The sequence below is a fragment of the Xyrauchen texanus genome, chromosome 39, assembly GCF_025860055.1.
Source record: "Xyrauchen texanus isolate HMW12.3.18 chromosome 39, RBS_HiC_50CHRs, whole genome shotgun sequence".
In the NCBI taxonomy this organism is placed as follows: Eukaryota; Metazoa; Chordata; class Actinopteri; order Cypriniformes; family Catostomidae; genus Xyrauchen; species Xyrauchen texanus.
Window position 1 is genome coordinate 23,104,838 of NC_068314.1, and position 144,179 is coordinate 23,249,016.

The window sequence follows — 144,179 nt, forward strand, 5'->3', positions numbered from 1 at the left end:
TAGAAAGAACATACCACCATATATTCGCAAAAATAGTTTTAAATAAATTACCCACAGCCACACTTCTGCAGGTATAAAAAGCACTGTTAGACCGAATGTTGCCATATCAATAAATATAAGCAATCTTACAAGCTACTGCCATGTGCACTAAATTATTCTTTCCTGTCTTGATATTTTAGAGACTCTTTAGGATTCTAAAATCCTATTTGAATCAACAATAACAGTAAAATGGGTAATTCCCTATCTCTGGGAAATTAAACAAAGTTTTGAACAAGTTCTACACATCAGATTTAAAAGTGATTATATATACCCATGATAAGCAAGTAATCCGCCGTTGAAAATCAGGAAAAAGCGATATTCAAAAGACATTTTAATCCGTAGGCCTAATTGAACATCGCCTTGTCCGCCATGTTATTACAGCTCAGAAATTAAGAGTCCTTTTGATTGGTCTGTCGCAAGGACTGTTGGGCAGCGGACTGCTGTGAGCATAGCAGGGCTTCGACGATAGAGGGGGCGCTCGCGAGAATCCTCGCAACGCTAAAATCACAAATGGGACACACTACGGACTCGTGGACTTCACAAGCACGCGCAACTGAAGGCCACGAGACCGCAAGTTCACATGAAGTGCGCCATTTGGGCCATATTTTGTTTTGCCCTAAATTATTTTAATAGCATTTTTTTTCTTGAAACTCTCTATTTGTTTACTTCAGCCAACTTTTTTAAATTAATTAATTATTATTAATACTAATACAATAAAAATACACATTTAGAAGAGATTTTAAGCGAATGTGTTATGTCATGATAAAAACTAAATCAACACAACCATAATTAATCGGAAAAAATGCATAACACGTTTTCATTAGATGTTGTGGCCGGAGCGCAGATGGCGTCCCATCACTGAGCGTTTCCATTGAGACGATCTGGTTCCCAAGGGCCGTCAAGTAAGATAGATGATAGCAGCCCATCAGCTGATATCAAAATGTGGAGAAGAATCTCTGCGGAACGCCAGAGCAGTCCTTTAAAAACACTGTAGTGGGGAAAATGTCCAGAGTCAATTTTTATGTATAGGCTACTTTTTAGGCTGTGTTAATGTAGAATTTTGATAAACGATATTTACAATAATTAATATTAGGCTTAATTTGATTTAATTTGATAATTTTACTTACACAAGCAAAATAAAGGTTGCATTTTAAATTGTAAATTAAAGGATATTTTTAAAAAGTAAATATTTTCTGTCCAATAAGCCATCAAATTTAATAAATTCAATACTGTTAATTAATTAATACATTTTGTAAATATTTACATGATTATTAAATTAATATGAATAATTGAAAAGTAATCAGTATTATAATAATTTCATAATATTTGACCATTTAAATCATTTTGGTGCTACTTGAGGATTAAAATACAGGTTTCATGTATGGGGCTCCATTCCATTGAATCCATTGTTCCAGTTTTTGTAAGAAAGGAGCTCCACATCCCTCTGAAGGCAGGTAGCCTCCCTCTGATTTTCTTCCTGGTGCCTGACACAGTCTTTAGGATAGAAGCCGTAGAGCCGGGTAAAGTCCACCCAGTATCACTCAGATGCAGATTCATAATGAAAGATTAACATCACAAAAGCCTCTCTGCACTTGCACTCTGTAGAATAAAGGAACCAGAATTAATCTGCCAGTGGGATCTATTCTTTCTTGTGTTTTCCATCGGAGGTCTCCATCAGGGACTGGGAGTGGCTGTTGTCTTTGTAAGAGCCGACTGGGGAAGCCCTCCGGTGAGCTGAGTTGCAGAGGAGAGGAGAGAGGCACTGTTCACACCCTGAGATGCTCTGCAGGCTTGAGGAAGAAGAGGAGATGTCTCTAAAGGAGCTACAGCAAAGGGTAGACTGTGTCATCACCCATGTTGGTGAGTGGGGCTCTGGGCTGGAAGGTAAATGGGGGTGTGTGATGGGGGGTGTGACTGCTTTGATGGAGCTGAGCCCTGTAATTCAGAGGGAAGCTGTGATTTCTTTGTTTTGGGGTTTGTGGGCTCCCCCCTGACTAATAATTTCTAGTGATAGAAATATAGAAACACTTAATTTTAGGTAACAATTGTTTATTTTACCTTTAAGTGTCATGTTATCAAAGTTATGACAAACACTCTTGCTCACTCAGTATATAAGCACAATATATGTAGAGCAGAAATCACAGATTTGAATCAGGGCTATAGGTGTTTTAAATGGTAAACATGCTTTTAAACTCTTTCTCATAGGAGTTATTATTATTATTATTTATACTGTATTATATTTGTACCGATTTGTGTCAGTCTTGCATACCTCAGTGACATAATTCAGATATTGCAAGTAGCTCATCGATAAATTAGACTTTGGTTAATTGCCGTAAAAAGTTATGGCTGAAATCGTGTCTCTTGGACTTTGACCTGTCCTGTGACAGGCAGTTTGGCTCAGCTATGCTCTGGTTCCAAGAAAAAGAAATGTGGAAGAAATCCCTACTAAAACCAAGGCCGTTTTCAGTGTTTAGTACCAGTTTTAGTGTTGGTGTAGTTACTTAATTTTGCCTTTCTAGTGCTGTGTGGTTGATGTGGATGAATTATGTCTCATTTTAAACCATCTCCTGAGTGTTCCTCTCTGAAATAGTGATTATTCCAAACCATTATATTTATCATCTTCCTGTCCCCATAAAAAAACCCAGAAATATCCAGGTGCTTCCCTGTGCATGAGAGTGAAGTAGGTAATTGTGCCATGCTGCTACCTCTGCCCTGTATTATAGGCACCGCTGCCGCCTCCACTGTAGCCCTCGGGGGACGTGAATGCCTGTTACCATGGAAACTGAGACGGCCCAATGCAGCTTGCCACAGTGATTCATGGAAACACTCCATGCTTTAACCATGCAGTTGGTGCTTCCAAAGTTCATTATCCGCATTATTACACGCTACTGCTTCAGCCATCTCAGCCAACTAAAATCTCATTTTAAGCTTCTTTATGGGTGATGATTAAACCATTTGCTTCTAGTTCACTGCTTTTAACCGGACTTTGGATTTCATACAAATATTCTAAAAGACTGGATTATATGTTTAACTTCTTGGAAGTCCCCTCAAACCTGTCATGGGTTTAGGGTAAACAACAGCAGAATAAAAAAAAGAGTTGATGCTGTTATGTTTTTCCTGTGGAAATGGAAATCCATTACCGGCATCTCGGCTGACCCATCAGAGCATCACCCTGTCTGAGTCACAGATATTACCATCCAGCCCTTTAATGACTCAACACTGAGAGGCTGTGCTCTTTGATTGGTCAACCATGACATCATTCATTCGTAAATTTAAAAGCTGATATAAAGATCATGAATATTTAACATGTAAAGTATTCTATATAATAAGAGCATCGTAGCAGAGTGTACATTTGCATTTACTGGCTAAGATCAATCATATTTATAGAGGAAATGCTAACAACGTCATAACATTGCAGTAATGTTATGAAAGTGTATTTATAATGTTAAAAATGATGACACGAAAAGCATTTTTTTAACAAAGTTATGCTATGTGCGCATCAATTGTTTAAACTTAAGAGTTGCTTTAATCAGAGAGCCAGTCTGACTCCATTGTTGTTTAAAAGTTAAAAAAAAAAAATGCTATTCCGTCTTCTTAAACTAATCAGGATAAAGGGATTAACACAAACAGGCCTAGGCACTGGCACAGGTATAACACACACAAACACAGTCTCAGACAAGGACACACACACACACACACGCTGGTTTCCATGTTTTATGGGGACTTACCATAGACATAATGGTTTTTATGCTGTACAAACTTTATATTCTAACCCCTAAACCTAACCCTCACAGAAAACTTTCTGCATTTTTACATTTTCAAAAAACATAATTTAGTATGATTTATATGCTATTTTCCTCATGGAGACCGACAAATTGTCCCCACAATGTCAAAAATGTCAGGTTTTATTGTCCTTATTGGGACATTTGGTCCCAACAAAGTGATAAATACATGCTCACACACACACACACACACACACACACACACACACACACACACACACACACACACACACACACACACACACACACACACACAGTTAATTGTATGTGGTAAAAGGGTATGTTCAGAATAGCTCATTGTTTGAAACTTTTATCACACATTATTTTAATACAGTGTATACTGTGCAGTATTTAGTATAAAGGAAACAAGTATTCCTTTCAGACACAGCCATTGATTTCAGGTACTCTTAAAGATATCACATCTGTGTTAGTGTTTTAAAAGTTATGTTTTAGAAGAAAATGTGAAGTAACTGAAGAAAGGCAATTATTTAGTACATTTTGGCCTGTTTGATTATTTTTGTGTGGTTTTCATTTTTTTTAATGCAAAAAAAAGATCCCCTTATTACTTAGTCTTGCATTGGGGATTGTGGCATAAATGCTAAAAAAAATTCTATAAACAGCCCAAATCCGAGGCAGTATCAGTGGCAGTGACAGTATCTCCAAAGACTTGGACTCACAATAAAACAGCGGCAGTGAGCAGTGACGCTCCACAGAATATCCAAAAAGGTGAACAATTGGAAGGTCATAGTACTTCCTTCCCTGTCTCCACACAAACCCCTCCCCTCTCCTCCACTGCCCTTGCCTCCACTCCAGCTGGTTTTGTGAGCTCATCTGTATAGTATCTCTGTTACAGTGTTATATTTTCCTAAAAGCTTCTATGCTGACCTCATGTCAAACAATATTCTGTAACCACACCGTTTTAGTTGTTGACTAGACAGTTGTCTATAGGCTATTCTCTATTCTGCCTGCCATAGTTTTGTTTTTAACACAGAAACAAGCAGGTTCTCATTCAAAGGCAGAAGAAGCTCTCTTTCCAAATCGAAAAACAGAACAGATGCCTTTATGAATCCTCTTTTTTTCTGTTTGGACAGTTCCATTGAATGCCAAAGTCTGAAGTCACATAGTTTCCAGAATTCCCTTTGGTGAGGTCACATGGAGACACTTCAGATAGGAAATCTTGTAGTAAATGCAGATAACTTGGAAGTCACTTATCTGTTTCCCCCTCTCTTTATTATATTAATTTCATATTCCATATTACTTTGAAATGAGCTATTTGGACTATATGTAGATCACACTATGTGATGTATAAAAATAGTTTAGTCTGTTGTTCTTAATTATTCTCTGGTTACTGCCAATATACTGCGGCTTATGAGATATGTTTCTATAATGTGCTCAATATGTGATTTATCTTTTTAATGATTTGAGTAACACATCTGCTATAGGGTAAACTGCAGTTCCCATATGCGCAGTCAAAAATATTTTCTCAGCTAATGGAATAACTTTATGACATTTTCCCTCTCATTCTCCCTGCACTGTAGTGACGAGTGTTTTGCAATCTTTCCCACATACACTGGCTCCTGTAGAGTGAGGAGAATGATTTAAAGGAATAGTTCATAATAGCTCATTTTTGAGAGAGAATCATGACATCCATTGCTGTGAACAAGCCTCTCTCACTGCACTCATGAATGTGCAATGGATGTCAAGAGAAAATTAATTCTGTTTGTGTTGTTTTTAACCAAAACCTATTGTATGTTTTCAGTAGACTTGTAATGACAGGAGTTGCATGGATCACTTTTTAAAATGAAAGTTTCTCACTTTGGTGAAAATATATGAAGACCAAGACAATGAGGGGGCTAGAAGTAAAAAAGGTTAAAGGAATATTTCACCCAAAAATGAAATTTCTCTCATCATTTACTCACCCTCATGCCATCCCAGATGTGTTGAGTTTCTTTCATCTGCTGAACACAAACAAAGATTTTTAGAAGAACATATCAGCTCTGTGGGTACATACAGTGCAAGAGAATGGTGAACAAATCTTTGCTAAAAGCACATGAAGGGAGCATAAAACTAACCTATAAGACTCCAGTAGTTTAATCCATGTGTCTTGAAACAATCCAATCAGTTTCGGGCAAGAACAGACAGATTGCAGTCTCGAGGCACAATCATGATTTCAAGCACTTCTTAGCACTTGACGAATGCACAGAGTCCTAGATGGCCATAGGATGTGTGATCGAGCTTGATATCATAATTCCCAGATGTGCATGACATTCTTTCTTCTGCAGAACACAAACAAAGATTTTAAGAATAATCTTTCAGTTCTGTTGGTCCTCACAATTCAAGTGAACGACGACCAGAACCCAGAAGGTCCAAAATAGGACATAAAGGCAGAATATAAATAATCCATATGACTTCAGTTGTTAAAACCATTTCTTCAGAAGCTATATAATTGAGGGTGTGAAACTGATCAATATTTAAGTCCCTTTTTTACTATAAATCTCCACGTTTGACCAGCCCCAACCATTATGTGGCTGAATGTGAAAATGAAAGTCACTTCCACACAATAATGCAAGTGAAAGTGTAGATTTACAGTTAAAATATAACTTAAATATTCATTTGTTTCTCACCCACACCTGTCATATTGCTTCAGAAGGTATGGATTTAACAACTGGAGTCTTATGGATTACTTTTATGCAGCCTTTATGTCCTTTTTGGACCTTCTGAGCTCTGGTCACCATTCATTTGCATTGTGAGAACCTACATAGCTGAAATATTTTTCTAAAAATCTTAATTTGTGTTCTGAAGAAGAAAGAAAGTAAAACACATCTGGGATGGCATTAGGGTAAATGTAAATTAGAGTAAATTATGGGAGAATCTTTCATAGTTTATGCCCTGGAGGAAGTGTTGCCTAAGTGTTGCTATATGTTTTTTTAGCATGTTGCTATGCAGTTGCTAGGGTGTTATGTATGGTTGGTAGGACATTGCAAGGTGGTTGCTTACTATCCCAAGTCATAGGAGCTCACCCTCAAGGCTCTATAATAGACATTGTGGTGTCTAGATATGGCTCGGGTCTCTCCTTCATTGTCTGTGGGATTATTTCACCAATTTGATCACTTGTCAGGTCAGAAATATTTCACTAAGAAAAGTACGATTAGAGGTATCATTCATAATGTAACTCAAACGAGTTATGTGCTGAAGTTTAATACTTAGGGTTAGGGGTTTGTTCAAATCCATAACCTGCAGTATAAGCATTAGTCATAGTGATGCTTGCCTTAGTTAGAGTAGCAAGCACTACTAATGAGAGTTATCTGGCAGTTAACATACTGAACATGTGCCCGAATGGACATTTGTACCTTTTCATAAAACATACGTTTATATCCTCAATTCAGGGATCCTCCTTCAATTTATGTATACCCATATATGAGTAAGTTGCAAATGGGCTGTTCATCGAGCTACTGTAGAGTGTGAGCCTGGCTGTGATTTGACATCTAGAGAGGTAAGGGTGTAAAAACACTGACTTGCTTTACAAGCACAATGATTTCCAGCCACAGGAATGTCTGAGTTTATGGACCTAATTCTGGATCTACCGTGATCATCCTACCTTCAGTCTCCACTTTACATGAGTGCTCAAACATCCATGAAATCATTGTTTAGGTTACTTTTACCTCTCAATTCAATATATTACTGTACATTTGTTTTCTAGAGTTAAAGTGCCTGAAAAATGTTCTGCCCAGTTTAAATTCAGCACTCAGTGCCACATGATGCCGTCTCATGTGTGACTTTTGTGGGGAGGAGTTTATGTATGTATGCATGTGTGTGTGTGTGTGTGTGTGTGAGAGAGAGAGAGAGAGAGAGAGAGAGAGAGAGAGAGGGAGATGCAAGGCTCTGCTTTGGGGTGGAGAGGGGAAAAAGAAGTCAATGTGTTTGTGATGTTCTTCCTGGCGTACGGAGTGCTGCACAGTGGAGATTGTCTCGCTGGGAGAGAAGCAGAGGAAACTACCTGTGCATCTGGCATTCTTAGAGATATTTGTAGAAAACATGTCAATGTATTACCAGTGTTTCAGAGGCACAGGTTCATCTGTTAACATCTTATTAGCATCTAGGGAGTGAGAAACAAACTGAAAGAGACACACAGAGTGAGAGAAAGAGGAAGTTTGTGGGTCACTTTGGCTCTTGGGTCTATCTGCACGGCGCAGGACCGTCGTCACAATGGGTTCAGTTATGAGTAAGTCAGCGCACTGTTTTTCAAAGCAGATTTTAAAAACAGCTATGCCAGATGAAGGACTTTGCTAATAGACTCATGCTTTTGTGTTTCTCTTGCACTCTCTTTCTTATACCAGTATATGTACGCATTTTTGAGAGCACTGTAGCTCTTGGTTTTGGTTGGATGGTGTGAGAGGGTTTCTCTGAGAAAAAAAGGGTTTATGGGCTTAAAATGCTTAAGATGCACAGCAATTTGACCTGAAAAAAGTGCCAAAAAATGCAGAACTGTTTTTCTCGTAATCCTGCTCAGCACTTTCAGTTGGTCAGACACTGATAAAAAAGTTTACACTTTCTGTCTTCATACTGGGAATAGGTTAACTGAGGTAAAGGGGTTATTCTGTATGTCAAAAGTCCTTAAGAATGTGCAGTTTTGAGGGCTCACTAAGGATAAAAACACAAGTATTCACACAAACACTTTGACACACACTCTAAGCCAAGAGTGTGCTGCAGATAGTCTCTTGGGGTAATATGAATCATTACAATGCAGAGGATACTGGAGGATATTGTATTTGTGTGTGTGTGTGTGTGTGTGATAGCTATACTTTCACTGCATATATATTTTTGTAATCACTTTTTGTCTGCATACCCATTGGAAAGAATAATAACAAACGTGATTTCTTTAAAATCTCAATTGCATGTCCTAGACAGTAATAAGATTAAATAGTGAGCATTTGGAGATTTATCTTTTGGGCTGTCAGATTTCTCTTGTGAGAAAAAACTGTAATTTCTTTCTTTTTTTTTATTCAGTAAAAATATCGAAACATCCTTAATATATATATATATATATATTTTTTTTTTTTACATATAATTAGAATATAATAAGCAAATTATTTATATCCCTCAGGGAATATATCTTGAATTAAGTTAGATTTTTCTTACCCTATTGGCAAATCGCTTTTTTTGTTTTAATTCGTGACACATTTTGTTTACAAATACAAACATTCAAAAATTACAAGTAATAAAACAAAAAGAAAAAAGAAAGAAAATACTGATAACTATAGACTATTGCTTTTTTTCATTGTTGGGGACAAAATTGTTCTAAAAAAAGTGTAATAGAGTATATATTATAGAGTTAATAGAGTTGCCTCTAGTAATGCAATGGGAGTAATAATAATAATTAGCTATAAGAACAACTGAAGCATACAGTATGTCCTCATTGATATGTGTGTGTGTGTGTGTGTGTGTGTTAGGGTTGATGTTTAGTGACAGCTCTGAGGAAGAGCTTGCTCTCAGGTGATGTAAGTTTATCCGCCACAGGAGAAGAGAATAGTTATCTTAGACAGCTTCTGTCCACCTATTCTGATCTGCCCTGGCTTTTCTGTGACCTTAAAATTCACACATCTTATGCAGGATCCACACACACTGTCTCGTCCAGAGAGCTGTAGTGAGACAGGTACAGCATGAGTAGCATTATTCTGGGTTTGCACTGCGGTATGGAAAGCTCTCTGTGCTATCAGATTGTCCCGTCCCGATGCTCTGTATGTGGGCGGCTCTCACGAAGAACGTCCTTTTCCTTGGTCCGCATCTCGGCCGGGGAAATGGAGTCCTACCATCGCTTCCTGGGAGTGTGTCTGGAGACCGAATTAGCCACAAGAAGAAGTATGCCTTCCTCATACACCCCATCTTCCTCTTTTACTTGTTTTGTGTGGGACTCATGTGCTAATAATGCAAATATGACATAAAAAATTCTTAGCAATGGTGCACTGTGTTCCAGAGAATTAGGATTTTTTTGTTGTTGTGTGGTTGTAAGTTGTAACTGTATAATTGGGCAAACAGTTCTGCAGATGACTGTGTGTGTGTCGGTCTGTGTGTGTGTGTGTGTGTGTGTAAACTAAGCAGTAGTGTTACCAGTCAGCCTGTCTTAAAGAGGTTTAAATGGCCTGGTCAGACAGGCAGCTTCATTCAAAAGTTTGATGTTTTTCTATTATATTACAAAAGTTAAGTACAGTATGATTTTATGTTTTTGGCACATGCAGCCTGGATTTGGTGTGAGCTTAAAAAAGGAACTGCGTTAATCGTAATGGATGTGACCACGAGCAGTCAGACTGTAGTAGTCTGGCATATAAATGACAAATTATACACTGATTTTTTTTAGTCTATCTTTAAATATATTTTCTAATTATGATATATCTAATTATCAATTCACTCTCTGACATTTTCTGATAATTTTATCCTTAGGTTTGTCTCTACCCAGGACTTTATACTACTGCTCAAAGGTTTCATAGCTTTCATATCTCGGGTGACTTAACAGTTTGCAATATCAACTTTGCATCAGACCTTTTCCATTCATTTTTGACATACAGTATGAGCATAGAGCTATAACATTAACATGGATAGTATATCCTATATATTATGGTCTTGGATGAATTGTAGATGAGATGTTTGACTTTGTAGTAGCATCTCTGACTTTGGATTTTAGTATCAACTTTGGACTTTGCTGCAGTTTGACATTATTTAAATGTATTCTGAAACTCTAAAGGTGATGTGAGACTACTGGGGTCTTTTTCTTGTAGAACATAAATCAGATAGTCCGACAGTAAAAGTCTCCTTTTGCACTACATTTGTATCTCATTGCTGTCTAAGAGAAACAACTGAGACTCTAAAGAGATCTCAAATGTGATTTTCCTTTCCTATGTGTAGGTTGATGTAATTGCATTTTTAGCTTTTACAAAACAAAATAGCCAGTTTTATGAGCTACTGTACAGATGCCTTTCGTCCTGTCATGGCTGCCTTCCTTCATGTGTCACTGAGGTGCAAATTTACTCCATTGAGTTTTAGGCTGGCAAAAGCATGCTTTGTACTTCAAATATTTATTGTTAGTGAAAATAAGCATTTTTGTACAGAAATGTTTTCCCCTTTGGGAAAACATTAGACCTAGACTAATCCTTCCCTAAAACTGAGTGGTATTCTGTATGATACATATATGGATGGTTCAGAGGTCAGGGTCCTCAAAGACAACCATACTCCCACGAGATCCTCTTTAATGTATCCCAACATAATGAAATCCACCTGCAGAAACTGGGTCAAACATAGTTGTACACAGCCCAAATTTGGACATCATAGTCAAACACATTTTTCTTTCAGTTTGGATCTTGTGGATATAGTGGCCATTTTTACTGTTTGACTGTTTGTTGCTTGTCCTGCACTGTGGAGTGGGGTCTTGTTTGTTCTAAGGTACAGGGCTGATTATATAAATTATTACAAGGGAGCTTTTCTTCTGGTAAAATACAGGATCATGTCAGACATTTTGATTTGAGTCCATGCTAGGGTCCATGCCTTCATTTCTGCAGGGATGTGGATTAAGGGGGATTTTAAATGTACTCTGCCTTATTGAATAATAAATGTCCAATTGGGCATGCTTCAAACACGTTATGCTTTCATTTTGGGAACACACTTTATATTAAGTGTCTTAAACTACTGAAGCATTTAATACAATGTACTTATTATATACAAATATGTTGTTGCCTTTTTTAGTACCTACATTTAATTACATCTGTAGTTACACTGTTAACCTTATCCCTAACCCTAAACTAACCCTACCCCAATCCTTAAAGTGGTCTCACTCCAGAAGCATCTGGTGCGTTCTTAAATTTAGAACAATTGTTTTCTATGAATGTATGCACACCGCTGCCGGTGTTCGCCGTCTGTCGTGACTAACAAGGTAAATGAGACACAAAGAAGGAAAACACAGAACTTCAAATTAAGAGTCTTAAACGTGTCACTTGCCTTGTTCATTCTTGAAAAAGGGAAAAACCTTGGAAACTTTTGTTTGTACTGTCTGCCACCTGAACCACATCAACTTGCCCTGTGCCATGTCCTAGCTGCGACACGGTATGACACTTCTCATCCGGTTTTATACTAACCCACTCCTAAACTTACCCATACCTCAATCTCCATAGCAGCAAATGTGAATCTTGTGAGATTTTGCAGAACAATATGTAGTAACAAAATAGAAACATTGTATTGTGTATATTTTAATGTTGGTAGATAGTAGTTAAAGACACCTAATATAAATTGGAACCTATATTAGAGCAAAGGCTATTAGCACACATTTCGATATTTTGTGATAGCATCATGTGGACATACTGTATGCAACTGTTTCCTGCAATATGATGCTTCTCTAAGCTGTATTGCTGTGAAATAGATGCCCTCACTCATTTGAATGGGATTGTGTATGGGTTTTTTTCTTTAAACTTTCCATTATTTCTTTAGGTATGGTGGTTCAGGGGTCTAGCAAACGTATGGCTCAGTGCTTGGATGAAATGCTAAGATCACATTTGTGAACAGGAGAGCCTTTGATAAATGCTTTACTGCAACCATTCATCTTCTTTTTAAAACATTATTAAGATCATAAGGCTTTAAGTTTATGATTGTATTATTTTGCTGCCTGACACTGCACTCAATTGTCCACCATCGTCTGAAATTCCCCTCCTTCCAAATAGCAGCACTAATTTATAAAGATCAGAGGGAAGCTGAACTGGACAATGGACTGGATGTCCTGTGGACAGCCAAAAAAATAAAAATAATACTCTGCAATTGGGATTCAGAGAGGTAATTTGGTGAGACTATTGTGTTTATTCCTGTAGAGTCACTCACAGTGGCGGCCCATGCATTTTATGTCTAGGCCTTCAGTTTTATTCACACCATTACGAAAACTATGTTTCACAATGATTAAGACACTTTATGGACATTACACATTATGTTGCAGCCAACTAATAATACCAATTGACATTTTAAAAACTCATCTACGAATAAAAGCCAAAACTTTAAATGACACGGAATGCTCAAGGTAGCCTAATTTTAACTGCAGCATGATTGTTTTGTGAAATATATAATTAAATAAAGAGTTAGATTGGGTTACACTTGTAAAAAGCTAACTGATAATATTTGTGATTTAAATGTTGCTTGCGATTACATGTCACTGAATGCTCAAGACATCCTAATTAACACTTTGAAAAGTCTTGATGTTGCTATAATGCAAACTGAAGTCAAAATCAGCCCTCCTTTCCAGTGTAATGCAGAACATCTCGGTTTTTTAAATCCATAAGTATCTCTTTCTCAGTGGCGACAACGGCAGTGAGTGATGACAGCCATCTCTGTCTTGATCTTTCATCTCACGCCCTTCGCTTTCAAATTATGTACTTAATGCGTGATTGCGTCGTTCAAGGCCAGCTAAAAAGCCTTGACTGGGACTTATCTAAAAGACTACTCCCACCAAGAACAAATAAATCAATCTGATTGGGTGATGAATCTGACAATCTGACATTAGATGCCCATATAGTTCACTGTTGAGGGATTCAATGGAAATGTTGAAGGCTTCACGGGCTGCTTCGGCTAACCTGCTCGGCTTCGAACATGTGATTTGTAAAACAGCTGTCACACTTCGCTTATAAGTATCAAGTAATAGATTCTGATTGTATAAACTTTTTCGTTTTTTTGCTATTCATTTGTAGATAAATAAGGAGTGTAAAGTGATTGAAAATACAATGCAAAAAGGTGAATGAGAGAGAGAGAAGAAAAGGACTCACTGGCCCCCGAATATGCTGCCATATGGTCCTCAGCCAGCTGGGCCACCTCATCAAGTGATGCCAGGTGGTGAACTGTTCCAGTACCACCAGTTCGAGCACTTCCTCTGTGCCACAGTCTTCAGCCTTTGGCAGGTATCTCGGAGCTGTTGGGCAAAATCGAACGGGCATCCACAAGCGGAAGTGTTGCCAATGTTGTTCTTGGCTGCGGCCGACCCATTGCAGGACGGCCTACCTCAAGTCCTCATACACCAGGAGGTTGGCCGCAGGAAGTGGTTGAGCCATGAGCTGGGCTTCGCCAGACAACAGCGGCAGTTGGCGGACCGCCCACTTCCAGCTTCTGCCATTCACTGAAAGAGCTTGATAAAAGCCTCCGGGTCATCCTGCTTTCCCATCTTTGTCAGCGTCATGGCATCGCCATGGGTGGGTCCTGGGTCGCGGTCCTCTGCTTGAGCCTGGAACTGCGGCTCCTGCTCCATGCATAGCTTAACCAGACCCTTATGTTGGGCTTGGTGGATGACAACGAGGGTCTTGATTACTTCAGGAAAGATAATTTCTTTCGAACATACAAAGGATTGCTTTTCAGCACATCAATGAACACACACACACACACACACACACACACACACACACACACACACACACACACACACACACACACACACACACACACACACACACACACACACACACACACACACCGGACTGCTCTATGCATCTCTCTCTCTCTCTCTTCCCACCAGTGGTCTGGATTTATCCCTCTCCACTCTCACTGCAAACAAAAAAACAGCTGTTAGAGGTAAATCCTTACCGTTCTGTCTCTCCCGGCATCGCTCTCTGCAAACGTCGCTCAGCCACACCTCCATCACCACAATGTCCTCTAGTTATAGGCAGATTTAATTACCTGATATTTGTTTATTTTGAGGTTATCAGCATTGATATCCCTCTTGGCTGATTAACAGAAGTGTTATATCGCTCATGTAAATGTTCCAAAATCATCTAGAGGTGACTGTTTTACACTGTAAATAACATAACTGTAACAGTAAAAGACTACTGTAAAAATGCTAAAGTTAAATGTAAATTGGTTAACGAGTAATTACAGTAAAATATACTTAATTGTTTAAAATATATTCTGTCCTGATAAGAGTTTCAACTTATTTTTTTCAGTTAAATGGAGTCTTAACATTACTTTTCTAGTTATGATAACATAATCTTTTTTATGTTTTAAATATATAGATCATAGTTATAAAAACAATAACACCACCACTTTTTGATGCAAGATTTTATTTTCATTTAAAAGATCATAGACAGGTTTAAAAAAAAAATGATACAAAACCTGCCAGTGCATGTGTTAGTGAGTGAATGTATGTGTTTGAGCAAGCATGTTAATATGTGTGCGGGTGTGTCTAAGTGAGTATACTGTGTATATGAGTGTATGTTATTTTATCTGTATATGTTTATAATCATTGATAACAAGGGCACAACAGTAGCAACTTTTGTATGATACAGGCATAAAAAGGTGTTTGAACAGATTCATAAGCTTCCCTCATGTAAACGGAACTTTTAACTAAAAGAACAGAAACAGAAATGGAAATAAGAAACAGTCATAAAAGTGTGTTTGAAAATCAGAAAGACTTTCCTCATGGTAAATTGGAAATAAGCTTAAATAACATTAAAGAAATGACAGTTTTTGTTCTTTGGTCTTTCTTGCAAATATAAGTGTTTGAATGTCCATGAATGATTTAAGTGAGAGTGTTAATGTGTGTATTCGAGTTGTGTTTAAAGATTAGTTCACCCAAAAATCATGAAAGTGTCAAAATATGTGATCTGTGCATTAGGATTTACAGTGAATGCATGCATATCAGACCAACTAATGTCTTAGCTACTATAAAATATGTTACTCAATGCTGTTGGATAAGCATTCACTCACCTCATTCACGTTCTTCCCCAAGCCGGCCGGTCCTCTGTCCCATTCATGAGTTGTGTAGTTTAGTTTGCAGTTGTATGACTTTTGGTCCTCGTTTGGTGTTGCATTATGAACTCTCACGTATTAAAATTAATCTTATGTATAGATTGTCTTAAGATTGTCCTTTCTTTAATGAAAGGGACCCCAATATTGCAAATTAAGTTTATTCACAAAGACCTCCACACATTAATCTGTTCCCACAGCCGAGCTGAGAATGCCAGTAAATTATAACTTAAATTGTTAAGTTCATTACACTTCGTTGCGCCCCTTTGAATTTAAATTATATTAAACTGAATTAGAAATTGAATGTGTTTGAAAATCAGAAAGACTTTCCTCATGGTAAATTGGAAATAAGCTTAAATAACATTAAAGAAATTACAGTTTTAGTTCTTTGGTCTTTCTTGCAAATATAAGTGTTTGAATGTCCATGAATGATTTAAGTGAGAGTGTTAATGTGTGTATTCGAGTTGTGTTTAAAGGATTAGTTCACCCAAAAAGGAAAATTCTGTCATGATTGACTCACCTTTAAGCCTCATTCTCTGAACAAAATCCACATATGATCAGAAAAGGATGTGGATATTTTCACTCTGTTGGGTTTTGAAGTTTGGAGCAGCAGAAATTGTTAATCTTGTATAAAATGTCATGTGAACATTTAGCTTTATGCTAAGCTAATATGCTATTTCTTGCCTTTACATGCATCCGTTATCAGATGTGATTATATTTCATAATGAATTCTGTAACAAATCACTTCACGTTAGAGCATAAAGTTTTTTCTCTAGTAAGACCTTTGATATTAGAGCAAAAATATAATTTTTCTTACTTTATTTAATTTTATAGTCAAAACAAGTGCTGAAGAAGTAATCCAAAGTATTTAGATTACGATACTGATCTTGAGTAGTCGAACAGAATATGTTACAAATTACATTTTACAGCATGTAATCTGTAATCTGTAGCGGAATACTTTTTAAAAGTAACCTTCCCAACCCTGTACTTGGTATCAGTGTCACCATTTCATATTTCCGAGGACAAGCAGGCTACATTAATATAATGAAATGATTGCACATGTGTGCATAGTGCTTCTAAGAACAGTTTGAAAACATGAGAAATGTTTTAATTTGTTTAAACCATTTAAAACTAGAACATTCGTTTTTTATTTTATCCATCCATATTACCTGATATCCACCTTTTTCCTGAACACAGAAGTGTTCCATGATTCGCCTGTTTTCAGTTTTCAGTCTCCAGTGTTTTCGACCGCATCGGCGTATATTTGTAGCAGGTAATGTGAGGTTTAAAGTATTATATTTGTAAAAATTGTCAAAAACATTTGGCTTTAAAGTGCTACTTGATGGAGTCAAGATGACAGTGCCTCACCTGAGTAGGTATATGTCATGAAACGATGTTCTGAGGTTTGTTTTGTTGATATCATGAACTACTTTGAGTTGTTATGACAGCCAACAACTACACAAGTTGAGCCTGAAATAAAATTGTACTCCAAATAACACTTCGATGGTTCATGTTCTCCTTCTGAATCGCTCTTTTCGGTAGTTTTTACATCGTGTCTCGAGACCAGAAACACAAAACTGGCAATTAGAATCATCATGGCGCTGCCCAGTGGAAAACTGTGGATAAGTGGATTCTCTCACGTTAAAGCACCTTCTCTTGCTCTCTTCCTCTCGTGTGTGTGGCGCGAGAGCGCACATTCTTAAGCGATTGCCAGTCATCCAGGATTTTTTTTGTTTTACGGATACTTCCAAATGTAATTTTGACAGAAAAAAAGAAAGCAAGAAAAGGAAGACAGAAATCTTTTGAACTAATGCGTGAGTTTTCTTTCTCGCTCTCCGCACATTTGTGTTTGAGGGAGAGAAAAAAAGAGTGCTATGATCTGAAACGTGCCAGAGTTCTTATGAGTAACTCAGAGTAACTCTGCAACTCCAAAAGTCATTTGTTACATGTAAAGATAAAGCTGGAAATTGTGATGGGAGTTACTGTCTGTCACTTCAGCCCAATAACAACACAGTATAAAGCAAAAGAACAGGGGTTGAACTCAGTCAGGCTCAACGCAACAAAACAATCAATCAATACTAATGCTGCACTGTCCTCTCCGTCAATATACAGTATGGATAAAATAACAACAAGCATGACTAACATGTATGTGTCAGCTGGGATACTTTTAAAAGTAAGCTACACACTATTAAAACCTGAATTGTCCTGAACTGTCCATTTTAATTGCTGAAAACGGTAATATTGTCAATATCAATATATTAAAGGTGCAATATTTTTTTTGTCAATGTGTGAACGGCTTGTAATGCAACTTTAAAAAATTAGCCCTCCCCTGACTTCCTAGTTTGCCTATTAAAGCCTGTAGACTGATTTTATGCGTGCTCCTGAGAGCCTTGCCTCAGTAATAGCTTCTCTTCCACTATTCAACAGTGACAACAAACTGCAACAATAGGAAACGTTATCTTAGAGATCGAATCCAGCAAATGTCTGGCTCCTACACCGACTCCTGCACAAACTCTGAGTAAGCCAAAAAAAATATATATATTTATCTTCCGAATCCCATCTGGCTAAGCGGGAACGTGATCGTGGTCGAGCGAAAACTAGAGTGAACATCGGCTGGGCATTTAATTCCTGGAGGGACCTTCATTCGCTTTTGGGTATCAAAACCGACCCTGAATTGGCATTCAGGTAAGCTTACATAACTGCAAAGTATGTGAAATATAGTGCCATAAGAATTGATGTGTAATTTTAGATTACTTGATCTTGCCTGCTAACCAGGGCTGGACTGGGAAGAGAAATCGGCCCGGGATTTTACATGGCAACCTGGGTGAGCCAAAAGCTGTTGATTGCTGTCCTTTTCTGCAGATCGCGGCGCCGTTTTGTGGTCCGTTCTGCATAACGCGACAGGTCATTTTAGCTTATTGCGGCCCATACAGCTTATTTCGCGGCTGACCCACTGACCGCTCGGTTCTCATAAAGGCCATTCAATGAACATCATTGAATTAAGACTTACATTTTGGTCTGTTCCTCACATAAAGCAATCATATGACTTTGCTCAAATAAAATGGATGACTTTTATGATCATTTTATGGTACTTTTTGGGACTAATGATTAAAGTAATAATTAAGTGAGAACATCACTTTTGTTCATTTTAACACTTTTATCTTTATAACACAAATCTATTGAACTGAATTAAAAATGGCACCATAAATAACATAGAAACCATTATAATGTCAAATGCGCTAATGGTAAATGCGTCAACTGTGTTAGATAAATGTGATGGCATTGAAAATATAATGAAAATAGTTCATTATAAATACAATAAAATCAACTGATTAATTCCATGAATTCATTATTTATGGATTTATTAAGGATTCATACACATTTTTATGTCTGTAAAGTTGTTCGCATAAAATACTTAATACTTAAAATTAAGTAAATGTACTTTATGCAAGATGTACACTTTATGCAATCCTATGAATCCTTTATGGGTTTTCTAGAAAAACCAATATCGATCGACCACTAATATGTACCTTCAGGCTCCTTTAGGCCACTTATGCTTATCAGTTAATTTTGGTCACCACGTTCTCCACTAGGCATGAATTCCTTACCCCAGGTCACTCTCTCCTCAGCCTCCACAGCAACCTGAATAAAATCAGTGTTAAGTCAAGTGTTAGTGTTCACGAGTGTCTGCAGCACAAAAGTGAGTTTAGCAATCGCTGATTATTTAAGTGAGTTTAAAAATGATTTTGATGTCCTGTTCTGCGCAGGGCTAACACTAGGACAGAAGCTAGCATTGTCTGGTAGGGAAAGCATAAGTGATTGACAGCTGATCGTCTAACTTTAATGTAGAACTGCCCTATTCAAACAAGCATTAACAATTAACATAATACACTACATCTTATCAACCTCATGACTGTCAGCTTATCACAATAGTCATGATGCATTCTATTTTGAAACAAAGACTTTACATAATTTTGGGTGTGTGCTGCTCATTATCAACATCAAGTCCAAAAAGATGAGGGATCAAATACTCCACTGAAAGCTGCAGTTTTGTGAACTGCTGTACAATGGGAAGGAAAGGAACAGAATGGCTACACAATGGCTGTGCTGAAACCACTGATGTTTGGGGAAATGCTTCTTACTCTAACATAAATAGAGTTGTTCTCTTAGGCAGTTCATGTTCGGTATTATAGCTGGATACCATGTTTTGGGGTGGCAAAGCATGTCACTTTCATCCTAGGCTTTGCTGCATGGAACAGATCTTCCTCTAAACTTTCATTTCATCTATTCCGAAGAGCATCTTGTCCCCCAAACCTGATGCTCTCTTGAATCTTTCTAGACCTCCCTTCCTCCTCCCTGTCCCAGAGGCTGGTAAGTTTGTCCCTCCCCTATACTAAACATCTGATAGCCCTGTTGAAAAGACCAGCATAACTGGTCACCAGTGTAAGTTTTGGATGCTCGTCCCCATCAAGCTTTGCAACTACCTTAAATGGAAATAATTCCTTGGTCCACCAAGACCAGCATGAAACTTGCACTAACCAGCATAAATCAGCCTGGACCAGCATGACCAGCAGAGAAGTCACCTGCAGCAGCAGTGCCCAGCCTTACACTGCAACCATGGAGAACATTCTGCTTTAAGAATGAAAGAGAGTCATGAGGCTGGAAAAAATGAGCAAAGACTTATTGAGGCTTCCCACAAATATGCATCTCCTTCCATTGCTCAGGCACAGCTGCCTACCTAATCAACACAACTGAGAAGATAATAGTAAACGGTGGAAATTTCACTCTAATTTCATCAAATACAGCTTCAGTGAGGGGATGAAATGGTTTTGAACAGGATCTGAGATAGTGTCACCTCAAAACACAATGATTGAACAAACTAAACCAGTCATGGGTAAGAGGTTTACTTTACTTTGATTTGTTGATGTCCTGAGTAAAGTCATTCATTCACACAAAGTCACCATACATAATCCTAATGTTTAGCATTTTGCATTAGTCCTCTCATTCCATGCACACTGTTCTTTAGTATACGTCTAGTTTCCTACTATCTTTGTACCTGCAGTGTGCTTGTGTAGGATGCCTGCTGGAAAGACTAGGGCCTCGTTTCCCAATAACGATTGATCTTGGCGGTTAAGAGCGTTTTATACAAGCGATTTTATGAATTTTTGTTCGTTTTTACATGGGCTTCCCAAAACTGCACTTAACATGAAGAGCGAGGACGTGTTTTAATTGATACTTAAGAGAGTCGCAGTCCTTGTGACAGTGCTGAAATGTGATCGTATAGTACTGCTCATCATTGTAACTTCATTATATCTGTGCGTAACTTTACAATCATTTGTAATTTACCTCGCTAATATGTTTAAAGGTTTTCTTAAATATTCAACCTAATTAACTACATGTTTACATATTGTTTTACAATACTTTTGTGCAGAATGATCTATTTCTTTTACACAATCAACTTCCATAAGCAGGTGTGCATGTGTAATATTTCGTTTTCACAAATTTATCGCTAGAAAAGCTTCCAGGTTTACTGAAGACATTGGAGGCCCTTTGTATAATTCTGCTAATTACAAGCATTCATTGAATATTACGTGGTTTACCGTGTTTTCATGCTGTGCAAAATAAGGAGACGTTAATAAGATGCGCTTTAGGGACATTCACCAGTAAAGCAGAGGTCTGCTCTTTACTCCCAAAATTGATAACGGTGAAAGCAATGCTGCATGGGCGGTGCAACACAACTTGTAATGCTGGAGAAAGCACCTTTGGGTGTCAGATAGGAAGCGGAGACATGGATGATGAGCCAATATACTGATGATTTTCATGCAAATATTGACTTTAATATTTTCTTCTCTCTCTGATTTTAATTTATAAAGTTGTCTGCATCAATCATGTCACCACTTTGCTGTTACCAACTAGTCCACACAAATAACTTTATTTGTTTACTAATGAATCTATACATCCATTTATATAGACTATATGTTTTATGCATTTCATTATTATTATTATTATTGTAATTATTATTAGACTTGTGTGTTAAAATAAAAATAAATAAAACATAGGTATCCTGATATTAAAGTTTTAGCATAAAGTGTAGATATTGGTATTTAAATTGTATCAGGTGTAATTTCACATTTGTCCTGCAGGTGTTTGCATGAGTATGTGTTTATGACGCTCTATGCGCTGTACGAGTACTCCAAAGTACTTGTAAATCTACGAGCATTTTCAAGTACTACTTAAGTTACGATGCTTTTGGGAAATGGGCTGCAAGACTAAGATGAATTGCAAGATGGATTCTATGATCTACTTAGGCTTATGGTGCTTTTGGGAAACAAGGCTCAGTTTAGTCCAGCATTAATTTCCATTTTTGTTCAGGCTAGTTTATGCTAGTTTGTGCACACCATGAGTGTAGAAAGACAGAAGAGGAAAGATTTCTGTTTGTTTTTTCTGTTGATGGGAGTGGTCCAATATGATCCGGTCACTCTGACTTTCCTCCAGGGAAGTCCTCGTCTTCTTATTGTAATTTACGTACATGTCAGTGGTTGTAACTCCACTGCCAGCTGATAACATCTGCCTTTCACATGCTTCTTGACGCACATTGTTTTTCCTTTAGAACACACTACAGGAGGATGTGTGTGTTGTGCTTGTCAAACATTTTGAGTAGTGTTTTCAGGATGTTAACATCTATCCATCGCTATGTGGGTTGTAAAAAGTACTTCCTAACAAAACCCTGCTATCAATGCAGCCTAAATGTATTCCAAAATCTTGATTTGATCTCAGTTTTAAAGGTGCTGTATGCGAAGTTAGCAGTTCTTTGCTATTTACAGATTAGTGCTATTACAGAGACAGGTGTGATATTTCAGGACACCTAAATCAGTGACAGCTGTCAGGTTATAGGGGCCATTCCATAAAAAATAGCTTACAGCACCTCTAAGTAACTCAGCGACTTTGTTTGTAGCCTCCAGCAAGTTCCCTCACAAGATTTAACAGGGTCTGATAAAGAGTAGCCCATGTTAATGCAGTCTTTTGTGTACATGTACAGAGGAGGTTTTGTTCATCTACAGACTTCATTGGGCTTTAGGGTGACCCTCAATGGATTAGCAGAGAACGGTGGTGCTCCAGCAGTCTTTTGTAAAGTCAAGGTCATGAAAGAATGGCTTGTTTGAAGGAGAGCTTCCCTGACGAATTGATACAAGCCAGAAGCAGCTGTTGGTGGCTAAAGGTCATCTCTAAGGAAGTAGCAGTAGAAGGGAAACTCCTTCCAGAGTTGACCGTCACCCGAGAGGTCGTGCTACTGCTGTACTCTGTGGGTTGCTTCTTCAATCTTTATTACAAGGCTTCCTGGAATTCTTGATTCTGACTGGCCAATCAAGGCATTCTACTGTCAAATATGTTTTAAATGTATATTTGTCCACTGTCACTGGGATCAAATATCCTACACTGTGCTGGCATGCTATATATAATACATAATTTTAACTCATTTAATTACTTATTTTGTAAGCTGCCATGAAATATGCAAAATAATATACTGTCACGCATTCATTATCTCAAAATAAACACATTGCGCTTCACATTGAAGTCCTGATCACCCCATTTTTTATTTTTTTTATTTTGTGAAAATTACTGACTGGCTGTACATAATTCCTGGTTGCTACAGATGATGATCAGATTAACATTATTCTGCATTGCTGAGGCTAAAAATGCATAATGCTTAAATGGAGATGCTTTTTGGAAAATCATATTCATATTGCAGTGATTTCTAATGAGCTTCTTTCTTTCTTTCTTTCTTTCTTTCTTTCTTTCTTTCTTTCTTTCTTTCTTTCTTTCACAGATGAGATTATGCAGCAGGAGATTAGGCCATTGGTGGCTGTAGACATAACTGAACAACTTCATAGGCAGTTTGCTCTTCTTTCAGGTGAGAAATGAATGCCCATTAATTATTTACTGTAGACTGTGAAAAACAAACAAAAAGAAAAAACATATGTTTAATTAAAACTTTCAAAGGCTGTCTTATTTCCTTCCCTCTTATTGGTGATGCTTTGAACTCTGACCCTTTTATGAGTTTGGGTCAGGTTTCTGTGTTGACAGTTAATTGCTGTTAATGCTCACAAATCACATCCAGAAAATAATGTTATTATTATTATTACTACCAGTGTTTGGTGTAGTGCATCACCAAGTAATTCATTACTGTAATTAAATGACTTTTTCATTGAAAAAGTAATGTAAGGGATTACTCTGAATTTTTCAGTAATTTAATTACAGTTACTACAGTTACTAATTTAATTGTGTTAAATACTGTATAGACTATAGAACTATTCTATATAAAACAATAGTGAATTTAAAATTTAAAATCGTATGTATGTATGTTTTCTAATTTAATGCAGCCCCCTTAAATTGGTCAGTTCATGAATAATTTATTTGATTTTATTAACAAATGTCATGGCTATCCTTGTATTTTTCATCTGGTCAAGGTTTTAGAAAGTAATTAGTAATAAGTATTACTAATTATTTAGTACAGTGATCTTATTACACTGTAGATGATGTAATTAGTAGTTAGTAATTAATTACTTTTTTAGAGTAACTTACCCAACACTTGATTATTACCCTACATGTGCTCATTAGCACAGAGCAAAAACAATTATTTTCGGACTCTCTTTGATCAGTCTGCTCCCATAATTAAACAATAAGGTACGAGAGGATGTGCTTTATTGTAAATATATGACTCAACTCAAGGAATATTCTCTAAAGGCATATTCCCAGGTAAATACAAGTTAAGCTCAATCAACAGCATTTGTTGCATAATATTGATTACCACAAAAAAATATTTTTACTTTCCCTCCTTTTCATAAAAAAATATAAAATAAACTTACAATGGAAGTTAATAGGGGCCTTTCAAAAATATAGCCATAAGACATAAACAATATCTATATGTAACAGTTCAGGAAAGGATGGATTCGGGAACCGGAGTAACAAACAACAAAACTTTAATCAAACAGAACATCAAACTGAGTGGCCTCGTGTGTGTGTGTGTGTGTCTCTCTCTCTCTCTCTCTCTCTCTCTCTCTCTCTCTCTCTCTCTCTCTCTCTCTCTCTCTCTCTCTCTCTCTCTCTCTCTCTCTCTCTCTCTCTCTCTCTCTCTCGCATACACGGCTCTTCCCTTATCTACCACCCACTGATTAGGCAACTCAGTGCCGGGCGTGTATCCTCACGGACCGGCCACGCCGTCCTACTTGTTACACTTTTTATGTAATGTCAACAAACCCTAAAACCCTAAAATGACTGTAAAAATTATGATTTAAACAACTTTACAGTGACATACTACATGAGTTTAGCTCTTATCAGATACTGGTCTGAACACCTGATGCTCGCTAACTGATCCGCATGCGGATAACACTCCCTGAGCATGCGTATTAAACTCTGGCATGTTCAATATTGGATTAATCGATTGAATTGCATTTAAAAATATAATTGGCTTTTTTTTATGCGGATAGGACACTTAGTTCTAAAAATATGCCAGCGAGGGTTGGCAAAAGACCATTCTTTCAGACCTACTAAATATGTCTGATGAGTTTGTATTTGGAGAATAGATGCATTTTTCTGCCCAGCTTTATTTATTTGAAAAGGAGTTCTCAATCAAACTGTGAGAGATAGGCAGAGGAGTCTAAAGGCAGCCATAGTCACACTGTGTCCTAATCTGACAGCATACAACAGGCAATAAAAGGTATATTTGCTAATCAGAGTTTTTGTCCTAACCAGCCATGATGAGCGACAGTAAATTCTGTAGATCGCTTGGTTTCTATTTTTGGCATAACGCTGTGTAACCCTGCCCGCTATGAGCTGGCACCAGTACAAAAACTTTCTCATTACAGTATATTGAAGATCATGGAATAATTTATTAGACTTCTGAATTATACTATTGCATTCTACTGAAGCTTGAAGAGGTGGCCACTATAAACTGACACCATATTTATCATTATGCCACAAATGCTGTTGATTGAGCTTAACTTGTATTTAACACAGAAAATTGCTTTAAGAGGGCTCTGGGGTGAGGAAACTACAGGGGATTCATGAGGTTGCCATAAAAGTAAATATATTAAGTATTATAATAATAAAAATGTGTAACAAGAAGAATAACTGTTTTTATGTATTTTTATTATCATAAGTGAAATATTGTAAGATTGTGACAAAATAGTGTAAAATTTATTATATTTATAAAGGTTAACATTAGCCTCCTTAAAATTTCAGGGTGTACTTCAAGTAAATGATTAAGGTCAGAAGAAAAAAAGTCATTGTTATGGGTGAGATCAGGTAGAAATCACTCCTTAAGTTTACACCAGAAAAACCCAGATTAACCCAGATCTATGTAGGCTCTGCCGCCATCCTGCTTAATATGTCATGGATGAAAGTTTTGTGTTTACTGAGAGAATCACTGATATAAACTGTGACAGCTGTTGCAACAGTAGGTCAAAGGATTTGCTGCTGAAATCAGCCTGAACTTACCAAAATTCAAATCACTGACCCTTAGTGGCCAAACTGGAGGTATTGTTGAACATATGGTCACATATGAGCTCCAGGTGCCTGGTGAAATGTCCACATTGTGGCACCAATGGCGAATTGCATTTTTAGTTAGAAATGATGTCATACAGTCAACAAGAATGCATATTTCATTAATTCCTTAACCCAAACCCCAACCCCAACCCTAAACCTAAATCTCAGTGGAGTACAAATTAAATTTTAGAGTAAACATACAACTTCCAAATCATGTTCACCATTTTTTATGTGAATGTGATTACTTCCTGGTTCCCATGTGACCAGAACCTGTGTCTCTGAGATTGCTTGTGCTACACGCTATAAGTGGCGCTAGAGGATGGCACTTGTCAGTAATTCAACAGAATGGGGGTTAATTTCAGGGTACGTAAACTTTCGGAAGCAACAAGTCAATTTCCCATGTAATCATGTTTTCTGAGCTTTGTGTCAGCTTGATCTATGTAATTCATTCTAACCAGCCATGGTAGTGAAATCACTAGGTGTATAAATGGATTTATTATGGCAACCTATCTAGACATTGCTGGAGCATGCCGACATTTTTAAACTCCAAATCACTGAAGTGCACAAATGTGCAACCATTGAAAAATGTTTAGCTGCTTTTAACAAACAGGGTGGAAATTCTTACATTACACTGATGTAAGTGGGAGGGACCATCACCACTACATACTCCTTAGAGAGCTTTTCCATTCCTTCCCACCCAAGTCATCAGATCTCCTGAGGCCTGCCTCCCTGTCTCCGCTCCCGTCAGGCAGCCTGCACCAGCCATCAAAACCACAACATTAAGTAATGTTACGGTGAAAAACAATCCAAGCATACTTGGTAGAATCTATTTAGCTGTCTTCTCCTGTCTTTAGTGCTGCCTTTAACTGAGCAGCACTGTGCAGTCCATTAGTTCTCAGTAAATCACAGGGAAGAATTCCAGCATTGATTACAGCAAGTTAGGCCTTTCTATTTTTGACGGTGTATTAGCATGCAGCCACAAACGATTGAAACAAACTGTCAAATGTAATAAAATCAACTTCAAATATGTTTCCTCCACTAGAGAGCAAGAATGTTGGTAGTCAGAAGTCATAAAGTCACAAAACAATGAGCCTGCTGTTCCAGTGAAACAGAGCCAACATGATACACAGCTAATTCACATCAGTGCAGTTGTGATTCAACTTTATAAATTAAGTGCATAGATGAGCATAAGCAAATTCAGTGTATTATCAAGATCAGTGAAACATATTATGAGGATTTTGAGTCAAATTTTCAGATGAAAATGTGAATGGTGCTTGCCCATGCAAAAGCTGCTAGTTGCAGTAGCTATTGTGTTCTGAGTGGTTGCTAGGACATTGCTAGGGGGGTTCTACGTTGTTGCTCACTGGCCCTGTTAAGTTTTCTATGATGTTCTGGAAACTAGATATGGTCCGTCTTTCATTGAAGACTAAGGGATTTCTTTCACCCATTTTATCACCTGCATCAAGTAATGTTTTGTTTCACAACTTGGTTTGCATCTTTGGCAACAAGCAAAAGCTGTAGGTTGTGTGGCACAGTGGGTTCATCTCTGGACTAGTATTCCAAAAGTTATTAGTTGAAACTCCATCTAGGGTGGACAGTTGTATCTGTTGACCTTGGAGTCTCACTGCTGTACTTGCTATCATTTAGGCCATGCTTGGTTTTATTTGTTCTTTAATTTAGGCAAATATGTACTTTAAAGGACAAGTTGATGTCATTAAATGTTTTATCACTACATACTCATGTAGTAGGCCAAGTTAAAGTATTTAGGCATCTGGGGGCTAGTACAGAAAGATCCTAACTTTAGAATCTTATCTGCTTGGTAACAATAGCAATTTCGATTAGGATCTCATTTAGGACAAACACTAAGAATAACATTTCACTTTGTGCATTATCTTATCTTAACTTGATTTAGGATTTGTATCTTATCTGACATAATGTTTCTTATCTTTTGATAGGAAAAGAGTGTAACAGAAGCATCCTAACATGCCAAAAATCTTAAAGAAGTGTCCTAACTTTAGGACAACCCCACTGGCATCCTAAGTGAAAACATATTTGAAAGCCAACAGTTACAGTCACATTAAAATACCATTTATCGTACTGTACGAGAATGACGTTTCATTTTTTTTAGCGATGCAAAACAAAGAACAACGATGTTTGATGGTGGAAAGACTTTTGGATGACATGAGAGTTGATTATCGACCAACTGAGCAGATCTTAACTTAAGACCTAGATTGGAAGTTTCTGTAATACGCCCCCTTATGTACAGTATGTTGAGTGAAAAAGTTTATCTGAAAATATGATGTTTGGCATATTATAAGAAGAATAAAAGAAGAAACACAGACACACTATTACAAGAAGTCTGTAATTATAGACTGTTAGGAGAATCACATTTACATAACTCTGATGAGATGTTGTGGCATCTGAAGTCTAAAAATGGATTAACATGGGATGTGAGAGTGGGGCTTCCTCATTACTGCAAACAAGCAAATATTTCCCCAGAAATCCCTTCTAGAATGAGAACAATGCAGAAAAAGAATGCAGTCTCCCGGATAAAGGAAGTATTCAGGCTGACAGGGACATTGGGGAACATTTGGATGAAAATGAATAATTTTTTCCAAATGAACTGATTAATGGTTATGTCGGCTTTATATCATACTCCGTTATGTGTGTCCTTCTTATTATCTGTTAATAGGCCTACATAAGATTCTGTTTTTATTAAGTTTATTTATTAATTTCATTGTCTACTTAAAAATATTAAAAAAGTGAGGTTCATAACTTCACACAGCAGTTAAATTTGATTGTTGTTAAAGACTTAACAAAAAGATCTTTGTAGTCAGGTTATACACTAGAGTTTATTGACACTTTCTGGTGGAATCTCAAATCCCGTTGTCGCCCCCTTGTGGTTAAAATTGATGCAATTCTTAAAGCTTTAGAAACAAAATATCAACGATCAACTTTATATACGTAGCTTTAATATATATATATTAATTTGTGTATGTGTGTGTATGTTGATATTAATACTAATAATATAAACCAAACTTTAAAAAATCTACAGTCAAATAAAAGGCAATAGAATTAAAAACAACTGTGCATTGAATAGCCTCAGTAATTTTCTAACAGGATATTGAGGTTTCGGGAAAAGAAAAACTGTTTGAAAATGATTTTAATGATGTAATGATGAAATATACTGCCTGGCATTTCTGCAGGAGGCAGAGGAAGAGATGGGGCGCCCATCATTACATTCCCAGAGTTCTCAAGCTTTAATGATGTGTCAAATGAGGATTTTGTTAATGTTGCTACATACCTGACCAGCATACCAAGGTAAAAACTTCTACAAGTAGGTACAAGTTCTATATTACATATTTATAATATACTTAATATATTTGATATATTATATATAATGTAAACAAAGAGAATAACTGTCAAAATCTGTCTAGTGAAGCCAACAGTGAGAATTGCCATAATTTTTGACACAATCTGTGTGGGATTATTGATTTTATTCACTTTCATGGTCCTACAGTGTGTGTATACGGGCTTTGCCAGTGCCCGACCTAGCCTTCCCTAAACAGTTGTTTATTTCTGTCATTCCTCTTTTAGTATGGATGCTGCCAGCATCGGCTTTATCATCATCCTGGACCGCAGAAAGGATAAATGGAACTCAGTAATCACTTCTCTAACTCGAATAACGGTTAGTACAGGCTCTTTGTGAATCTTGAATTTAAAGGATTCATGACATGAGGAGGGCGACACGGTGGCTCAGTGGGTAGCACTGACACCTCACAGCAAGAAGGTCCCAGGTTCTATCTGTGTGGAGTTTGCAAGTTCTCCTCATGCTCACGTGGAGCTCTGGGTGCTCCGGGTCCCCCCACAGTCCAAAAGACATGCAGATTAAGTTAATTAACCCTAAATTGCCCATAGGTGTGAGTGAATGTGTGTGTCTGTGTGTGTTGCCCTGTGATGGGCTAGTCACATGTTTCCCTACCTTTGGTCTGAGACAGCTGGGATAGGCTCCAGCACTTCCCATGACCCTACATAGGACAAGCGGCTATGTGACAATGTTTTTCATGCAAGCCCACTCATCAATTAGTTTCAACAATCAAACTAAGAGCGGGTATTCTGGAGTAGAAGTGTTCGAGGCTGCTCTGAATAACTTTCCACTCTGTGATGTCTATCAGTAGGGCCCACTCAAGTTTTTCTGTGTTCTCCAATGAGCAGCTCCAATTTTGGAGGTAATGCAATGCTGAAAAAAGGTTTCTCACTGCACAAAATAAATCATCTGCTCACATTTCACTAGCTTCAACCAGGGCATCCAACTGCTTTTTAATGTCAGAGGGTATGAATGATTCCTCCAGCCTGGCCTGCAAGAATTTGATCTAATCATATGCTTTGATTAGAACACTCACGTGACTGAGAAAGCCACAGAGGCAGTAGAGAAATATTAGGAGAGGGGAAATACAAGACAAAACAATTTTGTTTTTTTTCCAAAATAAGTCGGGACACTAGAAAAAGTGCTTATATACGGGACTGTCCCAGGAAAACGGATAGTCTGGCCACTCTATCAAGGAAAATATATATATATGATTAGACTTTTATGTTGAAGTTCTTGTTTAGTTCAACGTTCCTGTGTCCTGTGTTAGTTTTGTAGTCCTTTGTAGTTTCATTTTATGATTGTTTGCCGTGATTGTTATGGAGGCCCAAACCTGCATAAATAATACAAAAATAAATAAAGGAATAAATGTCTTGATAAAACAAATATATTTAGTTTTTAATTAAATTTATTCCTGAATTTATTATTGTATGAATTTATTCCTTTATTATTTTCTATATTTATTTGTAACTTTATTTGTATTCTTTTTAACTTTTAATTATTTATTCATTTATTTTGCATATGTTTTTTATTTATGTATTAATTTATTTTTTATATTTATTTATTCCCACATATATTTATTTCCATATTTAAATATTCCCACATATATTTTTTATTTATACATGTATTTATTTTACTTTTCTGTGTGCAACATGGAAATGAGGGAGGCGGTCCTTGCATAGCTCCAGTGCATCATTGGTTGAGAGCTCAATAGTACTTATAAGCAGATGGACGTCCCACCTTAGCACCCCTTGACTCGCACAAATTTAGAATATGCAGGGAACGTTTTGCAGAGAGTTTAACAATCCAGGATGTGCTACGACATTCATACCGGCCTACAGCTCTCCTAAACCATCAATAAGCACCTCTACTCTAAATGAAACATAGTTATTTGATGCGCGGTTATCGACTTCATTTGAAAGTTGCGCAACTCTCTAGATATATGTGAAGAGTCAGCTATAGATTTTTAAAAAAAAAAATATTGCAGAACTTATATATACATACATACATACATGCATACATAAACGATCAGGGAAATAAATGTATCTTTTACAATGAACAATCATAACAGAAATCAATAGTATGGATTTGCGGACATCAAAATATGAAGTTATATACACAGAAAAAAAAGAAAAGAATAAGGTTAAATCATATAATTTATGAAACTTGCTCATTTTGTGGATTTGTTGAAGAAACAGCTCCCCATTTATTTTGTGATGTAGTATAACCAATACATCTTGGATTGACTATAGTTTACACAATATGTAGCATCACATCAAAACAAGTCAAGAGTAATCGAGCACACGCTTCAATCTATAATAAACCAATGGTAAGCAGGACACGCCCACATCATTATCATACAAGAGACAGCAATGTAAGAATAAATACAAAAATAAATAAATGTTGGAATATTTAAATATAGAAATAAATACATGTGGGTATAAATAATTATACAAATAAATGAATGCATAAATAAATAAATAATAATAAAAAACAAATAAAAGAATAAATAAAAAAGTTTTAAAGAATAAAAATAAAAAGAGAAAATAATAAATAAAAAGTTGTATGGAGCTGTGGATCAGGTGGTAGAGGGTTGGCTACAATCACAGGATTGGTGGTTCAAATCCCAGCCCACATGACTCACATGCTGAAGTCCTTGGGCAAGACACTGAACCCCAAGTTGTTCCAATGGTAGACTAATGCTTGCATGGCAGCTCTAGCCATTGGTGTATGAATGTGTGTGAATGGGTGATTGGGACACAGTGTATGCTTTGGTAACCTCTGAGGTTAGAAAAAAGCACTATATAAGTGCAGACCATTTACCATTTAAAAACGAATTATATTTGTTTTATCAAGACATTTATTCCTTTACTTATTTTCTTATTATTACATTTATTTATTATTTTTGCATGTTTTGTCCTCCATAGATTGTTTCATCAAGTGTTAATTGTTCCCTTGTTTTCCCTAGTGTATTTAAGCCTTTGTTTCCCCTGTTTTCTTTGTCAGTCTTTGCATGTGTTATGTTATACTCGGTTCCCTGTGTTTTGTTTCTTTATATTCTGAGTTACTTAGTTTATCTTTGTTTCATTAAAGCTGCATTTAGATCCTTTACCCTCGCCTGCCTTGTAACAAAAGTGGGATATACCAAAAGGCAACTTTAAAGTTAATGTATATATTTAAATGGAACTTTTCATTCAATTTGTAAAGTTGAAATTAGAAAAGAATACACAATAGAAGCATTTCCCTTTTGGTCACTGTTTGAAATCAAGTTGAGCACACTAAAATCTGTGATTATCTCGAAAACAAACACCTAACCCTCATGCACACCTCGGGTCTCGGGTCTCGGCCTTTTTTTATCCTTTTTCATTTTGTTTGGTACAAGACTTGGTGACTTTTCCTTCAATAGCTATCTGAACACACACAAACTTTAGACTTGATTTGATAAGTCTAAGTAGTTGTAAAAAAGAAAGTGACACTTGTGTTATATGCCCGCCATAAGAAATGAATGGGAAATACTAAAATACAGAGAATTTGTCAACACCGTAGGTATGCCATCTAATTTATGTGTTATTGTCTCTCATGGCCTAAAGGGGTCCTTCCCAGGAAATCTACAGCTTGTGCTGGTTCTTAAACCTTCACGTCTCTTCCAGAGGGCTATTGCTGATGTCACTATGCGGTTACATCGAGATGACTTTAAACTGAAGGTACCGGTAAGCGTGCTCGTGTCTGCTTGGACCATCAACATGTCCATTCAATAGCTGTATGGTCCGAATGCCTCAGCTGTGTATCTGTAACCATGATCATTCATCCATTCAATTATTGACATGTAGCCTGTCACCCTGTTGTATTATGCATGTCTAAAAGGGTGTTAACAGATTGTGTGCATATGATCTCTTGCCTGCCCTCTGTGTTTTTGAAGACACCTTAAAAGACAGAGAGGGCATTGTTACAAAGACATGAGACTGCTGCATTGTGTGGCTTATTAGGTTATGGTATATTGTCGTTTACAGGTCATGATGGTGATATGTAGCACATGCAAACATTTATTTCCCACAGTCGCATTCACTTTTCTTGCCAGTTTGTATGCTAGCATGTGCGTTTATCATCTGTGTGCATCTCTTTATGTGACCATGAAAGTTTAGTTTGTTTTGAGGTAAAGCTGCTAATATATAAGGGTGTTTCTTCAACCATGGTTACTTCATACTTTTAGAAAACAAACTCGCTTAAAACACACTTTATACACTCTCGTTAGTTTATTGAATTAGTCTACTAACAATGTCCAAAAGTGGGCAAACAGTACATGCATCATAAGATAATTAAATAGTTTTTGTTATTTTTATTTTTATGAACTGATAAATGTCATTTCCCCCACAACTCAAACATGAACACGGAAGGCTAATTTCATAGCTAGAATATTTATATCCCAAATACACACAATTCAAAACACATTTTTTTTGTGCCACATATTTGAACAAAATTACAGCTTGATTTGAAATGATACTCAATACAATTTTCTATTCACAGATATTATTTATCTTGATATTTTCTTTGTTTTCTTTGTTATTCATACATTTAAAGCATGCTCTTCACTGACATTATCTGCATGATAAACAAAAACAATAACCTTTGAAAAAACTTTATTGGGGACAAAATTGTTCATGACGTCACTGTAGGACAATCATAAATTTAGTAAACTTTTTGATCAATGTAGATAAGTTATTTTCACACAGTTAATATTGAAATGGTTTATGTAGGGCTATATCACTCTTTATTAATATTATTATAGTTTTAAAACTGTAATAATTCATGCAGAATGGATTTTCATATTTTCTGATGGAAGCAATAAAATCTGTACACAAAAGTAATTTAAAAACTGATCAAAAATCAAAATTTTTATGTAATCATCATATAACAAAAAAATAAGAATGCTAAAATCTGTAAGTTTTAATTAAAAGCAACCTCTGGGACATGTGCTTGTAGTTAAAGAAACACCCATACATTTCACAAGACCCCATGTTCACCTAAAGTAGTAAACACAACTGTTTGCATGAATAGTTTAACCAGCTCAAAGTTTCCATAAGACACATAGGTGTTTGTGGTCACCAAGTCACACCAAGGTAGAGAAAAAAAATGCTTAATGTGATTGTTTGGGCAGATTGAGGTTGTACATATACACTCAAACAGAACAACAGACCCACATAACAATAGTGTAAAGGACTTTTGTCTGAACATAGGCAGTTTAGATCATACCTGAAAAGCCTGATATAAATACATTCACATACATTATAGGTCATTTTCATTCTTTTCTATTGCCTTGTAGATTGTTATGCTAAATTCGCTGTCAGACTTGCATGGCTACATCGATAAAAGCCAGCTGACCTGTGATCTGGGCGGAACCCTGGACTATTGCCACAGTCAATGGATCCATCATCGTACAGTGAGAAATACCTTCATACAATTGTTGTTTATACCCTGCAGAGAAGACCAGCTTAGGCAAGCAAGATATTCATGGTTCATGCTGGACTACCAGCATAAAAATGTTCGACCATCATGCTTTTTCTGGTTATGACCTAGCTGGATGACCTAGAAAGTCCTGCTGGTTGCTGGTTAAGCTGGTTAAGCTGGTTCAGAAGCCACTAGCATTCATTCTTGGGACCAGACAACATATGAAAAATGCTGGTGACCAGCAATGCTGGTCTTTTCAACAGGGATACATACTGTAAACTTTTAATTAACTGAATCACTCATATAAAAATGCTATATTTTATTGTTTCATCAGAGGTTAATTTAAAATGTAAATCCAGTAGAGTACAATAAAAGTCATTCATATACCACATTTTATATATCAGGGTTTTCTTTTTTTGATGCTATTTGGAAATCTGGTGTCTTTTAAATAATATGAATCTTGACCACATAAAAAGATTGTAATATACAGTATATATTATAGATATACAGTACATAGTATGTATCAGGGTTGTAGTCAAGTCACTAGATCTGGAGTCCGAGTCGAGTCCGAGACCATATTGCTCAAGTCCGTGTCGAAGTCCCAGTCACCAATATTGTGGCCGAGTCGAGTCCAAGTTGAGTCGCCAATAAATGCATACAAGTCCTAGTTACGTGTCCTTGTCTGTCATGAAATGAGGAAATCACAATTCTGTTGTGATTCAACATGATCTTATGTTCCTGTTTTAACTATAACTCATAATAATGTTTTATGTTTCTACGTTTGTGCCTCCACATAGGTTCTGTAATATCCTTCATACATTCTAGACAAACTTGTACAGGCAAGAGGTGAAAGTTTTGTGTGAGCATCAGAATATCATTCTTACAATACGACTTTAACCATGTATTATTCACCAATGACCAAATGGCGAGTTGATTCCTCAAACTCTGGTATTCTCCCTCGCTAAACCACGTCAGAATATTTGTATGAATAAACAGAGTTAATTTGCATTATAATAGATTTGCGAGTACACACGACATGTTTTGAGTGACATGACTCTCTGAACGAGAGCAGAGAGATTTGAGGGTGCGCATCCAGTTTTGAGTGAAAGCAACTGAAAACTGCGTGCGAGCGCAGAGTTTCGTGCTCGTGCAACCGGCGTGACATGAAATGTGCAAAAAAAAGAATGCGTAAGTTAATGTTGTAACAAGTCCTCTCCTCCAAGTCGGAAATGAACCCAATGCTTGAGTCCAAGTTCAAGTCCAAGTAATTTGTGTTCAAGTCCGAGACGAGTCACGATATTGATGACTCGTGACTCGTCTCAGACTTGAACACAAATGACTCGGACTTGAACTTGGACTCAAGAATTGGGTTCATTCCGACTTGAGTCGGACTTGAGTCCTGGACTTGAGTACTACAACACTGGTATGTTCTCAGATTGTGTCAAACTTTTGTGTCCTAGACCATTGAAAACTTTGCATTAACAGTGAAGAGCACAGCACAGATGCTGCAACAGTTTGGAACTGACCTGGCAGAAACCGAACTCCCCAATGATGAGCAGTGCACCAAAGATTTGCTCATCGCACACACAGAAAAACACAATAAGCTCAAGGTAGTGTGTCACATTTTTGAAACAGTAGATACTGTAGAACTGTAGATATTTTTGTTCACAGGTAGTGTGATATGGTGGGTGAAATTTGTTCATTCATGACAAGTTGCTTAAAGGAGTAGTTCACCCAAAAATACAAATTCAAGTCATCATTTACTCACCCATATCCAGGGGCAGACTGGAAAGAGAAATCGGCCCTGTATTTTACATGGAAACCTGTCCTTTTCTGCATATCGCGGTCCCCTTCGGTGTAAAGTGGTGCTGTTTTGTGGCCCTCTTAAGCCAGTCGCGGCCCGTTCATCATAATGCGACGGCCCGTTTCAGCTTATCGACACCCGTTCGGCCCTGTTTCATGTTAGATTGCTTCTGAAACCTTGGAATATATTGCACAAAACATTTGAACTACTTTTATGATTCTTTTTGGTCATTTCATTGGTCATAATTCAGTTTAATTATTAGGAAAAGAGTGGCCAGGATATTCTACAGATATTCACCTTTTGTGTTCCACAGAACATAGCAAGTCATGCGGGTTTGGAACAACAAGTGGTTGCGTAAATGATGGCAGAATTTAAGTTTCGGGAATATTCTTTTCATGCAATTAATACATCTACAATCCAATCCAAAGCTATGAAACAAAATAACAAACAAATAACTAAATACAATGATTTTTTAAACAATATTTTAAACTTGCTACTTTGATTTTTATGCTATGTTGAAACATATTCAAATTCATCAGTTCAGGAAGTTATTTTATTTTATTCCTACTAAATTATTTATTTTATAATGATTATTTTTTGTGATCTGATTTTATTTATTATAATTCTGCCATTTTTTGTATAGCCTATGTCTGAATATACAGTGAATCATTTAGCATTTATCAGTTCAGTAAGCAAATACCATAGGCAATCATATTTCAAATTGGGTAAACAACGATTATCTGCATTTTTCTTGATTTACTGTGAACAACTCGGTATGTTGCATGCATGCAAAGGTTGGAAAGAATTAACCATCCAGTATTGCACACATTAAGCAAAGAATATCCTTCCTTCTGCACAGGAAGAGTTAAAGTTAGCTGTGAAACAAGGAAATACTCTGCTCTCTTGCATCAAAGACCAGGCCAACAAAACTGAGAACCATATTCTAAACTCAGATGAAACAGAGAACCAAACAACCGTTGAGAGGTGTGTATCATACTGTTTAATTCCAGGAGCCAGTGACCAACTGCCACAGAGAAAATGCTTATGTACAGAAGATATCTATAAAATGTCTGGTCCATGTCTAAGAAAGCAATAGAAAGGCCAATAATAATTGTACCTACCTTGACACACAAAGTCATAAAAGCTTTTGTTTGTTTGTCTCAGGTTGCTAGCACAGCTCGATGAGACAGAGAATGCATTTGAACAGTTCTGGTCAAGGCATCACCTCAAGTTAGAGCAATGCTTACAGTTACGTCACTTTGAGCAGGACTTCAGAGAGGTAAAGAACAATTTGTGTTAACTTCACATTTAAAGTCAAGGCGGGGTTGCGTTGTTTATTTGTATGTGCTGACTGCGTTGTTCGAACACCTGTTCACTAAAGAATTGTGGAAATCAGATAACAGCATAAACTAAAAAGAAACAATGCTGAATGCAATTTGCGTGGCATAAACCCCATTTTTCCAGTCGGTTATGAGAACGAGGCTACGAAAATGCAACAAACCACCACAATCTGACATACTTCATTGGTACTGCACAGCATCAGTCCACTTTTCTGGTCCACCAGATATAATGCTCTTCTCCATTATTTGATCATTATTGGATTAATTACTGCTGCCATAATCGCTAGAAAATGTTCACAAATGTCTCTTTTAAAGTCATGTTTTCTGTTACAGTTTATCTCAATCGATTTGGCACATTTACTGAAACAAATTTACAATTTTCAAAACTCTAAGTACAATCCTGTCATCAAGTGGTACATTCAGCACACCAACATCAACAGCACATCAACAGTGGCTCGGTGACCAATAATATTACGGCCACGTCTTGACTTTGGTCAAGTTGAATCCTTCCTCATCAACATACACAACAATGTGTGGGGATTCATCAGCCTCCAGCTCCATCAATCTCTATAAAAGATAATAAAGCAATCTAGCAATTTAGGAAATAATTAATAGTAGATATTGTAAATCATACAGTTACACATATCCCACATTGTGTAGCATATTCTGCTTATACAGGTTGTACTTGTCAATACTGAAAGACAAGATTACAGCACTGTGTAGTGTACAATGATGAATTCTTACCTGTACATACATTGCTCTAAATTGTGAAGAAATTGAATTGTTCCTCATCTAGCCTAAGTCTATCCGTCTGACAACTATTACAACAATGCCACATAACTATTATGTATCTAATATATGTGTGACAGGTTATTGTGATTGTTGTTTGTTCTATTTAGCATGTAGGATTTACACATTGAACACGTGTATAATTGCATTTGAGATTAATATCATTCAATAGCAAATTAATGCAAATTATTTTGATCTGCAAGGCTTACTCAGTGCATTTTGTGCCAAAGCAGTTATAAATTACTTTAGTCATGTGAACAAATGACCTAATGTTCATATAGTAAGTCATATAGTTAGACAAAGATTAATAGTCATTCAATGATTGTGCCAAAGTGATTGAGAAAAACTGTAATTGCTCAGTGGTGGTTATACCAGGCAAATAGTGTTGACTTTTGTGAATACAACACAAATATACAGCAATAAGCCTAATTTATATAGAAAGAAAAAAATTATGGCGACTTCATTTAAATGCAGATATTGATTGGTTAAACTAGATTGTGGGTGGTTATTTATTAAGACTCAGGATAAATGGTTTAAAATCCACTTGCAAAAGTGAATATGCCTCTCTGTGCTCTACTAACTTGAGGTCATTTGTTCACTAAATTACAAGTTGTAATTGGTCTGTTTACTTTGTTTATTGTATCTGTGTAGGTGAAAGTTTCTCTGGATGGTATGATGGAGGCTCTACTGGGGCTGTCTGATACTGGAGACTGTGTGGGTCAGATGGAACACCTACTGGGGGATCTGAAAACCCTGGAGGACAAAGCTCAGGTCACGATGCAAACATTTTGAATCTTAAACCAGGAGGGATCTTTATGAAAAGGACCCCATTGAATTGAACAGCATTACATTGGTCAGCTCTAAGATTTAACTTCAATACGAAGAGAGCCAGTGGGATTATGTTGTTGTTGTAAAACATCTAAAATTCAGATTATTCATTTTGGTTTGTAATATTTGTGATCATTTTATTAATATTGTGGTGATAACGTGTAAAAACACGTTACCTGCCATGATTCCCATGTAACACACAAACTGCTAAAATTGTATACCTTGCACTGTAATTCACTTTGGATAAAAGTCTCTGCCAAATGTGTGTATGCACAAGTGAAGTATTAAGATTAGTCAAGAGAACAGAATGTGTAATTTGTACAATAATGTTTCAATGATATTGTTTTTGTTGACATGTACAGGAGTCCTTGGAGAAAGCTCAACTTCATGCCCAGCACGGTGACCAGCTGATCCAGAGTAACCACTATGCTGTGGACTCCATCCGCCCCAAGTGTATCGAACTGCGTCGGATTTGTGATAACTTCAGCAATGAAGCCAAAAAGAAACAGGATATTTTGACTAAATCTCTTGATATCCATAAGCGACTAGACGAGGTCAGTGGAACAAGTCAAATCCTGTCAAGCTTCAACACTAGCAGAGGAATAGTTCATCCAAAAATGTATATTCTATCATAACTGAATCACCCTCATGTTGTTTCAAACAAGAATGACACAAAAGGAATTTTATATGAATTTTTTAATAAATATCTTGGTCTGTCTTTTCAAAGCAATGGCAGTTGAGAGTCTCCCAGAAGTATCACAAAAGTTGTCCATGCAATTTGTGTGCCATATTTCAAGTTTTTGAAGGCATGTGAGATTTAAGTAATTTTTCAGTGAAAATCTTGACATCTGTTGCACGTTAATGTATGTATGCATGCATTTAATATATGCATGTCCACATGAGGAATTGCTTTGGTTTTAGAATCAAAAACAAAAAGCTATCAAGGTAACTTCGTCAAGGAGATCCCACTCTATGGTCAGTCGAAAATGAGACAGAAAGGTTGCACTACTAAAACTATGATGTAGAATTCAACCTTGGGGTTTCATTCTTAATTGAAAAGTGTTTTGTGTAGTTTGTGTAATCTGAGTTCAAGTCAGACTTGTGTCAAATTTAGGAATGTGCAAAACTACCAAGGTTCATAAACGATTAGTCGGTCAGTTGATTGAACGACTAGTCGACTAGTCTGTGTTAATGATAATAATGTATAATAAAGCTCCATTATGTTCACGTGACCCCGATCAGACATGTCTCAGAAGGATATATAGACGCTATAAGCGCAGAACTTCAACATGGTAACCAACGCATATTCAGTATATATAGGCTAAATCAATATAACATCTTTTTGCATAAAACGATCAATTTAAGAAAAGTTAGAAATAAGAAAGGCCCCAATACTGAGCCTAAACCGCACTAAACTGCGTATGCGCATCCTGAGTGCAGAATGATGAGTTTCAATGTAATCAAAGCACTTGGGAGTCTCAAGGGGATCCTCGCTGTGCATTTAAAAGCGCAGAATTGCGGGATAATGATGTGGGACACAGTTCATGACATCCAGCAGTTTAAACCCATTTTACTGCAACTGTTTATTTAGGCAGTGTCAGACAGAATCAGCAAAATACTTAAATCTCTCCAAAGCACCTCTCAAATAGGGAAGCATTACTCACAGCAGATGATTTAATGTCTGACAGTGATCATCTTGTAATGTATTGTTGATGCGGCGCTTTGATGGCTGAAACATCGGTGCATAAATGGACTAAAATTAAAGCATTAAAGAGACAAAACTTCTTGCTGAGAGTTTTACTGTGCTGACGATTATTCAATTTTAAGTACAGTAATCTATAATCACACAAAAACACTCTCTAAGAAGTTGCGTCTCTCAATTAATTTGAGAATTGCGTCTCTCATTAAAACCACCACCACTAAAAATAAGAATGTTAGTAGTCGACTCCACTAATCGACCAGTTAGTTGTTGGACAACTAGTTGATTATTCTACCACATGGCACATCCCTAGTCAAAACTGCTGATCTGCTTTTATTCGTAATTCCTGCATCAGTTCAGTTTAGCGAGGAACATGTTATCATTTTATGTAATCTGGAGCTTATCACTGGGATTCAATTTGTGTCTTGGACAAATGGATGTAGAATATTGATACCAAGGTGCATCTATGTTTGTGTGATGCAGGTAAATCAGTGGTGTGAGTCTGGAGTATATCTGCTGGCCTCTCAGGCTGTAGACAGATGCCAGACACAGGAAGGCGCAGAAGCAGCACTGCAAGATATCGAAAAGTACATTGAATCAACCAAAGAGCAGCAATTTAGTCACCTTAAAGACCTCAGCAACCAGTATGAGATTGTCCTCTCAGACCTAGACATGGTACATTTGATATTGGTTTGATGGCATTCAGTTTGCATGGCTGTACAAAGATCACACCCAATTGTGCTTGTAATTTCATTTTGGAACTTTTAACTGAATTTTGAAACTGTTGGCATTAATAATATTTAGAATGAGGTGTGCACATACATTTAGCCATGTAGTGTATTTTATTAAATGAAATTAAGTTAGTTTCATCTCTTTCCATGCAGAGCAAAGTTCAACAGGCTCTGAAAAGGCTAAACGACATTCAAGAGATGTTTGAGAAAAGACATACAAGTCTGAAGAAGCTCTCCACTAAGCAAACCAGGCCAGTGCAACCTGTTGCACCTCGACCCGAGTCTTCACCAAAGCGGCCTTCAGCTAAAACCCCACAATCCACCACACCTGGTAAGTTTGAAATTAGTCACGCTTGTGTTCAACGGAATATCCAGAGACTTCCAGTGGTTAGAGGTATTTGCGTTTGATTTACCACTCAACATTTTTTCCAGAAGCTTGCCCTCATTTTGGTTTACAGTCTCAGAGAGCTTTTCTAAAGACCCTTGTGTGTTCACATTCATTAAAATGAACGAAAGACTTTGACTGAACAGCATTACATTTAGGCATTGTATGCTGAATTATCTAAGTGGAAAATATTTTGTATAATGTTTAATTCTTCTTTTACTCTACAGCATCAAATCGCAAAATCACAGATAACTCCAGCACCAATAAGCCGCCCAGTGAAGCAGAATTGGCAAAGCGGAAAAATATTCGTAAATCGAAAGGTGGCATCAAGGTAAATCCGATATCATTAGTAAATTAAAATGTAAAAAACAATAATTATCTAAAAGGCATTTGACCTAGGATTATTTCTTGCCTTTCATATTTTAATGAATAAAAAAGAATGCGTTGATCTTACATCATTACTCAATATACAATACAGTACAAACGGACAATAAATTGGGCCACTTTTAAAGTTACCTATAAACAGTGTTGTTTTGTCTTGTCGCTTTTCACAGATTGAGGTCATGCATGAAGAAAGTCAGGGAGGCACAAATCATGTTCTCATGAACAATGAAACAGAAGAGACCCTTTCAAACAGACGGAGGTAAGATCCAAGAACATGAATCCAAGTAGAGGTCTTTTGAGAAAGAGGGTCTTGCACTACTGTAAAATAAGACAAGAAAAAAAAAATATGTGCAAAGCAGTGTCAGAAATAATATTTTTTGTATTCTTATCAAAAAAAGGGGGCTTTTTTTTTACCTCGGTTTTTTATTTTTATATATAAACATAAAAACACCAAGGTCTCCACATGTACTGGAAAAACTTTGCAGTGGAATTTTGCAGTGCATTTTTCTAGTTAACGAAAAGTCATGGAAAATACCTAAATGCACTGTAAAATAATTATTTGTCCTGGAAAAAATTTGTGTATAATAAAAATGTTTGACTGTGTCGCTAACAAGGTCTTTGTTACATTTACAAAACATGGTAACGATCAGGACACAGGATGTGAAATACACACATTTGTATTCGTCTGGTGGCTGCACATTGGAAAACAACATCAATGGTTGACTTTCATAAGCACATTCTCCGCTTGTATGCCGTCATCTCTGCTTTGTGTTCAATAAATAGTTTAAGTATTGATATAGTGCAAAATATTAATTTATTTTAACACTGCTGATGTGTTAAGCTAGGTTGTGCAAAATTCAGAATTAACTCTATTCACGAGTTGGAATTTGAATTGAATAGGCCATGCCCCACAGGAAGTTGAACTGGAATGATAGGAAGTGGAATTTACTGAATTTCAATTCAAAGAAATTCAACATAGTCACACTACACATTTCATTAGTTCAAGACATATTTTGTGACAATTAATGAATTACCTTATTATATTTGACCAAGTATGCCTATTTATTCCTTAATAGGTAGAATACAATTTTTAACTTATAATTTCTCACCCTAAAATAAATAAATAAATTAATTAAATTAACATAATCAATAAAAGATTTTGTTTTTGCTGTACAGAATCAGAAATGGTCCACCACATTGTTTTCAGATAACTTCATAAAAATAGATTCAAAATATTTGTTAAATATATTTTAACCACTTACGTTCTGGGACCCAGTACCGTGTCCGGAAATACAAATTAGAGTGTTCTTCCACCATGGACCATGAAATTAAAATGTATTAAATATAGTGAAATAAATTAAATACTCATTTCTATAGGTAGCATGTTTTTTTTATCCCCATTTTCTCCCCAATTTGGATTGCCCAATTCTTAGTGTGCTCTAAGTCCTCGTGGTGGCGTAGTGACCCGTCTAAATCCGGGTGGCGGAGGGCGAATCTCAGTTGTCTCCAAATCTGAGACCGCCAATCAGCGTATGTTATCACGTGGCTTGTTGAGTGTGTTACCGTGGAGACATAGCGCATGTGGAGACTTCACGCTATTCTCCACGGCATCCACGCACAACTCACCACGCACCCCAACGAGAGCGAGAACCACATTATAGCGACCACGAGGAGGTTACCCATGTGATTCTACCCTCCCTAGCAACCGGGCCAATTTGGTTGCTTAGGAGACCGTAAGTTTGCATTGATTTTTATTTGAAGTAAATTAACTGAAAATCAACTGCCATGACTTTTACAGATTAGCGTTATATATTACATATTAATTTTACACATTTAAAAATTACATGTTTAAATTAACTTTAAGAGTCAAAATATTTTTTGTGGTAATCCATATTATGCTACAAATGCTGTCGATTGAGCTTAACTTTTATTGAACCCGGAATATTCCTTTAAACTCTGTCAATCTAGTCTTATGATGACAATTGCTTTCCTCATTTACATGGTTTTAAACTGTTCTGAGCATCTCATGAAAATGTATATAAACATATATTTTATGGAAAGTGATGTGTTTGTTGTCTTAAACCAATAATATCACAATTTCACTCATAACTCACAAATATGAGAAAAAAAAAGATAAAATGGCACACACAGACCTCGACATTTTGTCAACAAATTGATCATTTTGTTAGAGAAACAATCCATAGTCATCCTGACTTCGCAAAACAACAAGTTAACAACCATGAGAATAAAACCACCACCAACAACAATGTAAAAAAAATATGCAAATGGCCAAACAATGCAACCATAGTAGTCATGCCCCAGTGCATGCTTGGAAGAGGGTAAATGGGACTGAACCACATAAATATTTTGGATAGGCCAATTTGAACTTACTAATGGCCAATAAATCCATTAGTCCAACTTGCTGCTGTACTTGGTTTGACTAAGTATGTTATAATAAAAAAGCTCCATTGAGATGATAACTTGTATTCCTTAAATTTGATAAGCCCAAAAAACAACAATAATCAAGTAAATATTTCAATGATTTTTTAGCTTTGTTAACTAAGAAAATGTTTTTACAGTGTAATGCTTATGGAAATATCCCATTAGTTTTGCATATGATAATATGCTAATATAACATGTTTCATGTTATACTGAAAAATCAAATGTATTATTAAAAATAAAATATAAAAAAAAACATTCATGTGAAATTTTTGAAATTCATTCCATTTTAATTCTACTTCCTTAAATTCCAATTTCAACTGCAGTTCTACATCTTTTTTGCTACCTCAGTTCAAATTTACTCCAAATTCAGGAACTGAATTAGAATTGAATTGCCATTCTTCATTCAGTTCTGAATGGTGCACATCCCTGGTGTTAACTTAAAAAAAACATTTTGTAAACCTTAGTAAAAAAAAAAGGTTGGACCTCAGATTCAAAAATTAAATAAATGAATTTACACCCTGAGATGGTAGCGTGGTGATGCAGCCTTTACACCTCAGGATGTGAATTAATTCTCAATAATTCAACGATTGTGTCATATAGGGACCTATGGACAGGACATGGACGGACTCACTGAATAACTGACATAAAAATGGCATTAAAATGTGTAATGTCACAGACATATTTGGGACAAAAATTAATGTTTTGAATGCACAATTAATCAAATTACAATCATGATATGTCCTAGTGTGATTATTAAACCGCAAAAGGATGGAATTGAATTGAATTGAATAAACATATAATCTGCATGTGCTGCATGCTTTAAAGTGAATGTGTGAAGCCAGTTGCTCATAAAGTGATGAATGAATGAATGAATGAATTAATTTGATTAGACACCATTTGAAACTAAAATGTAATTAAACTGTCAAATAAGGAATTCAGATAAAATAATCATCCAGTAACCACAGTGCACATCATGACAACTCTTGTGTTTTTGCTTAAACAGTATATATTACAACAATTGGGCAGATAAAATGTCCTGGAAAATTGTGCCTTAAAATAAGTGGGAACCCTAAATACGTATGCGTCCCATTTCTGTCAAATTCAATTGATTTAATGAATTAAAATTCATTTTAAATCTGAACAAACATGGCAGTGATATATCAAATCAAAAAGCACTTCATTTTGTCTACACATTGAAGAAAACTTGTTTTTGAGATATCTGACAACTGCTGGTCTATAGATACACATAACATATCACTAAATAGACAGAATATTGTGAAATTTAGCAAATATTCTGTAACAGATGAAAAAGGTGAAAGAAATTCACTATAAGGGCCTTTTCCCCATAGCCTTGGTTAATGTCTGACTCTCATCTGAAGAATTGTGAAGAATTCCAGCTACTCCCATTATTTTACCTAATAAAAGTTGCCAGTAATACATTATCTAATAGCAGGCTTTTGCCTTTATCATTCCATCATACTCTGATGGCTTCTAAAGAAATTTGATAATGTTTTTTACATGGAATACTTTCTTACACATACAGGATTAATTTGTTTGTCTCAGTTTGTTCACCACCAAGTAAGTTTACATCACATGACTGGTTTGCATTTGCATCGCAAAAGACTGTATTCTTAGTTCTCTCAAAACAGGTCAGTAGAGCTTTTATTCTTTCTATGTATAAACTGGTATGAAAAGTTGTTCCTCCACACCACAACTGTGACAGGTCTTGCGCTGCTATGACTACAGTTTCTTATTTCACAACACTAAATTTAACACTTGACTTTTTTTCCCCTGCTTTCTTTTTCCCTCCTAAAAAGTGTTGTTGTCTGATAAATTCTGCAAGATATTTTCAATTTTGTGTTGATTTCTTCTTTTTTTTGTGATCAGAAAGAGAGTTTTGCAACATGTAGATATAGTTATTTTTTTATTTTTAGCCGTGGCTAAAATATGTATAATGTGCAATTTAGCATAGCCAAACCAAATTTCTATGTGACTAAATACATTCGTATCCTTGATCTTTTAGCTGTTTTTTTTAATTAACTGAAATACATTTATTTAAAAATGCCAATGGCAGAAAATGGTTGTTAATGCCATTTATATGTGAAAAATACTGATGGATGGTGAAAGAGAGAAAAGTGACAGTGATGGAGTTAGGAATGAGACAAAACTTGCTTAAAAAAAGGGAGATGCATTGAACATTTTCAATGATTTTAATTCAGAATGATAAGTTGTTATACAAACAGATATGGCAAATATACATTTTTTGGCATCATTTCTGTGAGGAATTAGGTATGGTCATAATTTCAGTAAAAACACTGTATTGTCCAGTTCTTTCTGTGAAATTCATATGATACAGTAAAACATCTAAGGCTCAAATCCTCCTTCATGTTTAACACCATGTTGTATTATCAATTCAGTAAAATGTCCTATTGCTCTTGTAAGCAGAAGCATTTGACTTTAGATGTCTAGGAAAAATATAAAAAAAAACTAATTTGGCAAGAAAACATTTGGTTAAAACACTTCTCTCCCAATATTAAACAAAGACAGTTTGAACTATTGTGATGGTGCATTATATGCCAATTATAATTAGCAGGATGATGTAATAATATACAAGCCACACTCTTACAATCTTACAAAAAAACATCCAGGTCATTTGGGTATTTTGACATTTCATGCCAAATCACAGTTAAAAAATTAAAAATACTCCAACGTCATTTGTATATAATACTATAATTGCATGTACAGAATAATGAGTACTTGGTAACACTGTGCAATAAGGTTGCATTTGTCAGCCTAACATTTGTAAATGTATTGGTGTCATAAACTAACAATGAACACAGTATATATATATATATATATATATATATATATATATATATATATATATATATATATATATATATATATATATATATATATACACAACCATATTGTGAAGTATTACCAGTTATTGAAATGAGCTTAAATGAAAAGCAGTGCAGTAAATGCTATCATTATGTATAAATATTTCACAGTTTGAATAATATATTTATTTATTTTGCATTTTAGTAATGAGAATTAGATTTTATATATTTTTTGCAATAAGGTAAAAGGAATTGGGGTAAAAAAATTATAATAAAAAAAACCTTAATGGTCAGGAAAATATGCTTCATTTCATTGATGCAAAATATAATTCTGGGAGAGGTTCTTGAAAAATTTTGTGAGATTCACCCATCTCACCTTTGTCTCAGTTTGTCGACAGAATCATGGCACAGGAATTAGCACATATTGCATAAACACATTGGGCTGAACTTGGTTTCGATTGTGGCACATAATATGATCCTACCCCCCCATAATAAAACATTAAAAAAAATGTATGTGCATATTTTTGTATATTTACCGAAAAAATAACACCTTATTTAACATTGAAAACAAACGTAAACAAAAATGATGAAATACTGCTTGGAATCCCAGACAATTATGTAAAAGCTGCCAGGCATGAATAGGTGTTTGAAAAGTGTGGCTTACAAAGAAGCATAATTTTCACAGCTGTGCAATACAGCTTCCCTAATAATCCAGAGGATATACCTTCTACCTCTGGGGCGGTTGCAACCTTCCACAGATATCTGACATCATCCTCATGTCCATGAGAGGTGATCATTTTTTCATAGATACATGGGTGATAGGGTGTTTTCCCCTCACCCGAAAAGTAAACATGTTCCTGGGGCGAGACGCCGGCTGAAATGGCACAGATACCCATGAAGACATCATCAATGTACATCGAGGCATTAAGAGACTGGGAGGCCTGATAGATTTTGGCTGCCACATCTCCCGACACGACATACCCAGCCCCAGCAGTGTAATCTGGATAGGAGTTCCACTGGTACATCTCAAAGGACATGTAGTACTTACTGTTCATACGTCGAATGGGAGGTGCTCCCCTGTGCATGTGGCCAATCCAGAGGTCACGCACATTCTGTCTACTGAGATCCTGAAGGTAATGCACCAAATTGGGAGCATGGATGAATACGTCGTCGTCAGCAGACATAAGGAACCGGGCATGGGCGCAGTTCTCATGCGTCCAGCGAAACTGAAGTAGAAGTTTCAAAGTGAGGTTATGAAAGGTGTCAAGAAATTTCTGCTGAACCAGGTCACCGTGGTTCATGTGTTCTTTGTACAATGCATTCTGTAGGATACTCTGAGAGGGCATGTCTGGGGGGAGGCCCATTGCAAACACTACCTTCACGACAACACCCAGCTCATTACTTATGTAGGACTCATTACCCCAAGTGGAGCGAATATCTTGTCTTCTTTTAAAATTTCCTGGAGAAGATTTCACAAAGAGAAGCAGCAACACATCCTGGTCTTTACAGATGTTTTTGTTATTGAACAGATACGGGAAACTACCAAACCTTGCAGCTTCCTCTGGGCTGACACTGAGGCTTTTTTTTATGAAGTCATAGCTGTTGATCAGATAGCGGTAGGAGTATGACTTCACATGACTCACAACATGGTGATCCACGTTGTCCCAACAAACCACGAGCACTGACAAGATACAGCACATTGAGACAAGCTGTAGAAAAGTCAATTTTCTGACCCTTCTGCAATTCATAAACATTCTAGTGAATTAATAATTCTCTCCAACCCTCTTTTTATCAAATCCAATAATGCAATCCTGATTTACTTCCGTCAATGGTTTTTCAAGGATGGGCTTGCCTGAGTTCCATCTTTGTCATCTCTGTGCAAGTGTGTCGGTTTATCAGAAGCATTGACCTGAAACATTTTCCCTTTTTATTTTGAGTCATTTTTCTCACACTCTACACAAAATGGTGAATCCTTGCTTGTACTTGAGGTCAAGACAATCTACTTTACTCCATAACCCAGCATATGTAATCTGTAAAAAAAACAAGTATGATCATTTCAAAATGTACAAGCATAGATTTATAATCTTCTAGACAACATCTAAATATATATATATATATATATATAATGCATATATTTCTTTAAAAATGTAACTTTGTAGTAGGTCTGGGCGATATGTAAAACATTCTTTAGCGATAATTGGCTAAAAAAATATTGCAATATTCGATTACATCGTCAACCCTCCTGCCAAGGGTTGGTGAATTTTTTAGTTTTATTGATTTTGCTTTAAAAAAATTATTTATATATATTGAAACACAAAAACATAAACAAAAGGTCTCTCTAAATTCAAATTACACTTTAAATTAAAAAAAGCATTCAAATAATGAAGTGATCAAATGGATACATTTGCCATCACGCAAGCATCCGTCAATGACAATAGGTGGAAAATTACTAATAACCTACAGATTACGAACTAAAGACAATTAAAAATTTAAATAGAATGATAATCATTATAAATAAGCCTAAAAAATGCCCTTGTATTCCCAAAATAATGTTCTTGTAAAATTTGTGTTTAATGTAAAACTGTAAAATTTACAGTTAATGCTGCCTAAAAAATAAAAATGTTAAGTTCAAGGTGAACATGTCTTGTATTACTTAGTGATTTAATTAATTTCATCTTTGTTTCTTTAATACAACGATATTTATTACTGAACCCTTCAGAGTTCAAAAGTCTACATTTTGGCACCTATTCACTTGCATTTTATGGACCTACAGAGCTGAAATTTTCTTCTAAAAATCGCAATTTTTGTTCTGCAGAATAAAGAAAATCATACACATCTGGAATGGCATGAGGGTGAAAAAATGAAATATTGTGATTTTGATTCATATCCTTTTTAGAGCTGGGGTGAATACCCCAAATCCTTTGTGCTTGTATTTGTTAAAGCTTGTTTGGTCAAAGTATGGCACCTTACAAGGACATGTAAATAATTTTTGTTTATAATTAATAGATTTTTTAGCTCTTTTTAGTATTTTAATGTTGTTTTGAAGGGAAAAGTTGTGTTTTGTTTTATATCACCATTAGGGTGATAAGTGTTCATTTTGGTTTCTACAGTTATACGGTGGAATTAACTTGATATTGGTGACATAGCTGAAAAATCTATTCCTTTTGCAAGTTAGTTCAACTAACTGGCACTCGAATTAGAATTATATGCTATTTGGTGGAAATCTCCCTAGAATGTATTTATTTTTACTTATTATTATTTAATATATTATTCATGATTTCACAAAAGTTGTGGTCAACTATACTTCAATATGTGAGTTAATACAAATTAGTTTTACAATCCAACAAAAAAAAAATTAAGTTAGTACAACTAATTTATATTATGTTAAGTAAACTCAAAAAAACTGCCTAATAATTTTAGTGCACTAATTCCTTTTAAATGGTGCTGCGGTGTAACAAATTAATTTTGAAATATTCCTTGTTTTCTATCAGTTAAGGTCTTAAAATCTGCATGCAATAATAATTATAAAAGAATAGATTTGATACAGCATAGATACACAGCAGGATGTCAACTTTCCAAAAATATTTCATGTGAACTACCCAACAAAGATTCATATAGTCTGCAAAGTAATTATGATAATGATCCGCTTCACTTATATTGGATTTATGCAATAAACTCCCATTTAAGGGCATTAATCTTTTTAATACAGTTGTAAATCATTTAAGCCTACTATTTTTAAAATCACACCAGTATTCGCCATTATCACTCTATCTATTTGCTTTTAAAACAACATACCTCTCCATCAATTGCTCCACGTGTTGACAACATTTGTTGAGAGCTTATTCAAAACCTCGACCATGTGGGGAGACTCGCCGTTCCTGTTTAGTGAATGAAAGCAATCACCAACTCAGCGTTACGTTAAATAAAGGCAGGCTTTAAACCACTGAACTTTCAGATCTGCTGAGAGCTGTACAAAACATTCACAACTACCAAAAAATCATTACAGCAGCAAATCTACAACGCACATGATAATGAAAGTCACTGGATCATACACACCCTAAACTGATGTATGGACCAACAGGGTTCATCTGTCAAACTGGAAATATTTATTTAAGGAGCATGCACAGAGGAAAAGTAATTTTTAGATTTCCAAAACTGTTTCTCGCCTAGAGCTAAAAAAACCCCTAACAGAGTCATAAGACTCATCATTTGTCATGTGTTAAACAGCATATTTTGAAGAACTGATTGATTTCTGAAAAAAAAGGACTCTGTACTGCTGTTTCTTTTTCAGAAAATCATTTCAAATAAACAGACTCCACAGTTGCTCTGTAAATTTAGCAGTTCCCCATGGCTTGACACACCAATGAAGATACATTTTGTGCTTGGCATACAGAAGTTAATTCCCAGCCTGCTTCAGCAAGAACTCCTTGACCAGAAACTCTATGAATGTGTAAAACTCTCTTTAGTCAAATATTGAATTAAGTAACTCACTGTGAAATGTGAAAAGCTTTTTAAGCCCTGGACTTTTTGAAGACTTTTCATTTAGTAGCAGCAGTGTCGAAAGCAGAAGAATGTAGCTGTTAGCTGAGTGTCTATTTGAGAGGGAGTGTTTCCTGTGTTGGTGGGTGGGGATAATTTATTTTTCCCCGAAGCAGCTTTTACCATATGAACAACAGCTGTGGAAAGAGAGTCTCTCCTAAGACAGCAGAACAAGGAATTTAGGTCAGCTGGTTCACATATAGCATGCAGCACTACAGTACAATAAAAGTAATTAATCAGTCTTGCCCTGCATTTTAAAAGAAATTTTGTTAGAAAGGATTCATCTCTGAGTGGGTCATTCAAGGTGTTACAGTGACTACACTTAAAAAAACAATCAGTTCATTTTTAAGATTTCACCTGTGTAATACATTTCCATCAAATTGAATTGGGCGGTTATTAAGTTATGTACATATTATGAATTAAGGAAAACATACAGAGGCGTATGAACTTTAAATACATTAAAAACTAAATTCATATGTTTTAAATATACAGTTTGGTAAATGGCAAAGCAACCACAACTTAATTATAATTGGCAAAGTTAAGCACATGTATTTCAATCAATCTGTCTATGTTCTAAATTTAAACCATTTGATTAAATCTTTCTAATGTCAGGATTTTTTTAAATTATTTTCTTTTTTAAGTGTATCAGGGTAAGAGGAAGCAAAACAATCTTGTCATTTCACCATTGTTAGACCAACCAACTAACTTTACATTTCCATTGACTATTGTCACAGATATTGTGAAACCAAAATGTTTGCTAAAGGATGTATCATTGCTCTAAATTTACAAAATACCAAACAGTTTCAATGGAACGGCCATCATCATCATCGTTTTTATCATCTGTTACAATATAAAAGCATTACTTTACCTACCTCATCCACGTAACATGATGATTTAATGTTCATTTTGGCACTCAAAAACAGTGTCTCACCAAGCTAACATTCTGACCTTTGGTCTGATCACATACACATTCTTTTCTGTCTTTCCCCACAGTCACATAATGAATGAGTTGATTGAGACGGAGAGGCTGTACGTGGAAGAGCTACAGAGCATCATAGAGGTACATGAAGCATTAGACAAGAAATAAGAGAGGAAGGTGTGGCACATGGCCAGTAACACCTTTTATTTCAAGCTGAATTTTTGTTGGCAAACATTATGCAAGTCAGCTTGCACACTTAGTACATTCACATTTATACATTTATACATTTTTATATATATATATAACACAGCTCTCAGAATTTAGTTACCAAAAAAATACCTTACATTTAAATCACTTAAAAATTAAATATATTTTTGATTTAAGTAAACGTTTTAAATCAGGTACTTATGATCTCACACAGACCTCTTTTTATAAAATGATTTGAATTTAATACAAAAAAAAAATTACTCAAGATCACACACAAAACTCATATAAATCACTTAATATAATGTTATTTTAATTTATGTATATATAAGGATATGTCATATAATCTTGCTGTGCATTAGTTTACCAGCAGCATGGTTAAAATTCAAGTGAATTTGAATTGACATCTTTTGTTTTGACATGACATACGATTGATTGTGGTTGTCATTTCTAATTTTGTGAACGCACCGCAGGGTTACGCCACAGCACTGGATGATCCTGAATTGATCTATTTGATCCCACCATCTCTGGAAAACAAGAAGGATGTTCTCTTCGGCAATCTGCCTGAAATCTACCAGTTTCACCAGAAGTAAGGAAATTGCTGAATTAGGTGTGAGAGGTTATTAACACAGTAACCCATGAGAGAGACCCTCCCACAAGCATGCCATGGCACTTATGGACAACTGGTTGGGCTAGATTATTTTTCTTTCTTTCTTTCTTTCTTTCTTTCTTTCTTTCTTTCTTTCTTTCTTTCTTTCTTTGTAGTTAGCTGAATAACCCTAAAGTTTTGAAGCACACTAAACTCAATATTTCTGTCTTGTTTGCAAGTGAGGAACAAAAAATAAGGTTAATTTAAAAGCAAAACAAGGTCATTTTTCTTACCACATTGGGAAATATATACAGTATACATAGGCTATATATAAACATAATTCTCACTATATTTTGTTATCTGTGAAAACAAGGCTTTTTATCTTGTCATTTTGCTTATCAAGTAAATTAATCTTGTTTTTAGGATGCCTAGATATTTTTACGAGAAAACACGATTTTATTTTTTTGCAGGGTTGGATATCATATTGTGTCTGTAGTAAGTGTTTCTTTTAATCCATAGGGCTTGTCCAGCCCATGTTTGGCTGGCCTCATAGCGATTATTGCTTTAGAGTTCATTGTCTCCCACGTGGAGTCCAGTTACAGGGAAGTCCATGGTTTTGACAAAAGCAGGATCTATAGAAACCCCCAGAGCTTAGCGTGACTCCCTCATATGCCGCTCCCTAGCACCTGTTTCATATGGACAGTGAATCAGGCGCAGATAAACAACAGCACAGCATTGTCTTGCCTTATCAATCCCAGCTGTAACCTCAGTTAAGTGCTCTTACGATCCCTGAAACATTAGCCTGTCACCACATCATTAATGAAAACCCTGAAAAGGCTTTTGTGTTTGTTATGTTGATACTGTACGTGGTGTATTGATATGTTTGGCAGAGATTAAATATTTACAGGCTAAATTGAGATATTGTTATTCAGTTATGTGAATTTCTGTTGAATTATTAGTCATGTTTCCCATTACTGTAAAATTGACTTTCAGATACTCTCATTATTTTCTTTTATTTCTGCCCATCCTCTTTCACTCTCTTTTTTTTTGCATACTCCCCGCCGATTTACCTCTCATACACTGGCACCAGAAAGTATGTGGAAACATAAACCACACTTTAAAATACTGTATGTGAACGTCTTTTCATTATATAACAAAATCGAAAACCATATGGCATTTATTTTGATAGGTTTTTCAATTATGAAATGATGTCAACTTTGTAGAATATTTCCATATTTAATGTGATGAACTAGAGCTGTGATTTCTCTGCAAGGGCACCTGTATGAACCTGGGGGTAACAGACTTCATACATCCATTACAATTACCTACAGATGGTTAAATTTGGTTAAAAGTCATTAAAAATATGGCTTATAAGTAAGGTTATGTGAAGAAAAGTTGTTTGCAAACCCCTTTGGTTTGGTATCAATTTTTGATCTATTGCAATGCCCTTCAGATATTTAAGTGTAAGTTCAATTTGGCACGGTTAGTTCTCATTTACATTACATTTACATTATTTTTAGATGCTTTTATAGATAGCTACTTACAAATGAGGAACTTCACAAGCAATGAAATCACTGTTGTTACTAAACCTAAACATATAAGATTGAATTCAAAGTTGTTGTTTTTTTCAGTAATACAGCCACTGTAGCTTGTTTGGTGAATGATGCCTTGGTTCTTTGCTAAAATTCTACCCCACTGTTTGTGCAGAATATTTCTAAAAGAGCTGGAAAACTGTACTGAAAAGCCAGAGTTGTTGGGGACGTGTTTTTTAAAGCGGGTGAGTGACATGATGGATTGAGATTGATGTCTGTAGTGTGTGAGATGGATATCGAACACTGTTGCTATCTGGTGTCTTACAGAAGGAAGAGTTGCAGATATATGAGAAATACTGTCAAAATAAGCCACGCTCTGAGGCGCTGTGGCGGCAATGTGGAGACAGCTTGTTCTTTCAGGTGAGGCCTATAGACCTGTTTATGTTAGTTTTATAACTTCCATATGTTTTACATACAATATGTTTTCAAACCTAAAGTGGTTTTTGATGCAGGAGTGTCAGAAAAGGTTGGATCATAAGCTTTCGTTAGACGCGTACCTGCTAAAGCCTGTGCAGAGAATCACCAAATACCAGCTGATGTTAAAGGCAAGTCCTTCAATCTTATACTGTTTTGTTAAACATGTTTGCTTTAATAACATGGTGGAGATCTCTAATTAACATCTATTGTTCTAAGTTTATAGACTCCTTTTTAGAAGGTTTTAGAATGTTTTCCCTTTTCACTTATGAAGTGAGATTATTTTGTTTATGAAGCCATTTTCCTTGTAGTTACCACAACGTTGGTCCTCAAAATGTTGGTCTACACAAATTTGGTCGCCACAAAGATTGCACAACCTAAAACAAACAACAAAATTTTTTTTTTAAGTAATAAAGTAAAAACAGGAAAGCTTCATTTTTCTAATAATATCATTATTATGTTGGCTTTTCCAAAATCCCCTAACAAAAAACTAAATTATCTACTGTGACTCTTTCTAGGCCTTTCAAGCCATATCCACAAAACTCAACACACACACATTCAGACTGTTCTGACATAGCACATACACATTGTGGGTAAAACTTTTTAGAGGCACCGATTTATATTATTTTAAAGTATTTTGTATCAATACTTTTCAGTCCTGAAGAGAATATATTGGTAATACTTTACAACAAGGTTCCATTTGTTAACATTAGTTAACAACATTAGCTAACATGAACTAACAATGAACAATAATATAACCTTATTATAAGTATAATATAAGTGTTACCAATATATTTATAATCAAAATGTCTCTTGGTTCTTTCTCCATCTTGGATTTACTCAAATCAAAGTGTATTGTGGGACTGCCTTCCCATGGAAGGATACATAAGATGTTACCTTAGAATTTGGCTAAATGAGGTGTCTTTTGTGTCAGCATTATTAAGGCAGCTCACTAAGTTTTGAAATAGACTCTAAGTGTGATTTATCTTTTCTAACTGATTTGAATTATGTTTCTTGCCCAGCTGACGATTAAAAATCCATCCATCCATCCATCCATCCATCCATCCGACAGTGTGTCTGACCCTTAATCTGAAAGTCTGTCTGTCTATCTAGATAACTTATTATGATTTTTCCTCATGGTGACCATTGGATGGATGAATGTACAATTTTACTAACCAAAAATCCCCATAATTTAGTCAAAACCTGACCCCCCCCCCAAACACACACACACACACACACACATACACACATATGTTTACTTACAGTAGTTAGCAAAATAAAGCTAATCATAATTACATAGTTAGACTAAATCAAACTATTCACTTATTATTTTTGTCATGCTTAGCTAACTTTTGGGGACAGTTTTGGTTTTATCTAAGTGTACACTCAAACTTTATTTAGGTACACACACACACATTTTTCAATCTACTCTGCATATTACAGGAGATGCTGAAATGCAGTAAGAACTCAGAAGGTACAGCTGAGTTGGAGGAAGCTTTGGCCACCATGCTGGACATCATCAAATCAGTCAATGACTCCATGCATCAGATTGCCATCACTGGCTTTGAGGTTTCTGCACATTACATTATTTTTATATATGTAAATGTTTTCCATGTTGAGCAGAAATGTGATAAGATAAAAGGGGAGGCTGAAACTATCCTAACAGGAACAAGGAAAGGACTTTTGTTTTGAATGTTTTGAGCGTGGTGACTCGCCTCAATACGGGTGGTGAAGGACGAATCGCAGTTGCCTCCGCGTCTCAGACCGTCAATCCATGCATCTTATCATGTGGCTTGTTGAGCTTGTTACCATGGAGAAGTAGCATGTGTGGAGGCCAACGCTATTCTCTGTGGTATCCATGCACACAGGGCCGTATCAAGACAGTGTGGTGCCCCTGGGCACTATACCTCAAAAGCCCCCCAAAAAAAGTTCGATCACGCGCGTGCACACACACACACACACACACACACACACACACACACACTCCAGCATTGCAATCTTGATCAGACTGTACATTATGCGAAATAGAGCGATATGTATCGCTATTTAGTTTATTTATTTTTATACCGTGTATTCTCAGTGTAAATTCGTGCACCGAGACGTAACGCCGTACCGTTTCGGTTCAATACGAATAACTTACATGTACCGTCCCACCCCTAATATTTATCTTCATTAATGTCCTCTTCCTCACCCGAGTCTTCCTCGCTCCTGTCTCCCCCAAGGACAAGGAGAATATCCTCATTCGCCTGGCGGGCATCGCCGACGCCCTGACTAACATTAGCAGCTGCTGCATCTCCCCCGCTAGCAGCGCCAGCGGTGTCAGACTTAGTGCTGCTGGTGTCTGCAATTCCCGTGTTCTCCCAAAAACTGATGATTTAACAAAAATTTGTCGATCCCTGGAACATTTTTTATTGTAGCTAAACGTCTAGCATCCTTCTCTTTCTTTAATCTTCTTTTTGCGAAACCACTCAATTGCCGTCTGTCCATTTTGGATTTTGATTCATTTTCTGTAGTAGCCGTTAAAAAAATGACACATTTGCGCGTAATTGTTGTGGACCAACTCAACTGTGACAGATTGGGGAGGGGGGGGAGTGATAGTGGTCATGTTATCTTCATTTATTTATAATTTATTATTATTATTATTATTATTATTATTATTATTAAATTAGTGTTCATAAACAAGTTATGTATGGTCTTTCAAGAATTTCAAGTTAAAAATATAACAATTTACGAAAAATATTTTTAAAGCTTGTGTCATATGGTGCCCCCTAGTGGTTGTGAATGGTTGGTGCCCCTGGGCACTGGCCCAAGTGCCCTTATGGATAATCCGGCTCTGCATGCACAACTCACCACGTGGAATTGGGCATTCCAAACTGTGGAGAAAACAAACAAAAATAAAGTACAAGAGTAATTTATCTCTGAATTCATGGGCTGCTTTTGCCACAAATTGATCCGAAGCATTCACTAATCATGTCCTCATTTACAATAAACAAATCGGTGTAATGCATTTGAAAGTGAGACAGATTAAGATGAGATACGATTTTGTGTGTACGTATGTTTGTGTTGTTTGGAATCTGCTTTTGTATTTGTGTCAATGTCATAGATGGAGGAGTGTTTGGAAGGGAGTGAATTGTCCCTTCAATCCTGTATGTTTTTAAAATCAACATTGAATAGAATTTAGTATAATATTCCAGTAAATTAAGCATTGGCTGCTACTGGGTTTCTGAAGTGATGTTAAACTTTTAATGATTGCTCATAAATGCATTAATAGTGGACAAGTGCAAGGTTACTGTAATTATGACAGAATATACATGATATGGCAAAATTTGGCACAATTATATTTTTGTCAACAAAACTAATTTCAAATATTTTAGAATACGCTTCAGATCAAAATATATTTAAGATCATGAGAAACTTTTCAGTCAAGAGTTTTTAAAGTTTTGACTGGTAGTGTAAACAGTATATATTTGTGTGTGTGGGATTTTGTTTGTGCACATATAAATATGTGTGTCTTTCAGGGCAATCTGAATGATCTGGGCAAGCTGCTCATGCAAGGATCCTTCAATGTTTGGACAGACCATAAGAAGGGTCACAGTAAAGTGAAGGACTTGGCCCGCTTTAAACCCATGCAGAGGCACCTGTTTCTCTACAACAAAATGCTTTTGTTCTGCAAGAAGCGTGAGGAGACATCTGACGGTCATGAGAAATCCCCCTCCTACAGCTTCAAGCACTCATTAAAGGTGCAACAGAACTCATCACAGCATAAATTTGTGGCCAAAAAGGTTGAAGGTAGCACAATAGTTGACCTGGTTGAATAGTATTAACTTCATATTTACTCAGTTCTGAAGATGTTATCAGCCATTCAAGTAACAATTTGGAAACTTCCTGTTTGCCTGTCAAGAACAAATATTTGACACCATTTTAGTTGACCGAAAGTGATGCATGTGTGCCTGGAACAGCAAAAATAAATCTCTCGTGAGTTTTGTAAAGGTGCTATAAAAATAAACTTCATTTTTAGACATTATCTGCTGTGAAAGCCCCAAACTGCAAATGCAGGAACTAATTTTAGACTTTGCACAAGAATAGACTTGCTTTTCACACATCTTAGCACGATGACTTGTTCCTCAGGAAAATAGCATATTGCACTTTGCGCCACTTACAGATAGTGCAAACACTCCCATTCACGGCCAGTTGCACTTTGCTATAGCACGAAAATTGCACATAGAATTAACGCTCCTATGAAAATTTGATAAGGTGTAGCATGTAGTCATTCCATATTGCGGTGCACCTAGTGCACTCACAAAAATAGAGCCCAATGTGTTTAATCATGTAACAACAGGCTCATTGGTGTGTTTGATTATAGATGAGTTCGGTGGGAATCACAGAAAATGTAAAGGGAGACATCAAGAAGTTTGAAATCTGGTACAATGGCAGAGAGGAAGTCTACATCATCCAGGTAAGGCTCAATGCCACAAGATTATTTATAACATATTGGATGTCACAAAGAATAATAGAGTACCGTTATATACTGTACATTCACATAAACCATATTTTAGCATTTAAACTGCATGGCACATAAGCAACATTGTTGTTCTATTAGTAAATGGTTAGGTTCATTTATTTGTTTGTTTGTTTTTTACTTGTAATTTAGTTTGTTGCTTCAATGAACACTGCAAGTAAGGGCAGTTGTGGTATCCTGCCAACATTTATGTTTTATATAATTTACTGACTTAATCTTGTTGTTCCATCTCTCATCCATGGGAGGGAACTATTTTCCCATATCAGAAAAACTTAGTTTTAGGATGTGTCTGATTCAGTGTGCTCTTTCAGGCCTCCTCTATGGATGTGAAGAACACGTGGGTGTCAGAGATCCGTAAAGTCTTAACAAGCCAGCTGGAGGCTTGCCGAGGTATTTCTGAGAGAATTATGCTTCCAAAGGCACCTAAAAACATCCTGGTTCCAGCCTCCACATACTGTAACCTCTCCCTGGAAATTACAATCTAACTGCCACAACCTAGCATTGAAAACAATCCAATGTCACAATGCAAAAATAAAGAAACAAATGTAACATAACTTCCTGTAATGAAACATTATGCAAAACGAGAGAGAGCACAAGAATACAGGAAGACAAACGCTACATGCTACAAAGGTAAAGAACTGATATAGACAGAGAACAAAAGGGCAATATACAGTATATATAGGAAGCATATATAGTAAGTACAAGCAAAGTTAACAGGACATTGCTGTGGAACAATCAGAGAGAATCCAGGAATCAAGACAAGACAACAACCAAGAAAAAAATATTTGAACATAAATGTCCTCTCCTGGCCGCAAGGGGAAAGTCCTCTACATGACAGAGCCCCCCTGTAAAGGTGGTCTGCAGCTCATCTGCCTCATCCCTCATCTGCCACCATTGCCCCCAGCTGATCCGCCCCTTCCATGTCACTCACCGGAGCCTCCTGATAACCCATATTCTGTGCCCACTCATGACCCCTCATTGTTTCCCGCTCCTCCATCGACTTCCTCGTGATCTCCTGCTTTTTGCCTCTCCGGGCTCTCTTTATTTCCTGTGTTTTATGCATCAGGAGTAATTAATCTGTAATATATTGGTGACATTTTGTGTGGATTTTTATTTTTAAATTTAGTTTCTGGTTCTTGTCTTGACACTGTTCCTGGTTACCTCCCTTGATTGTTTCCAGCTGTGTAGTTTTAATTAGTCTTGTTAACCTTGTTTGTTCTTGTGTATATGTTGCCCTGTGTTCTCTGTGTTGTTGTTGTTTTTGTTCTGTTTAGACTGTTTTGTTGGTTTGTTCCTAGTTTTCTTGTGGTTTTATTTATTTTATTATTTATCTCTCTTGTCTGCTATCCCAATATTACAGTAAATTTATCATCTCAAACTTGTAAACCATCAAACTTGTAACAAATATTCCAAACTTAAACAACCTCAACCTGCAAACTTAAGACTTGTTCACATTTAACTTTGCATGACAAACTTTTGCAGGCAAAGAAAGTGTGAGCAGATGTGGAGTGTAAAACCCACAACTAGTCAATAATCTGTTTTTTTATGCTCCACTTTATACTATGAAAGGGTGAAGTTTATCATCCAAAACTTGCATGAACACTCATGCAGGTACTTCTATACTCAGTTCTCATCAGTGCATAAAAACGCTGAACACGTAAACATTGAACGATCTCTGAATGATCCCTTTTGGTCTCTCTTTCTTCTCCACACAGAAGCCAGTCAACTTCATCAAAAGATTACAGAGAGCATTTACCATGCCCCCATGAGGTACTTGGTGTGTGTGTATGTGTGAGAGTGTTTGAATACACACGTGTTTATCCTTTTGCCTTTTAAAAAAAAAAATCCACCACTGTGTTCTGCTAACTGGCTGTTATTTTCTTTGTGTTCTTACCTGACAGAAATGTGCGCAAAACAGCTCTTCGGCAGTCTGACTCTTCCAGTCCCGAAACGGGCTACAAGCGGGCTGACACAGGCACAAATCTGCGGCACAAACGAGGTGAAAGCCCTTTAAAATCCCATACAGAGAATTCACGCTTAAACATCATTCTGAAAATTATAACCTACCCTTTCTCTAACCAACTATTCAGGGTTATTCATCCCTTAGAATCACAGCAGTTAAAAAGCCCTCTTGATTTCTTGTCATTTTGAGTGAAATGCTTGCTGCTTGCTTTGAACCATTTAGAGGCATTATCATTAATTAGGACATTATCTCGAATCACCGTTGTAATGGCTGTACAACCAATGATGGGTAATTGGTTAATGGAAGGCACTTAAATGCTTCCTCCACTTTTGTGAGGTATTTCCAAAGCTCGGTTATAACGCTATTCACATCTGCCCAAGCATAATGACTCATATGTATTCCAGAACTGAGTTGGTCTGACATGAACTGCTCCCAATTACCTCTGGGTATCTAGTGGATGTCAAGTTGACTTGATTTTAAGCTTCAAACTAAACTCTGAATATTTGATTGCACTGACCTGGCAAACTTTGGCTACTCCAATGATAAGTTCTTCCTAAAAAACGCTTATTGTATCAACCTGGTTCTTTGTAAAAATTATGTTTGTAAGTTGCATAAAGCCAGCCAATCAGATTAGAGCTTGCCAGATCAAGAAAGTGCTTGCCATTTTTGTGTGCAATATGAATCAGATGGTCTGTGAATGGGCTGTGGGTAGTCTGTGCCATCTGAAGCTGAGAATACTGTCTTTGTTGCTGTCTGATTGAAGAGGAGAGGTGGTTTAGCATGAAGATTGTTGTGATAGGAATTTTGCTGCTCTGTTAAGTTGCATGTGAGTAAATGATTCTGACAGGTGTTTAGTTCCTCTGAGGATAAACGGTCACACTGTGCTAACCCAGCGCCCCTGACAAACCCACCCTGCAGGTAGTGCTGTGCTAAACTACAGGAGAGAATTATGAGTTTATGACCTGAAGTGGTGATGTTATACAAGTCTCACACCCTTCTGTCAGTGATGCCTCCAGGATATGTGACATGTCAGAATTAGTTGTTGTTCTTCAATGACCGATGCTGATGCTGGTATCTGGAGAGCAGGGTTGCCGATGGCCATTAGGCTAATACAGATGCACAGTATACATAATACTATTCAATGACTGCTTTTGAGATGTACTGTGCAAAAAAAATTGCATGTTTAATTCATAGAGTAGCATCTAGATTTCATCTTGGTAATAAAAAATATTATTTAGCATTTTTAGTCCAAAATGTCTTAAGGCTTGCCAGTCCAATCATATCATGAGTCAGGCAGAGACTTATTCATCACTCTGGAAATGAAGGGTCAAGTTAAGCGCATCCCTTTGTGACATGCAGTATTCCACAATCTGATTGTGCCTGTGCATTCCCTGGGAATCAAACCTATGATTTTGGCATTGCTAGTGCCATGCTTTACCTGTTAGAATACAGGAACAAATTGTGATCTTGATAAAAAAAAAAAAAAAAAATATATATATATATATATATATATATATATATATATATATATATATATATATATATATATATATATATATAATTTATTGTTTATTAATACAACAAACACAGAATAATTAACTAGTGCAATATATTTCTAACATTTAAAAAAAAAAATATTACATGAGATAATTATGGATATCAGATACTTGCCGAGAAAGGCCCATAAATAAAATTAATTCATTATGTAAAGATTAAATAATTATATGTGTGTGTGTGTGTGTGTATATATATATATATATTAGGGATGTTGATTTAATGCATTAATTCAGTGTGATTAATTTTATTACAAATAACGCATTAAAAAAATTTACACAATTAATCGCAATGCTCCCGTATAGTAATAAGGAAGATTACTGAGAAATGCAAGCTTGTAGTACCACCTGTTTACTCCAGAGGGCAGTAATTAAAATTTCAGCTGTGTGGCAACACGCAGTTTATACAGTGAAGAAAACAACCAGACAGCACAAAACCGACATTCGTTAGGTTCTTGTGTTCAAAACATTTGATGGAGCGCAAATTCGAACTAAGGGATCTCAAGATGTTTTTTAAGTATTAAACTATATTTAACTTGACACAGTGACATACACATTTTATTTTTATGCCGCAACGCACCTCATAATAAATCTCAAACTGATTGACAAATTCACTTGTGAAATAGATAGCTGTGAGCTGTATACCAATGATTGTCTTAAGATCAATAATATGGTAGTAAATAATACATTGTATTCTAAAGCCGTTTTTTTTGTATTGTCTTATCAATGATTAACTCTTCTGCCACAAGAATATAATGCATTTTATATATATATATATATATATATATATATATATATATAAATACATTTTTAATATTTAAAGATAATTATTTAATCATATGTTTAATTATTTTTATATGAGGGGCTTTCTCATTAAAAATTTTAATCGATTGACAGCCCTAAAATATATATATATATATATATATATATATATATATATATATATATATATATATATATATATATATATACACACACACACACACACACACACACACACACATGCACAGTATATATACAGTATATTCAGATAATTAAAATACATTACATTATTTTGGCAGACAAGTAAAGCATTGATTAGGCACTACAAAAAGGGTAATATTGTTTATTTTCATATCAAGTCTATCATTGATCTACAGTCCACAGCAATCCATTTTGCAATTGAATTCATCAAGTCTGTCTGAGGTAGGCTTAATATAAAGGCTTTTCTAAGGATTTGTCTATTTACATGTGTCAGATGGGCATTTTTAGAGCATCTCACTTTGGTTGCATTAAGTCATAAACGCAGCGTTTTTAGTTTCAAGTGAAACTTAGATTGAAACTTAGAAAAGCATGTCTCGACACCCCTTCTTTTCTCATCTTGTGCTGTCTACTGCCAGAAAGAGTGGTTTGTTGACTGTGCAGCTGCACATTTCCTGTACAGCTGGATAAGTTAAGCTTGAATTGATTTTTTTTTTACAAAAAAATGTTGTTTAAAAAATATATAATTATCACTCTGAATTGACATTTTAAATTGACAGCCATAATTTAAACAGATGCTGGATACGTCTACTCTCTTGTCCATCACAAATACAGGAGAAAAAAAAAAAGACATCCTTTAGGACAGAGTCCTCTATCTTCTCTCTCATTATCTTTTCCCCTCTGGTCACTTTTCTACCTGCTGGTTTAACCACAGTCCTCTCCTCTCCTCTTTTAGCTGAAGCCTCAGCCAGCTTTGGCTCAGAGCGCTCTGCTCTAGCTAGAAAACGCTTCACCTTACAGGGCCTGTCAAACCGCAGGTCTCTCCCCGCAGGTAAAGGCACAAAATCACAGCTTGTCTCTATTTGGACTCATCCATCTTCTCATGCTGATGTGCAACTGTTGTCCCCATGTTCAAATTAGTTGTCATCACACACTGCCAGTCTCACAGATCACTTATATTTTTTGTTCTGACGTGTGTGACTTCCAAAAAGGAATTCGGAATCTGAATTCTATGCTAAGCAGGTCAGCTTCAGCATCTACACAGTAAACAGCAGAAGAACCGAGAAACTTCAAGCTCAAGCAAATGCCATAGTGTAGTGTTTCAGGGAGCTTGCACCATGCTCCTGACATTTTCAAAACAGTATTAACATTTGTAAGGATGATGTTGTTTTTTTTTTTTTTTATCATGGTTGCCATTGATTTGTATTGCCTAGAGAGGGCCTGTGGATGTCCTTTGTTAGAGTTCCAAAGTTAGAGTTAAAGAAAAAGATCCTTTTGACCCTAGCATACAATGCCCTTTGGTAAATGTATATATGTAGATCATGATCATTGTGCGCCCTTGGGACAAAGCTTACAAATCTTTCGGGTGATTTTTCTTCAGTTTAGTGTAGACTGTTCCATACATTAGCCTATCTGAAAAGAGTTCAGTGGCAGGAGTTATGTAATTTCAGGTGATACTCCATTGCAATCTGTCTAACTTTTTACTACCTTCATCCGCCTGTTGAGAACATGTGATTTTGTAGTTGAGATGTTAATAAATGTAATCTCATAAGGATAGCTATTTTGATTTAGGGTCACAAGGGCAGCTGTTATTCTCAAGCTTCTCAAGTGTTTTCTTTTTATTGTTTTGCAGAACATAACCCGAACCCCCTTTCACTTGAACTTTTATATCATTCTAGCCATTTACCATTTGCTAAGGAGGCCACTGGATGAGTAGATGCAGTTTTCTGCTCAAAACGAACTGAAATTGTTTTTTTTTGTGATCCCTATGTATCACCCTTCTTACTTCCTCCTGTGTTCATAAGATGTCATTCCAACTGATTGTCTAACCTCACTTTTAGTTATAATGATTGTAGAATGAAACACAAAAGTAGAAGGGAAAAGGAGAAATACTAGAACATGCATCACTCAGAAGAGGTCACAAGGGCAGCCGTTCTTCTCAAGCTTCTCAAGTGTTTTCTTTTTTTTTTTTTGCAGAACATAAACCGAACCCCCTTTTTATTTGAACTTTTATTTTATTCTAGCCATTTACCATTTGCTAAGGAGGCCACTGGATGAGTAGATGCAGTTTTCTGCTCAAAACAAACTGAAATTAACATTTTTTTTGTGATCCCTACTCTATCACCCTTCTTACTTCATCCTGTGCTCATAAGATGTCATTCCAACTGATTGCCTAACCTCACTTTTAGTTATAATTATAGTAGAATGAATCACAAAAGGAGAAGGGAAAGAGAGAAATACAAGAACTTTGAGTATCACCCACAGGAGTATTTTTTTGGAACATGTGCACTAACCACAAAACCCCAGCTTTAACGGTTGAACATAACTTCAGTTCCTCTGACAGAGAACAAGTACCTGAAAAGAGAAGTACAATTTCAAGTAGAAACAGCCTTTCCATAATGTAACCCACCGCAAATGTGTTCACTTTCTGAGTATCCTCAGTCTCTCATACCAACCCATCATCCTGTTTTTTCTTTTAAACTAGACTAACTACTAACTCCTTCCTGCCTCTCACTTCAGAATCTGCAACCAAGGAAACAGAGGTCACACGGCGCTTTTCTTTAGCCTCATCAATCAGCTCTGCCTCTGCTCCACGCACTAAAGGTACCAAAACTGCTTGTTGTTTTGCTTGTCTGCAAGCTCACCTTTACACCCTATTGAGCTATGCTTAACAGGAAAGAAGTTCTAATATATCTGGAGAGAGCTATCCACTTGAATCCCCATTCATCTTGAAAGTGGTGCTCAACTTTGTTTGGAATTTTTATTTTTTTCTTCACTGTTATTTCTGAATGGCTTTAAATGGGGAAACAGGCTTTTTGACACCATATGGTGTAGTTCTGGCATGTACCAGCAGGGGCTTACAGGGACATGCCAACCAGCTCATTCCTGACCCCCTTTCCACAACACAACAAATTATAAAACCCCTATTATAATCAACAAAGCTAACTATATTTCAAATGTATAGTGTTGCATGCTAATTTGCATTCTAGTTAGCAATCTAGTAAGCGTAGCTAGTTAGCATTCAGCTAGACAATCTTAAGCAATCTAAGACCATCTTGGGCTAGTTTAAGAGTTGGATGCTAAAACAGTGTTCATTAAATTTCTCAGCTTCCTTCCATCCCAACAGAAGTGAGCTATGGTTTTCAAGAGAATGGAGAGGGAGATTGAAATAATCTAGATAAGACTCTTAAGAAAGAGTCTTAAGAAATGCTCTTAAGAAATGTATGAAATGCACAAAATCAAACCTTGCCCTTCACAGCAAATTAATCACCCAAAAAAAACATGGAGGGACAGATGCATTGAATAATAAATACTGACTCTTGATAAGCTGACATTTGGGATGTGGCATGACATTTAGCAGTGTAGCCCCACTGTGCAGCTTTGGGAATGTGAATGAGACTCTAGATTCAAATGAGGCTTTTGTTTCTCGTGAACCCATTAATCTCTTTTATTGTGAGAAAGCATTACAATGGCAGGGGAATAATGAAAGATTATTGTGATTGTTAATCTTGGATGAATTTTTTGGGAGATTGTAACAGATAAACTAGATTTAGTGCTTAAAAAAGAATGTTCCCCTTCTGTCACTCACTCGATGTTGTGTTGAATGAAGTGACACAAGAGGTCTTCCTGGGACGCCAAACGTACCTCTGAACCTGAGAAAAGGCCAATGTCAAGTTGGCAGACAGAATTTTCATGCCCCACCATGGACATACAGGTATAAAGGGAAGCGGGGCAGTGAGTGCCAGTCAGAATTTGTCTTCTGAGCCGAACGGTTGTGCAACAGCAAGCTGAAGTTCACCACTGTTTCACTCACCTCTGTCAGCGAGATGCATTGCTGTTGGATCTATGGCGCGTTTCCAGCTGGCGTTCTCTCTCTCTCTGCAAACTGTGCAGTCTATGCCCCTGGGCGCTTCGACAGCGCTTTTCACTGTTAAAAGAGTGTTCTCATCCAAAAAGAGTTTTGATTTCTCTAAAAGAGATTGACTTTTCCACTCACAAAAGAGCAATACACAGCGGCATTGAACATCCTTTTCAGGACGCGTCTTTTTCAAGATGCCTTTCCGCCTCTGTGTTGTTTCTGGATTTCTCTCCACTTCTGACGGTCATAAAAGCTGCCTCACGTGCCTGGGCTGCCATCACACGCAGGCAGTGTTTTATGAATGGTTCGTGTTCTCAGTGCCAGAACATAGCCATGGCAACATTGCGGTCGCGTCTTTCTTTTCTCACGAGAAAGCCACTTCAGCCGCCCCCCGTGTCGTTCCTTTTTCCCACGGGATTGAGAACGACCCGGCTGGCGATGAAGGCAATTTGGGGATGACGACGGGCTTGGTTTTGCCGGGTAAATCCCCACGAACCACCTGGCCCCCGGCACGCTTGCTTGCTTCCGTCCGAGCTCGGGATGAGTGCGTTCTCCCTTGAGCCCCTGGAATTGGATGATATCGCCGCTGCATCGGAGAGCGTCACAGCGGCGTTTGATGCTGATGACTCATATGTGCTTCCACCTTCGGGTCTGCTCGCCCAGTCTGAGGCTGATGTGCAGATGTCCCCACTATGCGTTCCCGGGCCACCGTGAGCACGAGGCTGGACTGGAAACCTCCGTCCCCCCCTCACGACTATTCGAACGGTTCCCGGGTCAAGGCGATCGGTTCCTCGGGTCAAGTCTACAGCCCCACCGGACAGGCTGCCTCTGCCCTGCATGCCATGGCTCTCCTGCAAGTTCACCAAGCCAATGCACTCAAAGATCTGCACCTTGGTAGTTCCGACCCCGACGTGCTGCAGGAACTGCACTCTGCCACCAACCTCGCTCTCAGAGCCACGAAGGTCACAGCGCCGGCACTCGGGTGGGCAATGGCCACCCTCATGGTCCAGGAGAGTAACCTCTGGCTGAACATGGTCGAGATGCACGACGTTGACAAGGCGCGCTTTCTCAAGGCCCCCGTCTCCCAGCTTGGCCTCTTTGGTGACACTGTCGACGACTTCGCCCAGCAGTTTTTGGCGGTGAAGAAGCAGATGGCACATTTTGAGGCGGCACCGCCAAACTGGCATGCCCCGTCAACCCGGGCCCAGCTTTCGGGCCCAGCTTTCAGCCCCAGCGTCTAGCACCTCGCAGGCAGACGGCGAAGCCCTGTTTGGTATGTCAAACGCGATCGTCCCGTTAGTGCCCCTATGCACAGAGTTTGCATGCGTGGCTTTCACTTCCCAATCCGTTACGCTGGCAGGCCAGGACCATCCGACTCGGCTACGCGGGTCAGTTCGCCCAGCTCCCGCCTCATTTCTCCCACTAATCCGGAGCAAGCATGTCTTGATCCGTTCAGACAGCACCGCGATGGTAGCGTACATAAATCACTATGTCGGCGTGCACTCTCATCATATGTCACAACTCGCCCACCATCTCCTCCTTTGGAGTCAGCCGCGACTCAGGTCGCTGCGCGCCACTCACGTCCCTGGCAACTGCAACACGACGGCAGACGCGCTGTCACGGCAGGTTTCGCCCAGCGGAGAGTGGAGGCTCCACCCCCAGATGGTCCAGCTGATATGGGACCAATTTGGCAAGGCACAGATAGATCTCTTTGCCTCCCAAGACAACTCCCACTGCCCGCTCTGGTACTCCCTGACAGGAGCTCCTCTCGGGACAGACGCGCTAGCACACAGCTAGCCCCGGGGGCTGGCAAAGTACGCATTACCCCCAGTGAGGCTTCTTGCACTGGTGCTGTGGTTCTCAGATCTTACGCTCCTCACGACAGCACCTCCCTAGAAAATTCCCCTGAGGAAGGACATTCTTTCTCAGGGACGGGGCACCCTCTAGCACCCAGACCTCTGGAACCTCCACGTCTGGCCCCTGGACGGGATGCGGAAGATCTAGTGGATCTACCACCTGCAGTCCTAGACACGATCAACCAAGCCAGAGCTCCCTCCACCAGGCAACTTTACGCACTAAAGTGGCACTTGTTCACAAATTGGTGTTCTTCTTTAGCCGAAGGCCCGCAGAGGTGCACAGTTCAGTCATTGCTTTCATTCCTGCAGGAGAGACTGGAGGGGAGGCCGTCTCCCTCCACCTTGAAGGTGTATGTAGCTGCTATCGCAGCCCACAACAACGCAGTAGATGGCAAGTCCCTAGGTAAGCATGACTTGATTATCAGGTTCCTGAAAGGCACCCGGAGACTGAACCCTCCCCGGCCTAGCTTGTTCCCCTCCTGGGATCTCTCTGTGGTCCTCTGTGGCCTTCAGACACCCCCTTCGAGCCACTTGATTAAGTTGAGCTCAAGGCCCTCTCCCTGAAGACGGCCCTCCTGATCGCGTTAGCCTCCATCAAGAGGGTTGGGGACCTGCATGCGTTCTCTGTCAGCGACACCTGTCTGGAGTTCAGTCTGGCACATTCTCACTTTATCCTGAAGCCACGACTGGGCTACGTGCCCAAGCAAGCTGCCCTGGGAGGAGGCAGACCCTGCCTTCTCGTTGCTGTGTCCAGTACGTGCTTTGTGTATCTATTTTGACCGCACACAGAGCTCTAGATGGTCTGAACAGCTCTTTGTTTGCTTCGGCGGATGGCGGAAAGGGAACGCCATCTCCAAACAGAGGTTAGCTCACTAGATCGTTGATGCTATTTCCTTAGCTTATCACACCCAGGCCTTGCCCGCCCCCTCTCGGGATTGAGCACACTCTACGAGAAGTGTGGCATCCTCGTGGGCACTGGCCCATGTTACCTCCTTATCAGACATCTGCAGAGCAGCGGGCTGGGCAACACCCAATACCTTTGCCAGATTTTACAATCTCAGTGTTGTGTCAGTCTCATCCCGTATTTTGTCAGGTCCGGTAGATCTCGGTAATGCGGCACTACCAACCGGGTGTTCCACTTGCACACAGCGCCCTTCACCATGTTGATCCAGTGCACCTTCTATCCCAGGTTAGCCTCTAAGTGTCGCTCCCTGGATGTTCTCCTCCCTAGCCTTCTGGCTGGCGAATTCCACAGAGCAATTCACGGCCAGACCCACGAGTCACAGGTGCTCTGTACTGGGGTTGGGCTCCACTGGCTTTGTTCCCTTTTCAGGCAAACTCCCCGTGATGTGTTTCCCATGGTATGGTCCCCCTGTCTACCCCGGTCGCCATGCTTGTAGAGTCCCCCCTCATTTGGCTGGACCTACCACTGCGCCATTTTCCACGGACGGCTTCACAACCCTCATGGTGTATTTGCCACATGTTACCTCCCCGTAGACTGGGCAGGATGTGGCCTCTGCTGGGTCTTTTCCCCCTATCTCGGCAGTTCACGTAACATGGTCAGTGCGTGGCGTTTTTATATGGGACCCCTTGTGTCGCTTCATTCGACACAACGTCGAGTGAGTGACAGAAGGGAAACGTAATGGTTACTGTTGTAACCTCCGTTCCCCGAGGGAAAGAACGAGACGCTGTGTCCCTCCTGCCACAGCACTAGACCTACCACTGTAAATGGCCTTACCTTATTGACATTGGCCTTTTCTCAGGTTCAGAGGTACGTTTGGCGTCCCAGGAAGACCCCTTGTGTCACTTCATTCTACACAACGTCTCGTTCCTTCCCTCGGGGAATGGAGGTTACAACAGTAACCATGACGTTTTGTGTTCAGTTCCTCTCTCCTCTAGCCTTAAGAGCAAGAGGCATCAAATCAAGAGTGATCCCACACCATTTGGTTGTGAAGGTACTACATGGGTAACATGGCATGCTGCATGCTGAACATATTTTACTGTAGTCTTGTTTATTGGTTTAATTTTGTAATGATTTACTGTTTATACCAGATGCTTTTTTGTAGGGGTGGGTAAAAATATTGTTTTTCTGATGCATCTGGATTTTCATTTGAATGATCTCGATATCGATTCTTAAATCCCAAGATCAATCTTTCAGTCAATGCACAACAATCCACTACAGTGAGAGGATATCTAATTTCGTACTATGCAGCTAAAGTGAATATATTTAGCAACTGGCTTGTAAATGTTTACATTTCACTCACCAGTAATTGTGTAGTTTAGTTGTGAAGTGTTCAGCAGCAAGATCCTTTCACACCGTTTTGAGAGTAAAAGTTGTTCCGTGTAATGTGTGTTCAAGGACGAGATCCACGCAACCTATTTATCATTGAATACTTTCTCTTTTAATAGCCTTTCTGTTCTTTACAGTCAGTTGTTGATTAAAAACAACTACAACATAACATGTAATTCTAATCATGCGTCCCACAGACGAGGTAAAGCCATTTGAGTCCTCTCTAGTTAACATGCGCTTATTTAAAGGCATTTAATTGCCACTTATTGTTAAAGAGACAGTTTTAGTATGTTCAGTGTAATTACTTGTAAATAGTACAAATTATGCAATTTAATAATAAATATGTGACAAAAATAATATGTGAAATATAAAATTTTATTTATTGATTGAATATATTTATTTGTTCATTTTTAAAGAGCCAAAATGTGACCAAAATGATGAAAAATAATGAAATATAATTAATAAAATTTATATTTTCTTAATTAACCTAGTTATCAAATCACTTTATTGTCCCTCAACCATATACACAAGTGCAACAGTGGGTAAAAGAAAATTCACCCACTGTTGGGTGAATTAAAAGGTCCCCTGAATAATTAACAGCATTAGTGGGGAGATAATTTATTTTATATGTATGCAAAAGGGACATTATAACTGAAATATGAATCGATACCCATATGAATCGATACTGGATTGGATCGGAATCAAATCGAGAGCTTGTGAAAAGGAATAGAATTTAATCTGGAAATCTGTATCAATTCCCAGACCTAGTTTGTTGTCAAATGTGACAGTACACTATTTGCAGTGACAGTCGTCCTGGAGCAATTTGGCGCTAAGTGCCATCATTGAGCAAAATTTGGGTCTCAGAAACTCTAGAACAGAGATGCCCATACCAGGGCTGGCGGCCAGAGTTGGCCCGTAATGACCTTTGATTTGGCCCGCCTTGCCTTATATGACAAGAGGGGGGAAGTCTTTTCAGAGTAATGTCTTTTTGTTTTATTGTTTAATGAAGTAATAAAGGAGTGGAACCAGGGCAACTTTTTTAATGTATTATTTTTTTTTTTTATCCACTTTTCTCCCAATTTGGAATACCCAATTCCCACTTAGTAGGTCCTCGTGGTGGGGCGGTTACTCACCTCAATCTTGGTGGCGGAGGACAAATCTCAGTTGCCTCTGCTTATGAGACCATCAATCCACGCATTTCATCACGTGGCCCATCGTGCATGACACCGCGGAGACAGCATGTGGAGACTCATGCTACTCTCCGCTATCCACGCACAAATTACCATGTGCCCTATTGAGCGCGAGAACCACTAATCGCGACCATGAGGAGGTTACCCCATGTGACTCTACCCTCCATAGCAACCACGCCAATTTATTTGCTTAGGAGACCTGTCTGAATTCACTCAGCACACCCTGGATTCGAACTCGCGACTCCAGGGGTGGAATTCAGCGTCAATAAGTGCTAATCTACCCAGGCACTGGAACAAACTTTTATATTTTAATATAATACAGTTTGCAGGGCCTGAAATTCAGAGCAGGATTGTGGGTATTGTACAGAATTGGAATAATTCCCGCAAGTTCCACGTTCATAATGTGGTAAATTCTCGCACGCTTTTATTCACTTTATAGTGCAAATTAGTAAGCCAATAGATACAGAATCAAAATCAAATCAATAAACTGTAATCAAACTGTAAACTGTAGCAAACTTTAATTCCAGAAGCTCTGAGTGTAAATCCGCTCTGTCTCTCTCACTCTCTTGCAGCTGTCAGCAGTGCATTTGAGCACTTGTTAAATTTAGTGTGAGCACACACTTTGTCACGTTGTTTCCGAACTTTAGATGTTACAGATGTATAAACCTTTTTAAACCTGTTAATTCCAATTGCAAATGGCACTATACCACGTCTCTGTAAGCGAGCAATGCAATAAAACTATATTGTTCTTGTTTATAATCAACAAAGCTGTTAACATTGCAAGCACGTGACGGCGAACACCTTTCATATCTTGACACTCCCTCTTTAGACATAATGCAGCACATTTGCAAGAAAGGCAGAAAGAGCAAAAATGTTTTGTGTAATATACCAGCTGCATGGTAAAGAGAGACACTAAAACCCCGTGTAAAGGGATTAATGGAAAGGAGGAGTAGAGAACCGGATTGACAATATAAATAATAGTTTAATATAAAACTGAACCAAAAAGACAAACACACATACAGGTGTCGGACAGCTGCCCGTAACTCTCTCTCTCTGTCGCACTGCCGACTCCAGTCTGCCTTTATCCCTCTCGGAGACTTGATTTGTCTGATTAGTGGCTGGGTGTGCGGAATCACGACCTGGCCCTGCCCTCCGCCCTGCCACACCCTGTTACATCTCTCATCTCCATCTCTAGTTCCATCCAGGGTCAGAACTATACGGGGGCTCTGGGCAAAAAAATTCCCATGTGATCTGATATAGTTCCAAATACATACATTGCGATCTTCATTTGAATTTTCGCTGAACATTATTTGTTTAGTGCTGTTCGTTTTGCAGATATTACCTTGTCATTGGTGGATGCTCGCGCCATTAACGCGCACAGACACGCACTCCACTTCTCACACTGCGCATTAGTTCGGTCCCATTCAAGTGGACTTGGAAAACTCATAGTTACAGTTCCAAGCACATGAATAACCCAGCAAATTCAGAAGTTCAAGTGGGAAACTCGGAATTCTAAATGATATCCGAGTTGCCGAGATGTACAGATTACAGAGACTACAGTTTCTGTAGTGAATGACAGATTTTGTTCATTTTTTTAAATGCATCTATTTGTTAGCTCTTGGAGTTTGGTCACATTAATTTATGTATATCAGAAACCATTTTATGCATGTTGTAAATTTTTACATTGTGAAAATAGCTTTGGCCAAAATTTGATTATCGTCAGCACTCTAACAGTTATATGTATTATGGTCAAAATAAAAGTTCCTCAAGAAAATGTATGACTTAACCTGGCATCGTCCATGTTTCCTGTTCTTTCCGACAACAAAGCATGTGAATGTGACGTACTCATAATTACCACCTCAGAAGTGGGAAGTAGGAAAATTTTGATAACACATTAAGGCAGGTGTCGTACTCACAAGCTAAAATTATCAAATGCTACAATATAGTTAATAATATTAACAAAAATGATATTTGGATGTGTTCAATTGCCATTATTAATTATACAATAATAATTTTACAGAACATTAATCACTTTTGGTGAATGAATCATATCTCTGATGTTCATTGTTATATTATTGTTTTTGCATTGTTTTATTCAGATGGCATGAAGGATTTGCTAAATTTTTTTAAAAGCTACTCCAAATCTGGAGAAATGCTGTCATCTCCTCTGTGTCAGTGCATTAGTTTTGTAGGCTGTTAATTTAATAGCCAAAATATTTGGAAATATGTGAATGAGAAACAATTTTCTTTCAGTAACAATGCAATTATGTAATGTAGAGATCATGCAACTTTGTAATTATTGAAACATGGCATTTTAAAATGTAATTAATTGTTTAAATTAAATATTTGACGTAAAACGAGTCATAAGTTTAGAAAAAATTATCTATGTAAAGGTAAAAAAATGATCCCAAATGAACCGTGTTATGGAAAAATTCATCCCCAACCCCCCATTTTCAGAAATTAATATCAGGCCCTGATTTTGTTATAATGCAACATTTACTTTCGGCCCACAGTGCTCAGTCAAGTTAGATTTTTGGCCCTTCACAGGAAAAAGTTTTGGCAATTCTGCTCTAGAAGTTTCTGGGTTACCCTTACTTGGACTACACGCAGACTTTTTTTTGCATTACTTAATCTATACCACTCTGCTGGAAAAACTAATGTCTTAAACCAGCCTAAAAATTGCTGGGAAACCAACTAAACCAACATAAAAGGATAGTTCACCCTAAATTGAAAGTTCTGTCATCATTTAATCACCTTCACATTGTTTCTAATCATATGACTTTCTTTATTGTGTGGAACACAAAAGGAGATAATCGGAAGAATTCTAGTCCCAGTCACCATTCACTTACATAGCATCTTTTTTACATACAGACTAAAGCTGTTATTCTGTCTAACATCTCTTTTTGTATTCCATGGATGACAATAGTAACTATCCCTTTAAACCAGCTAAGATCAGCAAACCGCCTTTGGCTTGTTTAAGATGATTTTTCAGCAGGCAACTGCATTTTATTTGGTGTTTGTTTTGATTTTGTTTACCTTTTTAGATTTGATTCAAAGTGTGTCTGCTTGCTTCGTGGTGCTTTGATGGTGGTTATCATATAAAAAGTTTGTATCATCCACTATATTTACTTTTTCCTTCCCCCCCTGCCATCTGAATTTGAGTTGTGCCTTGTTTTAATGTGCTTTCTGTAGTTAGGGTACCTTGTACTGTTAGTGTGCATGGCTGAGAGACATCACCTGGGGTTACTTCATCATTTTGACAGTTGATGATGGCTGATTCTTGCATGCTATTGTGTGGTTTCCATACAACGCTACCATTATAGAGATCCTTTTTGATAAGACAGTGAATTTCCTCACAGACACCATGCGTGGTACACTGCCTGCTGAGTGCAAAAGTAAAGGTACTGCTGGTACCAAGCCTGCTGTGCCGAGATCTGCTTCTCAACCAGGTAATCATGTGAAAAGATGTGATTTGCCATTCATATTTTGCCACTTTAGGCTCTCTTGTGGTGTTTCGTCAAATTTCCGTTCTTCATTCAATGTTGGACGTTGACAGAATCAGTCAGAATTTTTGTTTTGAGTGTGTCTACACCTTTACTCCCTTTTACAGAAGAACTCTGGCAAACTCAGGTGCTAGACTAATCCCTGACCATCTCTGCTGATCTTGCATACAGATTTAACTGAACAATGTTAACTGTTGTTTATTATTTTCTAGGATGGAGTCAACGGCGTTTGCCCTCAATGGATGCTGAAGACTTTGAGACTATTCCATCCAGTGCTGAAGAGCTCTCCAACTCCTCAGATGGAGAGGATGATGGCCATAACAAAAACGTATGTCCAATGGGCTACATTGTCTTCCTCTTCAGTCTCTCCACATATCTGACCTATTCCGTTTAAACCCACAAATTTAAACTACCAGCCAAAAGTCTGGACACACTTGACTGAATTTATGTTTCCCATGATTTTAAAAAGCTTTTGATAAAAAGGTTTTTGCTTAAATTCTCAAATCTGAAGACAAATATAAATGTGCACAGGGACTGAAAACTAAATGCTTTTCATTTTGTTTTATTCTGGGCCAAAACTGTATTTCTTCATTCCTGTTTACCATTTCCAAATGGTAACTGATTAGAACGTAATAAAAGAATGGTTAATGATCTTATTTTTTACTATCAGTGCTAAGGGTGGGTGAAATGCCAGTTGCCATATTGCCAGATCTTGCAAGAGAAACATGTGACCTGGTCTGGAAAAACAAGCCAAAATGTAGCCACTTGCCTCAGCAAAACAAGTGAAATTCAGCTATTTAAATGTTCCTGTGTGGTGGATTCATCAGCATAGAAATCCTAACAAGCATACAATTAATTCAAGTATAATTTTAATTACAGATCTGCTTCTCTGTCAGAACCCAGTAGCATCAAACCTGTAGTAGTGTATCATCTAACAACAATTCAGTGAAGACTTGGAAACAACTGAGAAATGTACTTTTTAACATTTAATAATGTTTTCATTGTACCTGGATTGGCTGTGCATCTATATATAGTAATTATACATAGTTGTTAAATTAATGTTCCGGGTTCAATACAAGTTAATCTCAATCGAAAGCATTTGTGGCATAATGTTGTTTACCACAAAAATGTATTTAAACAATTAATGCACAGGTTTTAAAAGAAGAGTTAATACATTTCTGTGTTTAAACCCTACAAACATTGGTCATATTCACGTTCATCATCCCCATTCAATTCCATTGTTAGTGCTTCACTGTAGCCTCGATATTTGCTTTTTTTAAAGAGGAGGAACAAGTCGAATTTCATTTTTGTGGTAATCAACAATATGCCACAAACGCTGTTGATTGAGCTTAACTTTTATATAATATTGAACCTGGAATATTCCTTTAAAAAGGTCTTCATTCATAGAATGCTACATCCACAACAGGCAATTAAGAAAAGAAAATGTGTGATGCAGCGGTTTCCTTCAGGATGAAACCATGTGTTTAACAGTTACCAAAAAAAATCAAGAAATGTACTATTTTTGTAGAATTTTCATGAAACAATTCTTGGAACGAATTTAACTGGTTATAATCCATTACCAGCATTGAAAAATAATGCTATCACTCCGGAGCAAACGAAATCGACTTGTTTTTCGGTTACGTTTTCAGTTACGTTTTCAGTTTTCTTTTTTCGTTCCTTGAACCTTTTTTAGCCCCTTATTGTGCATACATGAAAACACACAAACATTTTTTAATGGATGTGTTGGACTGGATAGTGAAAGAAAAGCTGCCAACAACTGCCTAGCATACATGAGATCTCCTTACAGTTTTAAAAGCCTCCCAGATTGATACCTCTTGAAGGTGGTTGAGAGAATGCCCAGAATGTGCAGAACTGTAATCAAGCAAAGGCTCCTTCGATGAATCTAAAATGTAAGATAGTTTTGATTTGTTTACATTTTTGTGGTAACACATTCCTACTTGAATGTTTTATCCAACTTTATCAAGTAGTGTATCACTGTCTGCACTCCCATTGGTAGTTATTACATTGTCATTGCTCGTTTGTATAAGTTCTGCTCAACTTTATTGCATTAGCAATAGTTTCTGTCACTAAAATTGAAATAAATTGTCAACTCCAATTGAAATTCATTGCAAATTATAAAAACCTCTTTATAATTAATGCCCAAAGAAGGGCAGATTATCTTTCTGTGAGTTCTCCACACTCTTTATCATATGGAGGGGCTTTCTATCTGTTTCATTCCCCTGTGTGATGCGTAAGTAGGGAAAGGTCTGCTTTAGTGTGGAAGCTTAATCACACGTATGCAGCAGCACAAAGTCCATCTGAACCTCTTTAAAAAAAAAGTGGCATATGGTATTAAACCTCACTTACTCAGACCATACCAACAGAGAGCTACCTTGAATAATCAAGAGATAAGATTTCTTGACTAAACGCACACACACATACACACCTGCAAGGAATCTAACCTCCTGCTCTCTTCTTCCCTGTTTCCATAAACCCAACTACCAGTGCTAAACTCCTCAACTAAATCATGCTCTTCTTCTATGTCTTTCTTAAGGGGGAGCATGATCGCTATCAGGTGCAACTTACATACGAGTCGGGAACTGCTCAGGATATCTCTGTGGAGGCGGGCAATTTAGTGCAATTTCTGGAGGATTCAGAGAATACCCATTGGTAAGTAAAAAGTCCTTCCCTATGAATTGCTGCAAGTGCACTTGTACAAGATTCAATATAGAGCACTTCACTGAAGACCTGATTATCACTAATGAAACAATTATGTTGCTCTCTTTGTGTTAGATGGCTCTCTGGAATTCTTGATTCCAATTGATCAATTGCTGCATTCAAAAGTATTAAAATAATTCTGTAAAAGGACTGCTAAATTATAATTTACAGTTTTCCTAGGCAACCAATTTCCAACATGGCTGTGCTAGTTTTAAGTCTCTCATAGTACTCTGAGGTCCATTTAATTTCCATTTATTTTTATTCTTTTTTATTTATCGGTAAGTATCTGTGTAATAAACAAGATAATTGACTGTCAGATGGTCATCATCACAGAACAATAGGCCTACACGTTTAGTGTATTTAGATTTTAACATTTACAAAGATTAAATAACAGGGACTGAGAATGTTCCAAGGAATGAAAACCAAAAACAAACAAATAGATTGGTAACCGGTTAATAGTTAATTTTGTACAGATAATTGTTTTCATGAAACCAACGTCTTAATGGTTTATCACAGTACATTTTCGTAATTATACCACTTCCTGTTGCCTAAAAAAATTAGGCTTCTCTATTTTTTGTTGAACATCATAAGTATGTGCTTTGATTTTGAAGGAAACTGCTGTATCACGCATTTCTTTGCCTTCATGCACATTGTGGATGTAGCTTTCTGTGACATGCTGAAGACCTTTTAGACAACTATATTGAAATACTACTATAAAGCAGTTCAATGGAAAGGAGGAGGCGAGAACCGGCCAGGCAATATAAACAATATTTTAATGATTAACAAAAGACAAACACACACACATGACGGACATGTCCGTAAATTATCTCTCTCTCGTCGCACCACCGTCCGCAATCGGCCTTTATCCCTCTCGGAGGCTTAATTAGCCTGATAAGGGACTGGGTGTGTATAATCACGACCCGGCCACGCCCTCTGCCCTGTCACAACTACATATCATTATTTCTGTAATTAAAATAATGTATAGTGCAGCGGTTAGCACTGTCGCCTCACAGCAAGAAGGTCGTGGGTTCAAACCCTGGTTGCCCCGGCCTTTCTGTGTGGAGTTTGCATGTTCTCCCCGTGTCTGCGTGGGTTCGCTCCGGGTACTCCGGCTTCCTCCCACCATCCAAAAGACATGCAGGCTAGGTTAATTGGTGTCTCCAAAAAAAAAAAAAAAAAAATTACCCTAGGTGTGGATGTGGATGTGGATGTGGAGGTGAGTGTGAGTGTATGTCTGTCTATGTGTGGCCCTGCGATGGACTGGCGACCTGTCCAGGGTGTCCCCCGCCTTTCGCCCAATGTTAGCTGGGATAGGCTCCAGCCCCCCGCGACCCTGTACACAGGATAAGCGGTTGATGATGGATGGATGGATGAATTGCACCCATATAAGATGTTTAGTCAAAACTTGCCCATGCAGCGTGTGCATGGATGCAGGAGAGAGATATTTTGGCTACTAGTTGATTTTAGATGGCCAGATATATTTAATAAAAAACAAATACAAAATATATATATATCATCATTAAAAAATGTTTTTTTCAGTTACAGATGCATTGCAGAAATTCACTATATAAAATCAACTAAGATTAATTTAATCCAGTGAAAGTGTCCAATAACAAGACGGTTACTGAGATTAAGCAAGAAGTATTTAGCTGGTCATTTGATACTAAAATGGCAGCCCCCATGAGGGCACCCCTGCACCATGTAGAATAAAACAGCTTTTATAAAGTTAATGATATGACTAAACTCTTCATCACATGTGAGTGCTCATGATTATTCAAATGTTTCAAAATTGCTTTTAATTTCTTTAGGAGTAAAACTTAAAATAACTGTTAATAAATGCTTTAATATTATTGTTCATTGTAAGTTTATGTTAACTACTGCACTAACTAATGTTAACGAATTCAACCTTACATACCTTATAAAGAGTAAACAATATCTCTTTATGTTATGATTTAGAAGAATTACTATTGTTATCAAGTGTTTTTCATTTAAAAAATATAAAAATCCTTAAAACAAGATACATTTACTTGAGAAGCAACATATAAGATATTTAGACTTGATTTAAGAGAATGTATCTTAAAGGTGCTATCTGTATTATTGACAACAAGCATTTGAAATGGGTACTGTAATCCAAATTCAAAATATTGGAGAGTTGTCTGCCTCAGACTCCAAGCTCATGTGGGGTGCCAGAATGTTGACATGCAAATTAGCCAACTCAGCATCCGTTTTAAAGGATTTCTTGGCTTTAAACTGTCTCCATCTTCCTAACACCTCTGGTCATGGAGGTATTTTTACGGATGACGAGGCTTTTCGGGTCAAATCTGTTATCTCTGATCCAGTTTATTTGCTGGCTTCCATGGCTGCAACATGCAGCGTTGTTTGCCTGCAAACTTGTTCAAATCTGGCAACCCGGCGGTGTCGAAATACTATTGGTGAGTCTGCAGTGGGCAAGATCACACAGGCCAAAACAGAAACAGAAATTCTGGCCCAGAATGGAAACGTCAAAGTAGAATATACTGTCTGTAGCATTGTTATCCGAGAAGCCAGTATTTCAACTTGACATGTTTCCTAATTCGCTAATGATATATTATGGTAATTTTATGATTTAGTACAGTACAAATATTACATATAGCACCTTTAAATATAAGTGTATTTTTTCACTTGGTTATACTTCTGCGAGTGCAGTAAAGACAAATATACTTCTATAAATTCTCTAAAAGCAAGTCTAAATATCTCATATGCTGCTTCTCAGATGAATGCAACTTTCAATCCATCTTTAACTCACAAAAAAAAAAAACTCTCTCTAATGAATAAAGCTATGTATTTCCAATTTTCTTGATGATAAGAAATGCACAGTGACACATATATTATGATACAATAAGTCACGAGCATCACGTTATAATCTAGCTGCAGCAAGCGAGCACTCGAGGGATGAGCATCCCTGCAACCAAGTGTGCATCAGCCGGGTGCAGTTTCAATCTCTCCCCCTTAGATCGTGGCATTCACGCAACTCAAGAGGCACTTGTTTCGGAGTTTGTAATTATTTACATGATCTGCTTCCGTATTATTTGACCTTTAATAAATATAACACATTAAATACAACTGCATTAAAGATGTAAAACAGGGGTGTTTCCTTTAAAGAGCTCCAGCTCTGCTTGGAGTTTTTCTGTATTTACTTATTTGGTATTTTTGTATAATTCCCTCATACTTTGTGATCTACATCACCTGAAGCTGTTTGGAAAGTTTAGAGTGCATCTGGACTGTGATCTGTGTAATTCTTCCTCTCCTCAGTCAAGTGCGAAATGCAGTGCTGTTCTCGTGCTTCATTTTATGTGACCTCATGTTACGTTAAATGAGATCAAACGACTATTCGACAATGAAAATGCTTGTCTTCAATTTTTTATTAAAAATAGTTATTGATAACGTCGACTAATATATTCAACCTTACATTTGAGAATGTAACTGTGTTTCTTTTACAAAGCACCCTTGATTTAATAGTTTAGTTATTGTGGTTTTAGTTTGACATGGCAATGTGTAATATTGGACATACCTCTTAAGATCCTTGCCATTTTTGGGGATTTCCGCCTGGATTTGGCCAACCCAAATTAAAAAGCTTCCCATTCCCACATACTTTGGCCTAAATACACAGTTTTGGTGTCATTTTACAGGAAACCCTTTGAAGTTGCATAAAACACTGCTAAAAATTAAAAATAAATTAAATATATGTTGTCTGAACAGTAATAACCCTCCTAAAAAAGAGGCACTTTTTGATTTTTTTTATATAAATTCATTTTTGAAAGTGAATATAACTCAAGCCCTGTAAACCCTAGCAGCAAGCAGACAGTTTTGGCTGTTTCCACTAGATGTCAGCAAATACCTGAAAAAGGAATTTTGTCTGTATCATGTTTTATTTAATATCTATTTCAATTTATTTGAAGGGAGGAATATTACCTTTTTTGGTGTACTTTCCACTACCCAAATCTAAAGTCTCCCCATACCCATATACAGTGCTATAAATGCAAAATCCCAGTGTAATTTTACAGAAAACCCTTTGTCATTACATAAAACACTGTTGAAAGTGGTAAATATGCGCTCTGGTGTCTGGTGAGACGCGTCTGTGTGTTTTAGGGCACGTAACCTACCCAGTGATCACTTCACAGTCTGGATGCAATATCACAGCCCCTGATTGGTCTATTTGATCTTGAGAGACATTGCCGGAAAGCGGAGGGTCTAAGCTTTACGGCAATATATGCTTTATCCGGATCGGATGTTTACATATTTTCCTGGATTGTTGAATATCATATAACATTACTTTGTGGTGTTTCTGCACTCGAGGGATTACTTGGGCACACAACCACAGAAAACACTGAAAAACGGCTCATTTTGCAGAGAATAACCTAAGGTAAAAGATTATGTAGCATTTGTGGCTAACTGCGCTGTCTAGTGCGAGTAGCACGGCAAATATTCAATAATTTCACTTGTATGTTTACAAATGTTGATTGTATACTTCATGATTCATTCGAAGTGTATTAGATATGTGATTATACCTCAATAAAAATACTTATTGGAACTTCTTACTGGCAATGAGAGCTTTCATTTGATACATGGTTTGTACATGTGCGTCATATTTGAGCGATATGAGACATATGTATTCAAAAACGCACATAATTATGACACGACTTTTGATGGGTGGAACTATGTAATTTATTGTAAATAAGTTACTTAGTGTAAAACAAATGCCAAAGTGATGCATATCTCAAGAAAGTAGACATTCTAAGCTTTCAAATGGTACCAGATATGAGCTCATAAATCCTCCGCATACATTTAAAATTGGAAGTACATTATTACTGACGTAATTTTAAATCCCGGAACCGGGATCGTGGATTTTAACTGGATTTGTACTGGATTTTTAACTGGATTTTAATGTTTCATAGGTTGATGTGTGATGGCATTACATGAAAACATTTTCAAAATAAGTAGTGATTTATTCTGGTCAGTCGAGCCTTCCACATCTAAAATGACTTATTGTCCAATGCCCATCTTAAAATTTCCTCCAGAATCTAGCATGGATGAGGGGTTTCACAGAGAGCTTTTGCAGTGTCTTTTGGGTGCTTAATACCTGAAATTAAAACTAGACTTAGTACTGCAAATGTTCTAAAATAGAACAAAAAAGCCAGCAATATTCTAAATATTACCTACATATTTATTCTTTACAATTTGTACATCTTTAATAATTTCCAAATCTCTAATCTTGTCCAATTATTGACTATCTGCTTTGTCAAGTGTTTCAAAGTTATTTGTACTCACCAATCATCTCTCCAAACTCTTTATTCATAGTTTTCATGTTTTCTGGGATTGATCCAAGTCAAGACATTATTATTTTTAAAGTACTTTTCACAATACACATTGTTTCAAAGCAGTTTTACAGAGAAACATACTGTAATGTCATTTCAATGTCTGAAAGCCTACAATGAACAACTTAATCAAAGTCTTTGCATAAATTATTTATCGAAATTATGCATTAATGTCTTTGTTTTTTATTTTCAAGCCAAAGGAAACTGTGGTAAGGAAAAAAACTCCATAAGGTGCAATATTTTGGCATTGCGTAGAGCTGAACAACATTTTCATGGCTTGGTTCACCTCTCGAGACAGGACGTTTAGAGTTTGCTTGGGGTTGTGCTCGCCCCAGCCTAGTTTAATAATTGTTACAGTAAGATATAGACCAGATGCATTATTTTTGGCATTGATTCTGACCTCTCCATCACCACAGTATAACCCCAACCCCAACCCCCTCCATATCTCCGCTTGGAGAAGAATAAGGTAACAGTACATTCCAAGATTCAGTAAAGCCTTTATTGAAACCACAGCTAAACCTGTATGTTATACCAAATGTTCAAATATGTCTGTGTGTGATGCTTTTTTGTTTTTCATCTGTCAAAATGAAGGACAGCATTTGGAAATATCAGTAAATATTTTAAACAATCAGCAAATTTCATACAATTTCTGGTTAACGCAACCTCTGGTAAACCTCCTTGAGCTCGGGTTCTCAGCCACGTTCCTGTATTTTAGTACTGCCGTTGAAAATGAACGTTCTCTCTCATGTTCTAGGCTAGTCAAGAACCTTAGAACTTGGAAGACAGGTCTGGTTCCACCCACTGTCCTGCAGTCCACAGCAGAGGGAGTAGACCTTTACAGTAACTCTGGTACCACACACCAACCTCAGGAAGAGCAGCAGAAGGGCATGACTGACATCATCATTCTGACCACATGTAGCCCAGTCCAAACTGATGGTCTCCATTAAATTAATTTGTTGTTACCTGACACATGCAGTACCTGTATTAGCTACTGTATGTGTATTACATATAGATCACTTTCATGGGGATGCATTAGATCAGTGGTTCTCAACTGGTGGGTTGCGAACCCCAGAAAATGTGCCATGGTCTGATCTGATAGGGTCAGATAGCAGAGAAAAAGTTATGGATTATTTGCAACATGTTTATATAAAATAAAATGTTACTGACTATAGCTTGTATAGCCAAATTATTTATAGTTAGGAGAGCAAAAAAAAATAAAATAAAATAAAAAAAAAAAACAGGTTTGATGAAGAGCCATGCAGCTCAAAACTTTACCAAGGTGGTATTATATTAAACTGTATTTTTCTTGGAAGTGTGGTGTTCCGACTTGTTTTTCCATAATTGGTCAAGCACCTAAATTAAACTTTTTTTTTTTTTTTTTTTTTGTGATTGGATGTGTGTGCGTTTGTCTACTTTTTTATATAGAACAAAAATAAATAGGGTTATCAACTTGGGAGATGTTTCCCATATCTTTTGTTGCTGAAATCAAAGGCTGTGTATTCAAGTAAGCTGTACAGTATTTTGGCACAAATTCATCTGTCACTTGGTAGAAGCTTGTGCCAATATGAACAGATTTTGTAACATCCTTTCATCCTCGAAAACAAAACTATGCAAGGCAAAAGAAAAAACAACTCCAATGCAATGAGGATAATAATGGTTTGTCACAATGTGTTTTGTGCAGTGAATTATTGGCTGTCGAGGGCATGAAACCATGAAAATTCAAGAGACATTTAGGATATAAACTCTCTATAACTATACAGACAATGTAAAAGCCAGTTTTCCTATTCAGCCTTTGTGATGCTAATAATTTTGCACATAGTTTGGCATATACTGTATATGCAGTATTGTATTTATACAGTTGTGACGAGGAGGAGGGCGTGGCCGGGCCGTAACAATGGATGCCTGGCACGGCCTGGCCATGCCCTCCTCCTCGTCACAACAGTATATAGGTATACATTGTATATATTTGCTGTCCAATGTGAAATCGAAAACCAGTTGAGAACCACTGCATTAGATGGTGCACATTGACCTTTGATGTCACTCAGTCCCTTCTCACTAAAACACAAGAGCATGAAACACATGCAAGATATCCACCAGAGACAAACCGGCTGTAAAATGAAATCTGTGTCAGTGGAAAGCAAGACTGACAGAGCCACCTGTTTGCCAGATTTTCTTATGGTTAGGTGAACTTCTGTGCATGACATCACCTCCACAGGCATGCACTCCATTTCAAGAAACTGTGGCGTTACGATGCCACATTCAAACTTGTTTGTCTGATTTTCTTGAAACCTTCTTCCTGTAATAGCAAGATGCTGCATATTCCCTTAAAGCTTTGACTAAGGGCCGAGCTGTTTTGGGCTGAATACATATGCTTTTCATAATGCGCTTGAAGCTTCTCCACCTGTGCTCACTGGCGGGAACAAAGTTACACCCCCGATTCATTAAAACTGATGTAAAGAATGATATCTCTTAAGGTTTGCACCTCACGTCTTTTCTTGTTTGGATTGTTTTTCTTGCTGATAAGAGGAATAGTTCACTCAGGAAGGACTGTTCTGTCATTATTTACTCATCCTCATGTGGTTCCAAACCAGTATGCTGTTATTTTTTCAGTGGAACACTGAACTCCCAGTTCGGTTTACGATTCTTTAAACTATAAGCCTAAATCAAGGAAAGTAAATATTGAAAGTTAAAAATAAATAAATAAATATTAAAAAATGTAGCTAAAAGTACTGTACTTAAAAGTGCTAAATGATCCATCAGTGGTGTACTGGAACTAAAAATCAGCCCAGAACAGGGCAATGGTGACACCAAATGGAAATGTTAGCAAATAATTCTGATTACTGAAAATACGAAATTATGATAATAGATGGATTAAATATGCTGTTTATACACTGTCACCAGGGCTGGACTGGTAATCTGGCATACCGGGCATTTTCCCGGTGGGCCTACACACTTTTGGGCCGATCAGGGGCAGAATGTCCACGCAACAATAAGTCGCCTCTTTATGCAGAACGAACCACAAAATGGCACCACGATATGCAGAAAAGGTATATATATATAAATATATGTATTTATATATCAGTGCTGTAAACGTTAATTTTCTCTCGCATGTCAAACGGACTTTAAATCACTCGCGGGACATCTCTCTCCGGCTGCTGATTTCAGTTTCAGCCGAACTCGTCGTACATCACCTGTGGCTGCTAGTCTGTCATCATATTTTAGAGCTCCTTGTGTGCAAAGAATCAATCTATTTCCATTTGTATGCCTGCGTAACATAGGTGTAGGACGTTGCGCGTCTTGGATAGAACAGAGGGCAAATTTAAATAAATAAATAAAAGTGCCATCTCCACGATGCACATCATCGCATTTTTTAACCGAAATGTATCGTGCCCTAAATTGTTACACCTCTAATATTTATAGTACAGTATGTATATGCACAGTGTATATATGCCAAAATATACTGTGTATTTACAGCATTTTACTGTATATACAGTATACTGTGTATATACTGTACAAGTTTATATATATATATATATATATATATATATATATATATATATATATATATATATATTAGGGCTGTCAAATGATTAAAATATTGAATTGCGATTAATCACAATATCTTTATGAGTATATATATATATATATATATATATATATATATATATATATATATATATATATATATATGTATATCTTTGTCTGACCGGGAGGCTCCCCCTTGGTCATTTCACCGTCCGACTGGGGGGTGCACAAGGAAAATCTGCCTCTCTGTCCCCTTTAGACCTGGATATGAGTGTACAAGTCATATGGACTACTTTTATGATTCTTTTTTATTTTCTTCTTCAGTTTTAGAGCTTGACAGACATGGTCATTATGAGCTGTCGTTGTATGGTAAGTGCTGCGTAAACATTCTTAAAACAAAATGTCTAATAAAAATAACGGCTTACAGGTTTGAAACATCATGAGGTTATGCAAAGAATGAATTTTCCTTTTTGGATGAACTATTTCTTTCTTTCTTTGCAACCGCAAGGTCTGTTTTGTTAGCCACCTGTTCCCTGTCCCTCTGGATTCACGCCACAGTAGGGGAGATTGTATGTTACATCACTAATACACGTCTTCTCATTTTGTTCTTTATAGACATTTTTAGTGACCTCTGCATGGCTGCCCTCACCGATACAGAGGAGGTAGTAGACAGCTCAGATCCCATTCAGGACAGCAGAACTGCATGCTGAACGTGTTGCGATGTGTCTTTGCTTCCCTTCGTGCCATACTTGTATACATCAATACCCCTGAAACGTTTGTGATACTGCACAGAAATCTACTCCGGTGGAGGAATGGATGAACTTTGTTGCTATATGACCACTCTGAAGACCCATCAGGACCGGTTCCAGTCATTTCTGGCATTCTGCACAAAGTCCTTCTCCGGTGCTGATGGGACATTGACAACATTCTGCAGTCATGAGTCATAAATTCAGCATGCAACCTTTGTGCTTTCAGTCTGCTGTGCCTTAGCAGCCAATGCAGCGGTATTTTAAAATAAATGTTTAATGGCAAAGGTCTATAAGGTCTATATTACCTGGAGAATGATGGTAGTTATTTGAAATTTGTCATCTTTGCACATGGGCACTCAGTTGCCTATTTAGGTGTTTTTGAGGCAATAACCTGAGTGGTGAATGCTATGTGATTATTGACTAATCAATCTAGCGTTGCAGAGAAATTACATCATGACATTGCTGATTGGCCAATGGCACCATAAGAACACACACAGTCCCATGTCCTTCTCCAGTGTCTAACCTGAGCTGTTCGGGAACTGGCAAGACATCTACTCTAATATAATGTAACAAGTGCGATTTATATGTTGCTTGCAGAAAAATTATTTTGCAGAATATACAGTGTCTCTTGAATGACTTTCAAAGGAGAAGGATTATTTTTGGGCCTAACTGGACCATACTAACCAGCCAAACCTGGATCCCTTGGCTTGAACACAGAGGTGGATATTTTAAAATACAGAGACAAAGACTCTCTAGACATTTTCGTCCTGCTGAAGCTTCCAAATGAATGCTTAAACACTCCTAATTGTTTAGTTGTTTACTGCTTGTTGATTATGAGACTGTTGGTCAGAAACACAGCACTTTTAAAGAACAAATATTATCTTATGTAATGTATAATATTTATACTCTCTTTTATATTTTGACAAGAATGTTGTATAAGCCATCTGTAAAGCATCATCCCTCTTTGCTATTTGTAAAGCTGAATATCTTTAATTCTCATCCAATATTTGCCCACAGTAGGTCTGTACTTGATATATATCTTTCAAGGTCTGGTTATACAGTATATTAATAATCTCAAACAATTCAATTTGTGTGTGTGTGTGTGTGTGTGTGTGTGTGTGTGTGTGTGTGTGTGTGTGCGTGTGTGTGTGTGCGTGTGTGTGTGTCTGCGTGTGTGTGTGTGCGTGTGCCAAATGATCATTGTAGCAGAATTATTCCCTGTACTGTAAAAGCATTCAATACTGTTATTTTACAGTGTTGCTCCTGCATATTGCAATTTGCTGTTTGTTACAGAATCCCATACAGAAATCAAATGTACTGTATCCTTCCAGCTATATGACATGAAAAACTGGACAACAGTTTAACAGTGAATGTACAGTATTCATTTTGCCAAATATTGTGTCTCATAATATTACTAAATATACACTTATACAACAGCAACTTGATTGGTCAGACTGTAGTTTAATTACTTTAATTACATACATCAACCTGATGTCATTGTTTGATTCGTTTCTATATTTGTTTTTTAATGTCAATTTCTAAGCACAAAGATTTCATGTTGAATGCCAGTGTGATTATTGCTAATACTTTTGTGTAAAATTACTTTGTTCATACATATGTGCATATATTGCTTTTTACTGCTTCCATATGAACAATATTACAACAAAAGTGAATATGTATTACAAGTCTGAACATTTTCAAACAAATAATGAAATACATTAATAGTAAAAACTTGTGTATATGACTTTCATGCTTGTTTGAGACTAAAAGTATGATACCTCAACCAAAAACAACTGTGCTTTATTGGCAATGCCAATAAATGTCAGTAACAATTTAGCATGACATGTAAATGACATAAATAATGAGAGAAAACAAATCAAGACAAAATAGAGCATACATAGTGATTTACAAATAAAGATGATAAAATCTGATTAAGCAATTATTAAGAATAAAAATGAAACTAGAAATAAAAGTAGAGCAGAAAAAAAATAAGAAAAAGCGAATGTACAATTGGACACAAGTGACAGAGACACATATCACTGTCCTTCATACGGTGGCAGAATGTAACATGGAACCAGGAGGTGATGACAAAGATTATATTTATTTATTTTATTTTTAAATATACTAAAAGCTGCGAGGTAAGACTCAGGCAGCAGTTTTGGCTCAGTTAGACAGTTATAGGGGATCCCATTGTGGCCCAATAGGGAAGGGAGAATATAACTGCAAGGAGTTGTAGTTAGATGTGACTGGCATGTGCACAATCTAATGGTTTTCTGTCATCATGAAGCGCACCTGCAAGTCAGGAGTGGGAAAAAGAAAATAGTAAATGGAAGAGGAGAAATGCAGCCAGAACATTGGTAAGAAATTAATGTAAGCCAGCTAACTATCGATGGTGTTTGTTTGCTGTCATGCATTACATTGCAACAATTAGCTAACATTTTGCGTTTGTGTCCTGTTTTTCAAAGGTGTGTTTTCAGACATTCCTGCTAGCTGTATACTGTAACTAAAGTGTAGACAAATCTTTTGTCACAATAGACAGTTGTAACAAAGTTCACAAGGAGTAAGCTGGGACTGGATTGACAAACACGTAAGACACTTTAATGTGGCACTTTTCAGTATACATTAAACACTCCTACACTTTTCAGCATAAGACTGACACGCAGACAGACAATTTAGTGCGTCTCTCTCTCCTCTGCTGCTGTCTCCTCTCATTAAATACTCCCGCCGCCCTTAACTGGAACGCGAGACCAGTGTTGCACACAGATGGACCTCGTTCAAGACTTATCTTCCCAGACTTGCTCTACCCCCAGATTAGCTCTTGATTTGTCTTGTCTGCATTATTTTCAGGTGCCATGTTGAAATATTTAGGGCATCAAAGGCAGATGGGGATTCATGTTCACAAATTCCTAATAACTAATAGTAACTAAACATTACATATAAAATGGCTAATGCAAGAGCCTGTAACATAACTAGTTTTATCATGGGTCTTTGTATATGTTAAACAGCTAATGTTCATGTCATACTATGGTATTTTAAAACTTTAAAATAAGTTAGTTACTTGTAATTAAGTTAACTCGTTTTTATTTGGTCTGCAGTTTTACAGACAAATATGCTGTAATATACAAATTAAGCTATAACAATAATTCCAAGTCTTCATTGTGTGGTTTGATGAACAACGTGATTGTAGATTACAATCTAAAAGGGCACTGCAGATAGTGATCAACCAATATGGGGTTTTTAATGGTCCATGCCGATAGGCTGCTACAATGCTGATATATCACACAATTTAATGTAGTAATTATAACATAAACATAAAATTGCAAAAAAAATGAATAAACTCTTATTTTCTTAATTTCACACAAAACTTTAACTTTGTAAAACATTATCTAAAAAAATAATATTGTATTTTAAAATCCAGTGAGGTGACAGGATACCACTGACTATCTGGCAGACAGGACAGACTAGGCAGGTTTGGGCACTGGCTCGTAGTCCGTGTCGGCCATGGGCACTGTGGGAGCTGGCTTGTGGTCCATGGCAGGAGTGAACTCAGATGGCAAACCAGGCAGCTGTGGACTTTTAAATGGCGGCTGTGGCGGTGAACTCTGAGGAGGTTGCTATGGCAGAGGTCTCTGCCATGGTGACCACTTTAGGAGTGTTGTGTCATTATCAGCCTCTCCTACTGTAAATGGTGAACCCCTCAACCAAAAAGGCAAAGTAGATATATTGAGCCAGTGTCCAATTGATCCATCCGCCAGGCATCAGGGAGGAAATAGGCTCATTTAAGCCCAAATGAAAAAAGTATTTTAGACTCACATCATTCATATTTACCTCACTGGCCAAAGCAAAGAAGTCCTCCACATAATCTTCTATGGGACAGTTTCACTAGCGTAACCGCATGAGGCAAACTGCTGTGTTCATTTTGAGGTTATGTATTCTAGTCAGTATCGGTTCTAGCTTGTTTGGCACCCTGGCTGAAACCCGCTTCAGCGCACCCCCCAAAGTTGTTGATGGGGGCAAGATGTCACCTATGCCTAAATCCGTCACTGATTCTAGTGATGTGATGACCAAAATGGAAGCTTTGAAGCTTGTGTAGAAAAAAAACAATATATTTCACATTAAAGCACTGCATAAGAGTTTGATTTGTTTTGATAAAAAATATGTGATCTGTGATGTCCGAAGCTTTATTCGGATGAAAACCATGTGACTGATTCAGTGTGTGGTTCAAAAGAAATGTAAATCCCAGAACAAGTTTGAATCCAAAACAGTCACATAAGCATATTTCAGTCCCCTGTTAATAAAATGCTACTGACCAACCTACAATCATATTAATTTTCTAATATACACATAAATAATCAGTTACTAATTTACTCTCATACATTGTTTTTATTTTAAACATAACGCAGTAACTTCTTAAAGGAAAAGTTATCCCAAAAATACAAAACTTCTCTCATCATTTACTCACCCTTATGCCATCCCAGATATTACTTTCTTTCATCTACTGAACACAAATGATTTTGATTTTTTGGTCCATACAATGAGTACAAAGTGAATGGGTGCCAAAATTTTGAAGCCCCAAAAATCACAAAAGTCAGCATTAAAGTAATCCTTAAGACTCCAGTGGTTATATCAATATCATCAGAAGTAATATGATAGGTGTAGGCGAGAAACAGATAACTTTCACATTCTTCTTGTGTTTTTATTGATTCACATTCTTCATGTATACTGCCCCCTACTGAGCAAGGAGAAGAATTTGTAGCTAAATAAAGGACATAAAAATGTATCTTTTTCTCACACCCACCTATAATATCACTTCTGAAAATGTGGATTACAACATTATATGGATTACTTTTATGATGCCTTTATTTGATTTTTGAAGCGTCAGAATTTTGGCACCCATTAACTTGCATAGTACGGACCTACAGAGCTGAAATATTCTTCTAAATCATCATTTGTGTTCTGCATAAGACATTTGGGATGGCATGAGGGTAAATAAATGATGAGAGAAATATACATTTTTGGGTGAACTATCCCTTTAACTCATATGAGTTGAGCCTTCACTTGGTTATAACTTATTTATAAACACTTTAGTGAAAAACCAAGAAAACATCATAATAGCATTGATTATGTATTTTTTTTTTTGCAGTGGGTTAGATGCAATTCATTTTTTTGATCACAAGATGGCAGTAACTTCAACTGTGTACAGAAGCTTTGTGTAATAAATCAATTTTCAATACATTTGTATCGAAAGCCTTGTTGCTTTTTAAAGCTTCACTTTCCCATCACCAGTGTTCTTTAACATGGAAGCAGGAGGCAATGACAAAGATGATATAGGTGAACCCAAGTGCAGTATTTAATGAATCCAAAGTGCTAAAAAAAAAAATAACAACAGTAAGAACTAATAACCTGGCAAGACAAGAAACTTAGATAAGCAATGTTACAATCACACAATAAACTACGAGGAACAAAGGCAAACATGAGGGCTTAAATACACACACATGGCATAAAAAGACAACCAATGAAAAAACAGGACTAATAAACCTGATGACACAGGAGAGTCACATGACAAGGAAATCACATGACAAACAAGGAACAGGAACAAGGAAGTTAAAACTATATGAAACTTCAAAATAAAAGACCAGATCTATTGTAAAACATGAACAAAAACACACAAACATGTGACACAAAGACATACAGTAACAGTAAAAAAAAACACTTATTTTATGTGATTTTGTCTAGTGAGATACAATCATGTTTCAACAACAAGCATTTTGTAAAATAAAGAGCATCTCAGCTCTGTCAATTCAATGCTGACTTTATGTGATTTATTTTGGAGATTCAAAGTTCTGCCCACCATTCACTTGCATTGTATGGACCTACAGAGCGGAGTATTTTTCTTAAAATCTTAATTTGTGTTCTGCAGAAAAACGAAAGCAATACACGTCTGGGACGAGTAAAGTGATTCATAAAATGAGCAGTGATGCATATCTTATCCACAATTATTATATTCCATATGATCTTGTGAACATTTAAAGAAATAGTTCACCCAAAAAGGAAAATTCTGTCATCATTTACACAACCACATGACTTTTGAACCTATATGACTTTATTTCATGAGTTGTACACAAATGAGTTGTATATGGTGGAATGTCAATGCTGCTCTTTTCCACAATTAAAGTGAATGGTGACTATGGCTGTCAGGGTTCACAAGGCAAGATTTTCTATAAACAACAACTTACATTTTAGTCTGTTCTTCACCCAAGCTATAATTTGGAATCTGAAAAATTTGAAAATAGAGCATGGGTCTCATGGACTCTTAAAGAACTTTATACTTTTACTTTATGGTGTGTTTTGTTCTTTTTGGAGCTTGACAGCCCCTTGTCCTCATCCACTTTAATTGTATGGAGGGGAGCAGCATGAACATTGTTAAAAATTTCTCCCTTTGTGTTCCACAAAAAAAATGCGGGTTTGGAATGATATGGTGAGGGTGAATAAATAATAACAGAATTTTAATTGGTGGGTAAACTACCCCCTTAACCCATACCACTAGATCAGCCAAAGAGGTATGCGACAGAGCAAATGACAGAGAGGAGAGAGTGCCAGGCAAGCTGCCCTGGGCTTTGTTCTACAGAGGATGTCTTTCAAACTCCAGAACTACTGAGGGACTTCAGGAGAGTAAAGGTGGATAAAGCAGAAGAGATGGAGAGAGCTGGGCACAAAGAGATGTGACAAGCATTGAGAAATGGAATTTGGAAAAGTGCACTCAAGCAGCCATCACTTTATTCTTCAATCTGGCTTCAGCTAGCCAAAGACTCTGAAGACACCTGGCAATCTTTGCTCTCTTAAACCAGCCTGGGCACAAGAAAGAGGGACTTCTGACTTCTGTCTGCAGCTCTCACTTGGAAAAGGGCTGCTCTGAGGAGATGGAAGATTGGATCTCATTGCTGCTCAGTTTAAAAGGCAGTTAATGGGCTGTTAACACATCATGCCAGAGCAGGGCAACCATCAGGTATTTTTTTTTAAATGGTTTAGGACAAGAGTGTTTTATTTGTGTCTGTGCAGGATAGATTTGAAAGAAAGAAAGAAAGAAAGAAAGTAAATGTAGAAGAGTCAGGAGACAACAAAGCAGGCTCAAGATCAGTTCTTTAATTAACAGTATCATTCTACACATACAACTGCAACCATCATTCTACACATCAACAGTAACCGTCATTATGAACATCAAAAAATAAACTCAGAAGCTCTGTCTGATGTAGCTTTCTGGTCAACCTTTCTCCCCCCCCTCTGAATCTCTGGCGTGCCATTTAAGTCTCCCTCTGCCATAACTATAATGAGAGACAGGTGTTAGAGATAATTATGGACCAGGTGCCGAGCCTATCCACTCTCTCTCTCCCGCAGACCGACACATGACCACGCCCCCATGCCACACTGTAGTAACTATGATAGGCTATTTGGAATGATTGAAAGTACACTGAAAAATTATATATATTTTAGCCTTTTTTTTAAGATTTAGACATTTAAATTTCATGACAAAATTCCACCAAATTTAACTGTGTAATATTTATCAAAATGAATTAAAATTAACTTTAAATATTGTATATGTAAAAAAAAAATATATATATATATATATATATATATATATATATATATATATATATATATATATATATATATATTTTTTTTTTTTTTACATATACAATATGTAAAATATATATATTATTAAAATATATATATTATTTGATTAAAGATTACTCGATTAAATTTGATGGAATTTTGTTATAAAGTGTATGGTTACCATGGTAACATTTTTGTAAGGGTGAACAAAACAGACCTTATTCAGCTAGTGCCATCTTTGATTTTTGATTTAGATTTTTCCTTCACGAGGCTGTGAAGGATACGCTTATGTACACTTCAGTGGGCTGTACTGCAGGATTCTAAAGTGTTTTTGGGTCGTTCCGTGGACAAAACATTGATGAAATATCTTTCCAGGAACATTCACAAAGAACTCCACACAACATGAGTTGTGGAAAATCAGATGTGATCTAGGAGATTTTTACAGCTTTATACATTGCGTGCCATTGAAGAGACTGTAATGGCACTTTTTCACTGCATGTTGCGGTTCAACTCGTCTTGACTCACTTTACTTTTCTTTCCACTGCAGTTCAGTGCCGCCTCAACGTGGGTGGGATTATAGCCTGATTGTTGCAATGCCTCTACTGCCGTGACATCATCTTAAATGCAACACAAACATTACTAACCATAAACAATAACACAACCACTAGCTGTTAGCTACTAGCTCATTGTTCTGCATAAAGTAGTTGTTGCATGGTGATTTTACACAAGTATAAAAGTTAAATTGTCCGGGTTGTTTTATAAGAAAGCTTTCCAGTTGCTGGTCAAATAAATAAAGTGAAGCTTTCAAGCAGAATTTAGAGTTAATGTAACAAAACTTCCATCGTGGTGCCCAATAATGCCATGGCTGAGTCCAGGGCACTCTCCCTCCCATTGCTCACCGGTCTATTGCCATAGATAGCGGCCATTTGGTCGAACCACTTCCACTTTGTTCTGTTTGAACCACTCTGTCTGTTGTGGTCCATGATAGTTCTGCAGTCACTTTTATTTATTTTTTTACTTTTCCCTACACTGTTGGTAGGTCCGGTGGTAGCTGTGTGCGGCTAACAGCTAAGACACTTCCTAAAATACTTTTTTGTTTTGCGTCGTTTTGTTCGTCACTAATGAGATGAACGTCTGCACCTTGTTTATTGATCATGGCGTGGTTTTTCGCACAGCCATTTCTTTCTAGCCTATAATTCGAAAGTTGTGTGATGTAGCGGGTTGATGTCCCGTGTCGCAAATCCAGTGATGCCGGTAGTAACATTTATCTCTGACCAATCAGTGGTTTTGACATCAGATTTATTATCGGCTCGGCTTGCTTGGAAACTTGATGGAGATGGTACTAAAAAAGTACTAGGTACCAGGTACCAGGTACTATCCACAGTGGATAACCCCCAAAAAGCGAGCAGAGTCCAGTCAAGTCGAGCTGAACCATGCAGTGGAAAAGCCCCACACAGCCTCCTTGTCATTCCTTTTAAAAATCAAAGATGGCACTAGCATGAATAAGGTCTATGAGTTGCATTGTGTAGCTTGATTGAAACAACATGAAACAACTAGAAGGTTTTTTTTTTTTACTCAAAATGAATTAAATTGAAGCAATATGTTTCAGTCAGTGTCTTATTTATTTGGTCATAATGTTGTTTCTGTTATGAAACATTTTTGCATTCCTTCCTGTGGAGGCGCTGACTACACAGCTTGCATCGCCGTTTGAATTTAACAGCCAATCATAAGCGCCACCTCGGAGCTTCCGCCGAGCTCTTGAGCGCTTCCCTCTCAGCCAATCAGCGCTCGACTCTCATGTTTGCCTGCGTTTTTGAATTCAGAGAGTGAGTTATGCAGAGCCACCCATCAGATCAGTTCTACAATGGACTTAACATTCAAAAGAAACGTATTTTCCTAACTTAATCGTATTTTTTTGGCATGACTTTACGTGGCACTGCGAACTAGTGGTCTCTTGAACCTTGAACTTTAGTAATAATAAACATTAACAGTTCGGCTAACATAAACTCAAGATTGCTGAGCTGGTCTTTTAACCAGCCGAACTCTTTTTTTTCTCCGTTCATCAAGGCCTTTACCACCAAAATAACTGGAACCTTTCAGCTTTTAAACGGTACGTTTTCTTCTTGCATATGTATTAAGCTAAATGCAAAGTTTTATCGGAAAAAAACTTTTGTTTAGAAGTTAGCTAGCTACCCTTGTGCTAGCTCATGTAACTGAAGTGCATTGTGCCTGCCAATATGCTGACACAGAATTGTTTTGTAAAAGCTTGCCAGAACATTAAAATTAGTGATGTTTTATATGATTACACATAAAAATGTACTTTATTATCATCCACATATAGTGAGGTGCAAAAGTAAATTAGTGAAAATGCTTCTATTTTTCACTTTTTGTTATAATTAAATTGTGTGCGTGTGTATATGTGTATGTGTGTATATATATATATCAGCATAACAATATGAGTTAAAGGTTGAGAAACAGATATGAGTTTCAAAATGTCTTTAGTTTAAAGTATTTTGGATGTGCAAATCTGACTTTTTTTTATTAAGGAGGTAACATGTTTGATGTCACAAATTCCTTATTTGATTTGTGACCTATAACCTTAGCAACATTTAACCTAATTCTTCATCTTATGTCATAGCTTTTATTTATTTTCATTTTTAAGGTCATTAAATAAATGCAAAAACTTTTGAACAAAATTCTGATTTCTTTGATTGAAGCTCACTTTCTGAAATCCTCAATTTCACCACCTGTTACTCATTGTTATGCTGATGATACACATTATAATAGGTTTTATTTTAAATGATAAAGAGAGCAAAATAGAAGCATTTTCATTAGTAAACTCTTTTGCACCCCAGTATATATTAGTCTCATTCCCATATAAAAATGGTTTGTTACCCAAACATTCCTTATTAAATGGTGTTCATGAACTTTAAAATTTTTTAATTTTTATAGGAACACTATGCTATAATATAGAATGCATTCAGAAAATAGTTTATATTTAGTCAGCCAATTAATTTAATCAGAATTTATTCAGATCTTAAGAATTACATTTGGGCAGCCAGGGTAATTATTTTTTTTATGGGTTATGCAGTACAGCTCCTCTCAAACAGACAGATTTATCTATATTGAATCAATCCTTATTTATTTCTTTCCTACCTATACCCTTCCTTTTCTCTTAGACGCTCAGCTGTTCACTGCTCACCTTGTTCACTGCTTTCCCTCTGGCCTCCTCCAGTGTTTTATATTCTGGACAGGATTGGGTCACCACCCCTTGTCACAGTGCCATGGCTGACAGCAGCATAGTTACTTTAGGGATGGGCCGCAGCTTGGTGGACTCCTCCGTATATGACTCCCGGATGGCCGAGACCTCTAAGGAACAATTTTTCATGGGTCTCCACACAGAGGAGACAGAGGGTAAGTGAACTGCCCTCCATCTCAATCAGCCTTATATAAGCTGACATTTCTGTAGAGCGACCGTTTTGCTGTGGAGATGCACAATCATAAAAAAAGGTTATTTTCTTCTAAACTACTTTTTCCAAAGAAGTTCACCTCTGCCTGTGGCCATTTAAACTCTCTTTCAGATGTTTTGCCCAGAGTTGAGACCAGGGTGGTGTTGGTGGGGGAGGCCAGCAACTGCATGAAACTTGAAAAAGCTCTACAGGTACTGTTGAAAAGAGGCTGCAGCTTTTCCTTTTGAAATGTTCTCTGTAGCCACATAGTTTCTGTGATTGTCAGTAAATCTGGATGAGCTAAACATATAGGGTTTAATGTAAGACTGTCAGATTTGTTATTTCAAGTTCATTGCAAGTTCTACTGTCGGCTTCAAACTGAGCCATTTCCGCCATCACTCTCTGTAGGTTAGAAAATTGAGATTCTTCTAGTCTTGATTATAAAGTCAGATTAAAGTGTTTGGTAACAGGAAGCAATTTTGTGGGAAATTGCCCCATATAGTGAACTGGTTCAAAGTGTCTAGTACTCTTAGATTCATGTAAGATTAACATTAATCCTTCCTCTTGCCTTAGTGAGACAATCGTTTATTTTGGGAGTTTACATTGCAGCCTTGAGGACCATGGCTTTTCTGATTTGTAACTGGAGTCGCATGTCACCGAACATTGGCCTCAGCATTCTACCACTATTGTGTGGAATGTGAATGGAAAAAGGTTGAAAATGTTAAAACAGTCTTGGGTTTTGGGGAGCACAGGCTAAATTGGGAAATTTAGTCTCTGATGGTTAAGCGTGTGTGTGTGTGTGTGTGTGTGGATGAGAATTTTTTTTTTCTGCTGACCTGGTCAGACTAGTAGTTCAGATATGTACTGGCCATTCCTTTTCACTAGGCCAACCACAAAATTATATATTTAAAAAAATGTATAATACTTACAAATTTTATTTTTAGCAACATAGTTTTGTGTCAGACAATTTACACTCAGTGAGCACTTTCTTAGGTACATCTGTACACCTACTTATTCATGCGATCTAATCATCCAATCGTGTGGCATCAGTGAAATTAATAAAATCAAGCAGATACTGGTCAGGAGCTTCAGTTAATGTTCACATCAACCATCAGAATGGGGAAAAATGTGATCTCAGTGATTTTGACCGTGGCATGATTCTTGGTGACAGACAGGCTAGTTTGAGTATTTCTGTAACTGCTGATATTCACACACAACAGCCTCAAGTTTCTCTTGAGAGCTTTCTGTTCTTGGCTGACAGAAGTGTAACCCGACATGATCTTCTGCTGTTTTAGCCCATCCGACTCAAGATTTGACATGGTGTGCATTCTGAGATGCTATTTTGCTCACTGCAATTGTACAGAGTGGCTGTGGGCTTTCTGTCAGCTTGAACCATTCTGGCCATTCTCTGTTGACCTCTCTCATCAACAAGGCATTTTCATCTGCAGAACAGTTACTGGATGTTTTTTTTTTTTCTTTTTTGGCACCATTCTGAGTAAATTCTAGAGACTGTTGTGCATGAAAATCACAGGAAAACAGCTCATCTGGCACCAAAAACCCTGCTGTGGTCAAAATCACTGAGATACATTTTTATCCCATTCTGATGGTTGATGTGAACACTAACTGAAGCTGCTGACCCATTTCTGCATGATTTTATGCATTGCACTGTAGTGCTGATACGATTAGTCGGCGTTATCGACAACATTGACAAATGAAAATGTTTTTGTTATCGAATATTCGTTTGATTTAATTGTATGTAACGTGATCACATTAATTTGAGGCTTGCTAGGAGAAGTGCAGCTTGTGCCTGATTTAGGAGAATAAGAAAACACACCTCAGTCCAGACACACTCCAGACTTTTAAAACAGCTTAAGGTGAGGTAGATCGCAAAGTGTGAGGACCGCTATACTGAAGAACAAAAATTTGTTATCTGAGAAAGTTGAATATAATATAAAATATTTTAAGATTTTCAAAAATCAAAATCCTTAAAACACAATACATTTTTCTGAGAAGCAATATGTAAGATATTTAGACTTGGTTTCAGAGTATCTGCAATATACTTATTTTGTCTTTACTGCACTGGCATAAGTATAAACGAGTGAAAAATACACTTATTTACAAAATACACTTATTCAAGATACATTCTCTGAAAGCAAGTCTAAATATCTTACAGTAAATGTATCTTTAAGAATTTTGTATATTTTTAAATGGAAAACAAGACAAAAACACTTGATGCAGTGAATTTCTCTACTGAATTAAATTTAATAAATAGTTTTTTCCCCTTTAATTCAGTGAATGTTATTTAGAGGTATTTTTAAAAGATGATTTTGGCCTCTATTGTTAGTGAGCACATTTCAAACAAACTTTTAACTAGGGACACAAGTTGAATAGTCATTTAAGAGCTAATGATAAATCTTTGCTATAATCGCCTGAAATGTCTAATAATCGTATGATTAGTTGATTATCAAAATAATCACTATTTGCAGCCCTATTGTACTGCTGCCACACATTTGGCTGATTAGATAATCGCTTGAATAAGTAAGTTTACATGTGTAACTGAAAGTGGTCGGTGAGTGTATATTTATAATTATTCATTGCCATCGGTCGATTCATCTGTTTAGGCCTGCATACAGTTTTTTTTAATATGATACATAGAGGAAGGAGGGGTGTTCCTGAAGCTGTATTCTCTTTGCCGTTGTCATGATATGAGAAGTCTTCAGATGCAACGTCTTTTAGCAATCCTCCTTTTTGTTATGCACAGACTGGTTGATCAGAGAGGAGCAAGTCAGTAATGCTTCATTATTAAAGTAGCAGAAATTCATCCTGGTCTTTATTTAACATTTGTTTGAAGTTCTCGTCTCAGTTCTGATAGATTGTAAAGCCCTTCTGTCTGGGAAATTTGTCAGCTTTGGGTTGCTAGGTTGATGTCAATTCTTCATTTGTACAGGCCATCACAATAATGGAAGTCCCAGTGGTAAAGATCAAGGAAGGCCAGCCGGGCACAGAGGCATGCGAAAAATTTATCAAATCTATAGTCAATATGGTACGTTTCGGGACTGGGATCTTTGTATGCTTGAGAGCACAGGGGGAATTTGTGGCATGGTGTACTAAGGGGGATTGGGTGTGGCACCAGGCTGTTCAATGTCAAACTAACTCATGTGGTGGTCTGGACTAAATTCTAACAGTGTAATCTAACTTGTTGTTCTGTGTTTCTCCAACAGGAGGTCTCTACTTTAATCCATTGAATTAAGAATAATTAATTCAATCAATTACTTAATCAGTCCCTTGCTGATTAACCCCCTTTTTAATTTTGTATGTAAATTCATCTTTAATTCTAACTGATCTTTATTTTTGCCTTTTATGTAAGTCACAGAACACTTATTTCTTAAAGCAGTGGTTCTCAAATTGGGGGGCAGAGGTATTTTACGTGGGGTGTGGAAGACTACCCTCGGCTGCAATGATGGAAGAACAACTATGCGTGATTTTCCTCTGCCGTGGAAATATAGTTCTAATTTCTAAGGGGGGTGTGACCTCCAAATATTGAGAACCGCTGTCTTAAACAGATGTTTAGGGTTCAAAACAAGTTAAGCTTAGTTGACAGCATTTGTTGCATAATGTTGATTACTTATATTGATTGCCAGAAAACTAAGTTAGACTTAGTTTTTAGACTACTTTTTATTTAAAAATAAAGGGGCGAAAATTGCAGTTGTAGTAAGGCACTTACAATGTAAGTGAATAGCCAGTCCAACATTAAATTATGTTTTACAAGTATTCAGACCCCTGACCAATTCTATCATATTACCGAATTACAAATGTCATTCTGATTGTTTTATTAATTATTTCAGTGTTTTAAAATAAAACGCAATCAATTATTGTAAGGTGACATTGTTTAATATTTGGTTGAGCCACCTTTTGCTGCGATAATGGCTTTACATCTTTTGGGGGTACATATATACCAGCTTTTCACACAGTGACGAAGTGATTTTGGCCAATCTTCTTGGCAGATTTGCTCCAGGTTGTCCAGGTTGGTTGGGTGACGCATGTGGACTGCAATTTTCAAATAGTGACAGAGATTATCAATAGAATTGAGATCAGGACATTGACTGGGACACTTTAGGACATTTATCTTTTTGTTCTTGAGCCACTCCAATGTTGCTTTGTCCTTGTGCTTGGGATCATTGTCGTGCTGAAAGGTGAATTTCCTCACAAGCTTCAGTTTTTTTAGCAGACTGAAGCAGGTTCTCTTGCAGTGTTTCCATATATTTTGCCCCATCAATTCTAACAAGATGCCCAGTCCATACTGATGAGAAGCATCCCCACAGCATGATGCTGCCACCACCATATTTCACTGTAGGGATGGTGTGTCTTGAGGCATAGGAAGTGTTAGGTTTGCGCAACACATAGCGCTTTGAGTTTTGTCCAAAAAGCTCTGTCTTGATCTTATCTGACCACAAAACCTTCTCCCACGTCATAGCTGGGTCACTCGTATGCTTTCTGGCAAACTCTAGACGTGCTTTCAGATGGTACTTTTTGAGTAACGGCTTCTATCGTGCCACCCCCATACAGGCCAGGCCAGCGTTATGCAGTGCTCGATGTGGTTGACTGGTGCACCATTACTCCACTCCCAGCCACTGAACTCTGTAGCTCCTTCAAAGTGATTGTTGGCCTCTCTGTGGCTTCTCTCACCTCTCTGTGGCTTCTCACAAGTCTCCTTTTTGTTAGAGCGCTGAGTTTTGAGGGACAGCCTTTGCTTGGCAGTCCCTGGGTGGTGTGGTGCAGCTTCCACTTCCTGAATATTGATCCAACTGTGCTCACTGGGATATCCAAACATTTGGATAATATTGTGTACCTTTTCCATAATCTTTGCAATTTTATTACTTTATCTCTAACTTCTGTGAAATGCTCTTTGGTCTTAATTTTCCTTCAGATTCACAGCCTGATCAAAGATCCTCAAACAAAGGGCATTTATCCAAAAAATTTGATTACCATTAATTCACAGGTGGATACCAAAGTTGCAAAGTAAACTTGTCCTCGTTTGGGCAATTTCTTTCATCGGTGTAACCTGCCAGCTTCCACAGCACAAGGATTGAGTACTTATGCAAGCAAGATATTTTTTTAGATATATATTTCCCAACATAAAACCAATTCCAGCTAACAATAATTGATTTTGAGTTCCAGGCAGTGTTTTAAAATAAAAATATCAAACAGACTGAAATTGTATTGCACCATTTGTAATTCAGTAATATGAGATAATTGGTCTGGGGTCTGAATAATTTTGCAAGGCAGTGTATGTGTATATTTATATATAATGAATGGACAAGTACAAATATTTTTTGTATTATTCAACATTGTGCCACAAATGCTGTTGATTTGAGCTTAACTTTTATTATACCCAGAATGCTCCATTAAAGCTAATCTAATATGACAACAAATCTCATTGTTTTTTCAAATGTCAGGTCTAGTTGAAAGTAGTTGAGGCTTTCTGTTCCATTCCGTTGTGCTCTGTCTAGCCATATTTGAATGCAAGAATTAAATTCAGTTCAGTGAGCTTTATTGGCATGAATGTAGTACATACAATATTGCCAAAGCTTTTGATTTTTTGTAACAATGAATCAAACTTTCCATTGAGACGTTAAAGTTGGCATCAATAGAACAATGTTAATTGAACTGGTAATAATAAAAGTAATAAAGTTAGTTTGAAGTAGGAAAGAATATATTTTTATTGAATTAACAAAAGGTCATGTGGAACAGGGGGCTTATTGGTTGTTCCTCTGGTTGTGGCAGGCAGACACATTTGTGCAAGAATCTATCCTGTGTAAACTGCCCCTAAAATATGAAATTCTTGTAATTCTCAACTGTGTCCACTAAATCTTTTGACAAATGACTGTCAAATCATGTTAACACCTTTACCATCCCTTTAACACCTTTTAGAACCTTTCCAAAAAAAAAAAAAAGAAATCTTGTTGCGTTTAAGGCAGTCTGTGCCCTATGCTTATCACAAACCAGCTGATGTGTTTATTGATAATATATCTATTGATAACAAAATTATATTCTCCACCACTCCAATAATGAGTATTCTTCATCCTATCAGGAGATAAACACCCCCTGTATCAAGACTGACAATGTCAGAGATTTTGGCGATGGAGAGAATTGTGAGTTCGAGACTGTGTTTGTACTAAAAGACTTCCAGGCTCCAGAATACAGCTCCCTGTACAAGAATGACAGTCGTATTCTGGGGCCTCCAGCGGTGATGTACTGCGCCAGCAAGGGAGAGGTATGACCTGAAATAAAGCAACTCAAGTACACACACAATCATAACCTCTTGTGGTTGTTTTCCTAAAGTGGTGAAATAGTTTGACACTACAGTGGCACAAATCAGCGTTTGCTTGCTGTCATGGGTTGAGCAGAAAGCTTGTTGAAAATTTGGCTTACAACAGGATTTGTAAAGCCTGAAAAATTTATTTAGCTTATCGGAGTGTAAGCAGCCGGAGTGTCCTCTCCCTCAGATACCAGAGCAAAATGAACAGTTGACCAGCCAGCATTCAGTACAGGATGGAAAGATTAAGTCCAGCATACAAAAATAGAGATACGACTACAACACTTCAGTGAGAACTGAGGGTTTGTCTGAGTGCTTATTAAATCTTGCGATACACTGCTCGGTTGCCACAGTGCACGGTCCAAAATTTTATCTGAAATGGGCCAGTTTCTTCATTTTTGTGGTCTTGTTCTCCCCTGAAGTCTGCTGAAAATACTATTCAAGGTTTCTGAACAATAAACTGCTATATTTTAGTTGTTTATGACCATTTCCGCACACCGATACACAAGTGCAACACCACTTTACATGTACATAAAGGTGCAGGTATTGCACGTAGAATGTATCGTTGTCAGTCAAAAACAGTGAATCTAATCACTGGCTGCACGATTATAGCAAAAATCATAATTGTTGATTATTGCTCTCGATATTGTAATCCCGATTATTAATGTCGATTTGAAATTTTTAATTACCGTGACATCACAAATCAAGCAACTGTGTGGTTCTTCAGAGTAGTAGATTTCAATTGTGGATATGAGCTGCGCTCCAGTTTCTATTAAGCATTATATTTTATATAATGTTTAAGGTAAGGCAAATGAAAATTATTGTTATTTTATATCTATGGTATTGAATAAATTACTGCTTAAATTATTAGTCCACGTACAGTAAATAATATGGCATATTCAATATTCAAACTTATTAACAGCTGATTTATATCGACCAAGTTACTGCATTCAGTAAGCACGTAGGTGGCTAGACAGGGGACCATTCATCCCGTTAGATCTTCAGTGGAGATCTTGTTCATGTAAGATCATCGTTAGATAATTTTTGGCCTCAGTGGTTGCACTTTGGAAATTAAAATTTTATGTTGGCTACACCTCAAACACAAATCAAATTTATATTGGCCTATTTATTAACATGATAAAACAAAACTGTTTTGATAAAAAATAAATATAAATTTTTTTTTAATAAATTGTTCACAGAAATTGAGCAACGCGACAAACTCTCCCATTACAATGACTGCTGTCATTCACTGCAGGTTTACACTGATTGAGATCTGCATTTCGACGCAAGCTCAGTGACGCTCCACACAAAGTTCTGCACTCTCACGGATGCTCTCATTAAAAACAAAGCCATCTAATCAGCATAACAACTCAATTATTAACACAGCGTCTGTGCCTTGATTAGAACGGGATCATTTTAGTTTTGTCGTGTTGCTCATTTGCTGTGTATTTAACATCTAAGTTCAAAGCGAGCGGTGCAATATGCAATGAATCCAAAATAATTACAAAGTGCTTTTCACTCTTGTTCTACAGCTTCTTTTCCAGTGTCAGTAGATGTTTCTTTAGTATTCATTTTCGTGTGCCACACGAACAGAGCTAGAACATAAAGCAAGCATCTGGGCATTCTGATGATTTAAAACTTGCGCATTAGGATCAGTTGTCATTACAGATAGGACGGAGGACTAATCTAAGCAGCTCTGATTGGCAATTGCCATTTAATTGCTAAACTGACATGTTAGTGATTTCTTAGAATACTCAATCACTGCAAATACATGTTGTAAATAGAAACCATTGTCGCAACAGAAGCAGACTTAACTTGAACGCTGTAATCATCAGTTTTCATGATTACATAATCGTGGTAATCGTAGTTTTCTGATTAATTGTGCATCCCTAAATCACTGTACAAACAAAAGTTAAATATGAAGATGTTTGCACTTCTACAAAAATTAACAAAGTGACATCTGTGAGTTTGCGGGTTAAAAAATGGTGCATTTGCTAGTGATGCACCGATATGAAAATTCTGGGCCGAAACCGAAAATTTTAAAATAGTTTTAATTATTGTATTAATATTAGGCTTTTAATTTCATGAATTTAATTAATCTGATTTGGGAAAAACTACAAACAAATAAAATGATCACACTTTTATTGAAAGTAACACACCAGCATTGGACAGAAAATGTATTAAAACTAGGGCTGTCGATTTAACACGTTAATTCATTGCGATTTATTTTACAAAAAATAACGCGTTAAAAAAATTAACACGATCGCATGCCCATAGACCATAATAAGGAAGATTCCTGAGAAATGCTTTGTTTGCTTAAAGTTACTCATACAGTCTTTTAAACCACAGAATTTTATTTTATATACATGCATCCAACTTGTCACCAAAGTAGCACGATAAAAAGTTAACAGATTGTATATGCACAGACATCATATCTAAACGTGATCTTCGCATGCACACAACCACGTCTGCTAAGGTGCAGATGTAATTTTCATTCACACAAACAGCAACTCAAACAGTCTTTTCAGGAAAATAATACATTTGTTTTCTGAAACAGACAGCCAAACTATCACAAAAGCACCACAATAACAGTTTAAACTCGTGCATCCACAGTGGAAACATGCTGATCGAGTGCGATTATCTGATGCACGCAGCCAAGTCTGTTTACATTAGCGCTAGACACACACAGACACACACAATGTCAGAGAAATCCATATAGGCTAACTGGACTGCTGATATTATTTGTTTTTTACAGCTATAAAAACTAAAAACCAATGCAGTACAGCAGACAACTAATTTGTTCACTATATGTCTAGATCAAAAATGTAAGTAAAAAATTATCGTCTACACTCTGCTCCCTCTAGCGGCTGTGCAGTGTCATGTGCAAAAACAACTCAATCCAGGGGGCACTGCAGGGGAATTTGGACCTTACTCATGAAAAGGTTCATGGAAAACTAGTTCAGTGGTGCTCAGTGGCGCAGAAAAATGTTGCCCCCAGAGCCGTAGTTATGGTGTTTTTGATGGATGCCATATGGCGATGACTGTGTGCGTACATTTATTTAAAATAAATAAAAGTGTACAAATTTAAGAAGCTGTTTTCCTGAATTTCTCAGCCACTTGTGTCATCAAATGGAATTGCAAAAATAATAACTTATTTCGATTTTTCTCATGCTCAAACAAAACGTGTTGAAGCTGTGAATTATTAACTTATAGTTGTATTATTGCATATTTGCTGGGATGGATATATTTGAACATTGACAATCACTTTAAGACTTCTGTATGTAAATTACCTGTTATTATTGGCAGTCCTCTGTTTTCCGACATAAAATACTCATTCTCTCTTTCTTTCCTTTATTTTCTGTAGCCTTTGCCGTTCTGCTCCAGGCCTCTTTATTCTATGACCATGCTGAACTTGTCTCTCTGCTTCACTGGATTCCGTAAAAAGGATGAAGTGGTATGTACCAAATTTCCACTTGGTTGACACCAAGTACAAACTATAGAGCCATTTCTTTTTATTACTTGCTCTAAATAAATGTGCTTTCCTCAGGTAAACCTGGTCAACTTAGTCCATCACATGGGCGGCACTATCCGAAAAGATTTTGACAGTGCTAAAGTCACACACCTCATCGCCCATTCGACACATGGTGAAAAATACAGGGTCTGTATCCAACCCCTCCACATACACACCTATCTCATCCTTCAGTGTTACATAGTGAACCATCAGAAATCAGAGATGTTGAAGTCTGAAGTCATTTTATTGGTGCTGACTGACCCTGCTTTAATGCCACGATCTATGATTGTGGTCGCAGGTCTTGTGGACAGAAATCGGTTAAAGGAATAGTTCACCCAAAAATGAAAATTCTCACCCTCATGCCATCCCAGATGTACATGGCTTTATTTCTTCTGCCTTCTGAAGCGATCCAATCAGGTTTGTGTGAGAACAGACCCAAAATGTATATGATGAGAGAATTTTCATTTCTGGGTGAACTATTCCTTGAAGCTTTAAAGTGAAGCTTTTGTGTTTTCCTTGAAGACTTCTTTCAGAGACATTTGTAGTCTACTTTAATTTGAAGATGAACACACAACCAGAATTTTAAATGACAAACCATTCCATTTTAGTGGTAGACTGATATATCGGTTTTACTGATTATTCTGTGTCGATAGTTGGTTTTTGGGACTTATCATTATCGGAAAAAATCTATGGCTATAGTTGCAGATCGTTTTTTCATAATTTAAAAATAAGAGTTCCTGGTGTGTTTCGGGCTTGTTTATGCATAGAAATCTAGGGTAATACACAATCTTGGATTCTATTCATTAAGGACTCTTTGTCTGCTGCGATCATAGTAAGGAAAAAATAAGACAATTTATTTTACATTATATAAATGGGAGAAAAAAAAATAAAACTATTGGCCTATCCACCACCTTTGTTATCTTTGCAAAATCCACTGTTGTTTTCTCATTAATGCGTTAGCCTTTCAAAATGCCCCTTTTCTTCAAAATTATTAACTAAAAAACACTTGGAAAATTTGTTTCAGTCCTGTAGTGCCCAGTGTCTGGCAGTCATGTCAAGGCAATCAAACCCCAGGTGTGCTCTCCATAACAGAGTCTCCTGTCCACCATTGATGTGTCTGTGTTATTTAAATAGAGTTTGATTAAAACAGTTCTCATGTATCTCTCTTCACAGCAGGCTGAATTGAGCTGAATCATTCATTAGGTTCCCATGCATAATGCATCAAGCAAGGTCTCTTCCTTCCTGATTCACTTGTTTCCTTCTCTCTTTCTTTCTTTTTAGTTGGCAGTGTGCATGGGCACACCCATCCTCACCCCTGAGTGGATACGCAAGGCTTGGGATCACCGAGATGACATGTAAGATTGTGTGTTTGAGGCGTAAACACTTCCCCCTTGTGTCAATCCCCCTGACTGTGAGTGTAGAGGAGTAAAAACTGTTAATGATGAGGCAGAAAAGTCCAGCCACTGGTGCTCAAATGAAACAGACCCTCCCCCCTCCCATATTTTAAGCATTTTCGACTGCACTCTGGTTTTGACGTTCCACACATTCATCGAACATTGAACTTGACCTTTCACATTAATAACCTGACACTCTGGAATGCATGATGCATGAAGTGTGTTTTTTCCCCCCCGTTCTTCACACTGTCCACTTTGCTCCCTCTACCAGGGTTCCCTCTGGTGTGGAAAACCTGGAAACCATAGTAATTTTTTAAAGGAATATTTCACCCACAAATTTAAATTCTCATAATTTACCCACCCTCATTCCATCCCAGATGTGTATGAAGGTCAGCAGAACACATGAAGAATATTTCAGCTCTGTAGGTCCATAAAATGCAGGTGAATGGGTGCCAACATTTTTAAAGCTCCAAAAAGTGTATATATTGCCATCATAAAAAATAATCCATCCAATTCTAGTGGTCTAATGTCTTCTGAAGTGAAACGCTAGGTGTATAAGAAATGGATAAATATTTAAAACTTGCCAAGAAGCTTGACCACAATCCTCATGAATGTTTTTTTAACGTTTTAAATATTTATCTATTTCAATATATCGTATGGATTACTTTTATAATAGCTATGTTTGGAGCTTCAAAAAGTTGGCACCCATTTAATTGCCTTCAGAGCTGAAAAATTCTAAAAAATTTAATTTGTGTTGAATTAAGTCAGTCACACACCTGGGATGGCATGAGGGTGAGTAAATTATGAGAATTTTCATTTTTGGGTGAACTATTCCTTTAAATTGTTATTCTTTCTTTCAGACCTTTGAATACGTGTGTGTGTGTTTTTTTTTTTTTTATAGTTAGCTCAGCTCTAAAATATTTAATTGTATAGAAATTGTGAGTGCAATCTAGATGAAATCTTTTCTTTCTTTTTTCCAAATTGTTTGTTAATTACTGGTTAATCTGAACTTAAAAAAAGTTTGGTGAAAATATGTGGAAGCTCTGCATGCCCCAGTGATTTAAAGGGGTCTTGAATAAAAAAAAAAAAATCATTTTATTATCTTCCCTGGGGTCCACTGATAATGTTAGTGAAGTTTTTCTATTTTTAATTTTTTTCAATCAAAATGGTCATGATTTAGCAATATACGATCCTTTTCCACCCTGTCTCTGGCCCTCTGTCTAAACACTCCGTTTTTGCCTCAGCGACCCCTTTGAATTTCAATGTAAATGCTAATATCATGCAGCCTTTCAAATATAGCCATTTTTTAAACTCAATCGGAAGAGAATGAACAACCCCAGAATATTATAAAACTACATCTCCAGGATTACACAAAGCACATCGAACACATTGCATCTGAATTAGGGCTGTCAATCGACTACAATTTTTTTTAATAGAATTAATTACATGGTGTCCCAATTAATTAATCGCGATTAATAGCACATAAAATATTTGCTGATAAAGCCCCTCATATAACAATAATTCAATATATAATGATGAAATGATTATACACAGTTATCTTTAAATATATATATATTTTTTTTTTTTCCGATAATTAAAATGCATTACATTCTTGTAGCAGAAGACTTGATCATTGATAAGACCATTCAAAAAGCGGCTTTAGAAAACAATGTATTATTTACTACTATATTATTGATCATAAGTCATCATTGGCATACAGTTCACAGCAATCCATTTCACAAGTGAATTTGTCAATCAGTTGGAGATTTATTATGAGGGCTTTTTTAAGGACCTGTCAATGTACACCTGCGTCAGACTTTTTTTTTTATTTTAGAAACAAGCCAGGGGTATACGTAGTACACAATACTACAGATATATTTTACAGTAATGCCAAGACATTATATTCATTACATAGTGCAATGGTTTTCAATGCTTTGGAGTTGTTGGAGGTACAAAGAGTATTTAAATAATATTTTAAGTCTTTACAAAAAAGTGCAAATAGGGGCTCTATAAAGAAAAGTAAAACTAGTTAAAATATAGGTACGTACAAAGAAATAAAATTTTCTCAAATACTACAGCGTGAACACATTCCCAAAAAATGTGAGGGGCAGATTAATCTACAGCATTACTGAAGGAGCAAAGTGGATCTATTTCAGGGAGCATTTAAATAAAGATTGATTGGTTAAAAGCGGTGTAACAGTTTAAAGGACACCTCCTTAACCTTGTTGGTAATTAAATATTTGTGAGGTAAAGTCCATATGACCTGCGTCAGACATGCTTGTGTCACGTCTCGGGTGTTGCGTCATAAAAGTAAAATGTTTAGGTCACTGTGTCAAGTTAAATATAGTTTAATACTCAATCTTTAAACACATCTTGAGATCCCTTGGTTTGCACGTTTATGTTGTGTCCGCGCTGAAGAGTTGTTAATGTTTTGTTCACTGTAATAAACTGCGCGTTGCTCACACAGCTGAAATTTCACTCACTGCCCTCTGGATTAACAGGTGGTACTACAAGCTTGAATCTCTCAGGAAAAGCATTGCAATTAAATGCGTTAATTTAACGCGTTATTTTTTGTCAAATTAATCGCACGTTATTATCGCGTTAAATCGATAGCCCTAATCTGAATATATAATAAACCGTATAGCACAACTGTTAACACTCCCAACCTGTCTACACCGAACGCGAGAGGTGCATCGCATCAAAAGCAATAGAACCCATTATGATCTAAGCTGGTGTCCATAGAAGTGTCCGTTGCAGCGCATCATGCCAACAATAAACCGGTGTCCTGTTACATTTTGTGCTGGTGTTACTACTGCCAACAACAGTTCTGAAAGTTTTTGTCGATGCACAAAGTGTAGACCGCGTCAAAGGATGCACCAGGTGTATACTGGATATCAGTACCATAAACTATCATGACATTCGATGTATTAATGAATGGAACTATTTACTTGCGTTTTTGAATCGTTTTATAACTGGTTCACAAGCAATGCACGCTGAAATGAGTCAACAAAACATGCAACCTAAGCTGAAATACGCAGATGACGCATCCACATGATGCACATAGGTAGTCCAAAGCACAATGACTATGCATATATCCAGTTTCCAGTGTCATCCTGCACTGAGGTCCACATAGCCAGAAACGCATCAAAACGGTCAAAGACATCCATCTAGTGCATGTTTACATACACCAATATTAAGAAACAGTTTGTTGAGCAGTTTATGCACAAAACGACAAGAGGCAGAGCTCTGTAGGCCTATATCCTGCTCTCTCACTATCTCTTTACGAACTGAGTCCCCCAGTGGGCGAGGCCAAGGGTGTGATGATGTAAAGTATGCATTGATGTTGTTGCTGTAGAGGCAGTCAGGGATTAATGAGTATTCTTTGTGACATCACTATATACGGATATAGAGAGTGAGGTGTTTTGGCAGCTTGGTTTCAATAAATGTTTTTATAGTAGAAATACAACTTGTACGTTAAATGTGTTCTTGTTCTTATTCCATATTTTGGTGCTGTGGTGTGGCTAATGACTGCTTTATTTTTGTTCCAGTAATTTCCATGCGGGTAGTGAGGAGTTCCGCACTGAGTTTAAAGTCCCTCCGTTTCAGGACTGTGTACTGAGCTTCCTGGGTTTCTCTGAAGAGGAGAAGACCAACATGGAGGAAAGAACACAAAAACACGGTGCTGAAATCTCATGTTTGTGTGTACTTTGCCCTTGAAGTAATGGAGTCTGAAATGTTTTATGTTAAATTGTTAACAAAACATCAGCTCTTTAAGTAATTCTCCATTAACCAAAGACTTCAGTCTGAGATGCAACTGAGATGTTGACCCCAGGAAAAAAAGTTTTGTATTTTATTGTCAGACCATCTCAAAAAGAACTAATGCCTGACCTCTGCTTGAGGAGGGATTTTAAAGGAGTATGTGGTGTTTGTTTTGTTTAGGTGGGCGATTCCAGGCAGTGGGCAATGAAAGGTGCACACACTTGGTTGTTGAAGAGAATTCCATTAAGGAACTGCCCTTTACACCCTCCAAAAGATTGTATGTAGTGAAGCAGGAGGTACGAACTTTACTTATTGTCTTGTGCACACATTCACACAGACTCCCACATTATGGGGTTTGTATGAGTCCCAAATAAGTGTGTAAAATACACTCATGATCAAGTGTGCTTTGAGATCTGCTGTTTTTTTGACTGTACTCTGTTATCTAGTATATTTTGACCTATTTCAGCATATGTCAGTGTAAGGGTGGCTGGTAAAAATGTGCTAACCAGTAGAAATTGGAGTATAGCTTATAGTGCGGTTATGCTAAATTCTCCCACATGGTAGGGAAAGTGCATTTCAATCACTTTTCATTTTGATAGAAAAAGCTGCATCCTTCATGGTGTAATACTTGCCCTCTGCTAAGCCCTGCTGCCCTTATTCTTAATACCACCGTGCTTTCTGCTACCGCCTGTTCTGCAAATCCGGAGAGAGATGTGATCACATTGAGTTAATAACCTTAAGAATGATTAAATAACACCTTTCTGAACTGTGCATTTATTTCTGCTATATAGATGCCAAAAAGGCTTCCTGTATCTTACGCTGGGTTAACGCATCCTCCGTTAGCGGGGCATGAGCAGAGCGGTCGCGTTGGACATTCACACTAGTCGTGTCTCTTCCACGAGAAACTGCAGTGCATCTGCACAGAAAATAAAGTTATCTATGAGGCCCTATGGCAACAAATTTCTTCAAGGTCATAATAAGCTGAGGTTATTGCTGCTTAAGGACAAAAGCTGGCAGTCAAGTGTAATTCATATTTATCAGCACACTTGGTTGTGATTGGTTAATGTTGTGTCTATACTGTACACCTATATACATAGAATGGCAAATGGTCTGGCAGTTTATTAATTATAAAGTTATTTTGAGTTTACTTGCATGCAGACATATAAATTGTAGTTCACTATAGGTTCAGTTTGAATAATTTTGATTTGCTTTTGTGTCTCATATAATCTGATTATTTTAGTGTTGTACTGCAATCAGAGAAAATTGCAAAAATAGGCTCAATGGCGAAACTATCTGGCCACTGCCACTTCTGGGATGCGTCACCTCGCGCTTACAGTGGAAACGGTGGCATCTGTTAATATGGTCGGCGAAACGAAAACGCAGCGCTCATGCCTCTCTCATGGAGGATGTGTGAATCCGTCGTAATGGAAGGCTGAATCCAAAACAAATACATGGAGGGGTTTCCTTCCAAATAGTATATTTTCAAATAAAAACAGAATAGACAAATTACAAAAAAGTAGAGCAACAAAAATAGATAAAAATAAAAAAATTTAATTTGTCTTGTATTAATGAAGTTGTTTCATTTCCGTGGACAGGTCAGCCCCTTACTTCGACATTGTCTTCAAGCAAATCACTTTCTTAAAAAATTAAAATGCATATTGTGATATACTGAATATATCTTTATTGTAAAAATTTCGCAGTTTTGCTTTTTGCTTATCACCCGCCCATATATGGTTTTTTGGGGAAGTCAGTTGTGATCATAGATGCACCAGTGGTTAAAGGTGCTGTAAGCAATTAAAAAGAAAAATATGCATAAAAAAAATCCTACTCCCTTAAAGATAATAATGAAATAAGTGTACTGAGATATCTCACTGGTCTCTGTGACCGCATTAGACTTTGTAAACCACAAAAGAAAAATGTGTTCGCGGATATTTACGCTTTTCACCTGTCAATCATTTTGCTCATTCTCATGTTGTATTTGAAGCAGACAATTGTGGCTATTGTGAGTCATAATGTTTGTCAGTTGAGGGCGCTATTGTGCCACTGTTGAATTTATCAGCCACATGAGTAAACAATGCTCTTCTTTTGTGCTGATTTGTCTAAAAATTATTGGACTGAGGGGGCGTGGCTAACTCATTTGCTCAGTCACATGAATGCTAAATATGCTTTAATAGCTGTTAACAGGGTTACAGAACAGGGTTACAGTGGAGATGTTTTAAATGTATTAATCTTTGATTTGTGCTCTTGTTTTTGTTTTGTCTCTGTCTTGTCAGTGGTTTTGGGGCAGTATACAGATGGACGCCCGTGCTGGGGAATCTATGTATTCTTATGAAAAGGTGATGCACCTGCAGATACATTGATTACAGAAAATTAAATAAATTACAGTTACTATAATAATACCCAATCTATAAGACATTTCAAAATCCAGTTTTTCAAGTCCAAATTCTGCATTATGTGAAAGTGACAAGCAATTAAAATATTTTTTGTCCTAACCAACCACATTTTATTTGGTCTCTTTCTGTGGTGTTAAACTATTTATCCACGCCCATAGTCAAATCTTATTGGTCCAAAATACCACACCACATAACTGTACATTTAAACATCAAATATGTTCTAATTGGCAGTTTTTGTTACATTGCTATGAATTTTTGCCTTTAGTTTGGACTAATTATGGGGAAAATATTATTTATTTTTTTACACCAATCAGCCACAACATAAAAAACCACCTGCCTAATATTGTGTAGGTCCCGCTCTTGCCTCTGAAATGGCACTGATTTGCATCTCAGAATAGAATTATGCTGTTCTTCTCACCACAATTGTACAGTGTGATTATCTGAATTACCGTAGACTTTGTCAGTATGAAGCAGTCTGGCCATTCTCTGTTGACTTCTCTCATTTAAAAGGCGTTTCCATCTCCAGAAATGCCGCTCACTGGATGTTTTTGGCACCATTCGGAATAAATTCTAGAGACTGTTGTGTGTGAAAATCCCAGGAGATCAGCAGTTATAGGAATACTCAAACCAGCCCGTCTGGCACTTATAATCATCCATGTGATTTTCTAATCAGCCAATCATGTGGCAGTACTGCAGTGCATAAAATAATTCAGATTCGGGTCAGGAGCTTCAGTAAACATTCACATCAACTCTCAGAATGGGAAATCATTTTGATCTCAGTGATTTGGACCATGGCATGATTGCTGGTGCCAGAAGTATCTGGTTTTGAGTATTTTGTTAACTGGTGATCTCCTGGGATTTTCACACACAACAGTCTGTAGAATTTACTAAGAATGGTTACAAAAAAATCCAGTGAACAGCAGTTCTCTGGATGGAAACGCATTGTAGATGAGAGGTCAACAGAGAATGGCCAGACTGGTTCGAATGTTGTGGCTGTTTTTTTGTTGTTTTTTTTATACATGCATAGAGACATAGAGATACACCAATTTGTATTTATTATGGACATTAATGCATTGCGTCTTTTACTGAAATATTGCAAACACATAGTGTCCCACAAAAATGTACAGTCCTACTAAACCGTTCATCAATAGTGATTGTCAATGTAACAAATGTATCTTCCTCTCAGCCGGAGAGTCCTGCAATGAAGAAGGCAGTGTCTCTGCTGTCTATCACAACGCCCAACAGCGGCCGGAAACGTCGGCGTCTCAGAGAAACCTTGGCTCAGCTCACTAAGGAGACGGAGATCTCGCCTTTCCCCCCACGAAAGAGACCCTCAGCCGAACACTCCCTTTCCATGGGTTCTCTGCTGGACATCTCCAATACACCTGACACCTGCAAATCCAGCGGAGGTGAAATCCATAATCTTGAAGTCTTTTATCCAAGACAAATAAACCAATTTCCCTCTATAGAGTAAAGCCAATCGTACAAATATACAAACAATACTTGGGGATTTCAGAGTTCTAAAAAAGTATCCGGTTAAAAGTTCAAGTAAGCGATCAAATGTAAAATAATACCCTGACTATTTGAACTAGCTATAATGCAATAGAAGTTAGTGTTTTGTTTTTTCATTGTCAGTCTTGTTTTTTTATTATTAATATAAACAAAGTAAATTAAACTTCATTTACACTGCAAAACCTAATGAATAGATCCAAAATTTTAACATATAAAATTGTATTCCCTGTTTGTTTGCATAAGATATAAACTACTGTTCACCTTAATGCTCTCTAAGACCAGCATTTTGACCTAGTTTCTATATTTGAATTCATACTTGCATCCGCATTACAGTGCATGAGCACACCGCGACCTGTCAATCAAACAGTGCTCAGGTACTGAATTGGAGTCGATTCTCTGTACTACTGCAACTGCAGAAACACTTCTGTGTATAAGGGTTCCAAAGTGATCCCAGAGAGGACTGAGAGGAACCGGGAGAGCAGTCAGGGTTTGTTTTAGATGAGTGAGGCCGCTGTTTTTTCCAGAGCGCAAGCACAGGAGGAGCAGCGGTAGACGAAGGAGTGCAAGGGAGAGGGAGAGGAAGAATAGGACAGACAAAGAGTGGCCACTGCAGCGCACCAGCACTCCTGTATGCAGCCAGGGACATCAGACAGGTGACATCTATTTAACTTTAGCCCAGGCTTTAGGATTAATGTAAACCTTGATCTATGCCAATAGCATAACTCTTTTCATAGAATGTAGAGAACATGTGACATTGGCAATTTACTTGGTGTTTATCTGACAAAAAATGAACTCTGTTCTCTTAGTAGTGCAGTTCAAAGAGATGTCAGGTGTTTGTTTTTTTTGTTCCTTAAAGGGAGTTCACCCAAAAATGAAAATTATTTCATTTACTCACCTTAATGTCATTCCAAATTTGAACTGACTGTTTCTTCGGCGGAACATCATAGAAGAAATATTAAGGAATGTACAGAGTGTTGACTGTCAAGCTCCAAAATATGACAAAGCACAGTAAAAGTTGTCTAAACAACTTCTATGCTACAGTATATTTCAAGTCTTCTGAAGCCATACGATAGCTTTCTGTAAGGAACAATTAAGTCCAAATTTTAGTCTTTATTAATCTTCTCCTCCATCATATTTCTCTAATTTAATTTGTGGTTATGTTCAATTCAAATATGCTGGGGAAAAAATTACTTTACATTTACTAAAAATGTCCATGTTTTTGCACATAATTTTAATCATAATTGTAGAAAATGTATTAAAATCAATTTAAGTTAATTACATAATATTTATTGTGAAGTGAGGCGGTCTAGCTTAAACATTTGAGAAAAAACAGTAACTTGCAAATTTACTTGCAAGGATGCTTAATGCATACTATGTAGTCTGAGACAACATCATCTTGCATTACTGGTGACAGAAACATGATATAGAGTACACACACCTCAACACATGGTGCACAAAACACGATGACTGTGCCAATCAACAGATTTATTTTTTTCTTTTATCATGAATTGGTAATTTTGAGTAGAAAATGAACTTCAGACTGCACAAAACAAGTTACTTAATGTGACGACAAGATTAACAATACAAATTGTATAAATTAACTTGCAAACAGTAAACCGTGCAAGCTCACTAATTATTCAAGCCGATGCATGCTGGGAACAGCAGCTTTGAAAAGTTAAGGTAAATGTACTTTTATTTACCAAATATACTCAGATTAGCAAATAAATATGACAATGTTTTCTGCTTAATGATTGATTCACAATGAAGCATTATAAAGATAACAATCATAAATAATATTTACTTATAATTTAGAGCATTCATTTATACATATTTGAATGTTGAATTTACTTAATATTTTCAAGTTCACCTGGCATGACACATCGACACACCATATTAATTAAATTAGACTTTAGTTCTGTTGGAGAATATTTTCAGTGATTAACTTATATTTCAGTCTTACTCTTTTCCTCATGCAAAGCCTTCATGCTTCAGAATGCTTAGAAGTCACACAACTTTTTTTTTTTTTTTTCTTATCGGTTTTAAAAACTCAACAGCCACTGTCCAATTGTAAAATGAAGTATTCTGGACATTCAGCAGTATATATTCAGTTGTGTTCAATTGAAGTCATATGGTCTTGGAACAATATGAGGGTGAGTAAATTATGACAGAATTTTCATTTTTGGGTTTAGTAATCCTTAAAAGCTTCCAGTATTCCCCTGTACCCTAAAACATTACAAATCTTTACACCGAAGAGGCTCAAGCAGTTTGTGATTTCTAGTGGCTCACCACAGCATGTCTGCTGATGTGTTTCAGAGAATGTTAAACCCCCCAAAAGCTCAACTCCCGCCTTGCCCAAGCAGTCAGCACGATGGCAGGTCTCCAAGGAGCTCTACCAAACCGAAAGTAACTACGTTGATATCCTGGCCACGGTCCTGCAGGTTTGTGTTCAGTCTGTGTTTCTTGCATGCTCTCTCTCTCTCTCTCTCACAAACACTCACAGGAAGTGGAAAGTCACAGTACCTGGCTGTGGCCTTATCAGACTGAACCAGTGCTTCAAACCAGTGGGGTGGGAAATGAATTAGATTTGGGCACCAATGCCATGGACTTTGAGCTCTGCTTTACACGTCTATTTGAGGAGCTCATACACACAAACAACTTTGTGTTTGCTTGGATACTAAATGCCACACCTTATGCCAAAATGGCACAATGAGAACCCAGCCAATTTCAAACGAGATGCAATCACTCATTTTTAAACCTGTTTATTCTCATCAGTATTGTCATTAGCAAATTAGGAGACAGTTCATTAAAAACTAAACAGTTGAAAGAAACTGATTTGTGGAAATGTCAGACTTTCCAATACTATAGATAGATAGATAGATAGATAGATAGATATTAACAATTCACGATCAATGCTTTTTTTTTTTTTTTTAAGAAGGAAAAAAACTTGAAATATTTTTATAAGTCTTCTCATAGTTTGGGATTTCACTTTTTGAGCTACGTATGCTGAAAGAGCAGAACACCGGCAATCTGAACTTCTGTTAATGATATCACTCATTCTTAAATAATCCGCTATATCCACAGCATAAATGTAATATTACAATTTGCATCCAGATGTTGTCTTCTGCTGTTGTAGCCAATCCACCTCAAGATTCAAAATTTTGTGCATTCTGAGATGCTATTCTGCTCACTAAAATTGTACAGAGGTTATCTGCGTCACCGTAGCCTTTCTGTCAGTTTGAACCACTCTGGTCATTCTCCGTTGACCTCTTATCAATAAGGTGTTCCATCTGCAGAACTGTCACTCTCGGGATGTTTTTGGCCCCACTGAGTAAACTTTATAGCCTGTTGTGTGTGCAAATTCCAGGAATTCAGCCATTACAGAAATTCTCAAACCAGCCCATCCGGCACCAAAAATCATGCCATGGTCGAAATCACTGAGATAATAAAATTTTGGTCACAGAGTGTACTGTACATCAGCAAAGACAATGAACACAAACACAATGAAGCGAATGAACGTGAACTTATAAGTTGCACTCCAGTGAGGATGCGTAACTTGCAATGTAAATACGCCACTACACAACCTAATCTTATACAAGTTCGTTGCGTTTAAGTAAATGTTAATTTACTTAATTATTTTTAAATGTATGAATATTTGGGGTTAAGTTTGGTCTATTACACTTTTATACATTTTTTTTGACATTATCGTCAAATCAAATGATATGCTACTTTATTCATAGTAAAAGCGACTAAAATGAATAATTCATGAAACATTGACTTAATTTAAAGGACATTTTTGTTGAAGACAAAAATAATAAAAATAACCAACACACACATACCTCGTCTTATGACGATGGAAATGTTAAGACAGATATTTGAATTGTTTTTCCTTATAAAAACTTCATTAGCAAAGATGCAGTTTTAGCTTATTTCCATGAACCAATTCAAAACTCACTGTTTCACATACAGTAGTAACTCAAAAACGTTCATAGAAGTCTTTGCGAGGTATCTTGATACATAACAGGTTTTAATATAAATATTGCTGTTTCTTAATATATATTGTTAAATTACAAAAATAAATAATCACTATTAAAATGGTAAAATAATTTATTCAATCTCCATTTATTGAATAACTGCAAAACATGCCATAATTGTTTTTAACTAGATTTTAATTTATTTCTTATATGCAACATTTAGAATCTACTTGGCAACAATAACTGTTTGTTTGAACTGATGGATAATAAATATATATATAAATATATATATTAGTTTTTTCTGAGAAAATGCTTAATTTTAGATAAATATCATATCGCCACAGGGCTAAAATATCGACATTTCGGTACAAAAGGTTTACATCGCACAGCCCATTTCTGCCATTAATTTTTAAGCCATGTCCACACAAATTTTTGGTGTGAAGCTCAAAGATTTTGCTACATCGTTTTACTCCACCTAAAACTGATTTATTTTTTTTTAAAAAGCTCTTTACTACTATGAAAAACTTTGGCATTAGTAAACAGAAAACAAAATGTTTATTTGGCCTTAGACTACCCACCTACAAATCAGAGTTTTAATCCCCTGAGGCAACAAATTGTATTGTTCGGTGGAGAAATCCCATGGGAATGCATACCTCTATTGTCAAGTCCCACTCCATTAGTGATTGTCTTTAAATATGGTCATTATCCTGGCTCAGTGGGCAAGTTTCCTTTTGTTTTCCTGGTCTTTCAGCTCTTCAAATACCCGCTGGAGAAAGAGGGCCAGGTGGGTGGACCGATCCTTGCTCAGGAAGAGATTAAGACCATCTTTGGCAGCATTCCAGACATCTATGATGTGCACACTAGAATAAAGGTGGGCAATAAGCTCTCAAAACAGCTAAGTAAAGATTGAACAATGGCTGAATGAAATTTGTCAGCTGATGAATGTTCTTTGACAGGCGGATCTTGAGCAGTTGGTGATGAACTGGTCTGAAGAGAGGAGTGTTGGAGACATTATTTTGAAATATGTGAGTCTGACGAGGCTTTGAATTCCAACTCCTCTTGCCCAAACCTCTTGTATCAGTAAGACACTGGATGGCAGCTTTTGTGAACTTGATGTCTCTCTGTCTCAGTCTAAAGAGCTGGTGAAGGCGTACCCACCATTTGTCAACTTCTTTGAGATGAGTAAAGAGACCATAGTGAGATGTGAGAGACAGAAGCCGAGGTTTCACGCGTTCCTGAAGGTACTGTGGCCTCTTCGATGTGTTTTATAAAGTTTTCTTTATTAGCGAGAAACCAATTTATTGGCCAATATATGCCCATTTTGAGGTCTCTGCCTTATTGGGCAATTAATAGAAGTCTTGATATTTTGAGACCACATTTACAAACCCTCAAACTCATGACTTTCATCTGTGGAACACAAAGATATTGATGTTTTTAAATTCATGCAATGTGGTCCAAAACAAAAAGTTAATAAAGACAGCATAAAAGTAATTCATCCTACTTGAGTGGTTTAATCCATGTCTTCTAAAGCTATACAATTGGTTTTGGATGAGAAACACAAAATTGTATGTCCTTATCCACTTATTTAAGTTCAACGACGTGTAATCGAGTTTCTCTTAACGCGCAAAGGGGACTGTAGATGTCAAGACCCCTACTGAATGAGTTACAATGACTTGTATTGTATTGACAAATACACATTATATATCCTTGAAAATATTTTCATTTGTGATCCACAGAAGAAAGTATGTCATGTAAGTTTGAGACTGTACATGGGTGAGAGAATGGTGATTTTTGGCTGGACAATTCATTAAGTTCATAGCTAGGTCCAGTTATTAATCGGGTACTAAAAGAGTTGTTAATGGAATCATTACAGAACCATAACTGTTAAAGCCCTTACGATTCCAATCCTTAAATGAATAACTTAATGTACGTATTATTTTAGCCACTCTTACATATCATATGTACATTGACCATATCACCTATTGGTCAATCACTATGTTGGATTGTGGGTGGGTTTGTATAGATGTTCACAATAAAGGTGTTTTGTGTTAGTAAATTATCAACACCTTCACTTTTATATCATTGTAACCAGATTAATCAGGCTAAACCTGAGTGTGGCCGACAGACCCTCGTGGAGCTTTTGATTCGTCCTGTACAGAGACTGCCGAGTGTTACACTCCTACTGAATGGTAACACACATACTTTTACAAGTGACGTGGAAACTTTCCACAGACTTCTATTGTCTATAAATGAAGCTAATTATTTTTACATAAATAACTCAAACCATTAGAAGAAAAGTGTTGGATTTTGTCCTAAAATTGTTGCTAGGTTTAACGCATGGGCTCATTCACATTATATGTATTCATTTAAGAGCACGTTGGTAAGATGTCATCTCTTTGTGCAGTTATGACTTCTGCTCACACTGAATTATTTGACAGTTTGTCTTTCTATCCAAAATTATGTCTCTTTTCAGTAACATAAAATGTCAATGTTCTCGACTTGATCTTTTTTGATGTGTGCATGATGAAACTTTTGTGAGATCACTGACACAGGAGCATAGGATTTAGGATGGAGTTTGATTTTTCTTTCTAGATATAAAGAAACATACATCAGATGACAACCCTGATAAAGTGACACTAGAAAAGGCCATCGAGTCTCTCAAGGAAGTGATGACGTGAGTCCAGAGATTTACCACTGAAATTCTAGATTCATAGAAAACCATTCCTAGTCTTTTTAGTCTGGACATCCAGCAGAGATTACTTAACCTCTCTCTCTCTTTTTTTTTTTTTTTTTTTTTCACAGCCACATAAATGAGGATAAGAGGAAAACAGAGGGACAGAAGCAGATCTTTGATGTCGTTTATGAAGTAGATGGCTGCCCTGTGAGTAGTTTGTGTCTGGAAATTTCTTTCATTTTACACTCAAATCTCTAAATTAAGGAATATTTAATCCAAAAGTTGTTATTCACTGGAAATCTTCCCCTCCGTTGCACTGGTGGGCCGATATCCAGAGAACAGGGTGGCTGATACAATGCCCATATGTCACACAATTTAATATAGTAAATAAACATAAAATTGCTTAAAAAAAACTCTTATTTAGCACTATATTTACTCAATTTCACACGAAACAAAAATAATATTATATTTTAAATGGTAGATTTTGGGTTAGTCATCAAATTTTTGTAATTTATTTGCATATGAAGAAATTAATATATTAGGAAGAAGGAAAAAAACGGTGCACACCGTAGTCCAGGAACCATGGATGGCATGTCCATTTTCCAAAAAACAAAAAAAACTAAACTGAATCAAATCAATTGTACATGCAGTGTATATTGAAAGACATTTACCTACAGCACATGTGAAGCGCTTTTACTTTGGACTGCATCCGAAAACATACCTTGCAGCATAATCAGTTAATTGCTTAAATGACAGCCGTTTTGAATGTATGTATACGTCCTCTGGAGGCAGAATTTTTCTGGTTTCAGATGCAGCCTTGAAGTTGCACTCATGTGCTCGACAGTTTAAACGTCCTGGATCACCTGCTTGGATCGTTACGGATTGACCATCATGATTTGTGAATGAGAGAAACTATTGATCCTGAAGTTTTTGATTCTAGCTGATAGAATACACGCTTTTAGAGGAAGATATTAGATGAGCGCTCGAGGGGAAGAAAATGCTGGATTTTCGTGAGTGACATCGGTTTAAACGAGAAATCGGCATATTTGCAAATGGTATATAATACAAGTTTTATTGATATTTGCCGTTTAGAATTAGAAAAGTTGCAGGGAACTGTTGAGGAGAGACTGTTAGAATATGAGCTTCAGAGGAAGATTCATGAGCATTCCACAGGATGCTGGATCTGCTGAAGTTGTGTGAGGTTGGTTTATTCCATCTGTTAAAATAAGATATGCGCAGATGGTATATAATAGTTTTATTTATATTTGCTTTTTATCATTAGACAACACGGTTAAAAGTAACAAGGAACTGTTGAGGAGAGATGGGGAGAATAAAACAGGCGAGCACTGTAATACACTTAACATTAAACGTGTCTGCTGCTCTGATATGCAGACCGTTTAAATTACACTGTTTTGCACACCAGTCTATTATTGTAACACAATGGAACATAACAAAACTAACTGACTGGTTGTTTACATGTCTCAGTCTCTTCATATTCAAGCAGACTACTTTCAGTGCCCTCAAGGAAAGAAAATCAGCCAAACGGGAAAATGTATCAGCCAATGGTGATAATGAAAGTCCAAATATTGGCTGATATATTGGCCTCTGCGATATATCGGTCGACCAAAACTCAAATAATTTCAAATAGTCATATGAAACTAAATTATGACTCTTGATGCAACAAACCTGGAATAACATTGTAAGTAGCCTTAAAGATAAATACTAGAAACTATTATTGCACCAAATAACAGTAAATTGTAAACCCAATTGGTGTACTATGCTGTCAGTCTTGAATATATACAGTATGGTTGCTATTCCTATTATCTCTGTAGAAAAAACCTCTCATTCAGTGTAGCACTAAATGGATCAAAATGATCCAGTAGTCTCCTGTCAGGCTCAGCACAGAACTGCTGTGTCCAGGGATGGGGCTACCAAACCAATGTGATCAACCCCAGATGGGTGTTTACTCCTTTTCATGTTGTTCTAATCCCATATGAGCCGCCTCCTGTGGTACACAAAGGGAGATATTCTTTGGTATCAGAATGTTAGCCTCAGTCACCATTCACTTTCAGTGCATCTTTTTCATACACAAAGTAAATGGTGACTGAGACTAAACAAACTAAATTCTACTTTGGCTTGTTTAAATAGTGTTTGGGTGGAAATTGATCTGTGCGTGTGTGTGTGTGTGTGCGCACTTGTAGGCCAATTTGTTGTCATCACATCGGAGTCTGGTCCACAGGGTGGAAACCATCGCTCTTGGAGACAAACCCTGTGACATGGGGGAACACGTCACACTCTTCCTCTTCAATGACTGTTTGGAGGTAAATCTTCATCTTTCAAAATCACCACACCATGACAGCCCTTTAAAAATTTTTAAATATTACTGCCAGGCAAAGCGCTTATTAAACTTCATACTGCGAAAGCAGAAAAAATCAGATCCTCAAAAAGTGGCAATATATGAGAGACATTAATCTTGATTTCTTTTCTCAGACAAAGAGCCAACATTTCTGTAATGTTATTTTTTAACACATGAAGCGTTTGAGCATACAATTAAGTTGATTTATTTGAACAAAGTGCAATGTCACATAAATGACTCTCGGCTAGACTTGCATGGCTAAATCTCATGCAAACCTGTCATAAACGTGCCATGGTTATGTTTTGCTCTCAAATCAATGAAAGATATACATTTTACTACCAGTTAAATATTTGTGCACACATTTTATATAAAAACCTTTTTGATTTTAAGGCTTATTGTGAAATGCTCAATGAGTTTTGTATACAAATACAAACTGTACATACCTATGAAGTTATATATATAATAAATAAATAAAAATGTGTGTGTACACAGTTGAATTCAGAATTTACATACTTAGGTTGATAATAAATAAATTTAACCACTATACAGATTTCATATTTGCAAACTATTGTTTTGGCAAGTTGTTTAGGACATCTACTGCAAGACACAAGTATTTTTTCCAACTATTGTTTATAGACAGATTGTTTCACTTTTAATTGACTATCACATTTCCAGTAGGTCAGAAGTTTGCCTTTAAGCAGCTTGGAAAATTCCAGAAAATTATGTCAAGACTAATTTGGCTTCAGATAGGCTAATTGGAGTCAAATGGAGGTGTACCTGTGGATGTATTTTAAGGCCTATATCTAAACTCTGTGCCTCTTCTTGACATCATGGGAAAATAAAAAGAAATCAGCCAAGACCTCAAAACAAATCGTGGACATCCACAAGCCTGGTTTATCCTTGGAAGCAGTTTCTAAATGTCTGAATATACCACGTTCATCTGTACAAACAACAGTACGCAAGTATAACACCATGGGACCACGCAGCCATTATACTGTTTAGGAAGGAGACACATTCTGTCTCCTAGAGATGAATGTAGTTTTGTGCGAAAGTGCAAATCAATCCCAGAACAATTGCAAAGGATCTTGTGAAGATGCTGGAGGAAACGGGTAGACAAGTATTTATATCCACAGTAAAACCAGTCCTATATCAACATAACCTGAAATGCTACTCTTCAAGGAAGAAGCCAATGCTCCAAAACCACCATAAAAAAACCAGACTACAGTTTGCAAGTGCACATGATCTATCTAACCTTTCTTCTTTTCTGAAAAAATTGCTCTGGTCTGATGAAACAAAATTTGAGCTTTTTGGCCATATTGACCATCGTTATGTTAGGAGGAAAAAGCATGAGGCTTGCAAGCCGAAGATCACCATACCAACCGTGAAGCATGTGGGTGGCAGCATCATGTTGTGGGAGTGCTTTGCTGCAGGAGTGACTGATGCACTTTACAAAATCGATGGCATCACGAGGAAGGACAATGATGTGGATATATTGAAGAAACATCTCAAGACATCAGTCATGAAGTTAAAGTTTGGTCGCAAATTGGTCTTCCAAATGGATAATGACCCAAAGCATGCTTCCAAAGTTGTGGCAAAATGGCTGAAGGACAACAAAATCAAGATGGTGAAATATGATAGAAAATTTGTGGACAGAACTGAAAGCTTGCACGAGCAAGTTGGCCTTCAAACCGGACTCCGTTACACCAGTTAAACAATTTAAAGGCAATGCTACCAAATACTAACAAATTGTATGTAAACTTCTGACCAACTGGGAATGTGATGAAAGAAAAGCTGAAGTAAATAATTCTCTCTACTATTATTCTGCCATTTCACATTCTTAAAATATAGTGATCCTAACTAGAGGTTAGCTTATCTTTTGAAATCCAGGTTGGCCGATTAATGCTGCTGATTTATTTTGGCCGATATGTGCTTGTTTTTAACCTCTTATTTGAACCTTTTATTTGAAAGATAAAATGTAACACAAATAATTACTTAAGATAGACAAAATTCCTCAACAAATACATTTATTGAACACTTGACCAATCTGCACTTGTACACTTAAATTAAAAATGTATAATGTAAAAACATATTGTATAAATAATGTATAACAAATATATTAAATAAACAAAGCAGGTGTTACGAACTGCTCCGAGACACGAAGGTTGAGATCCAAATGCAGCTTTAATTAAGGGGCAATCCAGACACGTAATCCAATATTCAGAGCATCCAAGAGAAGCACAGGCATAACTAGGGATGGGTATTAAGGTTTTAATGGTATTACTATCTTACCGATACTGCTTATCGATCAGGTACTTTAACGGTATTCTTAACAGTTCTTTTTGTTATATATATATATATATATATATATATATATATATATATATATAAAAACAAAGATAAACAATTACACAAAGATAAACGTTATATAGGCACAGTGATTTAATTTCAGGAAAGTCTACTAACATTACTGTTCAGGTGTGGTCTAAAAAGAAATCTAATAAAGTAATCAATTGTAAAATAACACTGCATAATTTATCATAGATAGATTAATGCTTATTAATGCAGAAGTTATTCATTCAAGAGCTGTAAGTGATTTTCTCTTCGCCTTTTGTTGTTTGATTCGCAGTAATGGCTCAATCGTCAGCATGTTCATTAGACTACTTCCCCTTTAAGACCGAGTTCAGATCTAATAAGCTCCTGATGTGCCATATTTTCTCCCAACTATTTCCATAACTACGTCCATTTTAGACATAAACGGTGTTTAAGTGAATCTCCAAGCCGGTCGTTTTGACATATTTTTGTGTATAGTTGGTCGTTTAGACGTGCACATGAAACCCAAAGTAGCCTATACTTTGCTTGTCTCGTTGTGGTCTGTATCGGAGCGCTTGTTGCCTTGAGAACGGTATCTCTTGCGCTCTTTTTATTATTAAACGCATCCCGCAATTTAGCAACAGTAGCTAGACTGCATTTTACAACAATCACCGATCGTGCTGATTTTTTAGGGAGAAATGTCAGTGCACCGCTGTGAAGGGAAGGAAGTTGTGCTAGACAGAATGCGGCTTATGTATAAATATTCTTTTTATAATCTTTGGAAGGCGAAATCTAAAATAAAATCAGACTAATAATTACAGATCTAAACCAGGTTATGTTTGAATGTTTCGTTCTGTCACTCATTAAGCAGGGCTCTTGTTGTGCTCGCTGTGGCACCGTGTGAGAGTTCTCTCTCTCTGAATGCGAATAGCTAAATTGCATCACAGACGAATGGTTTCATATTATTATACATAGAAATGGCTGGGGAGATGATAAAATAACTTTGTCTTTATAGCAATAATAAATTCTCCAGTACCGATAACGTCCGAGCTTACCAAAGCCAGTCCTTCAATAGCCTATAGTGCGTTGGTATCTTTTTTTTTATTACTTATTTCTCTGCATTGAGTGACAACCCTCTCAAATATAAGACACACAAACAGAACAAATAAAAGTCTCAGATTCAGTGTCTGTAATTGCAAAATTCTTGCTTGCTTATTGTGACATGATAGCAACCCTTCTGCTGTGATAATGCAACTTCAACTACGCTATCAATATCCAAAGTAGCCGAACGTCATGTCGCGTTTTTGGCAGTAACATATCAAAAGTTTTTAATTAAATATAAAGAAGTTATACAAATTTAATCCTTACTGTTTTCTCCAAGGAACTTAGCTCCTTCCTTAGGCACTGGATGAGGTCTGCTCACTCTGCTGGAAAATGATTCTAGGGGCAGCGTGCGTCGAACACGTGTTCCACAACAACACTAGGCTGCCCACAGATGCGCCTGCCTAATAATCGGCTTGATATACTTGGATATTTGCTGATTATGTTAAAAAATGCAAAAAATCGGCCGATTAATCGGTCGACCTCTAATCCTAACTGACCTAAGACAGGGAATGTTTTCTATGGTTAAATGTCAGGAATTATGAAAAACTGATAAAATTAAAAGTACTGTATTAAATTAATAGGAATCTGAGAATCACCACTGAGAATAGGAATTACATTAATAGAAAAAACTCTTGAAAGTAAAATATCTGGATGTATTATGGTAATGAAAACTGAATTGAGGAAAATGTGTTCGTCATGAAATTACTGTCATGATTCAAATATCCTTAATTGGTCCTTTATGCAAAATATGATTTCTTTTTTATTTTGCAGTGAAATTTGACCTGGACAAGTTTTAATTAAATCCATCTAGGTCTTCCCTGACACACCCAGATAGCAGACATCTCAGTTTAACCTCAGCTTCTAATCAATTTCATGAGATATTTCCCAAAAGCACTGCAACCTCACACACGTTCAGTTCAGGGACATCGGGTGCTGTTGAAGAACAAATTCATTAATAATGTATGTATGTGCAGTTAACGTTTCTGTCACTGCTCTCCGATCTGTTTACCCAATTAGAGTGGGGATACGTTTAAGCACCATGGAGAGGTCCGCCCGTGTGTCCCGGTACGCGGTAGCGGTCCTCTTTACTCGCTGCTGGGTCTAGACTAGTAAGTAATGAGTGCAGGGAAAAAGGAAGCCTCAGAGTGCTCAATTATTCATTTAGAAAGTCCACTGTATGATTATCTGTTACCCCAGTTCTGGGTTACAAATTTTGGCTCTTCTAAAGCACTGAAGGACTCCCCACTGTTTTGCTTCAGTACAGGAGATAACACTTTACATTCCTGTATTATGAAGAAAGTAGCATGATTTAAAGGGAACAGATGAAGAATCATATTCTCCTTGTTCTTTTGAAATTAAGGTGAAAAGAAATGGACTTGTGCTGAGATTCTGGAAGAGCCACAATTAGTTGTTTTCAAATGATTATAAACGCACACTTGTGACAGCACACTATATTTATGGGCCATGTTGTTGCGCAGACTCTCACAGTAAGGATAATTTCACAGTTTAACATCATCCATATAGCTGCGCAGTGCTGGCAATCTTAGCCCAGATTGCGCACTCATTCCTCGGGCCATCTGTTTTCATCCAGGAAACTCTCAATAGTCTCCATAACGGTTTAAGAACTGTTGGGTACCTCTTATACAACTTATAAGTTATCCTGTTCAGGCCCGGGGCTGAAGTTGCCCTGACTTTTTCTACTATTTGCTTGATCTCACTCAACTTTGGTAGCGCTACATCAAATCCCACTGCTGGCTCTGCTGGCTGTGGGACATGTCATATATACACTCACCTAAAGGATTATTAGGAACACCACACTAATACTGTGTTTGACCCCCTTTCGCCTTCAGAGCTCCCTTAATTCTACGTGGCATTGATTCAACAAGGTGCTGAAAGCATTCTTTAGAAATGTTGGCCCATATTGATAGGATAGCATCTTGCAGTTGATGGAGATTTGTGGGATGCACATTCAGGGCACGAAGCTCCCGTTCCACCACATCCCAAAGATGCTCTATTGGGTTGAGATCTGGTGACTGCGGGGGGCCATTTTAGTACAGTGAACTCATTGTCATGTTCAAGAAACCAATTTGAAATGATTCGAGCTTTGTGACATGGTGCATTATCCTGCTGGAAGTAGCCATCAGAGGATGGGTACATGGTGGCCATAAAGGGATGGACATGGTCAGAAACAATGCTCAGGTAGGCCGTGGCATTTAAGCGATGCCCAATTGGCACTAAGGGGCCTAAAGTGTGCCAAGAAAACATCCCCCACACCATTACACCACCACCACCAGCCTGCACAGTGGTAACAAGGCATGATGGATCCATGTTCTCATTCTGTTTACGCCAAATTCTGACTCTACCATCTGAATGTCTCAACAGAAATCGAGACTCATCAGACCAGGCAACATTTTTCTAGTCTTCAACTGTCCAATTTTGGTGAGCTCTTGCAAATTGTAGCCTCTTTCCTATTTGTAGTGGAGATGAGTGGTACCCGGTGGGGTCTTCTGCTGTTGTAGCCCATCCGCCTCAAGGTTGTGCGTGTTGTGGCATCACAAATGCTTTGCTGCGTACCTCGGTTGTAACGAGTGGTTATTTCAGGCAAAGTTGCTCTTCTATCAGCTTGAATCAGTCGGCCCTTTCTCCTCTGACCTCTAGCATCAACAAGGCATTTTCGCCCACAGGACTGCCGCATACTGGATGTTTTTCCTTTTCACACCATTCTTTGTAAACCCTAGAAATGGTTGTGCATGAAAATCCCAGTAACTGAGCAGATTGTGAAATACTCAGACCGGCCCGTCTGGCACCAACAACCATGCCACGCTCAAAATTGCTTAAATCACCTTTCTTTCCCATTCTGACATTCAGTTTGGAGTTCAGGAGATTGTCTTGACCAGGACCACACCCCTAAATGCATTGAAGCAACTGCCATGTGATTGGTTGATTAGATAATTGCATTAATGTGAAATTGAACAGGTGTTCCTAATAATCCTTTAGGTGAGTGTGTGTATATATATTATTAAAGGCTTACTATATTGAATTGGACTAAGGCAAAAACATGGTTTGAAAGATGGAGTGTTGGTGTACTTGCTCAATTACATTTTGTTCATTTCTAACTATAAATCTTGCATAGTGTAGCTTTAAAGGGTTAGTTCACCCTTAAATGAAAATTCTCTTTCACAAATAACTAAAATAGGAATGTTTTGCCATCAAAAAATCTTTACTAGCATAAGTGGATCTCAATTAAATAAATAATGATAACCTTTAATGTTTAATGTGTATGATTTCCTTATGTGTTTATGTTCAGATTGCCAGGAAGAGACACAAGGTGATAACCACATTCCGGAGTCCGTTGGGTCAGACACGGCCACCCGCCCAGCTCAAACACATTGCCCTGATGCCTCTGTCCCAGATCAGGAGAGTTTTAGACATCCAGGACACAGAGGGTGAGATCAGTGGGATCGTCTGGCATGCTTAATCCCACCATGGGCTATTTTTCATATTTATTTGTTCTTGGTTTTCACAATCAACATACTGGAGAGGGAGTTTTAGTCTGGTTTTGTGGCAAGCATAAAAATTTACCATCAATGCATTTTTAGCTCATTAAAACCAGTCATGCCTCAGAACCCTGGTGTTATTTCAAATGAAGTGGTACTTTAAGGATGATCACATCCTGCAGCCTGGAAATATGACTGAAATTCTAATCTGCATCTATAAAAGGGCTTCTCTTGCAGGAACACATTGGTGTGCCCCAAACTCGTGGCATTGAACAATTGATCAAGCTAGAAATTGTTTACTTATATTTGTCTCTGCATTTTAAAGGGATAATTCACCCAAAAATGTCAATTCTATCATCCTAAACTCACCCTAACGCCATCCCAAACTCGTATAACTTTCTTTCCTCTGCGAAACACAAAAGTTATTTGAAAGAATGAATGGATAGGTTTTTTTTTAATAGAATGATTGTCAAGGGGGTCCAAATGTGTGTGAGTTTATATTAGTGTTTATCTCTCTCCTAGAGTGTCAGAATGCATTCGCCCTGGTGGTACGTCCACCTACGGAACAGCAGAACCTGTTATTCAGCTTCCAGCTGACGGCTGAAGACACCCAGAAATCTGCTTGGCTCAAGACACTTTGTCGTCAAGTGGCCAATACAATCTGCAGAGCCGATGCGGTGAGCGCACACACACCCACCCACCCACACGTTGGTGCAGCTATTCTTATGAGGACTCTCCATAGACAATAATTTTTATACTGTACAAACTATAGATTCTAATCCAAACCCTCACAAAAAAAAAAAAATCAAAGCATTTCTTTTTTTTTTTTTTTTTTTTAAGTGATTTGAATTATGGGGACACTAGAGATTTCCTCATAAACCACTTTTATAGCATAATACCCTTGTAATTACCAGTTTGTAACCTAAAAAAATGTCCTCGTAAACCACTCAAACCCACACGCTCACACTCATACACACAGAAACATAGTCACTTCCTCCTCAGATCATCCCCCTCAGGTCTGGAACAGAACTCAATTATTTATTTTATTAGCTCTGCTTTCTTTTATTGTGGCTATAAATTAGGAGGTTTGTGTGGGCCTTTTGGTGTTTGCTAATCCTATTAGATGGTCCTGTGTGGCTAAACTGGAAAGCAGATTAATATAATTAGGAGAGAAATTGTACTTGAACTTTAAACTTCAGACACACCGTCTTTATCTTCAACCCACAGAACCACAGGTCCTTCTCGCAGAGGAGCCCAGCCCTGCCCAAATGGCACATGTAATTGGCTGAGGCAGACAGATGTATGTATTTCCCTTTGTAATTAAACAAGCCAGACTATGCATTTTAGGCCGGTTTGCAGTTCTCAGACCATCCATAAGGTGGGGTCATATCCACACGCCACCCATGGAAAATGCAGCCCACATTCACTCTCTGCTGCTCTGAATATCAAGAAGCCCCAGCTGTTTTGAAGGCTGGACAGTGATGCTTCTCTTTGCATTTTGACAGGCCAGCAGAATCGCAGTGTATTTATTTAATAATCCGTGTCTTAAACAGGAGGATCTTATTCAGAGCACTGATCCGGACTCTGTCCAAGTGAGTACAAAGGACATGGACAGCACGCTTAGCCGAGCATCTAGGGCCATCAAGAAAACGTCAAAGAAGGTAGGAGAAGAATCCTGAAAATATTGAAAATGAATCTGACACTGCACACTTGCAAATTCACTTTTGACCACTTTTAATTCTCAAAGTATTAATTCACAAAAAAAAATATATTTTTTTTTCTTGCCAATCATGCCAGTTCAATCCCATATTATTTTCTTTATTCCATGGAACACAAGGAGAAATTTTAGAGAATATGCTAGCCTCTCTTTTCCATATAATTTACATTTTAATGAGGACTGTGGCAATCAAGCTCCAAAATGACGAAAAGTCACCATCATAGTATCATAAAAGTAGACCATATGACTTTAGGAACAGAGCAATATTTTTGACATTATTCACTGAAAAACTTTGATATGATTTGGCTCAAGAGTGACTCGTTCAATCAATTTATTAAACCAATAATTAAAAAAAAAAAATGGTTTGAATGATTGTTCACAAATTGAACTGATTTGGTTCTCAAGTTTAATACTCAATGAGCCATTTGCGGTGGTTAGCGGCTCATTGTTAAGGAAGATTTTCAGTAAATAACAACTTTGAGTTAAGGCTGTTTCCTCACAATTGCTATTGTATGGCTTTAGAAGACAAGGAATAATGTGCACAATTCAAATAGACCAGTTTTTATAATACTTTAAGACTTTTTGTGATTTTTGAGCTTCACAGCCAGTGCCATCATTTACTTTATTACATGGATAAAGAGTGGCCTGTATTCCACTCGTAATGAGTTTGTAACTTAAGTAAATGAAGACAGAATCCTTATAGTTATGAATAGTGTCTCAACAGCTCGAAAACCAGTGGCTTAGTTCATATAATACTAACTTGATTTTGTGCTGCATCTACAGTATATTCTATAAGAATAGTGATTCTAATTGAGTGTTTGCTTTTCAGGTCACCAGAGCATTCTCCTTCACCAAGACACCCAAGCGTGTGCTTCAGAGGGCATTTTTGGCCAATGGTACCCCAGATGAGATGAGTCCTGGCATAGACCCAGATCACATGCGACGAATGACAAGCAGTTCCACACTGGCTGTGAGTCACACACATACACTCTCTCTCTCTCGCTCTTAAGATCTAAAGTCCTAACCTCGGCACAGAGGGTACTGCTCTCTCTGTGCCTGAAAACATTTAGAGGAATAGTACACCCAAAAATCTAAATTCTCATAATTTACTCATCCTCATGCCATCCGAGGTGTGTATGACTGTGTATGATCTTTCTTCAGCAGAACATGCATTATTTTTAGAAGAATATTTCTGCTCTTTAGGTCCATAAAATGCAAGTGAAAGGGTGCTAAAATATTGAAACTCCAAAAAGTACATTTAGCCATTCTAAAAATAATCCACACGATTCCAGTGGTCCAATGTCTTCTGAATCGAAACACTATGTGTCTGTGTGCAAGAAATGGATCAATATTTAAGTCCTTTCTTTACTAAAAATTTGAGGTTTGTACATTTGACTAGGGTGGAGTTCAAACTACCTTACATGACACAAGCAGGTAAGCCTACACTGCATAGATATTCATACGTAGATCCCTTATTAACAGCCGTTTCAATGAACCGTGGTACTTTTTCAACACAAAAGGAGGTTTATGCAAGCAGCTCTGTCTGAGGCATCTCCTCCACTCACTCGCATGCATTCAAACAGCTCTCATTGTTCACCATTCCAAGATAGCAGCGCAGTTGATGTAGCCAACCAGCGTAATGAGGCATCTATTTATGATTTACAACACTGTGCTTCAGTTTTTCTTTTCTTTCTTTTTTTCCTTGTATTTCACGCATCATTTCTCGTGTGAACTTGCCAACACGCTTGAACTCGACCCTCATTAATTTTTTGTAAACACTTTTTTTTTTTAAATATTGATCCATTTCTTACACCTAGCATTCCAATTCAGAAGACATTATTAATCCACTTGAGTAAAAAAAGCTTAGTTTTATGATGGCTATATATACTTTTTGGAGCATCAAAAATTTGGCACCCATTCACTAGCATTTTATGAATCTACAGAGCTGAAATATTCTTGTAAAAATCTTAATTTGTGTTCTGAAGAAGAAAGCCGTACACCTCTGGGATGGCATGAGGGTGAGCAACAATGTGAGAATTTACTACTTTGTGTGAACTAACCCTTTAATGTCCATAACATTCTCACTTTTAACTTGCTGTTGGACACATTTTGGTGAATAGGTCCTTAGGAATGCATTGTTCTCATTCAAAACCGGACCTTGCAGCAAATATTTGCACTTTGGTGGAAATAGACCTTGAATCCAAAAAGTTAGACTGATAGGCACATTCCTTTTATTCTTTCTCTTTGATGCCAAACAATTTATTAAGGTGTCCAAACTTTTTCCAGTGAATGACGGAAATTTGCCATTGGTTAAAATGGTTATATTCGTTATAATTTCATTTTTTTGTTTCATTTAGTCGCATTAGAATTGGTGTGAATAGGCATTACAGAGATGTTACTCAGTCGTGTTGTTCATTTGTTGTTTTCTGCAGGTAAAGGTTAATAGAATGCGTGAAATGCATTGTCACAGTTAACCTGCAGCAACAGCTTGGTTTGGCCATCCACTTTTTCTGCCTTTCCTTTTGCATCAGGGGTCTCTCTCTGTCTCTCTCTCTCTCTCTCTCTCTGTTTGCTCCATTTGAAAGAGGATATTTTTACCTTTTTCATTAAGGTGATTCATGCACTGCTAAATATTTGAGAAATCCATGTGTCTGTAACCAGATCACACTCAAATTTTTCACTTCCACTTTCAATTTTAAAGAGAGGGATTGTGAGGCAGGAGCACTTTGCCGTGTGATGCAAGGACAGGCAGATGAGGCTAATGCACTCTCTCTCGCTCTCTCTCTCTTTTCTCTCTCTCTCTCTCTCTCTATTCATAAGTGTAGATGTCTCGTTCTGCCTCTACATTCAGTCTGACTGGCTCTATTAAAAGTGCTGTGGTTCAGCGGTCAAACTCTCTGGATCACGCACTGCGGCTCAGGTTCCCGGTGTGTGTCCACACAGCATGTAGTTCAGAGAGGGGTACTGAACCAGCACCTCCCGAAACCCAGCCCAGACCATCCATCCTCTCCCTCCCAGCACCCCAGGCTGTAGCTCAACCGGGGCTGCAGTGCAGAGAGCTGCTGGCACATCCAGAGCTGCAGCACAGGTTCCCCGGGTCCCCACGGAAAGAGACCCTCCTATAGGACCCTTCAATGTGAGCAGTTCTGGCTTCTTTTACTCACAGGGGCTCACTCTCATCTGAGGATAGTGCACTAACTCACTTCTTGGCTGGGCTATGGTGGCACTCATTTATTATAGATGAGCACTTTAGGAAGAGTTCACCTAAAAATAAAAATACTGTCCATTTACTAACCCTCATGTTGTTCCAATATAACAAACATGCAGTCCCATTCTCTTATGGCTTTCTTACTTCTGTGGAACATAAAAGGAGATGTTAGGCAGAATGTTACCCTCAGTCACAATCACTTTCATTGAATGTAAAAAGATGTGGTTTAAGATTCTTTTATAGTTCCATGATACTCAATATGAGGAAGATTTGGTTTCTCATAAGACGTAATCGCATCTCTGGTGTGTTAAGGGAGCATTTTTCATAAATCGTATTTTTACTGTGATTGTCACGAGATCACGATTGGCATGATCTATGGCCATGAAAGTCATAAAGGGGCTGATAAATATGATTGAATCTCCAATCCACCCTTTAATTTGGTCCTGTAAGGTAGCATTTGTAGAATTGAGTGTTAGTTGCACTGGGTTTTAATGTGTAATTTAGCTCTGTGAAGGCAATTTATTATATGGCTTTTCCCCCCTCATTTGCCATTGGCCATCTTTATTGATCTAAAGGCCTCCAATGGCAAAGCAAGGCCACATGAATTCTTACTAAGCAATGCTAATTAATAGGATTATGCTGTGTGAGTGTATATCTGTGTGTTAAAGCACCTGGTGGTTGTTAAATCTGTGGGCCCATTAAGAGGGAAGCAGAAAAATTGGGTTTGTGGTTTGCTAAACTTTTGTTCACCCCCACATCTCTATTTTGAGGGAAGAATACAGTGTAGGTTATAATCCTATTTAGGCGTTTCCTTTGGGTAAAGCTGCCGGTTCTGAAGGGCCAACACTTAATAGGGGTCAACTGTGTGTGTTTTATACCAGAGCAAGCTTGTAAAGCAAATATCCTTAACATGGATTGCTCGCCTCTCTTCACCTTTCTGAATAAACAAAATCCTGCATCTCTCAGGCTTCTGTGTGTCGCCTTACAATTTAAAAACCCTAATTATATCCTATTCATCACTGTATTACATCTGCGTTTGTTTTGTTTTTTGCAGGCAGTTCATTCCCCGTCCATGGTCAACCTGTCCTCTGTATTTGAGAGGAAGTACCATACCTTTAGCCGATCCACAACTCACCTGATCTGAACATTGTTCAGTGTTGTTTCCTGCCCTCTTCAATATTGCAATTAACTTCCTCATAATGGTACACGTCTGCCCCACGCCTCCACCTCTAGGTTTAATTTACAGGTTCAGAAGAGTTCTGTGTGTCCTACCAAATGAAGGAAGACTTGATGTCGATGTCTACGCACATTTATTTAACAGATAAAGAGACACTAATAACTGACATTTTTCTATTTGTATTAGAGGGATAAAAAAAATTCACTCAATTATTAACCACTGGAAGTATTTAACATTTTATGAGGTAGGTCCAAATCTAAACTAATCTAGTATCTAGCTTTTATAAAGCTATAGACATCCATCCTTTGCATTAGATTGAAAAATGCTAAGAGCTGCAAAAGCAATGTCTGACATAGCCTGCATTTTGCATACATTTTAGAAGTGATTTTTATTGTTGATTTGGGGGAAAGGTTTTCTAAAGGGCAAAAGAGGATGGTTTTGTGCCGTTGTCATATTTATTCTCCAGAATCACCTATATATATATATATATATTAGGCAGAAGGGTTACAGAATTTACACACACACACATACATATATATATATATATATATATATATATGTGTAAATTCTGTAACCCTTCTCTCTGTTTGTGTAAATATTGTATTGTTCCTCTTTGTGATTGTGTCATACTAATATTGTTTGTCTTGATTTGGTTGTATCTTTGTAATCTCTGCACTTATGTCAACAAACATTTATTCTTGTGTAAAGCAAATGTACTTTTTTTTCTCTCTTTTTAAAAGGGATTGATTTAAGGTCTAAGAACTGCAGATTTGTTTGGAGTGAGCTGGTTTTATGATATTGGTTTCACTAGTTTTGAAGGTGACTTCATTTGTTCTATTTCAATAAAAGAAGCATAAAGCCTTCATAGTGTTCTTGTGTGCATATATAAAATGTAATGACCATGGTGCTGTCATATTTACCTTCGCACAGCGAAATTCCAATGGCAAAATACAGTAATCTGAGAAATGGAGGATGGACTGGTGGCGAAGTTTTTCCACTCGTGGATTTCGTGTGGAGTTTAAGTTTAGTGCATGTGAATTTGGCGCATTAACCTATTGGAAGCTGCTTGGTGTGGCAGTTGCCTATGTGTGGGCGGTGCTTCATTCTCTGCTAAACTCAATATTTACAATGGCCAAGGATATCATTTTAGTGGCAAGTTTCATTTTAACTTCACTCTCCCGGAGTATAAACCGCAGCAATAAAGGAATATTCCGTGCTCAATACAAGTTAAGCTCGATTGTCATCAGTTGTGGAACAATGTTGATCACCACAAAAATTTTATTGGACTCATCCCTCCTTTTCTTTAAAAAAAAATTAAATAAAAGGAAAAATCTGGGATCCAGTGAGACACTCGCAATTGAATGGGGGGCGAATTTTTGAATGTGAAGACAAATTCTGCATGAGAAAGTTTCTGACTTTGTAAGGTCTTTACTCAATGATTTGCACATTAATAGTCAAAAATGCTTCAAATTTGGATCACATTCAAGCAAATATACAGAAATAATTGTACTGTTCAGAATATTTGGATCTGGCCCCAGATTGTCTGCGAGCAGTTGTGGTGATTTGTCACACATGAGAGTCTCTTTGGCATTTAAACACATCATTTGACTAAGTGAGAGACAACAGAAGGTGCACAAATATATCGGTGATGCTGCCAAACAGCTGTTGTTCAAAAGGTGCTGATGGAATCACTTACACTATTTATGGACTCATGAAGAAAACCATATGAAAAACAATTTGCCTCAGT

The 144,179-nt window shown here is 37.2% G+C and overlaps 3 protein-coding genes across 5 annotated transcripts; 2 read left to right on the forward strand and 1 right to left on the reverse strand.

Moving 5' to 3' along the window:
* The first annotated feature begins 1,537 nt into the window (after positions 1-1,537).
* On the forward strand, positions 1,538-92,187 carry LOC127632484 (guanine nucleotide exchange factor DBS-like). The gene is made up of 33 exons (XM_052111072.1): positions 1,538-1,899; positions 23,404-23,487; positions 29,327-29,441; positions 29,718-29,808; positions 33,078-33,197; positions 34,808-34,924; positions 36,393-36,542; positions 37,596-37,720; positions 37,901-38,015; positions 39,517-39,636; positions 40,056-40,247; positions 41,876-42,067; positions 42,277-42,454; positions 42,736-42,839; positions 43,063-43,151; positions 53,710-53,776; positions 54,313-54,428; positions 56,136-56,205; positions 56,288-56,380; positions 56,473-56,565; positions 57,878-58,003; positions 59,953-60,174; positions 60,798-60,890; positions 61,265-61,343; positions 62,669-62,723; positions 62,855-62,952; positions 67,950-68,033; positions 73,028-73,099; positions 77,984-78,073; positions 78,340-78,455; positions 80,682-80,797; positions 86,954-87,048; positions 90,340-92,187. Exons 1-33 carry the CDS (start codon positions 1,818-1,820, stop codon positions 90,432-90,434), a joined length of 3,654 nt encoding a protein of 1,217 aa, XP_051967032.1. The 5' UTR covers positions 1,538-1,817; the 3' UTR covers positions 90,435-92,187.
* On the reverse strand, positions 48,282-53,693 carry LOC127632492 (lactosylceramide 1,3-N-acetyl-beta-D-glucosaminyltransferase A). Of its 2 annotated transcripts, XM_052111091.1 has the most exons (4): positions 53,589-53,693; positions 52,669-52,873; positions 51,973-52,055; positions 48,282-50,207 (listed from the first exon to the last, which is right to left on the reverse strand). In XM_052111091.1, the coding sequence occupies exon 4, from the start codon at positions 49,929-49,931 to the stop codon at positions 48,792-48,794; it is 1,140 nt and encodes a 379-aa protein (XP_051967051.1). In that variant the 5' UTR covers positions 49,932-50,207; positions 51,973-52,055; positions 52,669-52,873; positions 53,589-53,693; the 3' UTR covers positions 48,282-48,791. The 2 variants fall into 2 exon arrangements, with proteins under 2 accessions (XP_051967051.1, XP_051967050.1); XM_052111090.1 differs by lacking the exon at positions 53,589-53,693 and having other exon boundaries at positions 52,669-53,133.
* Positions 92,188-99,937: 7,750 nt separating the features above from the next.
* On the forward strand, positions 99,938-143,275 carry LOC127632486 (protein ECT2-like). 2 transcript variants are annotated; one of them, XM_052111078.1, is made up of 26 exons: positions 99,938-100,194; positions 101,264-101,498; positions 101,666-101,745; positions 104,481-104,576; positions 107,625-107,807; positions 111,214-111,303; positions 111,397-111,507; positions 112,642-112,715; positions 116,303-116,433; positions 116,694-116,809; positions 118,787-118,849; positions 120,093-120,315; positions 120,943-121,071; positions 122,732-122,856; positions 125,141-125,260; positions 125,346-125,414; positions 125,520-125,630; positions 126,482-126,578; positions 126,982-127,063; positions 127,192-127,270; positions 129,265-129,384; positions 136,141-136,279; positions 136,853-137,007; positions 137,884-137,991; positions 138,877-139,017; positions 142,310-143,275. In XM_052111078.1, exons 2-26 carry the CDS (start codon positions 101,369-101,371, stop codon positions 142,397-142,399), a joined length of 2,862 nt encoding a protein of 953 aa, XP_051967038.1. In that variant the 5' UTR covers positions 99,938-100,194; positions 101,264-101,368; the 3' UTR covers positions 142,400-143,275. The 2 variants fall into 2 exon arrangements, with proteins under 2 accessions (XP_051967038.1, XP_051967039.1); XM_052111079.1 differs by lacking the exons at positions 104,481-104,576; positions 120,943-121,071.
* The last annotated feature ends 904 nt before the right edge of the window (positions 143,276-144,179 follow it).

Bases quoted from the DNA above. Each gene is read 5' to 3' on its own strand.
- LOC127632486 (XM_052111078.1), top strand. From the start codon at position 101,369: ATGGCTGACAGCAGCATAGTTACTTTAGGGATGGGCCGCAGCTTGGTG. The intron at 101,499-101,665 runs GTAAGTGAACTG...ACTCTCTTTCAG, and splicing joins CCACACAGAGGAGACAGAGG to ATGTTTTGCCCAGAGTTGAG. The intron at 139,018-142,309 runs GTGAGTCACACA...TGTTTTTTGCAG, and splicing joins CAAGCAGTTCCACACTGGCT to GCAGTTCATTCCCCGTCCAT.
- LOC127632492 (XM_052111091.1), bottom strand. From the start codon at position 49,931: ATGTTTATGAATTGCAGAAGGGTCAGAAAATTGACTTTTCTACAGCTT.
- LOC127632484 (XM_052111072.1), top strand. From the start codon at position 1,818: ATGCTCTGCAGGCTTGAGGAAGAAGAGGAGATGTCTCTAAAGGAGCTA. The intron at 23,488-29,326 runs GTGAGAAATGAA...GCATTTCTGCAG, and splicing joins GCAGTTTGCTCTTCTTTCAG to GAGGCAGAGGAAGAGATGGG. The intron at 40,248-41,875 runs GTCAGTGGAACA...TGTGTGATGCAG, and splicing joins TCCATAAGCGACTAGACGAG to GTAAATCAGTGGTGTGAGTC.